This window comes from Oncorhynchus masou, unplaced genomic scaffold (assembly GCF_036934945.1).
Source record: "Oncorhynchus masou masou isolate Uvic2021 unplaced genomic scaffold, UVic_Omas_1.1 unplaced_scaffold_1002, whole genome shotgun sequence".
Taxonomy (NCBI): Eukaryota; Metazoa; Chordata; class Actinopteri; order Salmoniformes; family Salmonidae; genus Oncorhynchus; species Oncorhynchus masou.
In genome coordinates, this window is record NW_026999715.1 from 7,785 (window position 1) to 151,963 (window position 144,179).

A 144,179-nucleotide genomic window follows, 5' to 3' on the forward strand; every position below is an offset into this window, starting at 1 on the left:
TCATACAGCATTCATAACCCATATAGACTCCAGGTTGTATTTAGGGGAGCAGGCAATGTATTCCTATGGGGAGAGAAGTCAATGCACACTGTTTTTTTGTAAACACCTTCTTTTAACTGTGAAAGGTTAATGCCACACAGTCAAGGTTAGGCTTGCACAGATCGGGAGGACCTTAGGAACAGTCCTGTGTTTGAATTGTCCTTCTAAACCTAACGGTTCCGCCGCTGTCACCCAAAATCCAATGACATTGTGGTGCAGGCATCATTGTGGGCCTATTTTTCTCATGGTCGCTGCGCTCAGACCGAGCGAGCTACGGTCAAGCGGGGCACCTCGTTGGACTCGGCACGGCCTTGGGATTATGTTTATGCCATTGCCTGCTCTCTGTGTCTTTAAACACCACGCTTTGTCACTCCATCCTTGCTGTGTGTGTGTGTGAGAGCTTTTCTTTGACATCTGTTGGGAAAAATGACTGATTTACAGTTCATGGGGGTTGTCTAATCACACATATGAAGTTTTGGACAGATCTGATTTTTTTAACCCTTCCAAACAGCCCCTGAGACACCAATTATGGCACTTCCGGTTGGCACAGGAAGCTATAAATACACACATGTCTTGACTGACATAGAAACCTAGGGAATCCTGAGTTTTAAGTCTTTAAGTTGAGAATTGACTGATCTACACAGGGTTGAATAATGCAGAGGCCTTTTCACCTTTCGAGGTGATGTACATCCAAATACCTTTTGGGTCAATTTAACCACTTCCGGTTGCTCCAGGAAGCTTAGAATCGACACAGGTAGACCTCATAGTGGTCTGATGGAATGTCATAGAAGACAGGTTCATACAGCATTCATAACCCATATAGACTCCAGGTTGTATTTAGGGGAGCAGGCAATGTATTCCTATGGGGAGAGAAGTCAATGCACACTGTTTTTTTGTAAACACCTTCTTTTAACTGTGAAAGGTTAATGCCACACAGTCAAGGTTAGGCTTGCACAGATCGGGAGGACCTTAGGAACAGTCCTGTGTTTGAATTGTCCTTCTAAACCTAACGGTTCCGCCGCTGTCACCCAAAATCCAATGACATTGTGGTGCAGGCATCATTGTGGGCCTATTTTTCTCATGGTCGCTGCGCTCAGACCGAGCGAGCTACGGTCAAGCGGGGCACCTCGTTGGACTCGGCACGGCCTTGGGATTATGTTTATGCCATTGCCTGCTCTCTGTGTCTTTAAACACCACGCTTTGTCACTCCATCCTTGCTGTGTGTGTGTGAGAGCTTTTCTTTGACATCTGTTGGGAAAAATGACTGATTTACAGTTCATGGGGGTTGTCTAATCACACATATGAAGTTTTGGACAGATCTGATTTTTTTAACCCTTCCAAACAGCCCCTGAGACACCAATTATGGCACTTCCGGTTGGCACAGGAAGCTATAAATACACACATGTCTTGACTGACATAGAAACCTAGGGAATCCTGAGTTTTAAGTCTTTAAGTTGAGAATTGACTGATCTACACAGGGTTGAATAATGCAGAGGCCTTTTCACCTTTCGAGGTGATGTACATCCAAATACCTTTTGGGTCAATTTAACCACTTCCGGTTGCTCCAGGAAGCTTAGAATCGACACAGGTAGACCTCATAGTGGTCTGATGGAATGTCATAGAAGACAGGTTCATACAGCATTCATAACCCATATAGACTCCAGGTTGTATTTAGGGGAGCAGGCAATGTATTCCTATGGGGAGAGAAGTCAATGCACACTGTTTTTTGTAAACACCTTCTTTTAACTGTGAAAGGTTAATGCCACACAGTCAAGGTTAGGCTTGCACAGATCGGGAGGACCTTAGGAACAGTCCTGTGTTTGAATTGTCCTTCTAAACCTAACGGTTCCGCCGCTGTCACCCAAAATCCAATGACATTGTGGTGCAGGCATCATTGTGGGCCTATTTTTCTCATGGTCGCTGCGCTCAGACCGAGCGAGCTACGGTCAAGCGGGGCACCTCGTTGGACTCGGCACGGCCTTGGGATTATGTTTATGCCATTGCCTGCTCTCTGTGTCTTTAAACACCACGCTTTGTCACTCCATCCTTGCTGTGTGTGTGTGTGAGAGCTTTTCTTTGACATCTGTTGGGAAAAATGACTGATTTACAGTTCATGGGGGTTGTCTAATCACACATATGAAGTTTTGGACAGATCTGATTTTTTTAACCCTTCCAAACAGCCCCTGAGACACCAATTATGGCACTTCCGGTTGGCACAGGAAGCTATAAATACACACATGTCTTGACTGACATAGAAACCTAGGGAATCCTGAGTTTTAAGTCTTTAAGTTGAGAATTGACTGATCTACACAGGGTTGAATAATGCAGAGGCCTTTTCACCTTTCGAGGTGATGTACATCCAAATACCTTTTGGGTCAATTTAACCACTTCCGGTTGCTCCAGGAAGCTTAGAATCGACACAGGTAGACCTCATAGTGGTCTGATGGAATGTCATAGAAGACAGGTTCATACAGCATTCATAACCCATATAGACTCCAGGTTGTATTTAGGGGAGCAGGCAATGTATTCCTATGGGGAGAGAAGTCAATGCACACTGTTTTTTTGTAAACACCTTCTTTTAACTGTGAAAGGTTAATGCCACACAGTCAAGGTTAGGCTTGCACAGATCGGGAGGACCTTAGGAACAGTCCTGTGTTTGAATTGTCCTTCTAAACCTAACGGTTCCGCCGCTGTCACCCAAAATCCAATGACATTGTGGTGCAGGCATCATTGTGGGCCTATTTTTCTCATGGTCGCTGCGCTCAGACCGAGCGAGCTACGGTCAAGCGGGGCACCTCGTTGGACTCGGCACGGCCTTGGGATTATGTTTATGCCATTGCCTGCTCTCTGTGTCTTTAAACACCACGCTTTGTCACTCCATCCTTGCTGTGTGTGTGTGTGAGAGCTTTTCTTTGACATCTGTTGGGAAAAATGACTGATTTACAGTTCATGGGGGTTGTCTAATCACACATATGAAGTTTTGGACAGATCTGATTTTTTTAACCCTTCCAAACAGCCCCTGAGACACCAATTATGGCACTTCCGGTTGGCACAGGAAGCTATAAATACACACATGTCTTGACTGACATAGAAACCTAGGGAATCCTGAGTTTTAAGTCTTTAAGTTGAGAATTGACTGATCTACACAGGGTTGAATAATGCAGAGGCCTTTTCACCTTTCGAGGTGATGTACATCCAAATACCTTTTGGGTCAATTTAACCACTTCCGGTTGCTCCAGGAAGCTTAGAATCGACACAGGTAGACCTCATAGTGGTCTGATGGAATGTCATAGAAGACAGGTTCATACAGCATTCATAACCCATATAGACTCCAGGTTGTATTTAGGGGAGCAGGCAATGTATTCCTATGGGGAGAGAAGTCAATGCACACTGTTTTTTTGTAAACACCTTCTTTTAACTGTGAAAGGTTAATGCCACACAGTCAAGGTTAGGCTTGCACAGATCGGGAGGACCTTAGGAACAGTCCTGTGTTTGAATTGTCCTTCTAAACCTAACGGTTCCGCCGCTGTCACCCAAAATCCAATGACATTGTGGTGCAGGCATCATTGTGGGCCTATTTTTCTCATGGTCGCTGCGCTCAGACCGAGCGAGCTACGGTCAAGCGGGGCACCTCGTTGGACTCGGCACGGCCTTGGGATTATGTTTATGCCATTGCCTGCTCTCTGTGTCTTTAAACACCACGCTTTGTCACTCCATCCTTGCTGTGTGTGTGTGTGAGAGCTTTTCTTTGACATCTGTTGGGAAAAATGACTGATTTACAGTTCATGGGGGTTGTCTAATCACACATATGAAGTTTTGGACAGATCTGATTTTTTTAACCCTTCCAAACAGCCCCTGAGACACCAATTATGGCACTTCCGGTTGGCACAGGAAGCTATAAATACACACATGTCTTGACTGACATAGAAACCTAGGGAATCCTGAGTTTTAAGTCTTTAAGTTGAGAATTGACTGATCTACACAGGGTTGAATAATGCAGAGGCCTTTTCACCTTTCGAGGTGATGTACATCCAAATACCTTTTGGGTCAATTTAACCACTTCCGGTTGCTCCAGGAAGCTTAGAATCGACACAGGTAGACCTCATAGTGGTCTGATGGAATGTCATAGAAGACAGGTTCATACAGCATTCATAACCCATATAGACTCCAGGTTGTATTTAGGGGAGCAGGCAATGTATTCCTATGGGGAGAGAAGTCAATGCACACTGTTTTTTGTAAACACCTTCTTTTAACTGTGAAAGGTTAATGCCACACAGTCAAGGTTAGGCTTGCACAGATCGGGAGGACCTTAGGAACAGTCCTGTGTTTGAATTGTCCTTCTAAACCTAACGGTTCCGCCGCTGTCACCCAAAATCCAATGACATTGTGGTGCAGGCATCATTGTGGGCCTATTTTTCTCATGGTCGCTGCGCTCAGACCGAGCGAGCTACGGTCAAGCGGGGCACCTCGTTGGACTCGGCACGGCCTTGGGATTATGTTTATGCCATTGCCTGCTCTCTGTGTCTTTAAACACCACGCTTTGTCACTCCATCCTTGCTGTGTGTGTGTGTGAGAGCTTTTCTTTGACATCTGTTGGGAAAAATGACTGATTTACAGTTCATGGGGGTTGTCTAATCACACATATGAAGTTTTGGACAGATCTGATTTTTTTAACCCTTCCAAACAGCCCCTGAGACACCAATTATGGCACTTCCGGTTGGCACAGGAAGCTATAAATACACACATGTCTTGACTGACATAGAAACCTAGGGAATCCTGAGTTTTAAGTCTTTAAGTTGAGAATTGACTGATCTACACAGGGTTGAATAATGCAGAGGCCTTTCCACCTTTCGAGGTGATGTACATCCAAATACCTTTTGGGTCAATTTAACCACTTCCGGTTGCTCCAGGAAGCTTAGAATCGACACAGGTAGACCTCATAGTGGTCTGATGGAATGTCATAGAAGACAGGTTCATACAGCATTCATAACCCATATAGACTCCAGGTTGTATTTAGGGGAGCAGGCAATGTATTCCTATGGGGAGAGAAGTCAATGCACACTGTTTTTTTGTAAACACCTTCTTTTAACTGTGAAAGGTTAATGCCACACAGTCAAGGTTAGGCTTGCACAGATCGGGAGGACCTTAGGAACAGTCCTGTGTTTGAATTGTCCTTCTAAACCTAACGGTTCCGCCGCTGTCACCCAAAATCCAATGACATTGTGGTGCAGGCATCATTGTGGGCCTATTTTTCTCATGGTCGCTGCGCTCAGACCGAGCGAGCTACGGTCAAGCGGGGCACCTCGTTGGACTCGGCACGGCCTTGGGATTATGTTTATGCCATTGCCTGCTCTCTGTGTCTTTAAACACCACGCTTTGTCACTCCATCCTTGCTGTGTGTGTGTGAGAGCTTTTCTTTGACATCTGTTGGGAAAAATGACTGATTTACAGTTCATGGGGGTTGTCTAATCACACATATGAAGTTTTGGACAGATCTGATTTTTTTAACCCTTCCAAACAGCCCCTGAGACACCAATTATGGCACTTCCGGTTGGCACAGGAAGCTATAAATACACACATGTCTTGACTGACATAGAAACCTAGGGAATCCTGAGTTTTAAGTCTTTAAGTTGAGAATTGACTGATCTACACAGGGTTGAATAATGCAGAGGCCTTTTCACCTTTCGAGGTGATGTACATCCAAATACCTTTTGGGTCAATTTAACCACTTCCGGTTGCTCCAGGAAGCTTAGAATCGACACAGGTAGACCTCATAGTGGTCTGATGGAATGTCATAGAAGACAGGTTCATACAGCATTCATAACCCATATAGACTCCAGGTTGTATTTAGGGGAGCAGGCAATGTATTCCTATGGGGAGAGAAGTCAATGCACACTGTTTTTTTGTAAACACCTTCTTTTAACTGTGAAAGGTTAATGCCACACAGTCAAGGTTAGGCTTGCACAGATCGGGAGGACCTTAGGAACAGTCCTGTGTTTGAATTGTCCTTCTAAACCTAACGGTTCCGCCGCTGTCACCCAAAATCCAATGACATTGTGGTGCAGGCATCATTGTGGGCCTATTTTTCTCATGGTCGCTGCGCTCAGACCGAGCGAGCTACGGTCAAGCGGGGCACCTCGTTGGACTCGGCACGGCCTTGGGATTATGTTTATGCCATTGCCTGCTCTCTGTGTCTTTAAACACCACGCTTTGTCACTCCATCCTTGCTGTGTGTGTGTGTGAGAGCTTTTCTTTGACATCTGTTGGGAAAAATGACTGATTTACAGTTCATGGGGGTTGTCTAATCACACATATGAAGTTTTGGACAGATCTGATTTTTTTAACCCTTCCAAACAGCCCCTGAGACACCAATTATGGCACTTCCGGTTGGCACAGGAAGCTATAAATACACACATGTCTTGACTGACATAGAAACCTAGGGAATCCTGAGTTTTAAGTCTTTAAGTTGAGAATTGACTGATCTACACAGGGTTGAATAATGCAGAGGCCTTTTCACCTTTCGAGGTGATGTACATCCAAATACCTTTTGGGTCAATTTAACCACTTCCGGTTGCTCCAGGAAGCTTAGAATCGACACAGGTAGACCTCATAGTGGTCTGATGGAATGTCATAGAAGACAGGTTCATACAGCATTCATAACCCATATAGACTCCAGGTTGTATTTAGGGGAGCAGGCAATGTATTCCTATGGGGAGAGAAGTCAATGCACACTGTTTTTTTGTAAACACCTTCTTTTAACTGTGAAAGGTTAATGCCACACAGTCAAGGTTAGGCTTGCACAGATCGGGAGGACCTTAGGAACAGTCCTGTGTTTGAATTGTCCTTCTAAACCTAACGGTTCCGCCGCTGTCACCCAAAATCCAATGACATTGTGGTGCAGGCATCATTGTGGGCCTATTTTTCTCATGGTCGCTGCGCTCAGACCGAGCGAGCTACGGTCAAGCGGGGCACCTCGTTGGACTCGGCACGGCCTTGGGATTATGTTTATGCCATTGCCTGCTCTCTGTGTCTTTAAACACCACGCTTTGTCACTCCATCCTTGCTGTGTGTGTGTGTGAGAGCTTTTCTTTGACATCTGTTGGGAAAAATGACTGATTTACAGTTCATGGGGGTTGTCTAATCACACATATGAAGTTTTGGACAGATCTGATTTTTTTAACCCTTCCAAACAGCCCCTGAGACACCAATTATGGCACTTCCGGTTGGCACAGGAAGCTATAAATACACACATGTCTTGACTGACATAGAAACCTAGGGAATCCTGAGTTTTAAGTCTTTAAGTTGAGAATTGACTGATCTACACAGGGTTGAATAATGCAGAGGCCTTTTCACCTTTCGAGGTGATGTACATCCAAATACCTTTTGGGTCAATTTAACCACTTCCGGTTGCTCCAGGAAGCTTAGAATCGACACAGGTAGACCTCATAGTGGTCTGATGGAATGTCATAGAAGACAGGTTCATACAGCATTCATAACCCATATAGACTCCAGGTTGTATTTAGGGGAGCAGGCAATGTATTCCTATGGGGAGAGAAGTCAATGCACACTGTTTTTTGTAAACACCTTCTTTTAACTGTGAAAGGTTAATGCCACACAGTCAAGGTTAGGCTTGCACAGATCGGGAGGACCTTAGGAACAGTCCTGTGTTTGAATTGTCCTTCTAAACCTAACGGTTCCGCCGCTGTCACCCAAAATCCAATGACATTGTGGTGCAGGCATCATTGTGGGCCTATTTTTCTCATGGTCGCTGCGCTCAGACCGAGCGAGCTACGGTCAAGCGGGGCACCTCGTTGGACTCGGCACGGCCTTGGGATTATGTTTATGCCATTGCCTGCTCTCTGTGTCTTTAAACACCACGCTTTGTCACTCCATCCTTGCTGTGTGTGTGTGTGAGAGCTTTTCTTTGACATCTGTTGGGAAAAATGACTGATTTACAGTTCATGGGGGTTGTCTAATCACACATATGAAGTTTTGGACAGATCTGATTTTTTTAACCCTTCCAAACAGCCCCTGAGACACCAATTATGGCACTTCCGGTTGGCACAGGAAGCTATAAATACACACATGTCTTGACTGACATAGAAACCTAGGGAATCCTGAGTTTTAAGTCTTTAAGTTGAGAATTGACTGATCTACACAGGGTTGAATAATGCAGAGGCCTTTTCCACCTTTCGAGGTGATGTACATCCAAATACCTTTTGGGTCAATTTAACCACTTCCGGTTGCTCCAGGAAGCTTAGAATCGACACAGGTAGACCTCATAGTGGTCTGATGGAATGTCATAGAAGACAGGTTCATACAGCATTCATAACCCATATAGACTCCAGGTTGTATTTAGGGGAGCAGGCAATGTATTCCTATGGGGAGAGAAGTCAATGCACACTGTTTTTTTGTAAACACCTTCTTTTAACTGTGAAAGGTTAATGCCACACAGTCAAGGTTAGGCTTGCACAGATCGGGAGGACCTTAGGAACAGTCCTGTGTTTGAATTGTCCTTCTAAACCTAACGGTTCCGCCGCTGTCACCCAAAATCCAATGACATTGTGGTGCAGGCATCATTGTGGGCCTATTTTTCTCATGGTCGCTGCGCTCAGACCGAGCGAGCTACGGTCAAGCGGGGCACCTCGTTGGACTCGGCACGGCCTTGGGATTATGTTTATGCCATTGCCTGCTCTCTGTGTCTTTAAACACCACGCTTTGTCACTCCATCCTTGCTGTGTGTGTGTGTGAGAGCTTTTCTTTGACATCTGTTGGGAAAAATGACTGATTTACAGTTCATGGGGGTTGTCTAATCACACATATGAAGTTTTGGACAGATCTGATTTTTTTAACCCTTCCAAACAGCCCCTGAGACACCAATTATGGCACTTCCGGTTGGCACAGGAAGCTATAAATACACACATGTCTTGACTGACATAGAAACCTAGGGAATCCTGAGTTTTAAGTCTTTAAGTTGAGAATTGACTGATCTACACAGGGTTGAATAATGCAGAGGCCTTTTCACCTTTCGAGGTGATGTACATCCAAATACCTTTTGGGTCAATTTAACCACTTCCGGTTGCTCCAGGAAGCTTAGAATCGACACAGGTAGACCTCATAGTGGTCTGATGGAATGTCATAGAAGACAGGTTCATACAGCATTCATAACCCATATAGACTCCAGGTTGTATTTAGGGGAGCAGGCAATGTATTCCTATGGGGAGAGAAGTCAATGCACACTGTTTTTTGTAAACACCTTCTTTTAACTGTGAAAGGTTAATGCCACACAGTCAAGGTTAGGCTTGCACAGATCGGGAGGACCTTAGGAACAGTCCTGTGTTTGAATTGTCCTTCTAAACCTAACGGTTCCGCCGCTGTCACCCAAAATCCAATGACATTGTGGTGCAGGCATCATTGTGGGCCTATTTTTCTCATGGTCGCTGCGCTCAGACCGAGCGAGCTACGGTCAAGCGGGGCACCTCGTTGGACTCGGCACGGCCTTGGGATTATGTTTATGCCATTGCCTGCTCTCTGTGTCTTTAAACACCACGCTTTGTCACTCCATCCTTGCTGTGTGTGTGTGTGAGAGCTTTTCTTTGACATCTGTTGGGAAAAATGACTGATTTACAGTTCATGGGGGTTGTCTAATCACACATATGAAGTTTTGGACAGATCTGATTTTTTTAACCCTTCCAAACAGCCCCTGAGACACCAATTATGGCACTTCCGGTTGGCACAGGAAGCTATAAATACACACATGTCTTGACTGACATAGAAACCTAGGGAATCCTGAGTTTTAAGTCTTTAAGTTGAGAATTGACTGATCTACACAGGGTTGAATAATGCAGAGGCCTTTTCACCTTTCGAGGTGATGTACATCCAAATACCTTTTGGGTCAATTTAACCACTTCCGGTTGCTCCAGGAAGCTTAGAATCGACACAGGTAGACCTCATAGTGGTCTGATGGAATGTCATAGAAGACAGGTTCATACAGCATTCATAACCCATATAGACTCCAGGTTGTATTTAGGGGAGCAGGCAATGTATTCCTATGGGGAGAGAAGTCAATGCACACTGTTTTTTTGTAAACACCTTCTTTTAACTGTGAAAGGTTAATGCCACACAGTCAAGGTTAGGCTTGCACAGATCGGGAGGACCTTAGGAACAGTCCTGTGTTTGAATTGTCCTTCTAAACCTAACGGTTCCGCCGCTGTCACCCAAAATCCAATGACATTGTGGTGCAGGCATCATTGTGGGCCTATTTTTCTCATGGTCGCTGCGCTCAGACCGAGCGAGCTACGGTCAAGCGGGGCACCTCGTTGGACTCGGCACGGCCTTGGGATTATGTTTATGCCATTGCCTGCTCTCTGTGTCTTTAAACACCACGCTTTGTCACTCCATCCTTGCTGTGTGTGTGTGAGAGCTTTTCTTTGACATCTGTTGGGAAAAATGACTGATTTACAGTTCATGGGGGTTGTCTAATCACACATATGAAGTTTTGGACAGATCTGATTTTTTTAACCCTTCCAAACAGCCCCTGAGACACCAATTATGGCACTTCCGGTTGGCACAGGAAGCTATAAATACACACATGTCTTGACTGACATAGAAACCTAGGGAATCCTGAGTTTTAAGTCTTTAAGTTGAGAATTGACTGATCTACACAGGGTTGAATAATGCAGAGGCCTTTTCACCTTTCGAGGTGATGTACATCCAAATACCTTTTGGGTCAATTTAACCACTTCCGGTTGCTCCAGGAAGCTTAGAATCGACACAGGTAGACCTCATAGTGGTCTGATGGAATGTCATAGAAGACAGGTTCATACAGCATTCATAACCCATATAGACTCCAGGTTGTATTTAGGGGAGCAGGCAATGTATTCCTATGGGGAGAGAAGTCAATGCACACTGTTTTTTTGTAAACACCTTCTTTTAACTGTGAAAGGTTAATGCCACACAGTCAAGGTTAGGCTTGCACAGATCGGGAGGACCTTAGGAACAGTCCTGTGTTTGAATTGTCCTTCTAAACCTAACGGTTCCGCCGCTGTCACCCAAAATCCAATGACATTGTGGTGCAGGCATCATTGTGGGCCTATTTTTCTCATGGTCGCTGCGCTCAGACCGAGCGAGCTACGGTCAAGCGGGGCACCTCGTTGGACTCGGCACGGCCTTGGGATTATGTTTATGCCATTGCCTGCTCTCTGTGTCTTTAAACACCACGCTTTGTCACTCCATCCTTGCTGTGTGTGTGTGTGAGAGCTTTTCTTTGACATCTGTTGGGAAAAATGACTGATTTACAGTTCATGGGGGTTGTCTAATCACACATATGAAGTTTTGGACAGATCTGATTTTTTTAACCCTTCCAAACAGCCCCTGAGACACCAATTATGGCACTTCCGGTTGGCACAGGAAGCTATAAATACACACATGTCTTGACTGACATAGAAACCTAGGGAATCCTGAGTTTTAAGTCTTTAAGTTGAGAATTGACTGATCTACACAGGGTTGAATAATGCAGAGGCCTTTCCACCTTTCGAGGTGATGTACATCCAAATACCTTTTGGGTCAATTTAACCACTTCCGGTTGCTCCAGGAAGCTTAGAATCGACACAGGTAGACCTCATAGTGGTCTGATGGAATGTCATAGAAGACAGGTTCATACAGCATTCATAACCCATATAGACTCCAGGTTGTATTTAGGGGAGCAGGCAATGTATTCCTATGGGGAGAGAAGTCAATGCACACTGTTTTTTGTAAACACCTTCTTTTAACTGTGAAAGGTTAATGCCACACAGTCAAGGTTAGGCTTGCACAGATCGGGAGGACCTTAGGAACAGTCCTGTGTTTGAATTGTCCTTCTAAACCTAACGGTTCCGCCGCTGTCACCCAAAATCCAATGACATTGTGGTGCAGGCATCATTGTGGGCCTATTTTTCTCATGGTCGCTGCGCTCAGACCGAGCGAGCTACGGTCAAGCGGGGCACCTCGTTGGACTCGGCACGGCCTTGGGATTATGTTTATGCCATTGCCTGCTCTCTGTGTCTTTAAACACCACGCTTTGTCACTCCATCCTTGCTGTGTGTGTGTGAGAGCTTTTCTTTGACATCTGTTGGGAAAAATGACTGATTTACAGTTCATGGGGGTTGTCTAATCACACATATGAAGTTTTGGACAGATCTGATTTTTTTAACCCTTCCAAACAGCCCCTGAGACACCAATTATGGCACTTCCGGTTGGCACAGGAAGCTATAAATACACACATGTCTTGACTGACATAGAAACCTAGGGAATCCTGAGTTTTAAGTCTTTAAGTTGAGAATTGACTGATCTACACAGGGTTGAATAATGCAGAGGCCTTTTCACCTTTCGAGGTGATGTACATCCAAATACCTTTTGGGTCAATTTAACCACTTCCGGTTGCTCCAGGAAGCTTAGAATCGACACAGGTAGACCTCATAGTGGTCTGATGGAATGTCATAGAAGACAGGTTCATACAGCATTCATAACCCATATAGACTCCAGGTTGTATTTAGGGGAGCAGGCAATGTATTCCTATGGGGAGAGAAGTCAATGCACACTGTTTTTTGTAAACACCTTCTTTTAACTGTGAAAGGTTAATGCCACACAGTCAAGGTTAGGCTTGCACAGATCGGGAGGACCTTAGGAACAGTCCTGTGTTTGAATTGTCCTTCTAAACCTAACGGTTCCGCCGCTGTCACCCAAAATCCAATGACATTGTGGTGCAGGCATCATTGTGGGCCTATTTTTCTCATGGTCGCTGCGCTCAGACCGAGCGAGCTACGGTCAAGCGGGGCACCTCGTTGGACTCGGCACGGCCTTGGGATTATGTTTATGCCATTGCCTGCTCTCTGTGTCTTTAAACACCACGCTTTGTCACTCCATCCTTGCTGTGTGTGTGTGTGAGAGCTTTTCTTTGACATCTGTTGGGAAAAATGACTGATTTACAGTTCATGGGGGTTGTCTAATCACACATATGAAGTTTTGGACAGATCTGATTTTTTTAACCCTTCCAAACAGCCCCTGAGACACCAATTATGGCACTTCCGGTTGGCACAGGAAGCTATAAATACACACATGTCTTGACTGACATAGAAACCTAGGGAATCCTGAGTTTTAAGTCTTTAAGTTGAGAATTGACTGATCTACACAGGGTTGAATAATGCAGAGGCCTTTTCACCTTTCGAGGTGATGTACATCCAAATACCTTTTGGGTCAATTTAACCACTTCCGGTTGCTCCAGGAAGCTTAGAATCGACACAGGTAGACCTCATAGTGGTCTGATGGAATGTCATAGAAGACAGGTTCATACAGCATTCATAACCCATATAGACTCCAGGTTGTATTTAGGGGAGCAGGCAATGTATTCCTATGGGGAGAGAAGTCAATGCACACTGTTTTTTGTAAACACCTTCTTTTAACTGTGAAAGGTTAATGCCACACAGTCAAGGTTAGGCTTGCACAGATCGGGAGGACCTTAGGAACAGTCCTGTGTTTGAATTGTCCTTCTAAACCTAACGGTTCCGCCGCTGTCACCCAAAATCCAATGACATTGTGGTGCAGGCATCATTGTGGGCCTATTTTTCTCATGGTCGCTGCGCTCAGACCGAGCGAGCTACGGTCAAGCGGGGCACCTCGTTGGACTCGGCACGGCCTTGGGATTATGTTTATGCCATTGCCTGCTCTCTGTGTCTTTAAACACCACGCTTTGTCACTCCATCCTTGCTGTGTGTGTGTGTGAGAGCTTTTCTTTGACATCTGTTGGGAAAAATGACTGATTTACAGTTCATGGGGGTTGTCTAATCACACATATGAAGTTTTGGACAGATCTGATTTTTTTAACCCTTCCAAACAGCCCCTGAGACACCAATTATGGCACTTCCGGTTGGCACAGGAAGCTATAAATACACACATGTCTTGACTGACATAGAAACCTAGGGAATCCTGAGTTTTAAGTCTTTAAGTTGAGAATTGACTGATCTACACAGGGTTGAATAATGCAGAGGCCTTTCCACCTTTCGAGGTCAACCTTTCGAGGTGATGTACATCCAAATACCTTTTGGGTCAATTTAACCACTTCCGGTTGCTCCAGGAAGCTTAGAATCGACACAGGTAGACCTCATAGTGGTCTGATGGAATGTCATAGAAGACAGGTTCATACAGCATTCATAACCCATATAGACTCCAGGTTGTATTTAGGGGAGCAGGCAATGTATTCCTATGGGGAGAGAAGTCAATGCACACTGTTTTTTTGTAAACACCTTATTTTAACTGTGAAAGGTTAATGCCACACAGTCAAGGTTAGGCTTGCACAGATCGGGAGGACCTTAGGAACAGTCCTGTGTTTGAATTGTCCTTCTAAACCTAACGGTTCCGCCGCTGTCACCCAAAATCCAATGACATTGTGGTGCAGGCATCATTGTGGGCCTATTTTTCTCATGGTCGCTGCGCTCAGACCGAGCGAGCTACGGTCAAGCGGGGCACCTCGTTGGACTCGGCACGGCCTTGGGATTATGTTTATGCCATTGCCTGCTCTCTGTGTCTTTAAACACCACGCTTTGTCACTCCATCCTTGCTGTGTGTGTGTGTGAGAGCTTTTCTTTGACATCTGTTGGGAAAAATGACTGATTTACAGTTCATGGGGGTTGTCTAATCACACATATGAAGTTTTGGACAGATCTGATTTTTTTAACCCTTCCAAACAGCCCCTGAGACACCAATTATGGCACTTCCGGTTGGCACAGGAAGCTATAAATACACACATGTCTTGACTGACATAGAAACCTAGGGAATCCTGAGTTTTAAGTCTTTAAGTTGAGAATTGACTGATCTACACAGGGTTGAATAATGCAGAGGCCTTTTCACCTTTCGAGGTGATGTACATCCAAATACCTTTTGGGTCAATTTAACCACTTCCGGTTGCTCCAGGAAGCTTAGAATCGACACAGGTAGACCTCATAGTGGTCTGATGGAATGTCATAGAAGACAGGTTCATACAGCATTCATAACCCATATAGACTCCAGGTTGTATTTAGGGGAGCAGGCAATGTATTCCTATGGGGAGAGAAGTCAATGCACACTGTTTTTTTGTAAACACCTTCTTTTAACTGTGAAAGGTTAATGCCACACAGTCAAGGTTAGGCTTGCACAGATCGGGAGGACCTTAGGAACAGTCCTGTGTTTGAATTGTCCTTCTAAACCTAACGGTTCCGCCGCTGTCACCCAAAATCCAATGACATTGTGGTGCAGGCATCATTGTGGGCCTATTTTTCTCATGGTCGCTGCGCTCAGACCGAGCGAGCTACGGTCAAGCGGGGCACCTCGTTGGACTCGGCACGGCCTTGGGATTATGTTTATGCCATTGCCTGCTCTCTGTGTCTTTAAACACCACGCTTTGTCACTCCATCCTTGCTGTGTGTGTGTGTGAGAGCTTTTCTTTGACATCTGTTGGGAAAAATGACTGATTTACAGTTCATGGGGGTTGTCTAATCACACATATGAAGTTTTGGACAGATCTGATTTTTTAACCTTCCAAACAGCCCCTGAGACACCAATTATGGCACTTCCGGTTGGCACAGGAAGCTATAAATACACACATGTCTTGACTGACATAGAAACCTAGGGAATCCTGAGTTTTAAGTCTTTAAGTTGAGAATTGACTGATCTACACAGGGTTGAATAATGCAGAGGCCTTTTCACCTTTCGAGGTGATGTACATCCAAATACCTTTTGGGTCAATTTAACCACTTCCGGTTGCTCCAGGAAGCTTAGAATCGACACAGGTAGACCTCATAGTGGTCTGATGGAATGTCATAGAAGACAGGTTCATACAGCATTCATAACCCATATAGACTCCAGGTTGTATTTAGGGGAGCAGGCAATGTATTCCTATGGGGAGAGAAGTCAATGCACACTGTTTTTTTGTAAACACCTTCTTTTAACTGTGAAAGGTTAATGCCACACAGTCAAGGTTAGGCTTGCACAGATCGGGAGGACCTTAGGAACAGTCCTGTGTTTGAATTGTCCTTCTAAACCTAACGGTTCCGCCGCTGTCACCCAAAATCCAATGACATTGTGGTGCAGGCATCATTGTGGGCCTATTTTTCTCATGGTCGCTGCGCTCAGACCGAGCGAGCTACGGTCAAGCGGGGCACCTCGTTGGACTCGGCACGGCCTTGGGATTATGTTTATGCCATTGCCTGCTCTCTGTGTCTTTAAACACCACGCTTTGTCACTCCATCCTTGCTGTGTGTGTGTGTGAGAGCTTTTCTTTGACATCTGTTGGGAAAAATGACTGATTTACAGTTCATGGGGGTTGTCTAATCACACATATGAAGTTTTGGACAGATCTGATTTTTTTAACCCTTCCAAACAGCCCCTGAGACACCAATTATGGCACTTCCGGTTGGCACAGGAAGCTATAAATACACACATGTCTTGACTGACATAGAAACCTAGGGAATCCTGAGTTTTAAGTCTTTAAGTTGAGAATTGACTGATCTACACAGGGTTGAATAATGCAGAGGCCTTTTCACCTTTCGAGGTGATGTACATCCAAATACCTTTTGGGTCAATTTAACCACTTCCGGTTGCTCCAGGAAGCTTAGAATCGACACAGGTAGACCTCATAGTGGTCTGATGGAATGTCATAGAAGACAGGTTCATACAGCATTCATAACCCATATAGACTCCAGGTTGTATTTAGGGGAGCAGGCAATGTATTCCTATGGGGAGAGAAGTCAATGCACACTGTTTTTTTGTAAACACCTTCTTTTAACTGTGAAAGGTTAATGCCACACAGTCAAGGTTAGGCTTGCACAGATCGGGAGGACCTTAGGAACAGTCCTGTGTTTGAATTGTCCTTCTAAACCTAACGGTTCCGCCGCTGTCACCCAAAATCCAATGACATTGTGGTGCAGGCATCATTGTGGGCCTATTTTTCTCATGGTCGCTGCGCTCAGACCGAGCGAGCTACGGTCAAGCGGGGCACCTCGTTGGACTCGGCACGGCCTTGGGATTATGTTTATGCCATTGCCTGCTCTCTGTGTCTTTAAACACCACGCTTTGTCACTCCATCCTTGCTGTGTGTGTGTGTGAGAGCTTTTCTTTGACATCTGTTGGGAAAAATGACTGATTTACAGTTCATGGGGGTTGTCTAATCACACATATGAAGTTTTGGACAGATCTGATTTTTTTAACCCTTCCAAACAGCCCCTGAGACACCAATTATGGCACTTCCGGTTGGCACAGGAAGCTATAAATACACACATGTCTTGACTGACATAGAAACCTAGGGAATCCTGAGTTTTAAGTCTTTAAGTTGAGAATTGACTGATCTACACAGGGTTGAATAATGCAGAGGCCTTTCCACCTTTCGAGGTGATGTACATCCAAATACCTTTTGGGTCAATTTAACCACTTCCGGTTGCTCCAGGAAGCTTAGAATCGACACAGGTAGACCTCATAGTGGTCTGATGGAATGTCATAGAAGACAGGTTCATACAGCATTCATAACCCATATAGACTCCAGGTTGTATTTAGGGGAGCAGGCAATGTATTCCTATGGGGAGAGAAGTCAATGCACACTGTTTTTTTGTAAACACCTTATTTTAACTGTGAAAGGTTAATGCCACACAGTCAAGGTTAGGCTTGCACAGATCGGGAGGACCTTAGGAACAGTCCTGTGTTTGAATTGTCCTTCTAAACCTAACGGTTCCGCCGCTGTCACCCAAAATCCAATGACATTGTGGTGCAGGCATCATTGTGGGCCTATTTTTCTCATGGTCGCTGCGCTCAGACCGAGCGAGCTACGGTCAAGCGGGGCACCTCGTTGGACTCGGCACGCCTTGGGATTATGTTTATGCCATTGCCTGCTCTCTGTGTCTTTAAACACCACGCTTTGTCACTCCATCCTTGCTGTGTGTGTGTGTGAGAGCTTTTCTTTGACATCTGTTGGGAAAAATGACTGATTTACAGTTCATGGGGGTTGTCTAATCACACATATGAAGTTTTGGACAGATCTGATTTTTTAACCCTTCCAAACAGCCCCTGAGACACCAATTATGGCACTTCCGGTTGGCACAGGAAGCTATAAATACACACATGTCTTGACTGACATAGAAACCTAGGGAATCCTGAGTTTTAAGTCTTTAAGTTGAGAATTGACTGATCTACACAGGGTTGAATAATGCAGAGGCCTTTTCACCTTTCGAGGTGATGTACATCCAAATACCTTTTGGGTCAATTTAACCACTTCCGGTTGCTCCAGGAAGCTTAGAATCGACACAGGTAGACCTCATAGTGGTCTGATGGAATGTCATAGAAGACAGGTTCATACAGCATTCATAACCCATATAGACTCCAGGTTGTATTTAGGGGAGCAGGCAATGTATTCCTATGGGGAGAGAAGTCAATGCACACTGTTTTTTTGTAAACACCTTCTTTTAACTGTGAAAGGTTAATGCCACACAGTCAAGGTTAGGCTTGCACAGATCGGGAGGACCTTAGGAACAGTCCTGTGTTTGAATTGTCCTTCTAAACCTAACGGTTCCGCCGCTGTCACCCAAAATCCAATGACATTGTGGTGCAGGCATCATTGTGGGCCTATTTTTCTCATGGTCGCTGCGCTCAGACCGAGCGAGCTACGGTCAAGCGGGGCACCTCGTTGGACTCGGCACGGCCTTGGGATTATGTTTATGCCATTGCCTGCTCTCTGTGTCTTTAAACACCACGCTTTGTCACTCCATCCTTGCTGTGTGTGTGTGTGAGAGCTTTTCTTTGACATCTGTTGGGAAAAATGACTGATTTACAGTTCATGGGGGTTGTCTAATCACACATATGAAGTTTTGGACAGATCTGATTTTTTTAACCCTTCCAAACAGCCCCTGAGACACCAATTATGGCACTTCCGGTTGGCACAGGAAGCTATAAATACACACATGTCTTGACTGACATAGAAACCTAGGGAATCCTGAGTTTTAAGTCTTTAAGTTGAGAATTGACTGATCTACACAGGGTTGAATAATGCAGAGGCCTTTTCACCTTTCGAGGTGATGTACATCCAAATACCTTTTGGGTCAATTTAACCACTTCCGGTTGCTCCAGGAAGCTTAGAATCGACACAGGTAGACCTCATAGTGGTCTGATGGAATGTCATAGAAGACAGGTTCATACAGCATTCATAACCCATATAGACTCCAGGTTGTATTTAGGGGAGCAGGCAATGTATTCCTATGGGGAGAGAAGTCAATGCACACTGTTTTTTTGTAAACACCTTCTTTTAACTGTGAAAGGTTAATGCCACACAGTCAAGGTTAGGCTTGCACAGATCGGGAGGACCTTAGGAACAGTCCTGTGTTTGAATTGTCCTTCTAAACCTAACGGTTCCGCCGCTGTCACCCAAAATCCAATGACATTGTGGTGCAGGCATCATTGTGGGCCTATTTTTCTCATGGTCGCTGCGCTCAGACCGAGCGAGCTACGGTCAAGCGGGGCACCTCGTTGGACTCGGCACGGCCTTGGGATTATGTTTATGCCATTGCCTGCTCTCTGTGTCTTTAAACACCACGCTTTGTCACTCCATCCTTGCTGTGTGTGTGTGTGAGAGCTTTTCTTTGACATCTGTTGGGAAAAATGACTGATTTACAGTTCATGGGGGTTGTCTAATCACACATATGAAGTTTTGGACAGATCTGATTTTTTTAACCCTTCCAAACAGCCCCTGAGACACCAATTATGGCACTTCCGGTTGGCACAGGAAGCTATAAATACACACATGTCTTGACTGACATAGAAACCTAGGGAATCCTGAGTTTTAAGTCTTTAAGTTGAGAATTGACTGATCTACACAGGGTTGAATAATGCAGAGGCCTTTTCACCTTTCGAGGTGATGTACATCCAAATACCTTTTGGGTCAATTTAACCACTTCCGGTTGCTCCAGGAAGCTTAGAATCGACACAGGTAGACCTCATAGTGGTCTGATGGAATGTCATAGAAGACAGGTTCATACAGCATTCATAACCCATAAGACTCCAGGTTGTATTTAGGGGAGCAGGCAATGTATTCCTATGGGGAGAGAAGTCAATGCACACTGTTTTTTTGTAAACACCTTCTTTTAACTGTGAAAGGTTAATGCCACACAGTCAAGGTTAGGCTTGCACAGATCGGGAGGACCTTAGGAACAGTCCTGTGTTTGAATTGTCCTTCTAAACCTAACGGTTCCGCCGCTGTCACCCAAAATCCAATGACATTGTGGTGCAGGCATCATTGTGGGCCTATTTTTCTCATGGTCGCTGCGCTCAGACCGAGCGAGCTACGGTCAAGCGGGGCACCTCGTTGGACTCGGCACGGCCTTGGGATTATGTTTATGCCATTGCCTGCTCTCTGTGTCTTTAAACACCACGCTTTGTCACTCCATCCTTGCTGTGTGTGTGTGTGAGAGCTTTTCTTTGACATCTGTTGGGAAAAATGACTGATTTACAGTTCATGGGGGTTGTCTAATCACACATATGAAGTTTTGGACAGATCTGATTTTTTTAACCCTTCCAAACAGCCCCTGAGACACCAATTATGGCACTTCCGGTTGGCACAGGAAGCTATAAATACACACATGTCTTGACTGACATAGAAACCTAGGGAATCCTGAGTTTTAAGTCTTTAAGTTGAGAATTGACTGATCTACACAGGGTTGAATAATGCAGAGGCCTTTCCACCTTTCGAGGTGATGTACATCCAAATACCTTTTGGGTCAATTTAACCACTTCCGGTTGCTCCAGGAAGCTTAGAATCGACACAGGTAGACCTCATAGTGGTCTGATGGAATGTCATAGAAGACAGGTTCATACAGCATTCATAACCCATATAGACTCCAGGTTGTATTTAGGGGAGCAGGCAATGTATTCCTATGGGGAGAGAAGTCAATGCACACTGTTTTTTTGTAAACACCTTATTTTAACTGTGAAAGGTTAATGCCACACAGTCAAGGTTAGGCTTGCACAGATCGGGAGGACCTTAGGAACAGTCCTGTGTTTGAATTGTCCTTCTAAACCTAACGGTTCCGCCGCTGTCACCCAAAATCCAATGACATTGTGGTGCAGGCATCATTGTGGGCCTATTTTTCTCATGGTCACTGCGCTCAGACCGAGCGAGCTACGGTCAAGCGGGGCACCTCGTTGGACTCGGCACGCCTTGGGATTATGTTTATGCCATTGCCTGCTCTCTGTGTCTTTAAACACCACGCTTTGTCACTCCATCCTTGCTGTGTGTGTGTGTGAGAGCTTTTCTTTGACATCTGTTGGGAAAAATGACTGATTTACAGTTCATGGGGGTTGTCTAATCACACATATGAAGTTTTGGACAGATCTGATTTTTTTAACCCTTCCAAACAGCCCCTGAGACACCAATTATGGCACTTCCGGTTGGCACAGGAAGCTATAAATACACACATGTCTTGACTGACATAGAAACCTAGGGAATCCTGAGTTTTAAGTCTTTAAGTTGAGAATTGACTGATCTACACAGGGTTGAATAATGCAGAGGCCTTTTCACCTTTCGAGGTGATGTACATCCAAATACCTTTTGGGTCAATTTAACCACTTCCGGTTGCTCCAGGAAGCTTAGAATCGACACAGGTAGACCTCATAGTGGTCTGATGGAATGTCATAGAAGACAGGTTCATACAGCATTCATAACCCATATAGACTCCAGGTTGTATTTAGGGGAGCAGGCAATGTATTCCTATGGGGAGAGAAGTCAATGCACACTGTTTTTTTGTAAACACCTTCTTTTAACTGTGAAAGGTTAATGCCACACAGTCAAGGTTAGGCTTGCACAGATCGGGAGGACCTTAGGAACAGTCCTGTGTTTGAATTGTCCTTCTAAACCTAACGGTTCCGCCGCTGTCACCCAAAATCCAATGACATTGTGGTGCAGGCATCATTGTGGGCCTATTTTTCTCATGGTCGCTGCGCTCAGACCGAGCGAGCTACGGTCAAGCGGGGCACCTCGTTGGACTCGGCACGGCCTTGGGATTATGTTTATGCCATTGCCTGCTCTCTGTGTCTTTAAACACCACGCTTTGTCACTCCATCCTTGCTGTGTGTGTGTGTGAGAGCTTTTCTTTGACATCTGTTGGGAAAAATGACTGATTTACAGTTCATGGGGGTTGTCTAATCACACATATGAAGTTTTGGACAGATCTGATTTTTTAACCCTTCCAAACAGCCCCTGAGACACCAATTATGGCACTTCCGGTTGGCACAGGAAGCTATAAATACACACATGTCTTGACTGACATAGAAACCTAGGGAATCCTGAGTTTTAAGTCTTTAAGTTGAGAATTGACTGATCTACACAGGGTTGAATAATGCAGAGGCCTTTCCACCTTTCGAGGTGATGTACATCCAAATACCTTTTGGGTCAATTTAACCACTTCCGGTTGCTCCAGGAAGCTTAGAATCGACACAGGTAGACCTCATAGTGGTCTGATGGAATGTCATAGAAGACAGGTTCATACAGCATTCATAACCCATATAGACTCCAGGTTGTATTTAGGGGAGCAGGCAATGTATTCCTATGGGGAGAGAAGTCAATGCACACTGTTTTTTGTAAACACCTTCTTTTAACTGTGAAAGGTTAATGCCACACAGTCAAGGTTAGGCTTGCACAGATCGGGAGGACCTTAGGAACAGTCCTGTGTTTGAATTGTCCTTCTAAACCTAACGGTTCCGCCGCTGTCACCCAAAATCCAATGACATTGTGGTGCAGGCATCATTGTGGGCCTATTTTTCTCATGGTCGCTGCGCTCAGACCGAGCGAGCTACGGTCAAGCGGGGCACCTCGTTGGACTCGGCACGGCCTTGGGATTATGTTTATGCCATTGCCTGCTCTCTGTGTCTTTAAACACCACGCTTTGTCACTCCATCCTTGCTGTGTGTGTGTGTGAGAGCTTTTCTTTGACATCTGTTGGGAAAAATGACTGATTTACAGTTCATGGGGGTTGTCTAATCACACATATGAAGTTTTGGACAGATCTGATTTTTTTAACCCTTCCAAACAGCCCCTGAGACACCAATTATGGCACTTCCGGTTGGCACAGGAAGCTATAAATACACACATGTCTTGACTGACATAGAAACCTAGGGAATCCTGAGTTTTAAGTCTTTAAGTTGAGAATTGACTGATCTACACAGGGTTGAATAATGCAGAGGCCTTTCCACCTTTCGAGGTGATGTACATCCAAATACCTTTTGGGTCAATTTAACCACTTCCGGTTGCTCCAGGAAGCTTAGAATCGACACAGGTAGACCTCATAGTGGTCTGATGGAATGTCATAGAAGACAGGTTCATACAGCATTCATAACCCATATAGACTCCAGGTTGTATTTAGGGGAGCAGGCAATGTATTCCTATGGGGAGAGAAGTCAATGCACACTGTTTTTTTGTAAACACCTTATTTTAACTGTGAAAGGTTAATGCCACACAGTCAAGGTTAGGCTTGCACAGATCGGGAGGACCTTAGGAACAGTCCTGTGTTTGAATTGTCCTTCTAAACCTAACGGTTCCGCCGCTGTCACCCAAAATCCAATGACATTGTGGTGCAGGCATCATTGTGGGCCTATTTTTCTCATGGTCACTGCGCTCAGACCGAGCGAGCTACGGTCAAGCGGGGCACCTCGTTGGACTCGGCACGGCCTTGGGATTATGTTTATGCCATTGCCTGCTCTCTGTGTCTTTAAACACCACGCTTTGTCACTCCATCCTTGCTGTGTGTGTGTGTGAGAGCTTTTCTTTGACATCTGTTGGGAAAAATGACTGATTTACAGTTCATGGGGGTTGTCTAATCACACATATGAAGTTTTGGACAGATCTGATTTTTTTAACCCTTCCAAACAGCCCCTGAGACACCAATTATGGCACTTCCGGTTGGCACAGGAAGCTATAAATACACACATGTCTTGACTGACATAGAAACCTAGGGAATCCTGAGTTTTAAGTCTTTAAGTTGAGAATTGACTGATCTACACAGGGTTGAATAATGCAGAGGCCTTTTCACCTTTCGAGGTGATGTACATCCAAATACCTTTTGGGTCAATTTAACCACTTCCGGTTGCTCCAGGAAGCTTAGAATCGACACAGGTAGACCTCATAGTGGTCTGATGGAATGTCATAGAAGACAGGTTCATACAGCATTCATAACCCATATAGACTCCAGGTTGTATTTAGGGGAGCAGGCAATGTATTAATATGGGGAGAGAAGTCAATGCACACTGTTTTTTGTAAACACCTTCTTTTAACTGTGAAAGGTTAATGCCACACAGTCAAGGTTAGGCTTGCACAGATCGGGAGGACCTTAGGAACAGTCCTGTGTTTGAATTGTCCTTCTAAACCTAACGGTTCCGCCGCTGTCACCCAAAATCCAATGACATTGTGGTGCAGGCATCATTGTGGGCCTATTTTTCTCATGGTCGCTGCGCTCAGACCGAGCGAGCTACGGTCAAGCGGGGCACCTCGTTGGACTCGGCACGCCTTGGGATTATGTTTATGCCATTGCCTGCTCTCTGTGTCTTTAAACACCACGCTTTGTCACTCCATCCTTGCTGTGTGTGTGTGTGAGAGCTTTTCTTTGACATCTGTTGGGAAAAATGACTGATTTACAGTTCATGGGGGTTGTCTAATCACACATATGAAGTTTTGGACAGATCTGATTTTTTTAACCCTTCCAAACAGCCCCTGAGACACCAATTATGGCACTTCCGGTTGGCACAGGAAGCTATAAATACACACATGTCTTGACTGACATAGAAACCTAGGGAATCCTGAGTTTTAAGTCTTTAAGTTGAGAATTGACTGATCTACACAGGGTTGAATAATGCAGAGGCCTTTCCACCTTTCGAGGTGATGTACATCCAAATACCTTTTGGGTCAATTTAACCACTTCCGGTTGCTCCAGGAAGCTTAGAATCGACACAGGTAGACCTCATAGTGGTCTGATGGAATGTCATAGAAGACAGGTTCATACAGCATTCATAACCCATATAGACTCCAGGTTGTATTTAGGGGAGCAGGCAATGTATTCCTATGGGGAGAGAAGTCAATGCACACTGTTTTTTTGTAAACACCTTATTTTAACTGTGAAAGGTTAATGCCACACAGTCAAGGTTAGGCTTGCACAGATCGGGAGGACCTTAGGAACAGTCCTGTGTTTGAATTGTCCTTCTAAACCTAACGGTTCCGCCGCTGTCACCCAAAATCCAATGACATTGTGGTGCAGGCATCATTGTGGGCCTATTTTTCTCATGGTCACTGCGCTCAGACCGAGCGAGCTACGGTCAAGCGGGGCACCTCGTTGGACTCGGCACGGCCTTGGGATTATGTTTATGCCATTGCCTGCTCTCTGTGTCTTTAAACACCACGCTTTGTCACTCCATCCTTGCTGTGTGTGTGTGTGAGAGCTTTTCTTTGACATCTGTTGGGAAAAATGACTGATTTACAGTTCATGGGGGTTGTCTAATCACACATATGAAGTTTTGGACAGATCTGATTTTTTTAACCCTTCCAAACAGCCCCTGAGACACCAATTATGGCACTTCCGGTTGGCACAGGAAGCTATAAATACACACATGTCTTGACTGACATAGAAACCTAGGGAATCCTGAGTTTTAAGTCTTTAAGTTGAGAATTGACTGATCTACACAGGGTTGAATAATGCAGAGGCCTTTCCACCTTTCGAGGTGATGTACATCCAAATACCTTTTGGGTCAATTTAACCACTTCCGGTTGCTCCAGGAAGCTTAGAATCGACACAGGTAGACCTCATAGTGGTCTGATGGAATGTCATAGAAGACAGGTTCATACAGCATTCATAACCCATATAGACTCCAGGTTGTATTTAGGGGAGCAGGCAATGTATTCCTATGGGGAGAGAAGTCAATGCACACTGTTTTTTTGTAAACACCTTCTTTTAACTGTGAAAGGTTAATGCCACACAGTCAAGGTTAGGCTTGCACAGATCGGGAGGACCTTAGGAACAGTCCTGTGTTTGAATTGTCCTTCTAAACCTAACGGTTCCGCCGCTGTCACCCAAAATCCAATGACATTGTGGTGCAGGCATCATTGTGGGCCTATTTTTCTCATGGTCACTGCGCTCAGACCGAGCGAGCTACGGTCAAGCGGGGCACCTCGTTGGACTCGGCACGGCCTTGGGATTATGTTTATGCCATTGCCTGCTCTCTGTGTCTTTAAACACCACGCTTTGTCACTCCATCCTTGCTGTGTGTGTGTGAGAGCTTTTCTTTGACATCTGTTGGGAAAAATGACTGATTTACAGTTCATGGGGGTTGTCTAATCACACATATGAAGTTTTGGACAGATCTGATTTTTTTAACCCTTCCAAACAGCCCCTGAGACACCAATTATGGCACTTCCGGTTGGCACAGGAAGCTATAAATACACACATGTCTTGACTGACATAGAAACCTAGGGAATCCTGAGTTTTAAGTCTTTAAGTTGAGAATTGACTGATCTACACAGGGTTGAATAATGCAGAGGCCTTTTCACCTTTCGAGGTGATGTACATCCAAATACCTTTTGGGTCAATTTAACCACTTCCGGTTGCTCCAGGAAGCTTAGAATCGACACAGGTAGACCTCATAGTGGTCTGATGGAATGTCATAGAAGACAGGTTCATACAGCATTCATAACCCATATAGACTCCAGGTTGTATTTAGGGGAGCAGGCAATGTATTCCTATGGGGAGAGAAGTCAATGCACACTGTTTTTTTGTAAACACCTTCTTTTAACTGTGAAAGGTTAATGCCACACAGTCAAGGTTAGGCTTGCACAAATCGGGAGGACCTTAGGAACAGTCCTGTGTTTGAATTGTCCTTCTAAACCTAACGGTTCCGCCGCTGTCACCCAAAATCCAATGACATTGTGGTGCAGGCATCATTGTGGGCCTATTTTTCTCATGGTCGCTGCGCTCAGACTGAGCGAGCTACGGTCAAGCGGGGCACCTCGTTGGACTCGGCACGGCCTTGGGATTATGTTTATGCCATTGCCTGCTCTCTGTGTCTTTAAACACCACGCTTTGTCACTCCATCCTTGCTGTGTGTGTGTGTGAGAGCTTTTCTTTGACATCTGTTGGGAAAAATGACTGATTTACAGTTCATGGGGGTTGTCTAATCACACATATGAAGTTTTGGACAGATCTGATTTTTTTAACCCTTCCAAACAGCCCCTGAGACAACAATTATAGCACTTCCGGTTGGCACAGGAAGCTATAAATACACACATGTCTTGACTGACATAGAAACCTACGGAATCCTGAGTTTTAAGTCTTTAAGTTGAGAATTGACTGATCTACACAGGGTTGAATAATGCAGAAGCCTTTCCACCTTTCGAGGTGATGTACATCCAAATACCTTTTGGGTCAATTTAACCACTTCCGGTTGCTCCAGGAAGCTTAGAATCGACACAGGTAGACCTCATAGTGGTCTGATGGAATGTCATAGAAGACAGGTTCATACAGCATTCATAACCCATATAGACTCCAGGTTGTATTTAGGGGAGCAGGCAATGTATTCCTATGGGGAGAGAAGTCAATGCACACTGTTTTTATGTAAACACCTTATTTTAACTGTGAAAGGTTAATGCCACACAATCAAGGTTAGGCTTGCACAGATCGGGAGGACCTTAGGAACAGTCCTGTGTTTGAATTGTCCTTCTAAACCTAACGGTTCCGCCGCTGTCACCCAAAATCCAATGACATTGTGGTGCAGGCATCATTGTGGGCCTATTTTTCTCATGGTCGCTGCGCTCAGACCGAGCGAGCTACGGTCAAGCGGGGCACCTCGTTGGACTCGGCACGGCCTTGGGATTATGTTTATGCCATTGCCTGCTCTCTGTGTCTTTAAACACCACGCTTTGTCACTCCATCCTTGCTGTGTGTGTGTGTGAGAGCTTTTCTTTGACATCTGTTGGGAAAAATGACTGATTTACAGTTCATGGGGGTTGTCTAATCACACATATGAAGATTTGGACAGATCTGATTTTTTTAACCCTTCCAAACAGCCCCTGAGACACCAATTATGGCACTTCCGGTTGGCACAGGAAGCTATAAATAAACTCATATCCTCATTGGGGTATGCTTTTACAGAATCCTGAGTTTTAAGTCTTTACATTAAGAACTGAGTTATTTACGGAGGGTTTAGTGAGTGTGTGTTATTTCAGAAAATCATAGAAAATCACAGAAATGTCGCAGAGCTCCGCAGCACATTTTAAAAATATTCGTATGAACACCCTGCAACTGGATCTGTAACCGTTGACTTGCAGGTGACTCTTGTCCATTAGCAATATGTTTAAGCGGTGAGGTACCATCACCAAAAGCGACATTCTGAAATCAACCCAAACGAGCGATGGAGAGGTACCAGTATCACTGCCCAGCCATCCCTATGTCATCGGGCCAGTCAATTTGGCATTCCTGCATGATTTTTATGGCATGACAAATTGGTGATGGTGAATGCCCAGTTAACCATATGGCAAATGCACAGTGACTTTGAAAGAGTGAGAAAACATTACCAAATGGACATTCTGAAATCAACCCTAATGAGCGATGGAGAGGTACCAGAATCACTGCCGAGCCATCCCGAGTTCATCGGGCCAGTCAATTTGGCATTCCTGCACGAATTTTCAGTGACTTTGCAAAAGTAAGGAACATTTGCAATATGTTTTAAGAGTGAGGTACCATCACCAAAAGCGACATTCTGAAATCAACTCAAACGAGCGATGGAGAGGTACCAGAATCACTGCCGAGCCATCCCGAGTTCATCGGGCCAGTCAATTTGGCATTCCTGCACGATTTTTCAGTGACTTTGCAAAAGTAAGGAACATTTGCAATATGTTTTAACAGTGAGGTACCATCACCAAAAGCGACATTCTGAAATCAACCCAAACGAGCGATGGAGAGGTACCAGTATCACTGCCCAGACATCCCTATGTCATCGGGCTAGTCAATTTGGCATTCCTGCATGATTTTTATGGCATGACAAATTGGTGATGGTGAATGCCCAGTTAACCATATGGCAAATGCACAGTGACTTTGAAAGAGTGAGAAAAATCACCAAATGGACATTCTGGAATCAACCCTAACGAGCGATGGAGAGGTACCAGAATCACTGCCAAGCCATCCCGACTTCATCGGGCCAGTCAATTTGGCATTCCTGCACACATTTTCAGTGACTTTGCAAAAGTAAGGAACATTTGCAATATGTTTTAACAGTTAGGTACCATCACCAAAAGCGACATTCTGAAATCAACCCAAACGAGCGATGGAGAGGTACCAGTATCACTGCCCAGCCATCCCGAGGTCATCGGGCCAGTCAATTTGGCATTCCTGCATGATTTTTATAGCATGACAAATTGGTAATGGTGACTGCCCAGTTAACCATATGGCAAATGCACAGTGACTTTGAAAGAGTGAGAAAAATCACCAAATGGACATTCTGGAATCAACCCTAACGAGTGATGGAGAGGTACCAGAATCACTGCCAAGCCATCCCGACTTCATCGGGCCAGTCAATTTGGCATTCCTGCACAAATTTTCAGTGACTTTGCAAAAGTGAGAAACATTTGCAATATGTTTTAACAGTGAGGTACCATCACCAAAAGCGACATTCTGAAATCAACCCAAACGAGCGATGGAGAGGTACCAAAATCACTGCCCAGCCATCCCTATGTCATCGGGCCAGTCAATTTGGCATTCCTGCATGACCACTATGAGGTCTACCTGTGTCGATTCTAAGCTTCCTGGAGCAACCGGAAGTGGTTAAATTGACCCAAAAGTTATTTGGATGTACATCACCTCGAAAGGTGGAAAGGCCTCTGCATTATTCAACCCTGTGTAGATCAGTCAATTCTCAACTTAAAGACTTAAAACTCAGGATTCCCTAGGTTTCTATGTCAGTCAAGACATGTGTGTATTTATAGCTTCCTGTGCCAACCGGAAGTGCTATAATTGGTGTCTCAGGGGCTGTTTGGAAGGGTTAAAAAAATCCAAAACTTCATATGTGTGATTAGACAACCCCCATGAACTGTAAATCAGTCATTTTTAACATAAACCAGAATCACTGCCGAGCCATCCCGAGTTCATCGGGCCAGTCAATTTGGCATTCCTGCACGATTCCTGCACGAATTTTCAGTGACTTTGCAAAAGTAAGGAACATTTGCAATATGTTTAAGCGGTGAGGTACCATCACCAAAAGCGACATTCTGAAATCAACCCAAACGAGCGATGGAGAGGTACCAAAATCACTGCCCAGCCATCCCTATGTCATCGGGCCAGTCAATTTGGCATTCCTGCATGATTTTTATGGCATGACAAATTGGTGATGGTGACTGCCCAGTTAACCATATGGCAAATGCACAGTGACTTTGAAAGAGTGAGAAAAATCATCAAATGGACTTTCTGGAATCAACCCTAACGAGTGATGGAGAGGTACCAGAATCACTGCCAAGCCATCCCGAGTTCATCGGGCCAGTCAATTTGGCATTCATGCACACATTTTCAGTGACTTTGCAAAAGTGAGAAAACATTTGCAATATGTTTTAACAGTGAGGTACCATGACATTCTGAAATCAAGCCAAACGAGCGATGGAGAGGTTCCAGAATCACTGCCCAGCCATCCCGAGTTCATCGGGCCAGTCAATTTGGCATTCCTGCATGATTTTTATGGCATGACAAATTGGTGATGGTGACTGCCCAGTTAAACATATGGCAAATGCACAGTGACTTTGCAAAAGTGAGACAACATTTGCAATATGTTTTAACAGTGAGGTACCATCACCAAAAGCGACATTCTGAAATCAACTCAAACGAGCGATGGAGAGGTATCAGAATAACTGCCCAGCCATCCCGAGTTCATCGGTTCAGTCAATTTGGCATTCCTGCATGATTTTTATAGCATGACAAATTGGTAATGGTGACTGCCCAGTTAACCATATGGCAAATGCACAGTGACTTTGCAAAAGTGAGACAACATTTGCAATATGTTTTAACAGTGAGGTACCATCACCAAAAGCGACATTCTGAAATCAACCCAAACGAGCGATGGAGAGGTACCAGAATCACTGCCCAGCCATCCCGAGTTCATCGGTTCAGTCAATTTGGCATTCCTGCATGATTTTTATAGCATGACAAATTGGTGATGGTGACTGCCCAGTTAACCATATGGCAAATGCACAGTGACTTTGCAAAAGTGAGACAACATTTGCAATATGTTTTAACAGTGAGGTACCATCACCAAAAGCGACATTCTGAAATCAACCCAAACGAGCGATGGAGAGGTACCAGAATCACTGCCCAGCCATCCCGAGCTCATCGGGCCAGTCAATTTGGCATTCCTGCATGATTTTTATGGCATGACAAATTGGTGATGGTGAATGCCCAGTTAACCATATGGCAAATGCACAGTGACTTTGAAAGAGTGAGAAAAATCACCAAATGGACATTCTGGAATCGACCCAAACGAGCGATGGAGAGGTACCAGAATCACTGCCCAGCCATCCCGAGTTCATCGGGCCAGTCAATTTGGCATTCCTGCATGATTTTTATGGCATGACAAATTGGTGATGGTGAATGCCCAGTTAACCATATGGCAAATGCACAGTGACTTTGCAAAAGTGAGAAAACATAAAGAAATGGACATGATGAAATCAACACCACGAGTGATTGAAAGGAACAACAATCACTGCCCGGCCATCCCGAGTTCATCAGGCCAGTCAATTTTGCATTTCTGAAGGATTTTTGAGCATGTCAAATTTCTTATGACATTTGGCCCCCACAAAACATATGCCTTATGCACAAGCAAAAAAACCCAAAAACATTATGATAATAAAATATGACTAAAGTATGTTGATACAGTTCTTATACTTGTGTAACTGACACAAAATTCGAAAAATTTTCGAAAAACGGTCCAGAAAGCACTTTTTTAGGGGTGTGTGAAGTTTTTTATGAAATTTAATAATTTTTGACTTTTGACTTCTGACTTCCTATGAAATCATATTGCAGATGGAGAAAACACATGCAATAATGCGCAAGTAAAAAAAAAAAAATTATGATAATAAAATATGACTAAAGTATGTTGATACAGTTCTTATACGTGTGTAACTGACACAAAATTCGAAATTTTTTCGAAAAACGGTCCAGAAAGCACTTTTTTAGGGGTGTGTGAAGTTTTTTATGAAATTTAATAATTTTTGACTTTTGACTTCTGACTTCCTATGAAATCATATTGCAGATGGAGAAAACACATGCAATAATGCGCAAGTAAAAAAAAAAAATTATGATAATAAAATATGACTAAAGTATGTTGATACAGTTCTTATACGTGTGTAAATGACACAAAATTCGAAAAAATTTCGAAAAACGGTCCAGAAAGCACTTTTTTAGGGGTGTGTGAAGTTTTTTATGAAATTTAATAATTTTTGACTTTTGACTTCTGACTTCCTATGAAATCATATTGCAGATGGACAAAACATATGCAATAATGCGCAAGTAAAAAAATTAAAAAAATTATGATAATAAAATTGGACAAAAGTATTTTCATACAGTTCTTATACATGTGTAATTGTCAAAAAAAGCGAAAGAATTTCGAAAAACGGTCCAGAAAGCACTTTTTTAAGGGGTGATAAGTTTTTTTCAAAAAATTCATTTTTTCAAAATTTGGCTTTTGGATGTTGACTTGGAGTCCAATATCAATATGAAAAACCATGGTGGAGCGCAATCGCCACCTGTTGGATTTTTGAAGTGTTACAACTGGCAATAGCCATATGGCAATTGAAGTAAACTTTGCATGAATCAACGCCGCTTTGGGTGGTATTGGCCAATGTGTACATGGTTTGTCCTATGCCAATAATTTGCCATTCATTTTTGTCCACCACGGGGGTGAATTCCCTTACATTAAGAACTGAGTTATTTACGGAGGGTTTAGTGAGTGTGTGTTATTTCAGAAAATCATAGAAAATCACAGAAATGTCGCAGAGCTCCGCAGCACATTTTAAAAATATTCGTATGAACACCCTGCAACTGGATCTGTAACCGTTGAAAAAAAAAAACACCTATATCTGAACATCACGATCTGGTCATCGTACGATTTCTCTTAAATGACGATAGATAAATGGCCGATTTTTTTTTTATTGACACCGGAGGCTCCTTGACTTTGACGTGAAGTGAAAAAATCTTTTCTCTATTTTCATTTTGGACCTTTAATCCCAGAAATATGGCCATAACTCAAAAACCGTTGAGGCCTAGACGCCATCTTGTTCGGGGCCATCTTCCCATTATGCCAAACCTACGCTTACCAAGTTTCGGCTTCGAAATATTTTCAGTTTTCGAGATATGGCACGTCGTGATTCGGGATGTTTTGTCCAATAGCAATATGATTGCTTATGCCCTCTTGTGGGATCTTCCGGCATAGCGCAAAAATGGGCCAAAATTTGTTTATTTTATTAAACGAAAACCGAATGTCCGACAAAGTTCATTTGATGACTTCCCGGTAGGTCTGGCCCTGCCGCTCGGCCCGACGCCGTCCCCGAATTTTACAAATGTTTTCGGACGTCTAGTAAGGGACCGTACAGTTCCAATAGGGACTTTCTCACTAACCATACGGTGATTGTCAAAATGTTCCCTTAGGGTATGAAAAACCACGGTGGAGCGCGCTTGCCACCTGTTGGATTTTCAAAGTGTTACACCTGTCATTTGCCATTTTACATTTGCAATCAACTTTACACACAACGACATCGAATTGAGTGGTATTGGACACCGTGTATATGGTTTGTCCAGTGCCAATGACTTCCCTTTCATTTTTGTCCATTTCAGGGGGTGTTCCCTTACGGTGATCAGGGATACTTAACTAAATGTCATATATATTTACATTTATTTACACTGGTGAGAGAGGTGCATAACTTTAAACTATGTGAAAACTACGTAAAATGGGGGGACTATGTACAATAGTAGTAGTGAATGTATATGCGCATGTACATTAAAAAAATATTATTCACATTTATTTTTATGTTTATGCTAAGGAACCGGACGTAACATCTATTAATGATGACACTTTTGCTTTTGGATCATGGCATATGTTTATGAAACTAGATGGGCATATTTACAGACTGAGTTTACTTAAAAGTTGCATTCTATATTTGCATAACGTATCTTTTGTTTGTGACTCACTACTTACAGTTGAAGTCGGAAGTGTACATACACCTTAGCCAAATATATTTAAACTCAGTTTAACTTCCTGGCTGATGTCTTGAGATGTTCAATATATCCACATAATTTTCCTAATAATTTTCCTAATTTCCTCATGATGCCATCTATTTTGTGAAGTGCACCAGTACCTTCTGCAGCAAAGCAACCCCACAACATGATGCTGCCACCCCCATGCTTCATGGTTGGGATGGTGTTCTTCGGGCTTGCAAGCCTCCCCCTTTTCCCTCCAAACATAACAATGGTCATTATTGCCAAACAGTATTATTTTTGTTTATTCAGAAAAGAGGAAATTTCTCCAAAAAGTATAATATTTGTCCCCATGTGCAATTGGAAACCGTAGTCTGTCTTTTTTTATAGCAGTTTTGTAGCAGTGGCTTCTTCCTTGATGAGCGACCTTTCAGGTTATGTCGATATAGGACTCGTTTTACTGTGGATATAGATACTTTTGTACCTGTTTCTTCCAGCATCTTCACAAGGTCCTTTGCTGTTGCTCAGGGATTGCATTGCACCTTCTGCACCAAAGTATGTTCATCTCTAGGAGACAGAACGTGTCTCCTTCCAGAGCGGTATGACGGCTGCATGGTCCTATGCTGTATATACCATCGTACCATCGTTTGTACAGATGAATGTGGTACCTTCAGGTGTTTGGAAATTGCTCCCAAGGATGAACCAGACTTGTGGAAGTCTAAAAGTTTTTTAACAATTGTTGGAAAAATTACTTGTGTCATAGACAAAGTAGATATCGTAACCAACTTGCCAAAACTATTGTTTGTTGACAAGAAATTTGTGGAGTGGTTGAAAAACGAGTTTTAATGACTCTAACCTAAGTGTATGTAAACTTCTGACTTCAACTGTATATATTTTAAACATTTTGATAGAAATTTAGCTTTCTCCTACCATTCGAACTATTAGCTCCTCTCTCTATACCCCAACCAGTGGCTTCTCACGACCGTTGTACGTTAGCTATAATGTTAGCGGTCGAGACTTGGCAGTAAGAGGCAGTCTGTTATGACAGTTGATCCTTACACATGCTGACCAGACCGCTTGCACACATGTTGATTTTGTCCACCCAAACCAGACACCAAACAAGCGTTATCATGTTATCCAGAGCATTGGTGACTGTAACTGTGCTGCTGGCAACAATGTAATTACATTTTTTTGCCTACATTTACTGACACCGGCCATATTCAACCCGTGTCAACCCTTCGTAAATTCATCAGTAATTCTGCGCTCTGGCACACTCAGAAGAGAGTGCCCTGAAATCAGAGTAGATAGCCAGAGTGAATTTACGAACGCTCCCTAGAGTCTCAGCTCTAAACCCATGCAATGTTCAGGGCTGCGTTGATTCTGTTATTAACATGATTGTTTTATTTAAAAAATACAATACAAAGACAAAAGGAATTGCCACTCGCATTAGTGGGCACTCTGGTCAGTGTGTGCGCTCTCACCCAACCGCCTGGAGACGCTGGAAGGGCGAAGCTCATGCCCCAGGCCCAAAGGCTGTCTTCTTGCCATCTGGGTGAAATTCCAAGAGGCTTTGAGTTCCCCCTTTGGAGAGAACGTGAAGGTCTTGGAATCCACATTCACTGTCCAAGCAATCAGATTTGTAGATTGTAACTAGTCTGTTATCTAGAATGACATTACTCAATACAGTGTTCTTGTGGCAGCTTTGATGGACAGGGGGACAGCATCACTCTGATATCTGACCTTTAACCTTGCTGTGAGAGAGAACAGTTGACCTTTATACCTACTGTATTCTCTGTGGTATGCTCATGTTAGAGAATTGAGAAAGGTTCTGTGGTCTTGCTGTACACAGCTGTTTCTAAGTTGAGTCACTTAATTCCACCAAGTGCATTGAAAGAAACTAGAAAGTTTGCTACCGGTAGAGTGTTCATAGTAGTGTTTTGACTACTTTAATACACATATAAGTGAATTTGTCCAACACTTTGATCCCCTACAATGGGGGGGGGGGATGTACAAACAGTAGTGTAATTTCTAAATGGTTCACCCGAAATAGATGAAAATACCCTCAAATGAAGCTGATAGTCTGCACTTTAACCTCCATAGTCATTATCATTTCACCCAAAGGGCTGGAGTACAGAGCAAAAAAAACAAAACAAATTGCCACAGTCTCAATACTTTTGGAGCTCAATGTATTTGTACAACTCGAAGATCTTCAAGTACAACGTACAGGTTCTGTCAAAATAAAGGAAACACTTGAGTGAATGAGGGATACAAAGTATTGTTGCAAGCAGGTGCTTCCACAGAGGTGTGGTTCATGAGTTAATTAAACAAACAATTAACATCCCATTATGCTTAGGGCCATGTATAAAAATGTCTGTCTGTCTGTCTGTCTGTCTGTCTGTCTGTCTGTCTGTCTGTCTGTCTGTCTGTCTGTCTGTCTGTCTGTCTGTCTGTCTGTCTGTCCATTTAAACATTTATGGAATTTCTCATAGAAGAATGGTGTAGCATCCCTCCAATAGTTACAGACACTAATTAGAATATATTCCAAGGCACATTGAAGCTGTTCTGGAGGCTTGTGGTGGCCCAACACCCTATTAAGGCACTTTATGTTGGTGCTTCCTTTATTTTGGCAGCTACCTGCAGTTCTACCGCTTTTGCTTTTGGACTGAATATCTTTCATCACAAGGTGGTGCTGTAGACCAATATTTCACATTGATTAATGTTTTGTTTCTGACCTCTAGGTGGGAGGCTGCTGTGTGAGGATCTATAAGAAACACAATATTCTGTCATTCATTTTGTATGAGATGTTAATTGGAGTAAAAGTTCAAGGAAAGTGATGCCTGGAAGAAGCATTTTCCAGCACCTTGGAGAGCACTGCATCTGTGAGGAACAGTGTTACCCAGTTACAGAGCAAAGCTATCTGGAGTTAACTTGGTCTTAGACTGCTTACTAACTAGATCCCTTGAAGTGACATCATTATTTTAATAATACAAAATAAAACGGTGAAACAAATATTCATGCACAAACCTGAGTATCACTGAATCTAGTTTTGTTGCATTGTTATCAGGGCATCACTGAAACCAGTTGTATTTGTTGAAATACAACAACGTCTCATTTTGCAAGGCCTGTCACCTATGGAACTATTCCCTCTCTTACAGAAAAAACCCCCACATGATTTCACATGTGAAATGTCCATATGTGTTGTACACGTGAAATATCATCACATGTGAAGTGTTCCAAAACCATTTGAATTTTCATGTGATCACAACCTGTCACGTGAAATTTGGTTTTGGAACACTTCACGTAATCACATAACATTTCACATGTGGATACAAATTGTCACATGATGCCCTGCAATCAAGAAGTCGTTAGGATGTCCCCGTAATGTCACAAAATAGCCACAGTGTTGTCCACTTATATATTTTACATTGTGCACATTTATTTATACAGTATTTATTCAATATGTTCTCATATGGGATTTGAACTCATAACCTCTTGGTTCAAGGCATTCTAATCTTCCTGCTACACCACCATGGCTGTGTCGATTCCTGGTTTTACCTGTATTCCTACACTTTGGACTTCAAAGTAAATCTTATCTTTGTAAAATACGCTCAAGAAAAACTATTATATGTATCATAGTGATTCAGGAGTAACATTAAAACAGAATAATATGCCCCACCAACATTAGACAAGTATACAGAAAACCCTCAAATTGCTGAGATAACTACATCTAACCAATAATGAGAGAATAGTTCATTAAACTGATGATTAAAATAGCAGTGCACATGTCGATCTTAAAAAAAATCTTTATAGGTAATACATCTGTAGGGGACTTCTGGGAATGCTACAGACTTTGTGGTGCAACAGTAATATCACTGTAATCAAAAACCTAGAGGTTGTGAGTTCAAATTCCAGATGCAGCCATATTGTCAATACTAAGGGATCATATTGATTAAAGATTTCCACACTTTTTTTAAACACATTTTACCTGAACAGCGTACCACTTACATTACACGGCCATACCATTACATTACTTCCCCTACAAAAAAAAGACGTGAAATTTGCAGTTTCACAAATCAAATTGTATTTGTCACATGCGCCGAATACAACAGGTTGCAGTGAAATGCTTACCCACAAGCCCTTAACCAACAATGCAGTTTTAAGAAAAATACAACAAAATAAATTAATTAAAGTAACATGGTGGTCTACTTGAAACAATTTGGTATTACAGACTCAGACAGGAAGAGGTTGAAGATGTCAGTGAAGACACTTGACAGTTGGTCAGCTCATGCTCGGAGTACACGTTCTGGTAATCCGTCTAGCCTTGTGGCCTTGTGAATGTTGACAGGTTTAAAGGTCTTACTCACATTGGCTACGGAGAGCGTGATCACACAGTCGTCCGGAACAGCTGATGCTCTCGTGCATGTTTCAGTGTTACTTGTTTAACACGAGCTTAGAAGTCATTTGAGCCTAGAAGTAATTTAGCTCATCTGGTAGGCTCGTGTCACTGGGCAGCTCGCAGCTGTGCTTCCCTTTGTAGTCTGTAATAGTTTGCAAGCCCTGCCACAACTGACGAGTGTCGGAGCCGGTGTAGTACGATTTGATCTTAGTCCTTTATTGATGCTTTGCCTGTTTGATAGTTCGTCAGAGGGCATAAAAGCATTTCTTATCAGATTCCAGGTTAGAGTCCCGCTCTTTGAAAGTGGCAGCTATACCCTTTAACTCAGTGCAGATGTTGCCTGTAATCCATGTCTTCTGTTTGGGTTATGTACGTACAGTCACTGTGGGGACGAAGTCATCAATGCATTTATTGATGAAGCCAGTGACTGATGTGGTGTACTCCTCAATGCCATCGGAAGAATCCCGAAACATATTCCAGTCTGTGCTAGCAGTCCTGTAGCTTAGCATCTGCTTCATCTGACCACTTTTTTATCGATCGAGACACTGGTGCTTCTTGCTTTAGTTTTTGCTTGTCAGCAGGAATCGGGAGGATAGAATTATGGTATGATTTGCCAAATGGAGGGCGAGGGAGAGCATTTTTCCCCTAATGTCGCACATTTAACATGCTGGTGGAAATGAGGTAAAACGGATTTAAGTTTCCCTGCATTAAAGTCCCCGGTCACTAGGAGTGCTGCCTCTGGATGAGCTTATTCCTATTTGCATATGGCCGTATACAGCCCATTGTCACGTTCTGACCTTGATTCCTCTGTTTTGTCTTTTGTTTTAGTATGGTCAGGGCGTGAGTTGGGTGGGTTGTCTATGTTAGTTTTTCTATGATTTGCTATTTCTGTGTTTGGCCTGGTATGGTTCTCAATCAGAGGCAGCTGTCAATCGTTGTCCCAGATTGAGAATCATATTTAGGGAGCCTGTTGTCTATTGTGTTTTGTTGGGGGTTATTTTTCTGTTGTCTGTTGTGTGTCTGCACCAGACAGAACTGTTTCGGTAGTTTTCTTTGTTGTTTTGTTATTCAGTGTTCAGTTTTCATTAAAAAAGATGAACACGTAAAACGCTGCGCGTTGGTCCTCACCTTCTTCCCACGACAGCCGTAACACACATTGAGTGTGGTCTTAGTGTCATCATCGGCTTGTGGTGGTAAATAGACAGCCATGAAGAATACAGTTGAGTTTACATACACCTTAGCCAAATACATTTAAACTTAGTTTTCACAATTCCTGACATTTCATCCTAGTAAAAAATCCCTGTCTTACATCAGTTAGGATCACCACTTTATTTAAGAATGTGAAAAGTATAATAGTAGAATAATAATAATAGAATAATTGTAGAGAGAATGATTTCTTTCATCTTATATTTCCATCATCACATTCCCAGTGGGTCAGAAGTGTACATGCACTCAATTAGTAGTTGATAGCATTGCCTTTAAATTGTTTAACTTGGGTGAAATGTTTTCGGGTAGCCTTCCACAAGCTTCCCACAATATGTTGGGTTAAAATGTTGGCCCATTCCTCCTGGCACAGCTGGTGTAACTGAGTCAGGTTTGTAGGCCTCCTTGCTCACACACAATTTTTCAGTTATGCCCACAAATGTTCTATAGGATTGAGGTCAGGGCTTTGTGATGGCCAATTCAATACCCTGACTTTGTTGTCCTTAAGCCATTTTGCCATAACTTTGGAAGTATGCTTGGGGTCAATATCCGTTTGGAAGACCCATTTGCGACCATGCTTTAACTTCCTGACTTATGTCTTGAGATGTTGCTTCTATATATCCACATAATATTCCTGCCTTGTGATGCCGACTATTTTGTGAAGTGCACCAGTCCCTCCTGCAGCAAAGCAACCCCATAACATGATGCCGCCACCCCCGTGCTTCACGGTTGGGATGGTGTTCTTCGGCTTGCAAGCCTCTCCCTTTTTCCTCCAAACATTATGGCCAAATCGTTTCAGAGTATTTTTGTTTCATAACAACAGAGGACATTTCTCCAAAAGTATGATCTTTGTCCCCATGTGCAGTTGCAAGCTTTAGTCTGGCTTTGTATGGTAGTTTTGGAGCAGTTGCTTCCTCCTTGCTGAGTGGCCTTTCAGGTTATTACTGTGGATACTGTGGTTACTGTGGTTACAGGTTACTGTGGATATAGATACCTTTGTACCTGTTTCCTCCAGCATCTTCACAAGGTCTTTTGCTGTTGTTCTGGGATTGATTGACGGCAGCGTGGTCCCATGGTATTTATACTTGCATACTATTGTTTGTACAGATTAACGTGGTACCTTAGGGTGTTTTGAAATTGCTCCCAAGGATGAATCAGACTTGAGGATGTCTACAATTATTTTTCTTGGCTGACTTTTGTCTGTAAAATTTTTGGGAAAAATGACTTGTGTCATACACAAAGTAGATGTCCTAAACGACTTGCCAAAACTATAGTTTGTTAACAAGATATTTGTGGAGTGGTTGAAAAACAAGTTTTAATGACTCCAACCTAAGTGTATGTAAACTTCCGACTTTGACTGTAGATGAAAACTCTCTTGGTAGATTAGTGTGGTCTACAGCTTATCATGAGATACTCTACCTCAGGTGAGCAAAACCTTGAGACTTCCTTAGATATATTGTGCACCAGCTGTTGTTTACAAATATACATAGACCGCCACCTCTTGTCACCAAAGGCTTCTATTCTATCCTGCCGATACAGTGTGTAACCCGCCAGCTGTATTGTATTTGTGTCGTCGTTTAGCCACGACTCGGTGAAACATAAGACATTACAGTTTTAATGTCCCGTTGGTAAGAAATATATGTTCTTGTAGTTTGTCCACTTTATTAACCAGCGATTGTATGTTGGCCAATAGTATTGTTGGCGAAGGCAGATTAGCCACTCGTTGTCAAATCCTTGCAAGGCACCCTGATCTCCTTCCGCGATATCTCCGTATTTTCTCCTGCGAATGCCGTGGATGAGGGCCTCGTCGGGTGTCTGGAGTAAATCCCTCTCTTCTGACTCATTAAATAAAAATTCTTCCTCAAGGTGAGTAATCGCTGTTCTAATGTCCAGAAGCTGTTTTCAGTCATAAGAGACGGTAGCAGCAACATCTACAAAATAAGTTACAAACAATGCGAAAAAACAAACATAATAGCACGGCTGTGAGCCCATAAATCGTCAGCCATCCCCTCTGGCACCATTATATCTTTACACATGTTAAACTATGTTCACATGTATTCAATCTAGAGTTCACATGTTAACACCACCATTTTCATGTGAGAAGAATAACATGTTTTCCCCTTACATGAATTGCAGACTCACATGGAGTTTGCAGTCACGTGAACAATTGTCAAATTAATATTGAATTTAAATATTGAACTTTCACATGAAAACCTAACTCTCTTGTGGAATTGCATTTTCCTATGTGAAAAACATTCACATGAAAATCTAAATTGCACTTTCACATGTGCTTTTACATGTTGTCATGTGATCAAGGGAAATTCATGTGGTTTTTCCGTAAATTACTAAAAATAGTTCCCAAAATGCAATTGCGTTGAGTTTTGTCTCTAAAGTTACACAACGTTGTCCTCTAAATGACAGTGAAGGCAAAGCGTTTGCAACATTTGCCGTTTGCCCGGTACCGGTTCCCGAATCAATTAGTGCGGGTCATCTCAGGCCAGAGTAGCATTATGAAATCATCATAAAACACCCAAAAATGCGTTAAAACTTGTCAAAATTGGTGTAGTCTTGCAAGCACTAGACCATCGTTTCCAATAACAAAAAATGATTTCAGAGCAGTATTTCCTGAGATATAACATTTTTATCACATTACCTTAAGAGGTGAAACTCAGGGCTAGGTAATAAAAATAACACTGAAATATTAATACAATGGTGAAAAAGTATCAGAATTGAAATGTTCTTTCGGCCTTGCTCATTTGAGAGGATGGCCTAGTACAGTAAAAAAAAAAAAAAAGATCCAATAGGAAATAAATTATTGAGAAAAGGATTTTCGGTGAGAACTGGTGAGAACTGGTGGGAAACAAGGCGAAACTTTGTCATTGTAAGCGACGGGTATAAATTTGATATCGGCGCATTCGGAATCCAATTAGGCTCGAGAAAATATTAAAACTTTTCGCCTCCCACGAAAAATGAATTATAAAATTTTAGGAGTTCACGCCTCGAGAGGCGATACCTTGGTAAATGGGGACCCCAAAATGTTCCATACAAAACTTATGGGCTCATATGAAAGAGGAGGTAAAATAAATTACATCTAGGGTCAAAGGTCAAAATTTCAGGTAGTCAAGGTCAGGGTGTTGAATGTGGATTACTCAGACACCTTCAGTGGTGAAAATTGACGATTTTTCACCTCCCGAGATGATATTTCTAGCCCTCTCACCTCTGGCGGTGATGTGCCATCCCTCTCTCAAGGTGATGACCATGGGGGGCTGTTTAAAGATATTTTTTGTACATTTTGAGATGACAGATGTTTGTGATTGGTTTAGTAAAGTACCTGTGAGTTGAAATTTTTATCATTTTTGACAAAATGAGCCCTCCTGGAAAGTGCTAAAAAAGTGATCTAGGTAAGTGATCAGCCTAAGTGATCAACTATTTAAAAACACTTTTTGAACATTTCAAGATAGCAGTTAGTTCAGTTTGATCTTAATAAAGACAGCTGCAACTTTATTTTATTAATTTTCACATTTTCTTTTTGACCAAAAAATATATAAATCCAAACACACTTTTTTTGCACTATGTTTGAAGGCTGTCGACCTTAGCTCAGGAGATGATTCCCACTTTCAAGTGGTTGTTGTTGTTTAGCCCCGGTGAGGGCTAGCTCTCCAACCCAGTCCCCTTCAAGGTAAGGGTCGCTTGTGAAGGTGAAGACCAAAAAAATTGAAACATTTTATGGAAAAATATTTTTTTCAAATATGGAAATTGACCCCCCCCCATTTTTTTTTACATTTTTTTTTTCTCATACATTTTTTTATTTTTTTATTTTTTATATATATATTTTTTTAATATATATTTTTTTTAAATATATTTTGTTTTATTTGTGATTTTCCGGAAGTTGGCCGGAAAGGAACCAGATAGAGACATTCCGTTTCTGTCAGAACCAGATAGAGACATTCCATCTCTGTCGGTCCGACCTAGTTGCCTATATACATACATTCATTTCACATTGGCCGGAGTAGATAAGGAGGACCTCAAAAACATTCCTGTGGTTGAATTGTTTTTCTAGCCTCAACGGTTTGGCCACTGTAACCCAAAAAGCACCTTAAATTTAGGTCAGGATTAATTCTGGGCCTACTTTTTGGTCTTGGAAGAAAATGGCTGCCTGTTAACTTTATAAACATTTCAAGATAGCAGTTGCTTCAGTCTGATCATCTCATGTACTGCTGGAACTATATTTGGATAATTTTCACGTTTTCATAACGTATATATATATATATTTTACAAATTCCAGTGTCTCAGTCATTGCACTATGTTGAGCCATGTGTCTGGTATTTGAAAGAGTTACTTTGTGAGTTTTTCAATATGGTTCTTAATGGATTCAGTGCCATGCTGCGTTCAATTGCATGCTAAGAAGTAACCCCCCAGCCGGGTTCAGCCAACAGGGGGTGCACTCATCCCCTCTAATAAAACTGACTGTGTGTAGGCTGTTAATCTCAACTCAGGAGGTGATTCACTCATTCTTTCAACTATTGTTAAATAATAGAATGCTTATTTTACACAACATTTTAAGATAGTAGTTAGTTAAGTCTGATCCTTCCTTGTTTTGATGTACATTTATTTGATAATTATTTATTTTTTTGCTTCTGTCTACTTTGTTGAATGACAGAGAAGTGGTACTGACAAGCTGTCTCATTGATCTCGGGTTCAGCCACCAGGGGGCACCCACCCTCTATGACAACTTAATGTGGATAGGCTGGTTACCTCATCCCAGGAGATGACTCAACCGTTCAACTGTTTTGAAATGATGGGATGGCTATTGAATGCAACTTTAACACCTGGTTTTCTTGTATGTACCGAATTATGAGGGTTGCCTAATCACACATATGACATTTTGGAAAGATGTGACCTTTTTAACCCCTCAAAACAGCACCAATGACCCCAATGTAAAGCACTTCCGGTTGTCACAGGAAGCTGTAATTAATCACATTTCCTCACTGGGACACCATTTTACATAATCCTGAGTTTCAAGCCTTTATATTAAAAACTGATTGATTTACAGAGAGGGTTGAATACAGTGTTTTGCTATAACTGTAGGCACTGAGTTTTCCTAATTTTTGGGGGGGACAAATTCCAGTGTCTCTGTCATTGCACTATGTTGAGCCATGTGCCTGGTAATTGAAAGAGTTAATTTGTGAGTTTTTCAATATTCAAAATATTCAATTTAAATGTAGTCAGGCTTCATTCTGGGCCTACTTTTTGGTCTTGGAAGAAAATGGCCCAGGCTGCCAGCTACCTTTATAAACATTTCAAGATAGCAGTTGGTTCAGTCTGATCATCTCATGTAGTGCTGGAACTTTATTTGGATCATTTTCACGTTTTCATAACATGTATATATATTTTTGAAATTCCAGTGTCTCTGACATTGCATGCAAATAGCTTATAAAACTCCAACTCAGTGGTGTGAAATTCAACAGGTTTTTCCGTAAGGGATACTACACTCAATATGGAATTTGTTCCATTCGTGGCTCTTAAATATCTCACATGATTATTACAAACTATGACAACCATCCTGCTAATATTCTTAAATGGTTTCCTCTCATTGCATGATGTTTGGGACAGAGCCAATCTCTGCTCTCTTTATAGGTTGTGTGCGTGTCTGCTTGACACGCTGGGATGGAAGGTGTGAGACATCCATCCATCTGTTTATCCGGCTTGCAGGGTTGGGGTGCACCAGTTGCCGCTCTCTGTGAGTCCCAAATGGCACCCTATTCCCTATATAGTGCACTACTTTTAGTTCACTATGTAGGGAATAGTGTGCCTATTTGAGACTCAGCCTCTGTTTGGCTCCTGGGGTCCTGGCATGTGGGCTCTGCGTCAGATCTGGCCCTACATCCCAGTATTACACATTATATATATCCCAGAAGACTGAAATATAACACAACAGTTTGACATAGTTGATTTATTATGAAAAATATGAATAACATTCCACCCATGAGGCCACTAGTGGGAGATCGACTGCAGGAAAGAGATGTATACAATTACTTTTATATGACTTAAATTACTTTCTAAACAAGAAAGAAAAACATGCTATGAACAGGAGGTAGGAAATCAGGTTTAAATGTAAAGGTTTAAATCTATTACCTGTAAAAGTGAGTCAGAAATAATCAACAATATCTGTATGATGAAACCATTGGATCTGATGCAACTGAAAGTTCGAGACTTGAAATGTATAGGGAGAAAAAGCTTCACTCATCTTTGATTAGAATATTTTCTGAAGGCACTTTACAATGTCACCAGTGAGTTGTACTATTTTGAGTATGCTCTGTCTATGCTCTAAGCTGCTCTAACAAGTTTCCTTACTACAGTGATGCAACTTTGTGCTCATTATGTTACGATATGGCAACATTATCAGATGTACAGAGATGGTGGGCAGGATTATGTTGCTGCTCAGCTGCTTTATCTGTGGCAGGAGCCGGGGGAAGATTCTGGCACTCTCAAATATTCTGATGGAGACAGAGAGAGAGAGAGAGAGAGAGAGAGAGAGAGAGAGAGATACAGAACAGGAGGATTTGTGTTAAACAGAAAGCTAGAAAGTGATTTAACTGATTGATCCCCAGGAGGAATATTGTGTGTGTGTGTGGAGGCCTGTATATGTGTGTGTAATTATTTGTTTAGCAATGTCAAGTACATAATTAAAAACGTTGTTGTTACTGGAACAAAGTGTAATTTTCTGCAGGTAGCCTATATGCATGCATGTGTAGGTTAAAACATTGCATTAACTCAAGTTCCGGGCACTCAAATTTCCCTTAAATTGTATAACACCATTTAAACATTTAAAAAATAGAGCTTTAGACAGACTACAACTTAAAAACTGGCATAGACAATCTATCTAGGCCACTCTAGAGGAAAAGCAGAACAGGCCAGTCAGAGTGGTAGGCAGCAGCATATTCCTCACCTGTATAGTTTAAAAAAAAGTATATTTAAATGACGACCTCAGAAATGGATAGTCTTGATTGTTCTCTTGCATCCCAAAACATTTTGGAACAAACGTTTTGGAACAGCGCGCTAAAATACTTCTCAAATCATGACTGCATTACTATGTTACTATTCCTGTAGTTAATGTTGCTGTCATATCCTCAATTGTATATATATAATTTTTTTAAACATAGTGCATTAGCCTATCTTTACTAAAGCACGAGAAACGAGTCGTGGTTAAAAAGTGTGAAAAGTTTGGACTAAGTGATGACCCTACCTGAGCGAACTCTCGGGTTTCATTGAAGACACACCATGCGTCAGCAACAGCTGTCCTGCAGCATGAATAGTCTCTGAGAAGGGGGAAAGGTTATCAGTGAAGGCTTGAAAGAAGACTTACCACCGGGTTACTTGGCTCTTGTGGGAATACATTTTTTGTTGTTGTTGTTGTTGACAGGACAAGGTAAACCAGGTTGGGTAAACAAAAACAGAGAGGTGTCAGTCATCTTTTAGAGCCGCGGTGATATTTTGCTGAGGGGGGGGGCACTTGAGCTGTTTGTTTGCATTGGACATTTTGAAGTCAGTCTGTCAGTTGGGGCTTTGAACTTCACATAATCTTCTTGCTATGTTTACAGTGTGGTGCAATCATGACAACATGGCCGGTGGCTGTACAAGATTGAATTCATTCCTGCCAAGTAAATAATTGAATCACTGACATCTTGAAGTTATTATTATAGCCTATCTATAGAAACAAGTGTAGTGCCTTGGCTATTGCCGGTTTCCTACATAGCCAAGCCTACACCTGTCTCACCCAAGTAGGCTACAGTCGATTAGTTTACTAGTCTTGTGATCCAGTTCTATGAAATCATGATTGAAATTACTGACACATTGGTAATTTATATTGGAAATGTATATTATTAAGCTTCCTAAAGACGTTAAGAGTCATCCACGGGTCATTACTTTCCCAGTGCTTCATAGCCTAACCATGTTGCTTCAGTTGCTGGTTAATTATGGGATATTGTGAACACAAGTTTATAAGCATGGGGTGAAACCATATTGGACTTTACGGAGTATAAGTTTGCTCTGTGATGTATTTTATAGTCTTGTGATGTATTTCATAGTATTTCACCTGTCAACAGTAGGTCCTATCAACACTGTTTTGTACACTGAATATATGGACATGTTTGGTCTGATCCCACTTGCATGGATATCAACAAAGATTAAGAGTGTGATATATCCTTGATCATGTTTTTTTTTTAACTTGGATCAAAGTATCGATACCATAACACAAGTACTGTACTGGCTGCTGTGAGATGTGATTTGGAGAAATGACATGCTCAGCAGGTTAACATGCCATGGACATAGCAGAACGTTTACGCAATAGCCACTGCTGTGACACAGGAGACAACTGTGTATGTCCCTTACAGAAAATTAATTAGGCATTTACTACTGGCATGTGTGTGAAAAGCATCAAGATTGGTGTCAGTGAATAACCAGAATGTTCTCTTTAACGTGATGCAGAGCAGGCAATGATGGAAACGTTGTCTGGCCAGCCATGCACAATTTAGAGTGCATTTTCTGCAATTTCTGTGCCTGGTAACTCTAATTAACTTATCCTCTGTAGCAGAGGTTACTCTGGGTCTTCCTTTCCTGCTTCGGCCCTCATGAGAGCCAGTTTCATCATGATGGTTTTTGCGACTGCACTTGAAGAAACTTTCAAAGTTCTTGAAATGTGCCGTATTGACTGACCTTCATGTCTTAAAGTAATGATGAACTGTCGTTTCTCTTTGCTTATTTGAGCTTTTCTTGCCATAATATGGACTTGATATTTTACCAAATAGGACTATCTTCTGTATCCCCCCCACCTTGTCACAACGCAACTGATTGGCTGAAACGCATTAATAAGGAAAGAGAATCCACCAATGTACTTTTAAGAAGGCACACCTGTTAATTGAAATGCATTCCAAGTGAAGCTGGTTGAGAGTAAGCAAAGTTGTCATCAAGGCAAAGGCTAGCTATTTGAAGATCCTCAAATGTAAAATATATTTTGATTTGTTTAGCACTTTTTTGGTTACTACATGATTCCATGTGTGTTATTTCATAGTTTTGAGGTCGTCACTATTATTCTTCAATGTAGAAGAAAAACTTTGAATGAGTAGGTGTTCTAAAACTTTTGACTGGTAGTGTATTTATATACCACGAAATATAGCTAACTCTCTATCTCTCTCTCTCTTGCTTCACCTTAATTTTGGAATAAATGAATTTGTTCAAAACTATTGTCTTTCTCTCTGTTTGAGTCAACTACTCACCACATTTTATGCATTGCAGTGCTAGCTAGATTTATCTTATGCTTTCAGTACTAGACATTCTCTGATCCTTTGATTGGGTGGATACCATGTCAGTTCATCCTGTAAAAGCTCTGATAGGTTGCTGGATTTCCTCTGGGAAGGTTTTAAAAGTTACTGTATAAGTCGATGGAAGGGGGAGAACCATGTTGCAGAGGGACAGATTCTTATTATTATAAGAATCTTATTATAGGTTTTCTGCAAAGTCTTGGGACTTTGGACTTAACCTCACACAATTGTTATCTTCTTAACATGCTTACTGGTAAATAGATTTGGGGAGATAATCAAATGATCAGTCTGTAGTCTAAAGATTATACATGAAACAACTATTGAAATAATGATGTAGAACAAGCTCATCATCCGTCATTATAGCTATAGCTGCATAAAATAATTAGCTGACTGATTTAACTTATCGAGGCAATCCCTCAAGTCCAATAGTGTTGCAATTCTGATCTCATCCTCCTGTGATCCAAAACTGAGCATGCCACAGGGCAGGCTTTTACACTGAGCACAGCCCTTGTGTGGATAGAATCACGTACTTGTGAAGCCAATAGGAAGTAGTCACCTCGAAGAGCTGCGGTCGTGAACATGTAGTTTCCCTTGAACTAGATAATATTGAGATTTTATACACATTTTGTTGCCATGTCCAATAAGTTGTGCAGCTGCAATTAATATAAATAGTAATTGTAGTAATAAACATTAAAGACAACATAACTAGCCCTAATATTGGACGCTTTCTGCAACAATTCACCATTTACATTTTAGACCGTGTCTGTTCAGTGACTTGAATGTAACCCAGTGATCCACTGGCCTTCATTTCTCTAAGAACTATCCATCATGAAGTGGTTCCTTTCAGTAGAACAATGTCCCTGTGCCCCCTGCTACGACACATGGGTAGAACAGTTAGACTATGGGGACGGGTGTGCAACTAGAATGTGAACTTTTTCCAACCTGCATGGGGCTGGAGGTGGAACTTTTGTTTTAATCCAGCAAAATGTCCATCAGTCTAAATAGGACTGTCAGCAAAGGGGTTCCTTCAGAACTGGTCTATGTGTAAAGAAATCCAAAACCGTAGTGTGAAAGTATAGCGGAGGGCTCTGCAGTCATGCTGACCCAAAAGGTAACAATCCTGGAAGCCTGGAAGAGGCACAGGACCTTTCTGAGGAAGAAAGCTAAAGACCTGGAAAGATGCCCTCGTGGATATTCACAGGTGGTGATTGGGGTTCACAGTCTCAATGTTAGGTTGTGAGTTAGAAGTTCTCTGTTTGTCCTTAAAGATGTGATGGTAGTCCGTGCTCAATTATCAACATGGTTGGTACACTCAGAAAATAACTTGAATAAAATAAAACAATTTAATCGCTAATAATATCCTAAATTGAATGGACCACAACCACATTGGTGGTTGTATGCAAGAGGGAATGGGTTTGATTGTCTAAGCCAAAGTCGACAGGTTTTGTTGTGCTAAGTAAAATTTTACATATGCTGGATTTTGTCAATATTTTGAGAGGAGTACAGCAAAGCAGATATTCAACATATTATTTTACACAATCTTTAACACATTATTTTAGAATCTTTAACACATTACTTTAAAATGTTTGCAACTGGAAGTTTTTAGAAATGATATGATACATATTTGTATTTCCTTGATTTGTCAACTGGAGCATAACTTACATTTTTTTATTAGTTGTTCAGTAACCCAGCTTGACGTCTGTGTGTGTGCGTGCATCAGTGGTGATTTTAGCATGTACAGTTGAAGTCAGAAGTATACATACACTTAGGTTGGAGTCAATAAAACTAGTTTTTAAACCACTCCACAAATGTATTGTTACAAACTATAGTTTTGACAAGTCGGTTAGGACATATACTTTGTGAATGACACAAGTAATTTTCCCAACAACTGTTTAAAGACAGATTATTTCACTTAGAATGCAATGTATCACAATTCCAGTGGGTCTGAAGTTCACATACACTAAGGTGACACTAAGTTGACTGTGCCTTTAAACAGCTTGGAAAATGGCTTTAGAAGCTTCTGATAGGCTAATTGACATCATTTGAGTCAATTGGAGCTGTAGCTGTGGATGTATTTCAAGGCCTACCTTCAAACTCAGTGCCTCTCTGATTGACATCATGGGAAAATCAAAAGAAATCAGCCAAGACCTCAGATAATAATTGTATACCGCCACGAATCTGGTTCATCCTTGGGAGCAATTTCCAAACGCAAGTATAACCACCATGATGCAGAAAGTGCAAGTCAATCCCGGAACAACAGCAAAGGACCTTGTGAAGATGCTGGAGGAAACAGGTACAAACGTATCTATATTCACAGTAAAACAAGTCCTATATTGACTGAAAGGCCGCTCAGCAAGGAAGAAGCCACTGCTCCAAAAAAAAGCCAGACTGAGGTTTGCAACCGCACGTGGGGACAAACTTCATACTTTTGTGAGAAATGTCCTCTGGTCTGATGAAACAAAAATAGAACTGTTTGGCCATAATGACCATCTTTGTGTTTGGAGGAAAAAGGGGGAGGCTTGCAAGTCGAAGAACACCATCTCAACCGTGAAGCACGGGGGTGGCAGCATCATGTTGTGCGGTTGCTTTGCTGCAGGAGGGACTTCACAAAATAAAAGGAAAATTATGTGGATATATTGAAGCAACATCTCAAGACATCAGTCAAGAAGTTAAAGCTTGTTCACAAATGGGTCTTCCAAATGGACAATGACTCCAAGCATACTTCCAAAGTTGTGGCAAAATGGCTTAAGGACAACAAAGTCAAGGTATTGGAGTGGCCATCACAAAGCCCTGACCTCAATCCCATTGAAAATTTGTGGGCATAACTGAAAAAGTGTGTGCGAGCAAGGAGGCCTGCAAACCTGACTCAGTTACACCAGCTCTGTCAGGAGGAACTGGCCAAAATGTACCTAACTTAATGTGGGAAGCGTTTGACCCATGTCAAACCATTTAAAGGCAATGCTATCAAATAGTAATTGAGTGTATGTAAACTTCTGACCCACTGGAAATGTGATGAAAGAAATAAAAGCTGAAATAAATAATTCTCTACCATTATTCTGATATTTCAAATTCTTAAAATAAAGTGGTGATCCTAACTGAACAAAGACAGTGAATCTTTACTAGGATTAAATGCCGGGAATTGTGAAGAACAGAGTTTAAATGTATTTGGTGTATATAAACTTCCGACTTCAACTGTAAATCTTGGTGGGGCATATAGTTAAAAAAAAAGTGGGATGCATGCCAGCAAAGCCACAACACAAGACCAATCAATACATGAATTGCACTATAAAAGTGACAAACAATACCCACAAACTGCTAGGGCCACCATGACTTGTTTAACCGAATGTGGTTTCTAATGACAATTGAGATGTACAAACTATGGCATACAATGTCGAGTTGGATGACCATTCAAAATGTATTTACCCAGTCAGAGCTGGTTTTTTCCCTACTTGTCATTTGTCTTGAACTCACTGAATGCCAAAACCAAAATAACATGCAAAACAGGCAAGCCCCCCGCAAAAAAAAATGTATATATTTTTGGGGGGATAAAAAATGTGTCAAAAAATGTGAGACTCAAAGCCCGTCACTGCCCTGAATGACTGGTCGCCGCTGGCATGCATGCACATCTGTGGAGCCACCAGCCACAATGCCTTGGTATGGTCAAAATAATATTATTTAGAAGTCGTCTTGTCATTGTAAAGGAGTTTCTGTTGACGAAAGGGAAGAGGATTCTGTAAAGTGGATTCAAGGCTACGGATTGTTGTAAAAAGTGCAGATGAGGGCTTGGCTACTCTAAAACACAGAAAAGGACCCACATGTCTGAGTTCACATTTCAGCTGAAGCTGCTGCAAAGAGTCCTCACACAGTCTTTTCTCTTTGTACCTGTCCCTCTCCATGAAATACCCTAATGAAACAATATTCCAAAACATGTTGTTTTAAATAATGCATTTTAAATATGTAATTTTTGAACTTCCATTTTCATGCCTAATATCTTTTCATCTTCCTGATCCATCCCTCCAACTCACAGCACACTAGATAAATAAAGGTTACATTTAAAAAAAAACTTGCAGAGAGACCCCAGTGTGGTTGCATTTCTCGCCCAGCAGAATGCCAAGATGGTTGTAAGTCGCTCTGGATAAGAGCGTCTGCTAAATGACTTAAATGTAAAAATGTAAATGTTGCCCTGCTCCCACCCACAGGCACCGAAATGTTTCGCCGCCTCACCCTTGAGTTGTTTCCAGAGATAGAGAGCCTGAGATGAGGAAGCAGAGGAAGAGAGGCCGAGAATAATATAATAATAATAATAATATATCCCATTTAGCAGACGCTTTTGTCCAAAGCGACTTACAAGTCGGCTGGGGCCACTACTTTTACATATGGGTGGCCCCAGCAGGAATCGAACCCACGACGCTTGGCGTTGCAAGCGCCATGCTCTACCGACTGAGCCACAGTCGGAGGAAGCAGAGGAGCAGGAGAGAAAAAAGGCCCTGAACATTGAGGTACATTAAACATTTTTTTATCATTTTGCAGACACTTATTCAGATTCCAGAGTGACTTTATTTTACAATCAGTGGATTTAAATAAGGTAATTAAAATGTCCATATATCACAGTCAAGCCATTGCAAGTAAAACTTGCTTTCAAAATAGCTGCTATCTGCAAAATCAGTGCTCGTAAGAAATGTTAAAGTGTTTGTAATTATGTTTTTTTTTACCTTTCCGGAGGTGGCAGAGGAGGACTTGCCAAAGCCAGCCGTCGACCTGGATACCGGCAAGGCCCTGACATTCATCTACGGAGACCAGCCACCTGAGCTGTTCAACACACCTCTGGAGGAACTGGATCCTTTCTACAAATCACACTGCAGTCCCTTAGTGGCCTGAGGGCTGAGGGTTCACATAACCAGACATCATCACAAAGTTATTTCCTTTACAATAAGCTCAAATCAAAGGTATATTTACACATTCCAAGTAATCTTATTACATTGTTATTATTCAGAGGGTAAATGCCCTCTGATTACAACAATTACTACAAACTCAATTTTGCTAATATCTTTGAGACAAACATCAATACATTCAATTAAAGTAAAGAAAATATTATACTTCAAATATTTCTTCACTAATCTTTACTTCTTGTTTTTCAGACCTTTTATTGTCATCACCAAAGGGAATACAATCTTTAGGTTCAATGCTGAGCCTGCCTGCTATATTCTAACACCCTTCAGTATTCTTAAGAGAAGATCCATCAAAATTCTCATACATTCATATCCGTTCAATACAAATATCTCACTGATCTACATTATACATAAATATTACTTAGGATCCTGCTGAATGTTCAGAGTCCAATAAATGTGCTACGGTGTATTTGTGTGTGTGTGTGTGTGTGTGTGTGTGTGTGTGTGTGTGTGTGTGTGTGTGTGTGTGTGTGTGTGTGTGTGTGTGTGTGTGTGTGTGTGTGTGTGTGTGTGTGTGTGTGTGTGTGTGTGTGTGTGTGTGTGTGTGTGCGTGCGTGCGTGTGTGTGTGGAGAATCAGAGCAGGTGGTTAGTCCGGTTCAGCAGTGATCAGCAGTCTTATGTCCTGTAGATAGAAACGGTCTCTGAGCCTGTTGTTATCAGACCTCATGATCCGATACCATGTGCCCGACAGTAAGGGATTGAAATTCAACAGGTTTTTCCGTAAGGGATACTACACTCAATATGGAATTTGTTCCATTCGTGGCTCTTAAATATCTATCTAAAAACTATGACAACCATCCTGCCAATATTCTTAAATGGTTTCCTCTCATTGCATGATGTTTGGGACAGAGCCAATCTCTGCTCTCTTTATAGGTCGTGTGCGTGTCTGCTTGACGCGCTGGGATGGAGGTGTGAGACATCCATCCATCTGTTTATCCGGCTTGCAGGGTTGGGGTGCACCAGTTGCCGCTCTCTGTGAGTCCCAAATGGCACCCTATTCCCTATATAGTGCACTACTTTTAGTTCACTATGTAGGGAATAGTGTGCCTATTTGAGACTCAGCCTCTGTTTGGCTCCTGGGGTCCTGGCATGTGGGCTCTGCGTCAGATCTGGCCCTACATCCCAGTATTACACATTATATATATCCCAGAAGACTGAAATATAACACAACATTTTGACATAGTTTATTTATTATGAAAAATATGAATAACATTCCACCCATGAGGCCACTAGTGGGAGATCGACTGCAGGAAAGAGATGTATACAATTACTTTTATATGACTTAAATTACTTTCTAAACAAGAAAGAAAAACATGCTATGAACAGGAGGTAGGAAATCAGGTTTAAATGTAAAGGTTTAAATCTATTACCTGTAAGAGTGAGTCAGAAATAATCAACAATATCTGTATGATGAAACCATTGGATCTGATGCAACTGAAAGTTCGAGACTTGAAATGTATAGGGAGAAAAAGCTTCACTCAGCTTTGATTAGAATATTTTCTGAAGGCACTTTACAATGTCACCAGTGAGTTGTACTATTTTGTGTATGCTCTGTCTATGCTCTAAGCTGCTCTAACAAGTTTCCTTACTACAGTGATGCAACTTTGTGCTCATTATGTTACGATATGGCAACATTATCAGATGTACAGAGATGGTGGGCAGGATTATGTTGCTGCTCAGCTGCTTTATCTGTGGCAGGAGCCGGGGGAAGATTCTGGCACTCTCAAATATTCTGATGGAGACAGAGAGAGAGAGAGAGAGAGAGAGAGAGAGAGAGAGAGAGATACAGAACAGGAGGATTTGTGTTAAACAGAAAGCTAGAAAGTGATTTAACTGATTGATCCCCAGGAGGAATATTGTGTGTGTGTGTGGAGGCCTGTATATGTGTGTGTAATTATTTGTTTAGCAATGTCAAGTACATAATTAAAAACGTTGTTGTTACTGGAACAAAGTGTAATTTTCTAAAGGATGCACCCTCTTTTGAAGAGTTTTAGGCCTTACACCGTTTTCAGAGTTATATAATGCCTTCTTAAAATTAATACAATTTTACAGAATATCTATAATATTTGTGTAATGTAGGATGCAGTGATTGACTGCATGTGCTATTTTATATAGGTTAGAGTGCAGGTAGCCTATATGCATGCATGTGTAGGTTAAAACATTGCATTAACTCAAGTTCCGGGCACTCAAATTTCCCTTAAATTGTATAACACCATTTAAACATTTAAAAAATAGAGCTTTAGACAGACTACAACTTAAAAACTGGCATAGACAATCTATCTAGGCCACTCTAGAGGAAAAGCAGAACAGGCCAGTCAGAGTGGTAGGCAGCAGCATATTCCTCACCTGTATAGTTTAAAAAAAAGTATATTTAAATGACGACCTCAGAAATGGATAGTCTTGATTGTTCTCTTGCATCCCAAAACATTTTGGAACAAACGTTTTGGAACAGCGCTAAAAATACTTCTCAAATCATGACTGCATTACTATGTTACTATTCCTGTAGTTAATGTTGCTGTCATATCCTCAATTGTATATATATAATTTTTTTAAACATAGTGCATTAGCCTATCTTTACTAAAGCACGAGAAACGAGTTGTGGTTAAAAAGTGTGAAAAGTTTGGACTAAGTGATGACCCTACCTGAGCGAACTCTCGGGTTTCATTGAAGACACACCATGCGTCAGCAACAGCTGTCCTGCAGCGTGAATAGTCTCTGAGAAGGGGGAAAGGTTATCAGTGAAGGCTTGAAAGAAGACTTACCACCGGGTTACTTGGCTCTTGTGGGAATACATTTTTTGTTGTTGTTGACAGGACAAGGTAAACCAGGTTAGGTAAACAAAAACAGAGAGGTGTCAGTCATCTTTTAGAGCCGCGGTGATATTTTGCTGAGGGGGGGGGGGCACTTGAGCTGTTTGTTTGCATTGGACATTTTGAAGTCAGTCTGTCAGTTGGGGCTTTGAACTTCACATAATCTTCTTGCTATGTTTACAGTGTGGTGCAATCATGACAACATGGCCGGTGGCTGTACAAGATTGAATTCATTCCTGCCAAGTAAATAATTGAATCACTGACATCTTGAAGTTATTATTATAGCCTATCTATAGAAACAAGTGTAGTGCCTTGGCTATTGCCGGTTTCCTACATAGCCAAGCCTACACCTGTCTCACCCAAGTAGGCTACAGTCGATTAGTTTACTAGTCTTGTGATCCAGTTCTATGAAATCATGATTGAAATTACTGACACATTGGTAATTTATATTGGAAATGTATATTATTAAGCTTCCTAAAGACGTTAAGAGTCATCCACGGGTCATTACTTTCCCAGTGCTTCATAGCCTAACCATATTGCTTCAGTTGCTGGTTAATTATGGGATATTGTGAACACAAGTTTATAAGCATGGGGTGAAACCATATTGGACTTTACGGAGTATAAGTTTGCTCTGTGATGTATTTTATAGTCTTGTGATGTATTTCATAGTATTTCACCTGTCAACAGTAGGTCCTATCAACACTGTTTTGTACACTGAATATATGGACATGTTTGGTCTGATCCCACTTGCATGGATATCAACAAAGATTAAGAGTGTGATATATCCTTGATCATGTTTTTTTAAAACTTGGATCAAAGTATCGATACCATAACACAAGTACTGTACTGGCTGCTGTGAGATGTGATTTGGAGAAATGACATGCTCAGCAGGTTAACATGCCATGGACATAGCAGAACGTTTACGCAATAGCCACTGCTGTGACACAGGAGACAACTGTGTATGTCCCTTACAGAAAATTAATTAGGCATTTACTACTGGCATGTGTGTGAAAAGCATCAAGATTGGTGTCAGTGAATAACCAGAATGTTCTCTTTAACGTGATGCAGAGCAGGCAATGATGGAAACGTTGTCTGGCCAGCCATGCACAATTTAGAGTGCATTTTCTGCAATTTCTGTGCCTGGTAACTCTAATTAACTTATCCTCTGTAGCAGAGGTTACTCTGGGTCTTCCTTTCCTGCTTCGGCCCTCATGAGAGCCAGTTTCATCATGATGGTTTTTGCGACTGCACTTGAAGAAACTTTCAAAGTTCTTGAAATGTGCCGTATTGACTGACCTTCATGTCTTAAAGTAATGATGAACTGTCGTTTCTCTTTGCTTATTTGAGCTTTTCTTGCCATAATATGGACTTGATATTTTACCAAATAGGACTATCTTCTGTATCCCCCACCTTGTCACAACGCAACTGATTGGCTGAAACGCATTAATAAGGAAAGAGAATCCACCAATGTACTTTTAAGAAGGCACACCTGTTAATTGAAATGCATTCCAAGTGAAGCTGGTTGAGAGTAAGCAAAGTTGTCATCAAGGCAAAGGCTAGCTATTTGAAGATCCTCAAATGTAAAATATATTTTGATTTGTTTAGCACTTTTTTGGTTACTACATGATTCCATGTGTGTTATTTCATAGTTTTGAGGTCGTCACTATTATTCTTCAATGTAGAAGAAAAAACTTTGAATGAGTAGGTGTTCTAAAACGTTTGACTGGTAGTGTATTTATATACTACGAAATATAGCTAACTCTCTATCTCTCTCTCTCTTGCTTCACCTTAATTTTGGAATAAATGAATTTGTTCAAAACTATTGTCTTTCTCTCTGTTTGAGTCAACTACTCACCACATTTTATGCATTGCAGTGCTAGCTAGATTTATCTTATGCTTTCAGTACTAGACATTCTCTGATCCTTTGATTGGGTGGATACCATGTCAGTTCATCCTGTAAAAGCTCTGATAGGTTGCTGGATTTCCTCTGGGAAGGTTTTAAAAGTTACTGTATAAGTCGATGGAAGGGGGGAGAACCATGTTGCAGAGGGACAGATTCTTATTATTATAAGAATCTTATTATAGGTTTTCTGCAAAGTCTTGGGACTTTGGACTTAACCTCACACAATTGTTATCTTCTTAACATGCTTACTGGTAAATAGATTTGGGGAGATAATCAAATGATCAGTCTGTAGTCTAAAGATTATACATGAAACAACTATTGAAATAATGATGTAGAACAAGCTCATCATCCGTCATTATAGCTATAGCTGCATAAAATAATAAGCTGACTGATTTAACTTCGAGGCAATCCCTCATGTCCAATAGTGTTGCAATTCTGATCTCATCCTCCTGTGATCCAAAACTGAGCATGCCACAGGGCAGGCTTTTACACTGAGCACAGCCCTTGTGTGGATAGAATCACGTACTTGTGAAGCCAATAGGAAGTAGTCACCTCGAAGAGCTGCGGTCGTGAACATGTAGTTTCCCTTGAACTAGATAATATTGAGATTTTATACACATTTTGTTGCCATGTCCAATAAGTTGTGCAGCTGCAATTAATATAAATAGTAATTGTAGTAATAAACATTAAAGACAACATAACTAGCCATAATATTGGACGCTTTCTGCAACAATTCACCATTTACATTTTAGACCGTGTCTGTTCAGTGACTTGAATGTAACCCAGTGATCCACTGGCCTTCATTTCTCTAAGAACTATCCATCATGAAGTGGTTCCTTTCAGTAGAACAATGTCCCTGTGCCCCCTGCTACGACACATGGGTAGAACAGTTAGACTATGGGGACGGGTGTGCAACTAGAATGTGAACTTTTTCCAACCTGCATGGGGCTGGAGGTGGAACTTTTGTTTTAATCCAGCAAAATGTCCATCAGTCTAAATAGGACTGTCAGCAAAGGGGTTCCTTCAGAACTGGTCTATGTGTAAAGAAATCCAAAACCGTAGTGTGAAAGTATAGCGGAGGGCTCTGCAGTCATGCTGACCCAAAAGGTAACAATCCTGGAAGCCTGGAAGAGGCACAGGACCTTTCTGAGGAAGAAAGCTAAAGACCTGGAAAGATGCCCTCGTGGATATTCACAGGTGGTGATTGGGGTTCACAGTCTCAATGTTAGGTTGTGAGTTAGAAGTTCTCTGTTTGTCCTTAAAGATGTGATGGTAGTCCGTGCTCAATTATCAACATGGTTGGTACACTCAGAAAATAACTTGAATAAAATAAAACAATTTAATCGCTAATAATATCCTAAATTGAATGGACCACAACCACATTGGTGGTTGTATGCAAGAGGGAATGGGTTTGATTGTCTAAGCCAAAGTCGACAGGTTTTGTTGTGCTAAGTAAAATTTTACATATGCTGGATTTTGTCAATATTTTGAGAGGAGTACAGCAAAGCAGATATTCAACATATTATTTTACACAATCTTTAACACATTATTTTAGAATCTTTAACACATTACTTTAAAATGATTGCAACTGGAAGTTTTTAGAAATGATATGATACATATTTGTATTTCCTTGATTTGTCAACTGGAGCATAACTTACATTTTTTTTATTAGTTGTTCAGTAACCCAGCTTGACGTCTGTGTGTGTGCGTGCATCAGTGGTGATTTTAGCATGTACAGTTGAAGTCAGAAGTATACATACACTTAGGTTGGAGTCAATAAAACTAGTTTTTAAACCACTCCACAAATGTATTGTTACAAACTATAGTTTTGACAAGTCGGTTAGGACATATACTTTGTGAATGACACAAGTAATTTTCCCAACAATTGTTTAAAGACAGATTATTTCACTTATAATGCAATGTATCACAATTCCAGTGGGTCTGAAGTTCACATACACTAAGGTGACACTAAGTTGACTGTGCCTTTAAACAGCTTGGAAAATGGCTTTAGAAGCTTCTGATAGGCTAATTGACATCATTTGAGTCAATTGGAGCTGTAGCTGTGGATGTATTTCAAGGCCTACCTTCAAACTCAGTGCCTCTCTGATTGACATCATGGGAAAATCAAAAGAAATCAGCCAAGACCACAGATAACAATTGTATACCGCCACGAATCTGGTTCATCCTTGGGAGCAATTCCCAAACGCAAGTATAACCACCATGATGCAGAAAGTGCAAGTCAATCCCGGAACAACAGCAAAGGACCTTGTGAAGATGCTGGAGGAAACAGGTACAAACGTATCTATATTCACAGTAAAACAAGTCCTATATTGACTGAAAGGCCGCTCAGCAAGGAAGAAGCCACTGCTCCAAAAAAAGCCAGACTGAGGTTTGCAACCGCACGTGGGGACAAACTTCATACTTTTGTGAGAAATGTCCTCTGGTCTGATGAAACAAAAATAGAACTGTTTGGCCATAATGACCATCTTTGTGTTTGGAGGAAAAAGGGGGAGGCTTGCAAGTCGAAGAACACCATCTCAACCGTGAAGCACGGGGGTGGCAGCATCATGTTGTGCGGTTGCTTTGCTGCAGGAGGGACTTCACAAAATAAAAAGGAAAATTATGTGGATATATTGAAGCAACATCTCAAGACATCAGTCAAGAAGTTAAAGCTTGTTCACAAATGGGTTTTCCAAATGGACAATGACTCCAAGCATACTTCCAAAGTTGTGGCAAAATGGCTTAAGGACAACAAAGTCAAGGTATTGGAGTGGCCATCACAAAGCCCTGACCTCAATCCCATTGAAAATTTGTGGGCATAACTGAAAAAGTGTGTGCGAGCAAGGAGGCCTGCAAACCTGACTCAGTTACACCAGCTCTGTCAGGAGGAACTGGCCAAAATGTACCTAACTTAATGTGGGAAGCGTTTGACCCATGTCAAACCATTTAAAGGCAATGCTATCAAATAGTAATTGAGTGTATGTAAACTTCTGACCCACTGGAAATGTGATGAAAGAAATAAAAGCTGAAATAAATAATTCTCTACCATTATTCTGATATTTCAAATTCTTAAAATAAAGTGGTGATCCTAACTGAACAAAGACAGTGAATCTTTACTAGGATTAAATGCCGGGAATTGTGAAGAACAGAGTTTAAATGTATTTGGTGTATGTAAACTTCCGACTTCAACTGTAAATCTTGGTGGGGCATATAGTTAAAAAAAAAGTGGGATGCATGCCAGCAAAGCCACAACACAAGACCAATCAATACATGAATTGCACTATAAAAGTGACAAACAATACCCACAAACTGCTAGGGCCACCATGACTTGTTTAACCGAATGTGGTTTCTAATGACAATTGAGATGTAGAAGTCGTCTTGTCATTGTAAAGGAGTTTCTGTTGACGAAAGGGAAGAGGATCCTGTAAAGTGGATTCAAGGCTACGGATTGTTGTAAAAAGTGCAGATGAGGGCTTGGCTACTCTAAAACACAGAAAAGGACCCACATGTCTGAGTTCACATTTCAGCTGAAGCTGCTGCAAAGTGTCCTCACCCAGTCTTTTCTCTTTGTACCTGTCCCTCTCCATGAAATACCCTAATGAAACAATATTCCAAAACATGTTGTTTTAAATAATGCATTTTAAATATGTAATTTTTGAACTTCCATTTTCATGCCTAATATCTTTTCATCTTCCTGATCCATCCCTCCAACTCACAGCACACTAGATAAATAAAGGTTACATTTAAAAAAAAACTTGCAGAGAGACCCCGGTGTGGTTGCATTTCTCGCCCAGCAGAATGCCAAGATGGTCGCCCTGCTCCCTCCCACAGGCACCGAAGTGTTTCGCCGCCTCACCCTTGAGTTGTTTCCAGAGATAGAGAGCCTGAGATGAGGAAGCAGAGGAAGAGAGGCCGAGAAAGCAGAGGAGCAGGAGAGAAAAAAGGCCCTGAACATTGAGGTACATTAAACATTTTTTTATCATTTTGCAGACACTTATTCAGATTCCAGAGTGACTTTATTTTACAATCAGTGGATTTAAATAAGGTAATTAAAATGTCCATATATCACAGTCAAGCCATTGCAAGTAAAACTTGCTTTCAAAATAGCTGCTATCTGCAAAATCAGTGCTCGTAAGAAATGTTAAAGTGTTTGTAATTATGTTTTTTTTTTACCTTTCCGGAGGTGGCAGAGGAGGACTTGCCAAAGCCAGCTGTCGACCTGGATACCGGCAAGGCACTGACATTCATCTACGGAGACCCGCCACCTGAGCTGTTCAACACACCTCTGGAGGAACTGGATCCTTTCTACAAATCACACTGCAGTCCCTTAGTGGCCTGAGGGCTGAGGGTTCACATAACCAGACATCATCACAAAGTTATTTCCTTTACAATAAGCTCAAATCAAAGGTATATTTACACATTCCAAGTAATCTTATTACATTGTTATTATTCAGAGGGTAAATGCCCTCTGATTACAACAATTACTACAAACTCAATTTTGCTAATATCTTTGAGACAAACATCAATACATTCAATTAAAGTAAAGAAAATATTATACTTCAAATATTTCTTCACTAATCTTTACTTCTTGTTTTTCAGACCTTTTATTGTCATCACCAAAGGGAATACAATCTTTAGGTTCAATGCTGAGCCTGCCTGCTATATTCTAACACCCTTCAGTATTCTTAAGAGAAGATCCATCAAAATTCTCATACATTCATATCCGTTCAATACAAATATCTCACTGATCTACATTATACATAAATATTACTTAGGATCCTGCTGAATGTTCAGAGTCCAATAAATGTGCTACAGTGTATTTGTGTGTGTGTGTGTGTGTGTGTGTGTGTGTGTGTGTGTGTGTGTGTGTGTGTGTGTGTGTGTGTGTGTGTGTGTGTGTGTGTGTGTGTGTGTGTGTGTGTGTGTGTGTGTGTGTGTGTGTGTGTGTGTGTGTGTGTGTGTGTGTGTGTGTGTGTGTGTGTGTGTGTGTGTGTGTGTGTGTGTGTGTGTGTGTGTGGAGAATCAGAGCAGGTGGTTAGTCCGGTTCAGCAGTGATCAGCAGTCTTATGTCCTGTAGATAGAAACGGTCTCTGAGCCTGTTGTTATCAGACCTCATGATCCGATACCATGTGCCCGACAGTAAGGGAGTGAACAGCTCAAGGCTGGGGTGTGTGGTGTCCTTGATGATGCTGCTGGCCTTCCTCTTCACCATTTCGAGTAGATGTCCTGGATGGGTGGGGGCACTGAGCCATCTTCACTACTCACTGAAGGGCCTTGCAGTCATGGATGGAGCAATTCCTGTATCAAGCCGTGATGCAACCAGTCAGAATGCTCTCGATGGTGTAGCAGTAGTATATAAAGAGGACCCGGGTGGCATTGCGAATTTCTTCAGCCATCTTAGGAAGTAGAGACACTGTTGCACCCTCTTGACAAGAGTGGTGGGGTTGTTGGTCCATGTCATGTCTTTGGTGATGTGAACACTGAGGAGCTGAAAACTGCTGAAAACTACAGCAGTCCAGATGATGTGGATCGGACATGTTCCCTCCTCTGCTTCCTGAAGTCAATAATCAACTCTTTTGTTTTGCTGACTTTGAGAGAGAGGTTGTTGTCCTGGCACCACAATGCCAGTTCACTTACCTCTTCCCTACATGCTGAGTCGTCGTTGTTGGTTCAGGCTTACAACCTTGATGATGGAGTTGGTGTCGTGCAAAGCCACACAGCCGTGTGTGAACAGGAAGTACAGCAGAGGGCTGAGGACACACCCCTGGAGGGCCTCTTTGTTAAGAGTCAGTGTGGAGGAGGTGTTGTGCCAATCCTCACAGTCTGTGGTCTGCTCGTCAGGAAGTCCAGCATCCAGTACAGAGAGTGGTATCCAGACGCAGAGTTCTGAGCTTGGTGTCAAGCTTGGAGGGAACAATAGTGTTGAAGGCTGAACTGTAGTCAATGAACAGCATCCTCAAATAGGTGTTCCTTTAGTTCAGATGTGTTACGGCCGTGTGAATAGCAATGGGTCCACTGTGCCTACATGCTGGCCTTGATGTGGGCCATGACCAGCCTCTCGAAGCACTTCTTGACAACTGGGGTGAGTGTGATGGAGCGATAGCCATTTGGGCATGTCATCTTCTTTTTCTTGGGCACTGGGATGATGGTAGTCTCTTTGAAGCAGGTGGGGACTACAGCCTGGGACAGGGACAGATTAAAGATGTCAGAGAAGACACCCGTCAGCTGGTCAGCACACACTCTGAGGATGCGGTCAGGAATGCCATCTGAGTCAGAGTAATCACTCTTTTGAGAGTTTTCCTCACGTCAGGCTCAGAGAGCAAAGGCACCTGGTCTTCCGGAGCAGCTAGACTCTTCCTGGATGGATCAGTATTGGCTGTCTCAGAGCGAGCATAGAAGGTGTTAATCTCGTCTGGGTGGAAGGGTACGGTGGGCACCACACTGCTGGATTTGCCTTTGTAGTCCATGATAGTCTAGTCCTTGTCACATGCGTCACGAGTCTGAGTTGTCAAGCATCAATTCCATTTTGAGTCTGTATTGTCTATTTGCTTCCCTTAATGGATTTGCGGAGCTCGTATCTTCTTGCCTTGTACTTGTCGCAAGCCACCGAGTCATCTGGGTTTGTTCTGTTGACATTGAATGCTGCAGTACAGGCACTCAGCATGGTACGGATATCTCTGTTCATCCAGGATTTTTGGTTTTAGTAAGTCTCTATTGTTATTGTGGGTCCAAATATCATCAACACATTTCCAAATGAAGCCTGTGACTGATGATATACACTACCGATCAAAAGTTTGAACACTTACTCATTCAAGGGTTTTTCTTTATTTTTACTATTTTCTACATTGTAGAAAAATACTGAAGACATCAAAACTATTTGAGATTCTTCAAATAGCCACCCTTTTCAAATAGCCGCCCTTTGCACACTCTTGGCATTCTTTCAACCAACTTCACCTGGAATGATTTTCCAACAGTCTTGAAGGAGTTCCCACATATACTGAGCACTTGTTGGCTGCTTTTCCAGTTTGGTTGAGGTCGGGGAATTGTGTAGGCCAGGCCATCTGATGCAGCACTCCGTCACTCTCCTTCTTGGTCAAATAGCCCTTACACAGCCTGGAGGTGTGTTGGTTGATTGTCCTGTTGGAAAACAAATGACAGTCCCACAAAGCACAAGCCAGATGGGATGCCGTATCGCTACAGAATTCTGTGTTTCCCATGCTGGTTAAGTGTGCCTTGAATTCTAAATACACCACAGACAGTGGCACCCCCACACTATCACACCTCATCCTCCATGCTTTACGGTGGGAAATACATATGCGGAGATCATTCATTCACCCATACCGCATCTCACAACAAAAAATTGCAAATTTTGAATCCAGATCAAAGGACAGATTTCCACTGGTCTAATGTCCATTGCGTGTGTTTCTAGGCCCAAGCAAGTCTCTTCTTATTATTGGTGTCCTTTAGTAGTGGTTTCTTTACAGCAATTTGACCATGAAGGCCTGATTCACACAGTCTCCTCTGAACAGTTGATGTTGAGATGTGTCTCTCACTTGAAGTCTGTGAAGAATTTATTTGGGCTGAAATTTCTGTGAATGGTAACTCTAATGAACTTATCCTATGCATCAGAGGTAACTCTGGGTCTTCCATTCCTGTGTCGGTCCTCATGAGAGCCAGTTTCATCATAGCGCTTGATGGTTTTTGTGACTGCACTTGAAGAAACTTTCAAAGTTCTTTACATTTTTCCGGATTGAGTGACATTCATATCTTTAGTAATGATTGACTGTCATTTTGCTTTGCTTATTTGAGCTTTTCTTGCCATAAGATGTACTTTTACCAGATAGGGATATCTTCTGTATACCTCCCTACTTGGTCACAACACAACTGATTGCTCAAACACAATAAGAAGGAAAGAAGATCCTCAAATGAACTTTTAAGAAGGCACACCTGTCAATTGAAATTCATTCCAGGTGACTATCTCATGAAGCTGGTTGAGAGAATGTCAAGTGTGTGCAAAGTTGTCATCAAGGCGAAGCGTGGCTATTTGAAGAATCTCAAGTATAAAATATATTTGTTTAACACTTTTTTGGTTACTACTTGATTCCATATGTGTTATAGTTTTGATCTCTTCACTCCCTTATTGGGACAGTGGTTAGGGTGTTCGTCATTGGTGCTGGTGGCTTGGGTTTGAGACCTGCTAGAGTAGTCACCCTACTCACACGTCCATAGCAATATATGTTAATATCATTATTTGGCAACAGTTACAACACACCTAATTGATATAATTAAAATGAGTTTTAGCATCAGAAACTACTGTCAGGTAAACAGGAGCTCAAAATGTTTTCAATTTCCTTACACCATGAATTGTTCATGAGGAAACATACTGTACCTCTACCACAACTCATATCAGAAGCTGTCGTTCGATGGGAAATGGTAGTGATTCTATAATGTGATTTTAGTATTATTAAAGATTTTTACTATCCAGTATGTCACCCATTAGCGACTACCGATTACTATATTCATATGAATTAAAGATATAAATAAAATAAAAAGTGTTATTAAAAAATGTACTCATTAAATTGGTCCATAGAATTAGATTTGAATACCATTGTAATGCCATGTTATTTCCTTAATATGGGTACATTATTTAGCATGTCCATCATGTAAACAATCATGTCCAACTGTGTGTTCATGACGATGAGTGACCCTCCGGCATGGAGTAAAACTGTTGAGTAAGTTTCAAACCTACGTAGGAGATTATTAATGTTTTGTGAAAACTATATTGACTGCTTCAGGTTCCCATGTATTTTCAAGTCAGTACCTACATTTTGGGGTGGGGGCACTTAAAAAAAAAATGTAAATGTTCATATAAATCTCAGCGATTTTTTGTAATTATTTAAAAGGTTGGTCATAACATTATTGAGAGTAATTATGACAACTACAAAGTTTCACCAAAAGCTATTTTATAAAGCTTCTCTCTCTTCCCTGTATTTTAGCATTACATATATGTTTTCACTGGTATCTATACCTTCGAGGCAACAATTAAAGTGTTGTCCAGAGGCTTCTGTGTTGGAGATTTCACGTTCCTTTGAGATCCATGGAACTGGCTGGATTTTATGGTGATCAGCATGGCGTGAGTATTTGGAGAGTGATTGCCGTCAGTCGTCAGCGCAGAACCATTAGACACGGCAGGTGTTAGAATGTGTGTATTTGTGTTTCTTTGTGTGTATGTGTGCATGAGTGAAGGAGTAAGGTCAAAGGTCAGAAAGGTCAAAGGACATCTCCAATGACTTAATGAGTTTGACCCTGGCCCCTGGCCTTGTCTGATTCCTTATCTCTCCTCCCCCCCAGGCCCCAGCACCCCATGTACTCTCTCTCTCTCTAGTCCCCCCTGCCTCCGATCCTCACACCTGTGCACTCACCTTAGGTCGAGTCCTATTTCAACTCAGTCAAATCAGGAAGTGAGGTTAAATTCATTATTCACCAAAGTTTAAATATTGGGAAACGTTTAATTCATGACAGGAATGTCAATCCATTTCCTGAATTGACTGGACTGAAATTGAACTCTCTGCCACCATGACACTTCCCTGTCATTATTGTGGATATGTTCCCTGCCCCATGTCTAGTCCATGGTCAGAAGTTTGCTAAAAGTGTGAACTCTGTGACTCAGATCGACCAGTCTATTGTAAACAGTACAAAGCAAAATTTTTATTTTGTTTGGCTAAGGAGTTCTAATTGTAAATCGCTCTGGATGAGACCGTATGCAAAATTACTCAAATATAAATACAAAATATATCTCTCCATCCCTTTCTCTCTCACTCTTTCTCTCTCCATAATGCCCTTCTAAACCACTTGCCTCACTTTATCATGGAGCCCCAATGAATGAAAATATTTGTCCACTTGCAAAGGATGGTCACACAACACAATCTAGGTCTATTTATAGGTGCTCACCTCCTTCCTGGGATTTGTTTGTCCCAGTACCAATTGGCGGAAGTTCTGTGGCAGTCCAAAGTGCTGCACGATGACTGTACTGTATATGGCCTTGGAGCCCCGATGAAAAGTAACACCATACAGTTCATCCAGCTAGTTTCAATCAGGTAAATATAAGATTACAAATATTTGAGTTACCGTACATATAAGTGGGTTAAGGATCCTGCTATCAAAATATGAAACAGAGCTTGTTTCTATGGAGCCCAATGCGATCTAGTTTCTTTCAAATGTATTTTTGTAAGTGTCACCCTTCTTCAAACATTGAAACGTACACCACATCATGACGTACACCACCACCTCATAACTAAATCTCCATATGGTGTCTTACTGGTCAAGTCACACTCCTGCCTTCTGCAATCAGTTTACAGATAACACTGCCATTTGGCTCTAGAAGTGGACAGTTACCCCAAGCTAAACCATATGTTTTACAATAGCAATAGCAACCCTCTGATCCTCTATGTTAGAATCGCAACTTAGCCAATGGTATTGAATTAAATGTACATTTAAAGTCCATGAAACTGAACAGATTTTTGTTCAACTGACACATCAACTGTCAACTTCACTATTCTAATATGCTGGTTGTGTTGTCATGTTTTGTGCTCGGCAGGTGTTCGTTGACCTGGGCAACGTGTCTGCCCTCAGGACGTTCTGTGTTCTCCGAGCCCTTAAACCAATCACTGTAATTCCCGGTACGTGTCACATAAGAAGGTCGTGCACCACCTGCTTTTGAACATCTGCTTCGGGTCCTGTGTAGCTCAGTTGGTAAGTGTGTGGTGCTAGGGTTGTTTTGGGTTGTATTCCCACACTGTTTTGTAAGACACCTTGAAAAAAGGTATCTGCTAAATTGCATCTGTTATTATATTATAAGCACAATGCTCTGCAAGCTACACAATAAAAAAAGAGTTATTAACGACACCATACAGACAACAAGGATATCAAGCACAATAAAATTTTCTCGACGTTATGGTCATTCTTCGACAAATCATTTTCATGTCACCGATTATTTTAAATGTTTTTTTTCTGGTTATTTTAAGGTCTGAAAACCATTGTGGGCGCTTTGATCCAGTCAGTGAAGAAGCTGGCTGATGTGATGATCCTAACAGTGTTCTGCCTGGCTGTGTTCACTCTGGTCGGCATTCAACTGTTCATGGGAAACCTGCAGCAGAAGTGTGTTTACTGGCCTTCTGTGTAATGGCGTTTAAACTCGACCAACATGGACAACATCACCTTGGCCATCAACAACACCAGTGGTTTTATTGACGATATGGGCTAAAATAGCTCAAACAGAGGCAACAGCACGTGGGACTTCAAGGCATACATCGACGATAAAGGTATTGACGGGTTTTTGATGGCACATTGATGTGTGGAAGGGCAGTTGATAATGGCCTCATGAACCATTATATTAATTGGGAATTTATCATGGAACTTACTGTATGAAAGTTTTAAATAAGCATATAAATCTGTATAGGTATTATACACATTTGAATAAGAAATACAAAAAAATGTATGCTTCAGTAAAACTATGGGCTTTAATGACACAGTGTGGCAACAGCACGTGGGAAAATGCATATATCAATAATTAAGGTAGTGACAGGCTTTTGATGGCACATTGATTCAGGGAATTGATAATGACTTACTGAACCGTTAACTATATATTAGTTGGGATTTTGTCACAGTACTATTAAGTACAGTGCCTTTGGAAAGTATTCAGTCCCTGTGACTTTTCCCACATTTCGTAATGTTATGTTACAGCCTTATTCAGCAATATACACACAATGCCCCATAATGACAAAGCAAAATTAGGTTTTTAGAATAAAATAATAAAACTTAAACACCTTATTTACATAAGTATTCAGACCCTTTGCTATGGGACTCGAAATTGAGCTCATCCTGTTTCCATTAATCATTCTTGAGATGTTTATACAACTTGATTCGAGTCCACCTGTGGTAAATTCAATTGATTTGACATTTTATACAATTTTTATTTCACCTTTATTTAACCGGGTAGGCTAGTTGAGAACAAGTTCTCATTTACAACTGCGGCCTGGCCAAGATAAAGCAAACCAGTTCGACACATACAACAACACAGAGTTACAGATGTAATAAACAAACATACAGTCAATAATACAGTAGAAAAAGTTTATATACAGTGTGTGCAAATGAGGTAAGATAAGGGAGGTAAGGCAGTAAATAGGCCATGGCAAAGTAAATACAATATAGCAATTAAACACTGGAATGGTAGATGTGCAGAAGATGAATGTGCAAGTAGATATACTGGGGTGCAAAGAAGCAAGATAAATAAGTAAATACAGTTTGGGATGAGGTAATTGTATGGGCTATTTACAGATGGGCTATGTACAGGTGCAGTGATCTGTGAGCTGCTTTGATGATTTGATTCCATGATTCCATGATTTGGAAAGTCACACACCTGTCTATATAAGGTCCCACAGTTGACAGTGCATGTCAAAGCAAAAACCAAGCCATGAGGTCAAAGGAATTGTGTGTAGAGCTCCGAGACAGGATTGTGTCGATGCACAGATCTGGGGTAGGGTACCAAAACCTTTATGCTGTATTCAAGGTCCCAAAGAACACAGTGGCCTCCATCATTCTTAAATGGAAGAAGTTTGGAATCACCAAGACTCTTGCTAGAGCTGGCCGCCCGGCCAAACTGAGCAATTGGGGGAGAAGAGCTTTGGTCAGGGAGGTGATCAAGAACCCGATGATCACTCTAACAGAGCTCCAGAGTTCCTATGTGGAGATGGGAGAGAATTTAAGAAGGACAACCATCTCTGCAGCACTTCACAAATCAGGCCTTTGTGCCAGAGTAGCCAGACAGAAGCCACTCCTCAGTAGAAGACACATGACAGCCCTCTTGGAATTTGCCAAAGGGCACCTAAAGACTGTCAGACCATGATAAACAAGATTCTCTGATCTGATGAAACCAAGATTAAACTCTTTGTCCTGAATGCCAAGCATCATGTCTGGAGTAAACTTGGCACCATCCATATGGTGAAGCATGGTGGTGGCTGCATCATACTTTGGGGGTGTTTTTTAGTGGTAGGGACTGGGAGAATAGTCAGAATCGAGGCAAAGATGAACTGAGCAAAGTACAGAGAGATCCTTGATGAAAACCTGCTCCAGAGTGCTCCGAACCTTAGACTGGGGCGAAGGTTCACCTTCCAAAAAGGACAACGACCCTAAGCACACAGCCAAGACAACACAGGAGTGGCTTCGGGACTAGTCTCTGAATGTCATTGAGTGGCCCAGCCAGAGCCCGGACTTGAACCCGATCGAACATCTCTGGAGAGACCTGAAAATAGCTGTGCATTAATGCTGCCCATCCAACCTGACAGAGCTTGAGATGATCTGCAGAGAAGAATGGGAGAAACTCCCCAAATACAAGTGTGCCAAGCTTGTAGTGTCATACCCATAATCATACATCAGGGCTGTGATTGCTGCTAAAGGGCTTTCAACAAAGTTTAGGGTCTGAATACTTATGTAAATGCGATATATTTTTTATTTGTATAAATTAGCAAACACCATTTGACATAATCCTGAGTTTCAAGCCTTTATGTTAAAAACTGATTGATTTACAGAGAGGGTTGAATACAGTGTTTTGCTATAACTGTAGGCACTGAGTTTTCATAACTTTTGGGGGGGACAAATTCCAGTGTCTCTGTCATTGCACTATGTTGAGCCATGTGCCTGGTAATTGAAAGAGTTAATTTGAGAGTTTTTCAATATTCAAAATATTCAATTTAAATGTAGGTCAGGCTTCATTCTGGGCCTACTTTTTGGTCTTGGAAGAAAATGGCCCAGGCTGCCAGCTACCTTTATAAACATTTCAAGATAGCAGTTGGTTCAGTCTGATCATCTCATGTAGTGCTGGAACTTTATTTGGATCATTTTCACGTTTTCATAACATATATATATTTTTTTGAAATTCCAGTGTCTCTGACATTGCATGCAAATAGCTTATAAAACTCCAACTCAGTGGTGTGAAATTCAACAGGTTTTTCCGTAAGGGATACTACACTCAATATGGAATTTGTTCCATTCGTGGCTCTTAAATATCTATCTAAAAACTATGACAACCATCCTGCCAATATTCTTAAATGGTTTCCTCTCATTGCATGATGTTTGGGACAGAGCCAATCTCTGCTCTCTTTATAGGTCGTGTGCGTGTCTGCTTGACGCGCTGGGATGGAAGGTGTGAGACATCCATCCATCTGTTTATCCGGCTTGCAGGGTTGGGGTGCACCAGTTGCCGCTCTCTGTGAGTCCCAAATGGCACCCTATTCCCTATATAGTGCACTACTTTTAGTTCACAATGTAGGGAATAGTGTGCCTATTTGAGACTCAGCCTCTGTTTGGCTCCTGGGGTCCTGGCATGTGGGCTCTGCATCAGATCTGGCCCTACATCCCAGTATTACACATTATATATATCCCAGAAGACTGAAATATAACACAACAGTTTGACATAGTTTATTTATTATGAAAAATATGAATAACATTCCACCCATGAGGCCACTAGTGGGAGATCGACTGCAGGAAAGAGATGTATACAATTACTTTTATAGGACTTAAAATACTTTCTAAACAAGAAAGAAAAACCTGCTATGAACAGGAGGTAGGAAATCAGGTTTAAATGTAAAGGTTTAAATCTATTACCTGTAAGAGTGAGTCAGAAATAATCAACAATATCTGTATGATGAAACCATTGGATCTGATGCAACTGAAAGTTCGAGACTTGAAATGTATAGGGAGAAAAAGCTTCACTCACCTTTGATTAGAATATTTTCTGAAGGCACTTTACAATGTCACCAGTGAGTTGTACTATTTTGAGTATGCTCTGTCTATGCTCTAAGCTGCTCTAACAAGTTTCCTTACTACAGTGATGCAACTTTGTACTCATTATGTTACGATATGGCAACATTATCAGATGTACAGAGATGGTGGGCAGGATTATGTTGCTGCTCAGCTGCTTTATCTTTGGCAGGAGCCGGGGGAAGATTCTGGCACTCTCAAATATTCTGATGGAGACAGAGAGAGAGAGAGAGCGAGAGAGAGATACAGAACAGGAGGATTTGTGTTAAACAGAAAGCTAGAAAGTGATTTAACTGATTGATCCCCAGGAGGAATATTGTGTGTGTGTGTGTAGGCCTGTATATGTGTGTGTAATTATTTGTTTAGCAATGTCAAGTACATAATTAAAAACGTTGTTGTTACTGGAACAAAGTGTAATTTTCTAAAGGATGCACCCTCTTTTGAAGAGTTTTAGGCCTTACACCGTTTTCAGAGTTATATAATGCCTTCTTAAAATTAATACAATTTTACGAAATATCTATAATATTTGTGTAATGTAGGATGCAGTGATTGACTGCATGTGCTATTTTATATAGGTTAGAGTGCAGGTAGCCTATATGCATGCATGTGTAGGTTATAACATTGCATTAACTCAAGTTCCGGGCACTCAAATTTCCCTTAAATTTTATAACACCATTTAAACATTAAAAAAAAAGAGCTTTAGACAGACTACAACTTAAAAACTGGCATAGACAATCTATCTAGGCCACTCTAGAGGAAAAGCAGAACAGGCCAGTCAGAGTGGTAGGCAGCAGCATATTCCTCACCTGTATAGTTAAAAAAAAAAGTATATTTAAATGACGACCTCAGAAATGGATAGTCTTGATTGTTCTCTTGCATCCCAAAACGTTTTGGAACAAACGTTTTGGAACAGCGCGCTAAAATACTTCTCAAATCATGACTGCATTACTATGTTACTATTCCTGTAGTTAATGTTGCTGTCATATCCTCAATTGTATATATATAATTTTTTTAAACGTAGTGCATTAGCCTATCTTTACTAAAGCACGAGAAACGAGTCATGGTTAAAAAGTGTGAAAGTTTGGACTAAGTGATGACCCTACCTGAGCGAACTCTCGGGTTTCATTGAAGACACACCATGCGTCAGCAACAGCTGTCCTGCAGCGTGAATGGTCTCTGAGTAGGGGGAAAGGTTATCAGTGAAGGCTTGAAAGAAGACTTACCACCGGGTTACTTGGCTCTTGTGGGAATACATTTTTTGTTGTTGTTGTTGTTGACAGGACAAGGTAAACCAGGTTGGGTAAACAAAAACAGAGAGGTGTCAGTCATCTTTTAGAGCCGCGGTGATATTTTGCTGGGGGGGGGGGGGGCACTTGAGCTGTTTGTTTGCATTGGACATTTTGAAGTCAGTCTGTCAGTTGGGGCTTTGAACTTCACATAATCTTCTTGCTATGTTTACAGTGTGGTGCAATCATGACAACATGGCCGGTGGCTGTACAAGATTGAATTCATTCCTGCCAAGTAAATAATTGAATCACTGACATCTTGAAGTTATTATTATAGCCTATCTATAGAAACAAGTGTAGTGCCTTGGCTATTGCCGGTTTCCTACATAGCCAAGCCTACACCTGTCTCACCCAAGTAGGCTACAGTCGATTAGTTTACTAGTCTTGTGATCCAGTTCTATGAAATCATGATTGAAATTACTGACACATTGGTAATTTATATTGGAAATGTATATTATTAAGCTTCCTAAAGACGTTAAGAGTCATCCACGGGTCATTACTTTCCCAGTGCTTCATAGCCTAACCATGTTGCTTCAGTTGCTGGTTAATTATGGGATATTGTGAACACAAGTTTATAAGCATGGGGTGAAACCATATTGGACTTTACGGAGTATAAGTTTGCTCTGTGATGTATTTTATAGTCTTGTGATGTATTTCATAGTATTTCACCTGTCAACAGTAGGTCCTATCAACACTGTTTTGTACACTGAATATATGGACATGTTTGGTTTGATCCCACTTGCATGGATATCAACAAAGATTAAGAGTGTGATATATCCTTGATCATGTTTTTTCTTTCAACATGCGTTATAGTTGACAGTGTTATCAATAATACAAAATAAGGTCCTCTATGAGTCAAATGCCACAAAGTTCAGAGGTTTGGATTTAGCCAAGAATTTCCAGCAATAGACTATAATTGCTGGTAATTGCATGAACACAAACCGTCTTTCTCTGTCAGTTCTGTAAGTAATCTGTTATTTGAAGTTCTGTTGACGTTTCTCTCATTACCAGTAAGACAAATCTCCTTTTGGATGTTAACATACAACAACACACACACTCATGGGGACGTCTTAACTTGGATCAAAGTATCGATACCATAACACAGGTACTGTACTGGCTGCTGTGAGATGTGATTTGGAGAAATGACATGCTCAGCAGTTTAACATGCCATGGACATAGCAGAACGTTTACGCAATAGCCACTGCTGTGACACAGGAGACAACTGTGTATGTCCCTTACAGAAAATTAATTAGGCATTTACTACTGGCATGTGTGTGAAAAGCATCAAGATTGGTGTCAGTGAATAACCAGAATGTTCTCTTTAACGTGATGCAGAGCAGGCAATGATGGAAACGATGTCTGGCCAGCCATGCACAATTTAGAGTGCATTTTCTGCAATTTCTGTGGCTGGTAACTCTAATTAACTTATCCTCTGTAGCAGAGGTTACTCTGGGTCTTCCTTTCCTGCTTCGGCCCTCATGAGAGCCAGTTTCATCATGATGGTTTTTGCGACTGCACTTGAAGAAACTTTCAAAGTTCTTGAAATGTGCCGTATTGACTGACCTTCATGTCTTAAAGTAATGATGAACTGTCGTTTCTCTTTGCTTATTTGAGCTTTTCTTGCCATAATATGGACTTGATATTTTACCAAATAGGACTATCTTCTGTATCCCCCCCACCTTGTCACAACGCAACTGATTGGCTGAAACGCATTAATAAGGAAAGAGAATCCACCAATGTACTTTTAAGATGGCACACCTGTTAATTGAAATGCATTCCAAGTGAAGCTGGTTGAGAGTAAGCAAAGTTGTCATCAAGGCAAAGGCTAGCTATTTGAAGATCCTCAAATGTAAAATATATTTTGATTTGTTTAGCACTTTTTTGGTTACTACATGATTCCATGTGTGTTATTTCATAGTTTTGAGGTTGTCACTATTATTCTTCAATGTAGAAGAAAAAACCTTGAATGAGTAGGTGTTCTAAAACTTTTGACTGGTAGTGTATTTGGATTTTGTCAATATTTTGAGAGGAGTACAGCAAAGCAGATATTCAACATATTATTTTACAATCTTTAACACATTATTTTAGAATCTTTAACACATTACTTTAAAATGATTGCAACTAGAAGTTTTTAGAAATGATATGATACATATTTGTATTTCCTTGATTTGTCAACTGGAGCATAACTTACATTTTTTTTATTAGTTGTTCAGTAACCCAGCTTGACGTCTGTGTGTGTGCGTGCATCAGTGGCGATTTTAGCATGTACAGTTGAAGTCAGAAGTATACATACACTTAGGTTGGAGTCAATAAAACTAGTTTTTAAACCACTCCACAAATGTATTGTTACAAACTATAGTTTTGACAAGTCGGTTAGGACATATACTTTGTGAATGACACAAGTAATTTTCCCAACAATTGTTTAAAGACAGATTATTTCACTTATAATTCAATGTATCACAATTCCAGTGGGTCTGAAGTTCACATACACTAAGGTGACACTAAGTTGACTGTGCCTTTAAACAGCTTGGAAAATGGCTTTAGAAGCTTCTGATAGGCTAATTGACATCATTTGAGTCAATTGGAGCTGTAGCTGTGGATGTATTTCAAGGCCTACCTTCAAACTCAGTGCCTCTCTGATTGACATCATGGGAAAATCAAAAGAAATCAGCCAAGACCTCAGATAATAATTGTATACCGCCACGAATCTGGTTCATCCTTGGGAGCAATTTCCAAACGCAAGTATAACCACCATGATGCAGAAAGTGCAAGTCAATCCCGGAACAACAGCAAAGGACCTTGTGAAGATGCTGGAGGAAACAGGAACAAACGTATCTATATTCACAGTAAAACAAGTCCTATATTGACAAATCCTGAAAGGCCGCTCAGCAAGGAAGAAGCCACTGCTCCAAAAAAAAGCCAGACTGAGGTTTGCAACCGCACGTGGGGACAAAGTTCATACTTTTGTGAGAAATGTCCTCTGGTCTGATGAAACAAAAATAGAACTGTTTGGCCATAATGACCATCTTTGTGTTTGGAGGAAAAAGGGGGAGGCTTGCAAGTCGAAGAACACCATCTCAACCGTGAAGCACGGGGGTGGCAGCATCATGTTGTGCGGTTGCTTTGCTGCAGGAGGGACTTCACAAAATAAAAAGGAAAATTATGTGGATATATTGAAGCAACATCTCAAGACATCAGTCAAGGAGTTAAAGCTTGTTCACAAATGGGTCTTCCAAATGGACAATGACTCCAAGCATACTTCCAAAGTTGTGGCAAAATGGCTTAAGGACAACAAAGTCAAGGTATTGGAGTGGCCATCACAAAGCCCTGACCTCAATCCCATTGAAAATTTGTGGGCATAACTGAAAAAGTGTGTGCGAGCAAGGAGGCCTGCAAACCTGACTCAGTTACACCAGCTCTGTCAGGAGGAACTGGCCAAAATGTACCTAACTTAATGTGGGAAGCGTTTGACCCATGTCAAACCATTTAAAGGCAATGCTATCAAATAGTAATTGAGTGTATGTAAACTTCTGACCCACTGGAAATGTGATGAAAGAAATAAAAGCTGAAATAAATAATTCTCTACCATTATTCTGATATTTCAAATTCTTAAAATAAATTGGTGATCCTAACTGAACAAAGACAGTGAATCTTTACTAGGATAAAATGCCGGGAATTGTGAAGAACAGAGTTTAAATGTATTTGGTGTATGTAAACTTCCGACTTCAACTGTAAATCTTGGTGGGGCATATAGTTAAAAAAAAAGTGGGATGCATGCCAGCAAAGCCACAACACAAGACCAATCAATACATGAATTGCACTATAAAAGTGACAAACAATACCCACAAACTGCTAGGGCCTCCATGACTTGTTTAACCGAATGTGGTTTCTAATGACAATTGAGATGTACAAACTATGGCATACAATGTCGAGTTGGATGACCATTCAAATGTATTTACCCAGTCAGAGCTGGTTTTTTCCCTACTTGTCATTTGTCTTGAACTCACTGAATGCCAAAACCAAAATAACATGCAAAACAGGCAAGCCCCCCCGCAAAAAAAAGTATATATTTTTGGGGGATAAAAATGTGTCAAAAAATGTGAGACTCAAAGCCCGTCACTGCCCTGAATGACTGGTCGCCGCTGGCATGCATGCACATCTGTGGAGCCACCAGCCACAATGCCTTGGTATGGTCAAAATAATATTATTTAGAAGTCGTCTTGTCATTGTAAAGGAGTTTCTGTTGACGAAAGGGAAGAGGATTCTGTAAAGTGGATTCAAGGCTACGGATTGTTGTAAAAAGTGCAGATGAGGGCTTGGCTACTCTAAAACACAGAAAAGGACCCACATGTCTGAGTTCACATTTCAGCTGAAGCTGCTGCAAAGTGTCCTCACCCAGTCCTTTCTCTTTGTACCTGTCCCTCTCCATGAAATACCCTAATGAAACAATATTCCAAAACATGTTGTTTTAAATAATGCATTTTAAATATGTAATTTTTGAACTTCCATTTTCATGCCTAATATCTTTTCATCTTCCTGATCCATCCCTCCAACTCACAGCACACTAGATAAATAAAGGTTACATTTAAAAAAAAAAACTTGCAGAGAGACCCCGGTGTGGTTGCATTTCTCGCCCAGCAGAATGCCAAGATGGTCGCCCTGCTCCCTCCCACAGGCACCGAAGTGTTTCGCCGCCTCACCCTTGAGTCGTTTCCGGAGATAGAGAGCCTGAGATGAGGAAGCAGAGGAAGAGAGGCCGAGAAAGCAGAGGAGCAGGAGAGAAAAAAGGCCCTGAACATTGAGGTACATTAAACATTTTTTTATAATTTTGCAGACACTTATTCAGATTCCAGAGTGACTTTATTTTACAATCAGTGGATTTAAATAAGGTAATTAAAATGTCCATATATCACAGTCAAGCCATTGCAAGTAAAACTAGCTTTCAAAATAGCTGCTATCTGCAAAATCAGTGCTCGTAAGAAATATTAAAGTGTTTGTAATTATGTTTTTTTTTACCTTTCCGGAGGTGGCAGAGGAGGACTTGCCAAAGCCAGCCGTCGACCTGGATACCGGCAAGGCCCTGACATTCATCTACGGAGACCCGCCACCTGAGCTGTTCAACACACCTCTGGAGGAACTGGATCCTTTCTACAAATCACACTGCAGTCCCTTAGTGGCCTGAGGGCTGAGGGTTCACATAACCAGACATCATCACAAAGTTATTTCCTTTACAATAAGCTCAAATCAGAGGTATATTTACACATTCCAAGTAATCTTATTACATTGTTATTATTCAGAGGGTAAATGCCCTCTGATTACAACAATTACTACAAACTAAATGTTGCTAATATCTTTGAGACAAACATCAATACATTCAATTAAAGTAAAGAAAATATTATACTTCAAATATTTCTTCACTAATCTTTACTTCTTGTTTTTCAGACCTTTTATTGTCATCACCAAAGGGAATACAATCTTTAGGTTCAATGCTGAGCCTGCCTGCTATATTCTAACACCCTTCAGTATTCTTAAGAGAAGATCCATCAAAATTCTCATACATTCATATCTGTTCAATACAAATATCTCACTGATCTACATTATACATAAATATTACTTAGGATCCTGCTGAATGTTCAGAGTCCAATAAATGTGCTACGGTGTATTTGTGTGTGTGTGTGTGTGTGTGTGTGTGTGTGTGTGTGTGTGTGTGTGTGTGTGTGTGTGTGTGTGTGTGTGTGTGTGTGTGTGTGTGTGTGTGTGTGTGTGTGTGTGTGTGTGTGTGTGTGTGTGTGTGTGTGTGTGTGTGTGTGTGTGTGTGTGTGTGTGTGTGTGTGTGTTTGTGTGTGTGTGTGTGTGTGCGTGTGTGTGTGTGTGTGTGGAGAATCAGAGCAGGTGGTTAGTCCGGTTCAGCAGTGATCAGCAGTCTTATGTCCTGTAGATAGAAACGGTTTCTGAGCCTGTTGTTATCAGACCTCATGATCCGATACCATGTGCCCGACAGTAAGGGAGTGAACAGCTCAAGGCTGGGGTGTGTGGTGTCCTTGATGATGCTGCTGGCCTTCCTCTTCACCATTTCGAGTAGATGTCCTGGATGGAAAGGGGCACTGAGCCATCTTCACTACTCACTGAAGGGCCTTGCAGTCATGGATGGAGCAATTCCTGTATCAAGCCGTGATGCAACCAGTCAGAATGCTCTCGATGGTGTAGCAGTAGTATATAAAGAGGACCCGGGTGGCATTGCGAATTTCTTCAGCCATCTTAGGAAGTAGAGACACTGTTGCACTCTCTTGACAAGAGTGGTGGGGTTGTTGGTCCATGTCATGTCTTTGGTGATGTGAACACTGAGTAGCTGAAAACTGCTGAAAACTACAGCAGTCCAGTTGATGTGGATCGGACATGTTCCCTCCTCTGCTTCCTGAAGTCAATAATCAACTCTTTTGTTTTGATGACTTTGAGAGAGAGGTTGTTGTCCTGGCACCACAATGCCAGTTCACTTACCTCTTCCCTATATGCTGAGTCGTCGTTGTTGGTTCAGGCTTGCAACCTTGATGATGGAGTTGGTGTCGTGCAAAGCCACACAGCCGTGTGTGAACAGGAAGTACAGCAGAGGGCTGAGGACACACCCCTGGAGGGCCTCTTTGTTAAGAGTCAGTGTGGAGGAGGTGTTGTGCCAATCCTCACAGTCTGTGGTCTGCTCGTCAGGAAGTCCAGCATCCAGTACAGAGAGTGGTATCCAGACGCAGAGTTCTGAGCTTGGTGTCAAGCTTGGAGGGAACAATAGTGTTGAAGGCTGAACTGTAGTCAATGAACAGCATCCTCAAATAGGTGTTCCTTTTGTTCAGATGTGTTACGGCCGTATGAATAGCAATGGGTCCACTGTGCCTACATGCTGGCCTTGATGTGGGCCATGACCAGCCTCTCGAAGCACTTCTTGACAACTGGGGTGAGTGTGATGGAGCGATAGCCATTTGGGCATGTCATCTTCTTTTTCTTGGGCACTGGGATGATGGTAGTCTCTTTGAAGCAGGTGGGGACTACAGCCTGGGACAGGGACAGATTAAAGATGTCAGAGAAGACACCCGTCAGCTGGTCAGCACACACTCTGAGGATGCGGTCAGGAATGCCATCTGAGTCAGAGTAATCACTCTTTTGAGAGTTTTCCTCACGTCAGGCTCAGAGAGCAAAGGCACCTGGTCTTCCGGAGCAGCTAGACTCTTCCTGGATGGATCAGTATTGTCTGTCTCGAAGCGAGCATAGAAGGTGTTAATCTCTTCTGGGTGGAAGGGTACGGTGGGCACCACACTGCTGGATTTGCCTTTGTAGTCCATGATAGTCTAGTCCTTGTCACATGCGTCACGAGTCTGAGTTGTCAAGCATCAATTCCATTTTGAGTCTGTATTGTCTATTTGCTTCCCTTAATGGATTTGCGGAGCTCGTATCTTCTTGCCTTGTACTTGTCGCAAGCCACCGAGTCATCTGGGTTTGTTCTGTTGACATTGAATGCTGCAGTACAGGCACTCAGCATGGTACGGATATCTCTGTTCATCCAGGGTTTTTGGTTTTGGTAAGTCTCTATTGTTATTGTGGGTCCAAATATCATCAACACATTTCCAAATGAAGCCTGTGACTGATGATATACACTACCGATCAAAAGTTTGAACACTTACTCATTCAAGGGTTTTTCTTTATTTTTACTATTTTCTACATTGTAGAAAAATACTGAAGACATCAAAACTATTTGAGATTCTTCAAATAGCCACCATTTTCAAATAGCCGCCCTTTGCACACTCTTGGCATTCTTTCAACCAGCTTCACCTGGAATGATTTTCCAACAGTCTTGAAGGAGTTCCCACATATGCTGAGCACTTGTTGGCTGCTTTTCCAGTTTGGTTGAGGTCGGGGGATTGTGTAGGCCAGGCCATCTGATGCAGCACTCCGTCACTCTCCTTCTTGGTCAAATAGCCCTTACACAGCCTGGAGGTGTGTTGGTTGATTGTCCTGTTGGAAAACAAATGACAGTCCCACAAAGCACAAGCCAGATGGGATGCCGTATCGCTACAGAATTCTGTGTTTCCCATGCTGGTTAAGTGTGCCTTGAATTCTAAATACACCACAGACAGTGGCACCCCCACACTATCACACCTCACCCTACATGCTTTACGGTGGGAAATACATATGCGGAGATCATTCATTCACCCATACCGCATCTCACAACAAAAAATCGCAAATTTTGACTCCAGATCAAAGGACAGATTTCCACTGGTCTAATGTCCATTGCGCGTGTTTCTAGGCCCAAGCAAGTCTCTTCTTATTATTGGTGTCCTTTAGTAGTGGTTTCTTTACAGCAATTTGACTATGAAGGCCTGATTCACACAGTCTCCTCTGAACAGTTGATGTTGAGATGTGTCTCTCACTTGAAGTCTGTGAAGAATTTATTTGGGCTGAAATTTCTGTGAATGGTAACTCTAATGAACTTATCCTATGCATCAGAGGTAACTCTGGGTCTTCCATTCCTGTGTCGGTCCTCATGAGAGCCAGTTTCATCATAGCGCTTGATGGTTTTTGTGACTGCACTTGAAGAAACTTTCAAAGTTCTTTACATTTTTCCGGATTGAGTGACATTCATATCTTTAGTAATGATGGACTGTCATTTTGCTTTGCTTATTTGAGCTTTTCTTGCCATAAAATGCACTTTTACCAGATAGGGATATCTTCTGTATACCTCCCTACTTGGTCACAACACAACTGATTGCTCAAACACAATAAGAAGGAAAGAAGATCCTCAAATGAACTTTTAAGAAGGCACACCTGTTAATTGAAATTCATTCCAGGTGACTATCTCATGAAGCTGGTTGAGAGAATGTCAAGTGTGTGCAAAGTTGTCATCAAGGCGAAGCGTGGCTATTTGAAGAATCTCAAGTATAAAATATATTTGTTTAACACTTTTTTGGTTACTACTTGATTCCATATGTGTTATAGTTTTGATCTCTTCACTCCCTTATTGGGACAGTGGTTAGGGTGTTCGTCATTGGCGCTGGTGGCTTGGGTTTGAGACCTGCTAGAGTAGTCACCCTACTCACACGTCCATAGCAATATATGTTAATATCATTATTTGGCAACAGTTACAACACACCTAATTGATATAATTAAAATGAGTTTTAGCATCAGAAACTACTGTCAGGTAAACAGGAGCTCAAAATGTTTTCAATTTCCTTACACCATGAATTGTTGATGAGGAAACATACTGTACCTCTACCACAACTCATATCAGAAGCTGTCGTTCGATGGGAAATGGTAGTGATTCTATAATGTGATTTTAGTATTATTAAAGATTTTTACTATCCAGTATGTCACCCATTAGCGACTACCGATTACTATATTCATATGAATTAAAGATATAAATAAAATAAAAAGTGTTATTAAAAAATGTACTCATTAAATTGGTCCATAGAATTAGATTTGAATACCATTGTAATGCCATGTTATTTCCTTAATATGGGTACATTATTTAGCATGTCCATCATGTAAACAATCATGTCCAACTGTGTGTTCATTACGATGAGTGACCCTCCGGCATGGAGTAAAACTGTTGAGTAAGTTTCAAACCTACGTAGGAGATTATTAATGTTTTGTGAAAACTATATTGACTGCTTCAGGTTCCCATGTATTTTCAAGTCAGTACCTACATTTTGGGGTGGGGGCACTTAAAAAAAAAATGTAAATGTTCATATAAATCTCAGCGATTTTTTGTAATTATTTAAAAGGTTGGTCATAACATTATTGAGAGTAATTATGACAACTACAAAGTTTCACCAAAAGCTATTTTATAAAGCTTCTCTCTCTTCCCTGTATTTTAGCATTACATATATGTTTTCACTGGTATCTATACCTTCGAGGCAACAATTAAAGTGTTGTCCAGAGGCTTCTGTGTTGGAGATTTCACGTTCCTTTGAGATCCATGGAACTGGCTGGATTTTATGGTGATCAGCATGGCGTGAGTATTTGGAGAGTGATTGCCGTCAGTCGTCAGCGCAGAACCATTAGACACGGCAGGTGTTAGAATGTGTGTGTATTTGTGTTTCTTTGTGTGTATGTGTGCATGAGTGAAGGAGTAAGGTCAAAGGTCAGAAAGGTCAAAGGACATCTCCAATGACTTAATGAGTTTGACCCTGGCCCCTGGCCTTGTCTGATTCCTTATCTCTCCTCCCCCCCAGGCCCCAGCACCCCATGTACTCTCTCTCTCTCTCTCTCTCTCTCTCTCTCTCTCTCTCTCTCCCTCCATTCACTCTCTCTCTAAACCCTCTGTCTACTACATCAAATACGACGATGACTTCCACGTCCACGACCTGGTCAAAACCACCTAGAATACAACTTTATTTGCTCAAAACCACAGAGAAAGGACTAGTCCCCCCTGCCTCCGATCCTCACACCTGTGCACTCACCTTAGGTCGAGTCCTATTTCAACTCAGTCAAATCAGGAAGTGAGGTGAAATTCATTATTCACCAAAGTTTAAATATTGGGAAACGTTTAATTCATTACAGGAATGTCAATCCATTTCCTGAATTGACTGGACTGAAATTGAACTCTCTGCCACCATGACACTTCCCTGTCATTATTGTGGATATGTTCCCTGCCCCGTGTCTAGTCCATGGTCAGAAGTTTGCTAAAAGTGTGAACTCTGTGACTCAGATCGACTAGTCTATTGTAAACGGTACAAAGCAAAATTTTAATTTTGTTTGGCTAAGGAGTTCTAATTGTAAATCGCTCTGGATGAGACCGTATGCAAAATTACTCAAATATAAATACAAAATATATCTCTCCATCCCTTTCTCTCTCACTCTTTCTCTCTCCATAATGCCCTTCTAAACCACTTGCCTCACTTTATCATGGAGCCCCAATGAATGAAATTATTTGTCCACTTGCAAAGGATAGTCACACAACACAATCTAGGTCTATTTATAGGTGCTCACCTCCTTCCTGGGATTTGTTTGTCCCAGTACCAATTGGCGGAAGGTCTGTGGCAGTCCAAAGTGCTGCACTATGACTGTACTGTATATGGCCTTGGAGCCCCGATGAAAAGTAACACCATACAGTTCATCCAGCTAGTTTCAATCAGGTAAATATAAGATTACAAATATTTGAGTTACCGTACATATAAGTGGGTTAAGGATCCTGCTATCAAAATATGAAACAGAGCTTGTTTCTATGGAGCCCAATGCGATCTAGTTTCTTTCAAATGTATTTTTGTAAGTGTCACCCTTCTTCAAACATTGAAACGTACACCACATCATGACGTACACCACCACCTCATAACTAAATCTCCATATGGTGTCTTACTGGTCAAGTCACACTCCTGCCTTCTGCAATCAGTTTACAGATAACACTGCCATTTGGCTCTAGAAGTGGACAGTTACCCCAAGCTAAACATATCCTCCGCTAAACCATATGTTTTACAATAGCAACCCTCTGATCCTCTATGTTAGAATAGCAACTTAGCCAATGGTATTGAATTAAATGTACATTTAAAGTCCATGAAACTGAACAGATTTTTGTTCAACTGACACATCAACTGTCAACTTCACTATTCTAATATGCTGGTTGTGTTGTCATGTTTTGTGCTCGGCAGGTGTTCGTTGACCTGGGCAACGTGTCTGCCCTCAGGACGTTCCGTGTTCTCCGAGCCCTTAAAACAAACACTGTAATTCCCGGTACGTGTCACATAAGAAGGTCCAAAATCCAAAATGTTTGTTTACTGCACCACCTGCTTTTGAACATCTGCTTTGGGTCCTGTATAGCTCAGTTGGTAAGTGTGTGGTGCTAGGGTTGTTTTGGGTTGTATTCCCACACTGTTTTGTAAGACACCTTGAAAAAGGCATCTGCTAAATTGCATCTGTTATTATATTATAAGCACAATGCTCTGCAAGCTACACAATAAAAAAAGAGTTATTAACGACACCATACAGACAACAAGGATATCAAGCACAATAAAATTTTCTCGACGTTATGGTCATTCTTCGACAAATCGTTTTCATGTCACCGATTATTTGAAAAAAAAATTTTCTGGTTATTTTAAGGTCTGAAAACCATTGTGGGCGCTTTGATCCAGTCAGTGAAGAAGCTGGCTGATGTGATGATCCTAACAGTGTTCTGCCTGGCTGTGTTCACTCTGGTCGGCATTCAACTGTTCATGGGAAACCTGCAGCAGAAGTGTGTTTACTGGCCTCCTGTGTAATGGCGTTTAAACTCGACCAACATGGACAACATCACCTTGGCCATCAACAACACCAGTGGTATTATTGACGATATGGGCTAAAATAGCTCAAACAGAGGCAACAGTACGTGGGACTTCAAGGCATACATCGACGATAAAGGTATTGACGGGTTTTTGATGGCACATTGATGTGTGGAAGGGCAGTTGATAATGGCCTCATGAACCATTATATTAATTGGGAATTTATCATGGAACTTACTGTATGAAAGTTTTAAATAAGCATATAAATCTGTATAGGTATTATACACATTTGAATAAGAAATACAAAAAAATGTATGCTTCAGTAAAACTATGGGCTTTAATGACACAGAGTGTGGCAACAGCACGTGGGAAAATACATATATCAATAATTAAGGTAGTGACAGGCTTTTGATGGCACATTGATTCAGGGAATTGATAATGACTTACTGAACCGTTAATTATATATTAGTTGGGATTTTGTCACAGTACTATTAAGTACAGTGCCTTTGGAAAGTATTCAGTCCCTGTGACTTTTCCCACATTTCGTAATGTTACGTTACAGCCTTATTCAGCACTATACACAAAATGCCCCATAATGACAAAGCAAAATTAGGTTTTTAGAATAAAATAATAAAACTTAAACACCTTATTTACATAAGTATTCAGACCCTTTGCTATGGGACTCGAAATTGAGCTCATCCTGTTTCCATTAATCATTCTTGAGATGTTTATACAACTTGATTCGAGTCCACCTGTGGTAAATTCAATTGATTTGACATTTTATACAATTTTTATTTCACCTTTATTTAACCGGGTAGGCTAGTTGAGAACAAGTTCTCATTTACAACTGCGGCCTGGCCAAGATAAAGCAAACCAGTTCGACACATACAACAACACAGAGTTACAGATGTAATAAACAAACATACAGTCAATAATACAGTAGAAAAAGTTTATATACAGTGTGTGCAAATGAGGTAAGATAAGGGAGGTAAGGCAGTAAATAGGCCATGGCAAAGTAAATACAATATAGCAATTAAACACTGGAATGGTAGATGTGCAGAAGATGAATGTGCAAGTAGATATACTGGGGTGCAAAGAAGCAAGATAAATAAATAAATACAGTTTGGGATGAGGTAATTGTATGGGCTATTTACAGATGGGCTATGTACAGGTGCAGTGATCTGTGAGCTGCTTTGATGATTTGATTCCATGATTCCATGATTTGGAAAGTCACACACCTGTCTATATAAGGTCCCACAGTTGACAGTGCATGTCAAAGCAAAAACCAAGCCATGAGGTCAAAGGAATTGTGTGTAGAGCTCCGAGACAGGATTGTGTCGATGCACAGATCTGGGGTAGGGTACCAAAACCTTTATGCTGTATTCAAGGTCCCAAAGAACACAATGGCCTCCATCATTCTTAAATGGAAGAAGTTTGGAATCACCAAGACTCTTGCTAGAGCTGGCCGCCCGGCCAAACTGAGCAATTGGGGCAGAAGAGATTTGGTCAGTGAGGTGATCAAGAACCCGATGATCACTCTAACAGAGCTCCAGAGTTCCTATGTGGAGATGGGAGAGACTTTAAGAAGGACAACCATCTCTGCAGCACTCCACAAATCAGGCCTTTGTGCCAGAGTAGCCAGACAGAAGCCACTCCTCAGTAGAAGACACATGACAGCCCTCTTGGAATTTGCCAAAGGGCACCTAAAGACTGTCAGACCATGATAAACAAGATTCTCTGATCTGATGAAACCAAGATTAAACTCTTTGTCCTGAATGCCAAGCATCATGTCTGGAGTAAACTTGGCACCATCCATATGGTGAAGCATGGTGGTGGCTGCATCATACTTTGGGGGTGTTTTTTAGTGGTAGGGACTGGGAGAATAGTCAGAATCGAGGCAAAGATGAACTGAGCAAAGTACAGAGAGATCCTTGATGAAAACCTGCTCCAGAGTGCTCCGAACCTTAGACTGGGGCAAAGGTTCACCTTCCAAAAAGGACAACGACCCTAAGCACACAGCCAAGACAACACAGGAGTGGCTTCGGGACTAGTCTCTGAATGTCATTGAGTGGCCCAGCCAGAGCCCGGACTTGAACCCGATCGAACATCTCTGGAGAGACCTGAAAATAGCTGTGCATTAATGCTGCCCATCCAACCTGACAGAGCTTGAGATGATCTGCAGAGAAGAATGGGAGAAACTCCCCAAATACAGGTGTGCCAAGCTTGTAGTGTCATACCCATAATCATACACCAGGGCTGTGATTGCTGCTAAAGGGCTTTCAACAAAGTTTAGGGTCTGAATACTTATGTAAATGCGATATATTTTTTATTTGTATAAATTAGCAAACAAATCTAAAAACCTGTTTTTGCTTTGTCACTATGAGATATTGTGTGTAGATTGAATTTAATCAATTTTAGAATAAGGCTGTAAGTTAATTAACAAAATGTGGAAAAAGTCAAAGAGGCTGAATACTTTCCGAATGCTCTGTATTTCAACTTGGTGTACTTTCTAATGGAAGTCCCTTCTCTGTTTTCCTCCAATGAACCATTACTTCCTTCCTGGAATGTTAGACCCTCTTCTTCGTGGAAACGCTTCTGATGCTGGGTAGGTTTTTTGGGATATTAGAGTTGAGCATATGGGTAGCTTTATAGTCTTGCCTTGTCTCTGTTCATAATGCAATATATGGTGCAAATTATTTCAACATAGTTCAAATATAACATATCTTTGAATGCTGAAGATCATGAGTCCCATTCGATTTGTTGTGCCACTCCATTGGCATTTTGACAGAAATTGCCCTGAAGTGTATGAAGGCCGGAGGGAATTCCAACTATGGATACACAAGCTATGACAGTTTTGGATGGGCGTACCTTGCTCTATTTCGGCTCATGACACAGGACTTCTGGGAAAATCTATTCCAGGTGGTGCGTCATGTGCTTCGATGACAATGACATAGAGCTGCATTTGCTCCTTTTCCTGAAATTTACATCTGTAACATCAGCCGGTAGATCAGGATTGAATTTGAGAGATTGCAATCTTATGTGTCATCAGGGATATTGATACAGAAAGAGTACTCACTCGGTTTCATGGTGAGTTAACTGGCCATTTCCCCACCTTACCAATAGACTCTTTGCTCAGCAGGGAAAACCTATATGATTTTCTTTGTGGTGGTGATCTTCCTGGGCTCGTTCTACTTGCAAAACCTGATCCTGGCTGTGGTTGCCATGGCGTATGCCGAGCAGAACGAGGCCACCATGGTCGAGGCCAAGGAGAAGGATGAGGAGTATGCCATGATCATGGTGCAGCTGAAGGAAAGGAGAGAAGCGGAGGTCAAAGAGGTGTGATCAACTTACTATTTATGTAAAGTGCTTTGAGCATCTGGGAAGAAAATGCCCTATATATAAATCCAATCAACAAACAATAAATTGCACTCTGATCAGATGATGGTTGATAGAGAAAGTTTTCGTTAGTCAATTCAACTCTAGATTCTAATGTCTGATGAACTTGATGAATAGAAAAAATACCTAGTAATCATACTAATTGTTAATTTGCAGATTATTGCTCATGTTGGTCGTTCTCGTCCTTGGTTTTTTAAAATTCTGGTTATTTGACTGACAGAGACATGACAGGCATCATGAACACCATGAACACGCTGAAATTGCTGGCAGCCAGACGTCATTGTCCAGTAGAACATCTAAGATAGAGAAAGGTGAAAAGGCAGATGAAGAGGTTGCGTGTACGTCCTCCAGCCTTTATAGCGAGGCTATAAAGGACTCCAATGGAAGCCTCATGATCAGTGCCAATGCCAACAAGGTCCTGACAGACCAGGAGGTGAGCTGCATGGCTCAGATGGGTTGCTGCGCTCTTGATGTTATGACCTTTTTCACACTAATGTGCCGACCTGAACCAAACTGCGCTGGCTCGGATATTGTTTATTCACATTTTCCTTTTCAGGGCGGTTTCAGGAACAATGATGAATGCATAATCAATGAATGCATAACCAACTCAGTATAGTTTGGTTTGGTGAGGCTCGGTTTTGCTCTGAAAAAGTGGGTTGCTGGCCTCCCGAGTGGCGCAGCAGTGTCTAAGGCACTGTATCATGTTCGATCCCGGGCTCAACCGGCTGTGATCGGGAGTCCCATAGGGTGGCGCACAATTGGCCCAGCGTCATCCGGGTTAGGGGAGGGTTTGGCCGGGGCGGGTTTTTTGGCTCATTGCGCTCTAACGACTCCTTGGGGCGGGCCGGGTGCCTGCAAGCTGACCTCGGTCGTCAGGGAAGCGGTGTTTCCTCCGACACATTTGTGCGGCTGGCTTCCGGGGTAAGCGGGCGAGTGTTAAGAAGCGTGGTTTGATGCAACCTTCGCCTCCCAAGCCCATTGAGGAGTTGCAGCGATGAGACAAGGTCGAAATTGGGGAGAGAAAGGGGGGTAAAATATATATATATATATATTCTGCTAAATGACTTAAATGTAAATGTAAATGTGTTGCTATGCGCCTGATGGTTAAGTGTGTCTTGTTTCTCTTTGTTCTACAGTCTGCTGTTGTGTTGAAGAAGGCCAGTGGTCCCAAAGGGAGTAAGTAGGCCTGCAGAAGAAGACACCCAGTTCATCCAGTGTCTACAGCCAAGATGCCATGGACGGTAACTTTCACAAATCACAATGGGTCTGTAAACGAGAAATTAAATATCCTAAGGAATCCTTGTGTGGGATTTGAATGTAATGTATAGGACTGTGATATCCAACAATACCTGTGTTCCAATTGGCTAATGTATTAGAGCAAGTGCTTATTTTACATTATTTTATGAGTTATGCAGAGTTTCAGCATCAAAGTTTCCATTCTAATGCACTGATGGCGCATTGTATCAGCTTCTTCAGTTATAAGACCTACAACCCAAGGCCTTACACATTTTAACTTTAGGTGCTCAAGATAAGTAATACTTTTCAAGACCCACATAGACTTTAATAATATTTTTAAACTTTAGGTGCTGCAAACAATAAATAAAGGTTGAAAACAAATCATGAACTCATAAAAAAATCCTTATCGTGAAGGGTTGTGTACAAAATAACTAACACTCTTCTCCTTTTACCCTCATTCCAACAGATTTGGAGGAGGAACTGAGAGCTGGTCCGCCTTGCTAGTACAAGTGTTCAGACATCTTCCTGAAATGGAACTGCTGTGTGCCCTGGGTGACTTTCAAGAAGTGGATGTACTTCATAGTGATGGACCCATTCGTGGACTTGGGTATCACCATCAGCATTGTACTCAACACCATGTTCATGGCCGGGGAGCACTAGCCCATGACACCAGTGTTTGAAAAAGTGCTGAATGTGGGGAACTTGGTGAGTTACCTTCCTTAATGATGCTCTTCCACTTCACCACTTCTGAAGCCATGATAAGGATACCTTAGAAATCTCTCGCTCAAAAAGATCTTGATAAAAATGCAAGTTTAACAGTGCACATTCTGCATATCTACACATGGCACAGTTTTCAATATAAGTTACTGGGCTCCCCTCTCTCATCTCTTGTACAGGTCTTCACAGGAATCTTCACAGCAGAGATGGTGCTGAAGCTCATCGCCATGGATTTGTTTTACTACTTCCAGGTCGGGTGGAACATCTTTGACAGCATCATTGTGACAATGAGCCTGGTGGAGCTGGGGCTGGCCAACGTTGAAGGTCTATCCGTGCTCCGTTCCTTTCGTCTAGTGAGAGTAACTCCACCCAAAGTTTAGATCATACTCTCTCAGTGTAACTGCAGTGAGAATGGATCCCAATAGATCAAAGCATTTTCATAAAATAGTTGCAAGAGTAGGGTTGCAAACTGCTGGGTAATTTACCAAAGTTAATGGAATCTCTGTAATTTTGGTAATTAGCAGGTCATCTATGGCAATCTGTGGTAACCTTGGTCATTTATACTCGAATAGCATGTGTATTATGTATTTATATGACTAATTTTGTATATCTGTGTCCATACTGTTCACAAATGTCTAGTGGATAGACTATATGGTTGAATAGAAAAGAGCCTAATTAATGAAAGAAGCGTCTAATAAACATTGGCATTATTTTTGATCAACTCTGCAACTCTTCCAACTATTGACTTTTTTTCACAACTGCCATCAGTTTGACGCTACAACATTTACAATAAAGACGTAGTAAAACACTATGTATTGACATAGTCAAATAAATAGGTGGGAAAATCTTTTAGAAACATATTGACACCCTCATATCAAACACCAATTGCATTCACTAAGTTGATGGTTAATATTTAGGATCATGTTTTGCAGCTTTGTCATTACATGTTTTATTAAAAAAAGCATCTTATTTATTATTTTATATATACAAAAAAATATATAAATGGGCTGGTGACCTGGCAGTTGGGAGCTTGGGCTGGTTGCTGATGGATCGCTGGTTCGGGGGTCGTTGTTGACATTTTAGGAGTTCTGTCGATGTGCCCTTGAGCAGGGAGTTAACCCTGGTTGCTTCTGTGTGTCGCTCTGGATGTAAGTACTAATGTGATGGAGTTGTTGAGAGGCTTCATTGCAGGTATATTGCACATTTTAAATATTCAGTAAAAATAAATATAAAAATAAATACATAAATAAATATAAATAAATATATATTTATATATATATTTATATGAGTTTTTACTTACAAAAGGGCTTTATTACAGACAGAAATACTCCTCAGTTTCATCAGCTCTCCAGGTATCTGGTCTCAGACCATCTCACAGAGGAAGAATGAGGGCTGTTGAGGTCCTGGACTGGCATGGTTACACGTGGTCTGCAGTTGTGAGGCTGGTTGGACGTACTGACAAATTCTCTAAAACGACATCGGAGGTGGTTTATGGTAGAGAAATTCTCTGGCAACAGCTTTGGTGGACTTTCCTGCAGTCAGCATGCCAATTGCATGCTCCGTCAAAACTAGAGACATCTGTGACGTTGTGTTGTGTGACAAAACTGCACATTTTAGAGTGGTTTTTTATTGTCCTCAGCACAAGGTGCACCTGTGTAATGATCATGCTGTCTAATCAGCTTCTTGATATGCCACACCTGCCAGGTGGATGGATTATCTTGGCAAAGGAGTAAAACTCTCTAAAAGGAATGTAAACAAGTTTTAGCACAAAATCTGAGAGAAATAAGATGTTTGTGTGTATGGAACATTTTCTGGGATCTTTTATATCATCTTATGAAACATGGGACCAGCACTACATGTTGGTCCCAGACTTGTTTACGAGTTGCTGTGCGTTTTGTTGCCAGCCTATTTTGCTACCTGACAACTTCATGGTTTTTACTTTTAAATTACCGTTTATATTTTTGGTTTTTTCCCTCAACTTTTTCACTCCGGACGCTTTATCAGGACACGGTTCGTCAGGACCTCCAACAGCCGAAGCTAAGTAGTAACATTAACATGATGCCTTCTAGTGGCAGTCGCTGTACTCATAATATACAGGAGAACGATCGCCTTACAGCGAGGATAGCTGTGCTACAAGCCCAGCTTCAAACGCAATCGTTAGGCAAGGGTAATTTCAGTGTAGGAAAGGATGAAACGGCGTCTGTGCCACCAGTAAGTACAGACAGTAGTATAAATCCCCTGGCACAGTCCCCGCAGCCGGACAACTTTCTCACGGTTTCTGGAAGGAAATGCTGTAGGAATGCTCAACCGGTGTCGCTCATTCAGCCGACAGAAACTTTCAACCGGTTTTCCCCATTAAAACTTGTTGAAGATGAACGGGTCTGTAGAGGAACGCCCCCCCCCCCAAGCTCAACTCAAAAGATGATGCACACAATTCAAAAATATTCTTACAAATATTTAACCTCCACACATTAACAAGTCCAATAGCTTAAATGAAAGATAAACACCTTGTTCATCTACCCAGCGAGTCAGATTTCTAAAATGTTTTATGGCGAAAACATAGCACCTATGTATATCAAACCGCCACTAGGAAAACATACAATATGTAGCCATATTGTGCTATTTGCATAGCAATCACAAACGCAGGATTATAAGAAAAATAATTCACTAACCTTTTGAAAATCTTCATCAGATAACAGTAATAGCACATGTTACACAGTACATTTATGTTTTTTTTCAATAATATGCAATTTATATCCATAAATCTCTGTTTACATTGAGCCATGTTCAAAAAATGCAACAGAAATGTCCGGAGAAATGATAAATAGCTCCGGCAGCTAACGCCAGATAACAGCAATAAACATCATAAACTTTGACTAAATATACATGTTCTACATATATTTAGAAAGATACACTTCTTCTTAATGCAAACGCTGTGTTACATTTATTTTTAACGTTACAGAACTCGTTCACTATTCAATAATCTGAGACAGCGCTCAGACATTAGCATTATTTCTCTGCTATACATTTACATTTAAGTCATTTAGCAGACGCTCTTATCCAGAGCGACTTACAAATTGGTGAATTCACCTTCTGACATCCAGTGGAACAGCCACTTTACAATAGTGCATCTAAATCATTTAAGGGGGGGGTGAGAAGGATTACTTTATCCTATCCTAGGTATTCCTTGAAGAGGTGGGGTTTCAGGTGTCTCCGGAAGGTGGTGATTGACTCCGCTGTCCTGGCGTCGTGAGGGAGTTTGTTCCACCGTTGGGGGCCAGAGCAGTGAACAGTTTTGACTGGGCTGAGCGGGAACTGTACTTCCTCAGTGGTAGGGAGGCGAGCAGGCCAGAGGTGGATGAACGCAGTGCCCTTGTTTGGGTGTAGGGCCTGATCAGAGCCTGGAGGTACTGCGGTGCCGTTCCCCTCACAGCTCCGTAGGCAAGCACCATGGTCTTGTAGCGGATGCGAGCTTCAACTGGAAGCCAGTGGAGAGAGCGGAGGAGCGGGGTGACGTGAGAGAACTTGGGAAGGTTGAACACCAGACGGGCTGCGGCATTCTGGATGAGTTGTAGGGGTTTAATGGCACAGGCAGGGAGCCCAGCCAACAGCGAGTTGCAGTAATCCAGACGGGAGATGACAAGTGCCTGGATTAGGACCTGCGCCGCTTCCTGTGTGAGGCAGGGTCGTACTCTGCGGATGTTGTAGAGCATGAACCTACAGGAACGGGCCACCGCCTTGATGTTAGTTGAGAACGACAGGGTGTTGTCCAGGATCACGCCAAGGTTCTTAGCGCTCTGGGAGGAGGACACAATGGAGTTGTCAACCTTGATGGCGAGATCATGGAACGGGCAGTCCTTCCCCGGGAGGAAGAGCAGCTCCGTCTTGCCGAGGTTCAGCTTGAGGTGGTGATCCGTCATCCACACTGATATGTCTGCCAGACATGCAGAGATGCGATTCGCCACCTGGTCATCAGAAGGGGAAAGGAGAAGATTAATTGTGTGTCGTCTGCATAGCAATGATAGGAGAGACCATGTGAGGTTATGACAGAGCCAAGTGACTTGGTGTATAGCGAGAATAGGAGAGGGCCTAGAACAGAGCCCTGGGGGACACCAGTGGTGAGAGCGCGTGGTGAGGAGACAGATTCTCGCCAAGCCACCTGGTAGGAGCGACCTGTCAGGTAGGACGCAATCCAAGCGTGGGCCGCGCCGGAGATGCCCAACTCGGAGAGGGTGGAGAGGAGGATCTGATGGTTCACAGTATCGAAGGCAGCCGATAGGTCTAGAAGGATGAGAGCAGAGGAGAGAGAGTTAGCTTTAGCAGTGCGGAGCGCCTCCGTGATACAGAGAAGAGCAGTCTCAGTTGAATGACTAGTCTTGAAACCTGACTGATTTGGATCAAGAAGGTCATTCTGAGAGAGATAGCGGGAGAGCTGGCCAAGGACGGCACGTTCAAGAGTTTTGGAGAGAAAAGAAAGAAGACTACTGGTCTGTAGTTGTTGACATCGGAGGGATCAAGTGTAGGTTTTTTCTTGCTCTCTTGAAGACGGAAGGGACGTAGCCAGCGGTCAGGGATGAGTTGATGAGCGAGGTGAGGTAAGGGAGAAGGTCTCCGGAAATGGTCTGGAGAAGAGAGGAGGGGATAGGGTCAAGCGGGCAGGTTGTTGGGCGGCCGGCCGTCACAAGAAGCGAGATTTCATCTGGAGAGAGAGGGGAGAAAGAGGTCAGAGCACAGGGTAGGGCAGTGTGAGCAGAACCAGCGGTGTCGTTTGACTTAGCAAACGAGGATCGCATGTCGTCGACCTTCTTTTCAAAATGGTTGACGAAGTCATCTGCAGAGAGGGAGGAGGGGGGGGAGGGGGAGGAGGATTCAGGAGGGAGGAGAAGGTGGCAAAGAGCTTCCTAGGGTTAGAGGCAGATGCTTGGAATTTAGAGTGGAAGAAAGTGGCTTTAGCAGCAGAGACAGAGGAGGAAAATGTAGAGAGGAGGGAGTGAAAGGATGCCAGGTCCGCAGGGAGGCGAGTTTTCCTCCATTTCCGCTCGGCTGCCCGGAGCACTGTTCTGTGAACTCGAAATGAGTCGTCGAGCCACGGAGCGGGAGGGGAGGACCGAGCCGGCCTGGAGGATAGGGGACATAGAGAGTCAAAGGATGCAGAAAGGGAAGAGAGGAGGGTTGAGGAGGCAGAATCAGGAGATAGGTTGGAGAAGGTATGAGCAGAGGGAAGAGATGATAGGATGGAAGAGGAGAGAGTAGCGGGGGAGAGAGAGCGAAGGTTGGGACGGCGCGATACCATCCGAGTAGGGGCAGTGTGGGAAGTGTTGGATGAGAGCGAGAGGGAAAAGGATACAAGGTAGTGGTCGGAGACTTGGAGGGGAGTTGCAATGAGGTTAGTGGAAGAACAGCATCTAGTAAAGATGAGGTCGAGCGTATTGCCTGCCTTGTGAGTAGGGGGGGAAGGTGAGAGGGTGAGGTCAAAAGAGGAGAGGAGTGGAAAGAAGGAGGCAGAGAGGAATGAGTCGAAGGTAGACGTGGGGAGGTTAAAGTCGCCCAGGACTGTGAGAGGTGAGCCGTCCTCAGGAAAGGAGCTTATCAAGGCATCAAGCTCTATGTTGGAGTCGACAAAAATACAATTTTATAACATAAATATTCCCTTACCTTTGATGGTCTTCGACAAGAATGTCATGGAAGGAGTTATACTTACCTAATATAACGTTTGGTTGCTGTTGGTGTGTCCTTGTATTAGCAAATGCTAACATCTTCAGGTGAATTACCCCAAAAAGGACTTTTGATCACGAACAATTGCGCATCAAAACTTCAAAATTACATATTATATGTCGACTAAACTGTTCAAACTAAGTGCAGAATCAAGCTTTAGGATGTTATTAACGTACAAAACAATTGGCGATTAAATCAAACGAAAGGAATTCTCCTCAATCAAGCTGGAACAAAAATACCTTTTTGCCAGAGCGCCTAAAAACTCGTGACACCTCAGTATTTTGCCCGCCAAGCAGTCAAAGCTCGTGCTATTTTCTCTGTTCCACGTCTCATTGAAAGACGAGAGCGCGCTGAAGAAATAGAAACTGTTCCGACATCCATAGCTGGTTGGGAAGGGTGGGGGCGATGACGTCAAAGTTGGAGCAACTTTCTTAGGTGAGAGAGAGAGTTTGGGAGAATGGCTGCCCTGTGAGTTCTGCTTTACATACAGACATAATTTGAACAGTTTTAGAAGCTTTAGAGTGTTTTCTATTCAATAATAATTATTATATGCACATATTACCAATTTTTGACAGTTTTTCCTTCAGTTTACTATGGGCACGCAATTCCTCCAAAGGGGGCAGTATTGGGGCTAGCCTTAATTAAGCAGCGAGTCGGAGTCAGAGGCCGAGCCTTCTCTGGTCTCTACTCCTCCCGTTACATTTACATTTACATTTAAGTCATTTAGCAGACGCTCTTATCCAGAGCGACTTACAAATTGGTGAATTCACCTTCTGACATCCAGTGGAACAGCCACTTTACAATAGTGCATCTAAATCATTAAGGGGGGGTGGTGAGAAGGATTACTTATCCTATCCTAGGTATTCCTTGAAGAGGTGGGGTTTCAGGTGTCTCCGGAAGGTGGTGATTGACTCCGCTGTCCTGGCGTCGTGAGGGAGTTTGTTCCACCATTGGGGGCCAGAGCAGCGAACAGTTTTGACTGGGCTGAGCGGAACTGTACTTCCTCAATGGTAGGGAGGCGAGCAGGCCAGAGGTGGATGAACGCAGTGCCCTTGCTTGGGTGTAGGGCCTGATCAGAGCCTGGAGGTACTGCGGTGCCGTTCCCCTCACAGCTCCGTAGGCAAGCACCATGGTCTTGTAGCGGATGCGAGCTTCAACTGGAAGCCAGTGGAGAGAGCGGAGGAGCGGGGTGACGTGAGAGAACTTGGGAAGGTTGAACACCAGACGGGCTGCGGCGTTCTGGATGAGTTGTAGGGGTTTAATGGCACAGGCAGGGAGCCCAGCCAACAGCGAGTTGCAGTAATCCAGACGGGAGATGACAAGTGCCTGGATTAGGACCTGCGCCGCTTCCTGTGTGAGGCAGGGTCGTACTCTGCGGATGTTGTAGAGCATGAACCTACAGGAACGGGCCACCGCCATGATGTTGGTTGAGAACGACAGGGTGTTGTCCAGGATCACGCCAAGGTTCTTAGCGCTCTGGGAGGAGGACACAATGGAGTTGTCAACCATGATGGCGAGATCATGGAACGGGCAGTCCTTCCCCGGGAGGAAGAGCAGCTCCGTCTTGCCGAGGTTCAGCTTGAGGTGGTGATCCGTCATCCACACTGATATGTCTGCCAGACATGCAGAGATGCGATTCGCCACCTGGTCATCAGAAGGGGGAAAGGAGAAGATTAATTGTGTGTCGTCTGCATAGCAATGATAGGAGAGACCATGTGAGGTTATGACAGAGCCAAGTGACTTGGTGTATAGCGAGAATAGGAGAGGGCCTAGAACAGAGCCCTGGGGGACACCAGTGGTGAGAGCGCGTGGCGAGGAGACAGATTCTCGCCACGCCACCTGGTAGGAGCGACCTGTCAGGTAGGACGCAATCCAAGCGTGGGCCGCGCCGGAGATGCCCAACTCGGAGAGGGTGGAGAGGAGGATCTGATGGTTCACAGTATCGAAGGCAGCCGATAGGTCTAGAAGGATGAGAGCAGAGGAGAGAGAGTTAGCTTTAGCAGTGCGGAGCGCTCCGTGATGCAGAGAAGAGCAGTCTCAGTTGAATGACTAGTCTTGTAACCTGACTGATTTGGATCAAGAAGGTCATTCTGAGAGAGATAGCGGGAGAGCTGGCCAAGGACGGCACGTTCAAGAGTTTTGGAGAGAAAAGAAAGAAGGGATACTGGTCTGTAGTTGTTGACATCGGAGGGATCGAGTGTAGGTTTTTTCAGAAGGGGTGCAACTCTCGCTCTCTTGAAGACGGAAGGGACGTAGCCAGCGGTCAGGGATGAGTTGATGAGCGAGGTGAGGTAAGGGAGAAGGTCCCCAGAAATGGTCTGGAGAAGAGAGGAGGGGATAGGGTCAAGCGGGCAGGTTGTTGGGCGGCCGGCCGTCACAAGAAGCGAGATTTCATCTGGAGAGAGAGGGGAGAAAGAGGTCAGAGCACAGGGTAGGGCAGTGTGAGCAGAACCAGCGGTGTCGTTTGACTTAGCAAACGAGGATCGGATGTCGTCGACCTTCTTTTCAAAATGGTTGACGAAGTCATCTGCAGAGAGGGAGGGGGGGGGAGGGGGAGGAGGATTCAGGAGGGAGGAGAAGGTGGCAAAGAGCTTCCTAGGGTTAGAGGCAGATGCTTGGAATTTAGAGTGGTAGAAAGTGGCTTTAGCAGCAGAGACAGAGGAGGAAAATGTAGAGAGGAGGGAGTGAAAGGATGCCAGGTCCGCAGGGAGGCGAGTTTTCCTCCATTTCCGCCGGCTGCCCGGAGCTCTGTTCTGTGAGCTCGCAATGAGTCATCGAGCCACGGAGCGGGAGGGGAGGACCGAGCCGGCCTGGAGGATAGGGGACATAGAGAGTCAAAGGATGCAGAAAGGGAAGAGAGGAGGGTTGAGGAGGCAGAATCAGGAGAAAGGTTGGAGAAGGTATGAGCAGAGGGAAGAGATGATAGGATGGAAGAGGAGAGAGTAGCGGGGGAGAGAGAGCGAAGGTTTGGACGGCGCGATACCATCCGAGTAGGGGCAGTGTGGGAAGTGTTGGATGAGAGCGAGAGGGAAAAGGATACAAGGTAGTGGTCGGAGACTTGGAGGGGAGTTGCAATGAGGTTAGTGGAAGAACAGCATCTAGTAAAGATGAGGTCGAGCGTATTGCCTGCCTTGTGAGTAGGGGGGAAGGTGAGAGGGTGAGGTCAAAAGAGGAGAGGAGTGGAAAGAAGGAGGCAGAGAGGAATGAGTCAAAGGTAGACGTGGGGAGGTTAAAGTCGCCCAGGACTGTGAGAGGTGAGCCGTCCTCAGGAAAGGAGCTTATCAAGGCATCAAGCTCATTGATGAACTCTCCGAGGGAACCTGGAGGGCGATAAATGATAAGGATGTTAAGCTTGAAAGGGCTGGTAACTGTGACAGCATGGAATTCAAAGGAGGCGATAGATAGATGGGTAAGGGGAGAGAGAGAGAATGACCACTTGGGAGAGATGAGGATCCCGGTGCCACCACCCCGCTGACCAGAAGCTCTCGGGGTGTGCGAGAACACGTGGGCGGACGAAGAGAGAGCAGTAGGAGTAGCAGTGTTATCTGTGGTGATCCATGTTTCCGTCAGTGCCAGGAAGTCGAGGGTGGGACTGGAGGGAGGCATAGGCTGAGATGAACTCTGCCTTGTTGGCCGCAGATCGGCAGTTCCAGAGGCTACCGGAGACCAGGAACTCCACGTGGGTCGTGCGCGCTGGGACCACCAGATTAGGGTGGCCGCGGCCACGCGGTGTGGAGCGTTTGTATGGTCTGTGCAGAGAGGAGAGAACAGGGATAGATAGACACATAGTTGACAGGGTACAGAAGAGGCTACGCTAATGCAAAGGAGATTGGAATGACAAGTGGACTACACGTCTCGAATGTTCAGAAAGTTAAGCTTACGTAGCAAGAATCTTATTGACTAAAATGATTGAAATGATACAGTACTGCTGGAGTAGGCTAGCTGGTAGATGTTGACACTACACTAATCAAGTCTCGAGTGTAATAGTTTCTACAGTGCTGCTATTGGGGCTAGCTGGCTAGCTAGCAGGTTGATTGCGTTACGTTACCTTAAAAGAACGACAATAGCTGGCTAGCTAACCTAGAAAATCGCTCTAGGCTACACAATTGTCTTAGATACAAAGACGGCTATGTAGCTAGCTAGCTACGATCAAACAAAACAAAACCGTTGTACTGTAATAGTTACTACAGTGCTCTATTCCGGGGCTAGCTGGCTAGCTACGTTAAAAGAACGACAATAGCTGGCCAGCTAACCTAGAAAATCGCTCTAGGCTACACAATTGTTACGGGGTCTGAGACGCCGAAGCTTCCCACCATTTGCTCTAACAAATTGAAAACTCTAGTCATTGGCGACTCCATTTCCCGCAGTATTAGACTTAAAACGAATCATCCAGCGATCATACACTGTTTACCAGAGGGCAGGGCTACCGACGTTAAGGCTAATCTGAAGATTGTGCTGGCTAAAGCTAAAACTGGCGAGTGTAGAGAGAATAGAGATATTGTTATCCACGTCGGCACCAACGATGTTAGGATGAAACAGTCAGAGATCACCAAGCGCAACATAGCTTCTGCGTGTAAATCAGCTAGAAAGATGTGTCGGCATCGAGTAATTGTCTCTGGCCCCCTCCCAGTTAGGGGGAGTGATGAGCTCTACAGCAGAGTCTCACAACTAAATCGCTGGTTGAAAACTGTTTTCTGCTCCTCCCAAAAGATAGAATGTGTAGATAATTGGCCCTATTTCTGGGACTCACCCACAAACAGGACCAAGCCTGACCTGCTGAGGAGTGACGGACTCCATCCAAGCTGGAGGGGTGCTCTCATCTTATCTACCAACATAGACAGGGCTCTAACTCATCTAGCTCCACAATGAAATAGGGTGCAGGCCAGGCAGCAGGCTGTTAGCCAGCCTGCAAGCGTAGTGGAGTCTGCCACTAGCACAGTCAATGTAGTAAGCTCATTGAGTTCCCTGAATTACTATCGGACCTTGTAGTCATAGCAGATAATATTCTAATCTTTGGTGACTTTAATATACACATGGAAAAGTCCACAGACCCACCCCGAAAGTCTTTCGGAGCCATCATCGACTCAGTGGGGTTTGTCCAACATATCTCTGGACCCACTCACTGTCACAGTCATACTCTGGACCTAGTTTTGTCCCATGAAATAAATGTTGTGGATCTTAATGTTTTTCCTCATAATCCTGGACTATCGGACCACCATTTTATTACGTTTGCAATTGCAATAAATAATCTGCTCAGACCCCAACCAAGGAACATCAAAAGTCGTGCTATAAATTCACAGACAACACAAAGATTCCTTGATGTCCTTCCAGATTCCCTCTGTCTACCCAAGGACGCCGAGGACAAAAATCAGTTAACCACCTAACTGAGGAACTCAATTTAACCTTGCGCAATACCCTAGACGCAGTTGCACCCCTAAAAACTAAAAACATTTCTCATAAGAAACTAGCTCCCTGGTACACAGAAAATACCCGAGCTCTGAAGCAAAATTCCAGAAAATTGGAACGGAAATGGCGCCACACCAAAATGGAAGTCTTCTGACTAGCTTGGAAAGACAGTACCGTGCAGTACCGAAGAGCCCTTACTGCTGCTCGATCATCCTATTTTTCTAACTTAATTGAGGAAAATAAGAACAATCCGAAATTCCTTTTTGATACTGTCGCAAAGCTAACTAAAAAGCAGCATTCCCCAAGAGAGGATGGCTTTCACTTTAGCAGTGATAAATTCATGAACTTCTTTGAGGAAAAGATTATGATTATTAGAAAGCAAATTACGGACTCCTCTTTAAATCTGCGTATTCCTTCAAAGCTCAGTTGTCCTGAGTCTGCACAACTCTGCCAGGACCTAGGATCAAGAGAGACGCTCAAGTGTTTTAGTATTATATATCTTGACACAATGATGAAAATAATCATGGCCGCTAAACCTTCAAGCTGCATACTCGACCCTATTCCAATTAAACTACTGAAAGAGCTGCTTCCTTTGCTTGGCCCTCCTATGTTGAACATAATAAACGGCTCTCTATCCACCGGATGTGTACCAAACTCACTAAAAGTGGCAGTAATAAAGCCTCTCTTGAAAAAGCCAAACCTTGACCCAGAAAATATAAAAAACTATCGGCCTACATCGAATCTTCCATTCCTCTCAAAAATCTTAGAAAAGACTGTTGCTTAGCAACTCACTGCCTTCCTGAAGACAAACAATGTATACGAAATGCTTCAGTCTGGTTTTAGACCCCATCATAGCACTGAGACTGCACTTGTGAAGGCCAAGGCTCTGCATCTGTCCTCATGCTCCTAGACCTTAGTGCTGCTTTTGATACCATCGATCACCACATTATTTTGGCGAGATTGGAAACCCAAATTGGTCTACACGGACAAGTTCTGGCCTGGTTTAGATCTTATCTGTCAGAAAGATATCAGTTTGTCTCTGTGAATGGTTTGTCCTCTGACAAATCAACTGTAAATTTCGGTGTTCCTCAAGGTTCCGTTTTATGACCACTATGGTTTTCATTATATATTTTACCTCTTGGGGATGTCATTAGAAAACATAATGTTAACTTTCACTGCTATGCGGATGACACACAGCTGTACATTTCAAGGAAACATGGTAAAGCCCCAAAAGTGCCCTTGCTAAAAGCATGTGTTTCAGACATAAGGAAGTGGATGGCTCCAAACTTTGTACTTTCTGCTTGTTCTAGGTCCCAAGAAACAAAGAGATATTCTGTTGAATCTGACAATTAATCTTAATGGTTGTACAGTAGTCTCAAATAAAACTGTGAAGAACCTCGGCATTACTCTGGACCCTGATCTCTCTTTTGAAGAACAAATCAAGACCATTTCAAAGACAGCTTTTTTCCATCTATGTAACATTGCAAAAATCAGAAACTTTCTGTCCAATAATGATACAGAAAAATTAATCCATGCTTTTGTCACTTCTAGGTTAGACTACTGCAATGCTCTGTTTTCTGGCTACCCGGATAAAGCACTAAATAAACTTCAGTTAGCGCTAAATACGGCTGCTAGAATCCTGTCTAGCACCCCAAAATTTGATCATATTACTCCAGTGCTAGCCTCCCAATACTGACTTCCTGTCAAAGCAAGTGCTGATTTCAAGGTTTTACTGCTAACCTACAAAGCATTACATGGGCTTGCTCCTACCTATCTCTCTGATTTTGTCCTGCCTGACAACAAACAATGTGCCAAAGACAAACAGGGCTTTCTGTCTGAACTCTCGGGAGAATCCCATAGTCTAACAGGGGCATCGAATAGGATACACACCATTCACTCAATGAAGGGGCTATTAATAGCTCTATGATATTCACCAGCAGTTCTGATCTTGGGGTGTTTGGGGATCCACTGTGACAGGTGGCATAGAGAAAATAGCAAAGGGCTTACAGGAATCATGGAGGGGGCAGCGTTAAGTCTACTGGTAATGTATCAGGCGTTTGAGGTCAGTCCAATACCACTGTTAGATACTATTAAGAGGTATAATTACATGGTCACTGTCTAACTGACCTATGGAAAAGGTTTTGGAAAACTTTTGACAATATTAACCAGAAAATAATTTGGTCAATAATAATTTCACTACCCTTGGTTCAAGAGCACGGGGGACAATAATAACAAATACTGTGTGCTAAAACATCTAGTTGTTCAAACTATCCATCCAGGTGTTGAACCTCTTCTTGGCCTTATTGCTGAGCTCATTCAGCGGTGACAACCTGGCGGCTCCAGAGGAGGACGGGGAGATGAACAACCTGCAGATCGCCACCAGCAGGATCACCAGAGGAATCGACTGGGCCAAGGCCTACGTCATCCAGCAGTTCTTCATTATCATAGGGAAGCAGCCTAAGGAGGATGGAGACGGAGCTGGCGGTAATGGGGGTAGTAATGGGGATGTGGATGGCCTCCCAAAGACCAGCTTGGCTTTGATAAATATAAACTCCAGTGACAACCCAAAGGCTGATTTGGAGCTCACAATGCTTGACGTTTGGATAGACGATGTTAGCCCAAGTGGATTTCTTAGAAATGACCATTTGACCCTGGATGTACCTGTTGCCAAAATGGAGTCGGATGATGATGAGGATGACAGCTCTGAAGAGGAAGAAGGAGAAGGTGCAAATGGAGATGCGAAAGAGGATACTGAGGTAAGACCTTTGCATTATTGATGAGTACAACATGACACAGACATCTGTTCCCACTGGGCACACACTGGTTGAATCAACTGATTACAATAACTGATATTTAACATTTTTGCGGCCTTTTAAGACCCAAACGTCATTCCATAGTATGTATGCCGTGAATGTGCCCACGACAGAGAACGGTTGACTGTCAAGGGCAATGAATTCCATTATATTAGCTTTAATGGATTTCGCCTTTTGAGTTGTCTTGCTTGATAACTGCTCGATCTGCACATCAGACATTGTGTGGGCTAGGTTAGGAATGCTGTGTTGCACACGTAGCGCCAAATATTATGTGGCGTTATTATTAAATTGGGGCTGAGATTGCAAGTCCTACAGCTTCCACACGATGTCGCCAGTCTTGTCAATTGCCTTGGCTTTGTTTCTTGGCCAAACGAGTAAGAGAGAGCCCATTCCTTCTGGTCTCCGACAGGATGTTTTAGAGGAGTAATTTTCGACCATGAGTTCAAGACGTGGAGCTATTGAATACACATCGCCCCGTGATCAATTTGATAGATTATTAACGTTTACTAATACCTAAATTTGGATTACAAAAGTATTTCGAAGTGTTTTGTGAAAGTTTATCCTCGACTTTTTTAATTTTAAAAAATGACGTTGCATTTTAAAACGCTGTTTTTACCTGGATCACACACTTTTCATAGATCGATATTTAGGGTATATATGGACCGATTTAATCGAAAAAAAGACCCAATAGTGATGTTTATGGGACATATAGGAGTGCCAACAAAGAATCTCGTCAAAGGTAATGAATGTTTTATATTTTATTTCTGCGTTTTGTTTAGCGCCGGCTACGCTAATTCCTTTGTTTTACGTCCCCTTCTGGTATTTCGGCGTGTTGCCTGCTATCAAATAGTAGCTACTCATGCTTTCGCCGAAAAGCATTTTACAAATCTGACTCGTTGGCTAGATTCACAACGAGTGTAGCTTGAATTGAGTACCCTGTATGTGAATTTTAATGAACGTTTGAGTTTTAACGAGTGCTATTAGCATTTGGCGTAGCGCATTTGCATTTATTGTTGGAAGGGGGTGCGGTTGCGTCCCGGGTGTGCCAGAGAGGTTAAAAGTTCATTTGTGGAATTTCCTAACTTCTTAATGCGTTTAAACCAATCAGTTGTGTTGTGACAAGATAGCGGTGGTATACAGAAGATAGCCCTATTTGGTAAAATACCAAGTCCATATTATGGCAAGAGCAGCTCAAATCAAATGTTATTGTTCACATACACATGGTTAGCAAATGTTATTGTGATTATAACTTAATGCTTGTCCTTCTGGTTCCAACAGTGCATATATACCTCATATATTTATTTTAGTGTCTTGTAAATACAGAGCATGCCTTTGTCAGTTCCTCAGCAGGCCAAATCATATAACATTTGTTTCATTCAAGAGCTAAAGCCTGAACGATTGCGTAATGCATACCTTTGGCGTGCCTCTATCAAATGACATGTTTCACATGACAGCTCCGCTTATTGCTAAACCCATGGCATTTCAACTCTGACCTCTGCTTTAGCTACCCCAGCTGAGACCCATTTCTCCGATATGGTGTAAATAAATTATAAAAGGGTAAAAAAAATAGTTTGGTCACATAAACAAAACATTAAATAAGACACCACATCTTGTCAAATTATCAGACAGTGTATATTGATGCACAGTATAAATAAACAAAGCCAGTCTTTTTTCATATTAACTTGCAGTTAGCATATAACCGTTTTGAATTACATTTTATGTTCTTAAGTGCAGGGGTTGGGTAATTCTTTAGAGCTGACATGTTTACAAACTTTAAAGAGACTGTAGGCCCCACAGTTGCTATGTCCTACTTCTTTTCCACAGTGTGTTTACTCATTAGTCTAATGTGACAAGCGGCACTGTATGTGAAAGAGAGATACCACATGAATCTGTGACTGGGCAAAGAGTTATAGACACATAGGTAACTTAAGTCATTCCTTCCTACTAAACCAAATCATTTTGTGCTGTGTCTCAGCAAACGCATCTAGATCTTTATACAATCTGCTCAAAACAGTGAGTAAATAAATGTCATAGTAAATTGATGATATAGAATTACATTTCATGTCTCTCAATCCAACCCAGTGGACATGATTAACCTCTGATTTCAAGATACAATTTATTTAAAGGGATTGTTCACATTTTATGGTTTTTATTTATTTTTTGCTATAAGATAAGCTACAAATGGGATATCCCATATTTTCTAATACAGATGTCTCTCCCACTACAGTTAAAGAAACCTAATGCACCGGACAATGCCTCTTCAATATGCAGCACAGTCGACAATCCTCCTGAAGTTGGAGAGGAAGAAGAGGCATACCCCACCAACCCTGAAAACTGCTGGACCGAGAGTAAGAGGATCTCCCTCTTACAGGCTTGATGCTGCTATGGGAGTCAACATCCACTGAACAAAAATATAAATGCAACATGTAAAGTGTTGTTCCATGTTCCATGATCTGAAATAAAAGATCCCAGAAATGTTCCATATGCACAACAAACACATTTCTCTAAAATGTTGTGCACAAATTTGTTTATGTCCCTTTTAGTGAGCATTTCTCATTTTCCAAGATAATCCATCCACCTGACAGGTGTGGCATATGAAGAAGCTGATTAAACAGCATGATCATTATACAGATGCACCTTATGCTGTGGACAATACATGGACAATAAAAGGCCACTCTAAAGTGTGCAGTTTTGTCACACAACACAATGCCACAGATGTCTCAAGTTTTGAGGGAGCGTGCAATTGGCATACTGGCTGCAGGACTGTCTACCAGAGCTGTTACCAGAGAACTGAATGTTAATTTCTCTACCATAAACTGCCTCCAATGTCATTTTTAGAGAAATTGTCCAACTGGCCTCACAACCACATACCACATGTATGGCATCATACATGATACATGGCATCATACATCATACATACATTTCTGATGTCAACGTTGTGAACAGAATGCCCCATGGTGGTGGTGGGGTTATCGTATGGGCAGGCATAAACTATGGACAACGAACATAATTGCATTTTATCGATGGCAATTTAATGCACAGAGACACCGTGACGAGATCCTGAGGCCCATTGCCGTGCTGTCAATCTTATATGAACTGTATCTCAGTAAAATCTTAGAAATGGTTTCATGTTACGTTTCTATTTTTGTTCAGTAGTTCAGCTACATCAGCCTCCAATTATTTACTTAGTTGTTCAGGAGGAGGGAGGGAGAGAGAGAGAGCAGGGCACACTTACTTAGTATAGATTTGCTTGAGTTATGTTGCATTTCCATGGTTGACATAACAATGGCCATACTGCCTATTTAAATGGAGGTTCCCTGTATGGTTCAAATGGTATAATGCACTTTAAGTGAATATGAATTCATTAGCACCCCACTCATCTCCTTTAATTAACTTGTGTTTTTTCACCTGCACTGATTGTAATTCTGAAATCCCTGACTTGACAAATGTGGATAGTACTGGTAGATGGGGTGGGAGGTTTGTTTAGCCAATTCTTACTAATATGTTCTCCTTCCTCAAATCTCTGGTAGAATGCATTGGACGATGCCCTTGCCTTGATTTTGACATCACCATGGGCAAAGGAAAGACTTGGTGGAAGACATGCTTCCTCATTGTGGAGCACAACTACTTTGAGACCTTTATCATCTCCATGATCCTGATGAGCAGCGGTGCTTTGGTGAGATTGAGTGATGTCTTCTTTCAATGCAACTCAAATAACCGACATACGGTATTTTGAAACAGCTGTCCATAATCTTTTGCTCAATTTTTCACAGGCTTTTGAAGACATATACATTGAGCAGCGCAGGACCATAAAAATCATCCTGGAATATGCTGATCAAGTCTTCACCTACGTGTTCATTATTGAGATGCTCCTGAAGTGGGTGGCTTACGGATTCCAGGCCTACTTCACAAACGCATGGTGCTGGCTGGACTTCCTCATTGTGAATGTAAGTCAAAGTATTAACCCCAGCCCATAAGTGTACTGCATCCTCGTCATAAAAAGCTATATTTTATTTTATCAACATTTATATGCCATGAGGCGGCAGGGTAGCCTAGTGGTTAGAGCGTTGGACTAGTAACCGAATGGTTGCAAGTTCAAATCCCCGAGCTGACAAGGTACAAATCTGTCGTTCTGCCCCTGAACAGGCAGTTAACCCACTGTTCCTAGGCCGTCATTGAAAATAAGAATTTGTTCTTCACTAACTTGCCTAGTTAGATAAAGGTAAAATAAAATAAATATTTAATCAATATAAATTAGCAATATTTCAGTTCATTTGAGAAAGCTAATCTTCACATGCTGTTTTCACGTCCCAAATCTCCTAGGTGTCTTTGATTAGCTTAATGGCTAACATCCTGGGCTGTGCTGAACTTGGACCAATCAAATCTCTTCGAACTTTAACCTCTTACATCTATGGGGGCGCTATTTCATTTTTGGATGAATAACGTTCCCGTTTTAAACAAGATATTTTGTCACAAAAAGATGCTCGACTATGCATATAATTGATAGCATTCGAAAGAAAACACTCTGACGTGTCCAGAAATACCAAGATATTCTCTGTGCGTGCCCTAGAACGTGAGCTTCAGGCAAAACCAAGACAAGGATTTTTGAGGCTCTGTTTTCCATTGTCTCCTTATATGGCTGTGAATGCGAGAGGAATGAGCCTGCCCTTTCTGTCGTTTCCCCAAGGTGTCTGCAGCATTGTGACGTATTTGTAGGCAGATCATTGGAAGATTGACCATAAGAGACCACATTTACCAGGTGTCCGCCCGGTGTCCTGTGCCGAAATTGGTGCGCAAAAGTCACCTGCCAGTATTTTTACATGGGATACAGAGAGGAAAGCAAGCTTCCACGAACTGCATATCAATGAAGAGATATGTGAAAAAACACCTTGAGGTGTTTCTTGTTTTTGTGAAAATGTTGCCTGCTGAATGCTAGGCTTAATGCTATGCTAGCTATCAATACCTCTAACACAAATGCTTGTGTAGCGATGGTTGAAAAGCATATTTTGAAAATCTGAGATGACAGTGTTGTTAACAAAAGGCTAAGCTTGTGAGTGAATATATTTCTTTCGTTTCATTTGTGATTTTCATGAATAGTTAACGTTGCGTTATGCTAATGAGCTTGAGGCTATGAATACGCTACCGGATACGGGATTGCTCAACACTAGAGGTTAAGTATATTTAGAACCAAATACTTTTAGTCTTTTACTCAAGTAGCATTTTACTGGGTGACAGAAGCTTTTACTTGAGTAACGTTCTATTTTACTAAAGTATGAGAATTGGGTACCTTTCCACCACTACGAAACAATAGGTTATGTACAGTGAGGGAAAAAAGCATTTGATCCCCTGCTGATTTTCTACGTTTGCCCACTGACGAAGAAATGATCTGTCTATAATTTTAATGGTAGGTTTATTTGAACAGTGAGAGACAGAATAACTACAAAAAAAATCCAGAAAAAAACATGTCAAAATGTTATAAATTTATACAGGTAACAAACTGAGATTAGGGGCACTCCCTTTAAGAGTGTGCTCCTAATCTCAGCCCGCTACCTGTATGAAAGACACCTGGGAGCCAGAAATCTTTCTGATTGAGAGGGGGTCAAATACTTATTTCCCTCATTAAAATGTAAATCGATTTATAAAAATGTTGACATGCGATTTCTGGATTTTTTTGTTGTTAATCTGTCTCTCACTGTTCAAATAAACCTACCATTAAAATTATAGACTGATAATTTTATTGTCAGTGGGCAAATATACAAAATCAGCAGAGGATCAAATACTATTTTCCCTCACTGTACATGTAACACAGGCCAACACCCGTATTACCACTTTAAACAACTTCTACTATAGAACTGTAGCAACCTGTTTTGAAACTCACTATTTGCAGGAAGGAGAGGTAGTCCATGGCCACGTTGTCATAGTTGACCTTTGCATTCATCCAGCGCACGTCATCATTACCCTCCATGGGTGGAGAGCATTCGGTCTTGTTAGTCAAATCACTAGTAAAAGAAGAGCTTGTATAGTATGTAAAAAGGGATTCATGTTGAACTGCTGAGACCCATTGGAGTGAAATACTCTTTGGATTGTTGATCCATTCTCGAAAATGTATCAGCAATTTCATTTTGTTTCTAGGGCCACAGATTTACATGTTTGGGACACAAATACACCAGCTCTCTTGTATCGGTTTTCTCGACTTAAGAAAGACTACTCACTCACCCTCATTCCCTCAAATCTGGACAGGGCGCGGACGGGCCGCAAAGCTCTTAACTTCTTGAAACTCCCCATCCCGGATCCGGGTTTGTGACTAAAGCCTCAGGCTCATTAGCATAACGCAACGTTAACGATTCCTGAAAATCGCAAATAAAATTAAAATAATGCGTCTGCTCTCAAGCTTAGCCTTTTCTTAACAACACTGTCATCTCAGATTTTCAAAATCTGCTTTTGAACCATAGAAATTGACTAATTTGTGTAAGAGTATGCAAAGCTAGCATAGCATTTTGACTAGCATTTAGCACGCAACATTTTCACAAAAACCAGATAACCAAATAAATAAAATCATTTACCTTTGAAGAGCTTCTGATGTTTTCAATGAGGAGACTCTCAGTTACATACCAAATGCGCAGTTTTTCCTGAAAGCGTCTGTGTGTAGGAGAAATCGTTCCGTTTTCTACATTGCGTCTGGCTACCGAAATGAACCGAAAATTAAGTCACCTACAACGTAAAACTTTTTCCGGATTAACTACATAATATCGACCGAAACATGGCAAATGTTGTTTAGAATCAATCCTCAACGTGTTTTTCACATATCTATTCGATGATAAATCATTTGTGGCAGTTTCCTTTCTCCTCTGAACCAAATGGAAAAGTGCACACAGCTGGAGATTGCACAATAATTTCGACAGAGGACACCAAGCGGAGACCTGGTAAATGTAGTCTCTTATGGTCAATCTTCCAATGATATGCCTACAAATACGTCACAATGCTGCAGACACTTTGGGGAAATGACAGAAAGTGTAGGCTCATTCCTGGAGCATTCACAGCCATATAAGGAGACATTGGAACACAGCGCCTTCAGAATCTGGGCCATTTCCTGTTTGAAATTTCATCTGGGTTTCGCCTGTAGCATAAGTTCTATGGCACTCACAGATAATATCTTTGCCGTTTTGGAGTGTTTTCTTTCCAAAGCTGTCAATTATATGCATAGTCGAGCATCTTTTCTTGACAAAATATCTTGTTTAAAACGGGAACGTTTTTTTTATCCAAAACGTTCCCGTTTAACATCAATCTCACCTAAATGTGTGTACAGTATCTTACACAATCTCTGTTTGGAGAGGCACATTTGACTATTGATACTGATACACTCCGATTAGCACAATCAAGCACACTGCTATTTCTTTGGAGACTTGTATGAGAAACACATGGATTAATTACACATGCATGGAACCAGCTTGAGTTAGTACTACAATTCCTAGCTGCACCATCAAATGTGTGTCCTTTTGCGTTTTGAAAACAGTGTGTGGACGACAATTTAGATCACATATATACATTTTCTATTTATTTCAGCGATCCAATAATTCTAACCAATTGGTACTTCATTACAAGAAGGGGTCTTGAGTTTGAATTAAGGACACGTACTAAGTTAGCAACTGCTTACTTTTGTACAAGCTCTTCCATGTTTGTTAAGCCAAGTGTGCCTTTATGTCAGTGATGCCTACAAAAGCAGTTCATCCAAAGGGAGAGGGGTTTGCCTCTAAATCAGGTTCTATGCACAGTGTGAACACTCAAGCAGAATTGTGAAATGTAAATTATATAGATATCCTGCACCATTGTTTACATCACTAATACTGTGTGAAATAAATAGAGAAGGATGTTATATTATATTTTTTTTCTCAGGCTGAATGCGTGCTGTCAGCGTGGCCTGTAAATATTGTATATTCAATGCTCAATTGTGGAGTTTTTTGTAGATTGTTTTATCGACATAAAGAGCATTTAATTAATGTAATGATTAACTATAAATGCAAATACACAGCGGTACATATTGTGCTTTAAAGCTTTACTTTCTAACAATTCTAATACATTTCAAATAAAAAAAGAAAGATGGGTTTAGGTGCTCTGCCAGTTGTATTGTATTTCTAAAATATTTTTGAAGGGATGTCTTTGTTCACAAGCATACTGTATATGCCATCTGTTGGAGAACTATGCATGTCACAACTTGACTGCCTGACATGAGGAGCTTTCAGTTACCTCACTTTTACGAGTCACAACATATTTGTTCCCAGTTATGATCAGTAGCAAATTCCAGATGTGACGTTTTTCCTCTGGAGTACTAGATGCTATGTAATCCCTTAAGCATTTGTGAATTCTGAGATGTAGATTTTGTTCATTTCTCTATTTCCTGTGGGCGGTGCTTAACCAGCAGTCAGTGTTAGGACTTAGTTCACAGTACATAAATAACCTCTCACCTTATTGTCGTGCCTCAAAGACATTGCTTAGATAGTTCTCACAGCCATACCATAGCTTTATCTGTCATGTACAACACTTGCACTGAGACCAATGCACTAAATGTTGTAAAAAAAAACGTATGCATATGATGAATGTACAACTCAACTCAAGAGAAACATCATTTATAATTAAACAGTGGTAGAACATTTAGTTGGTTTCCTGCCAACACTATCAATGCAGCGTTACGCTTCAGAAACAAAACAGAACACTGTGTTCCAAGTGCTGATCTTCTTGGTTGTATTCATTTCACATGAAAAACATTAAGCTGTGCCTTCAGGACATCTCACCCAGCAGGCATATGACTGCAGCAGCAGCAGTACTGTAATCAGAACCCGTTGGGTTTGTAGCAGTTGCCCTCCAATAACCAAGCATAACCCCTCCCCTCTTCCCCAGACGAGCGCACACACAAACACACACACTCTCTATTTTGGTCTCTCTCTCTTTAACCAGGCCCTTCCTTTATGAGACTGGCGGAGGCAATGGGGCCGCTGGCTGGAAGTGTCTGCCGGACTATTCCTCTCCGAGTTCCAAGCATACAGCACAAGTCAGGGGTCATTCCTCTCCGAGTTCCAAGCATACAGCACAAGTCAGGGGTCATTGGTGCGTAACGACCTCAAGACAGCGAGGGTCTGTGTGTTCTACATGTCTCTCTTCAGTTTGCAAGACCAGGAGTGGGACCACAACTATAATGTTACACCCATTCACTCCTCACACTGACTGACCAATCCCTGGTACACATGCCGAGCTTGGCCCTATGACAGACCAGGAGGTCAAGGAGATTAGCTACAGATGTTATCTACATGCTTGTGAAGACTGGATGGAAGGGGCTTGGGTGTGGTGACCATAATGAGTAAAATAGAGGCTCACTCAAATTCTATCACATTATAACTGCCAGCTAATATAACATACTAGTCTAACTATCTGATAGTGTCATAAATGTGTTTCAAAATAAAAAAAATGGTGCCATTATCATGTTATCATTTAATTTAAAGAATCTATTGCAAGATATGTAATGTATAAGTGCTCAATAAAAGCCATTTCAGTGTAACTTTTGTTTGTGTAGTCAATATGTTTTCACAGTCACTGAACTGTTCCTCTTCCTTACACTCTCTTAGGACAAGGTTTAGTTTCAAGTTTCATTAGTGGTTTGTGCAGAATAAACATGGTATACACCATCCAACTAAATGCTTATGGTCAGGTTCCTTCTCGACAATGTAACAAGAATAAGAAATAACAAAAGACAAGAATACGAACATAAAGTAAATGGCTCAGTAGAATATCATAAATATTTTAGCATAAGTATATTACAGTAAATGCACAATTTACAGTACAATATTTACACATATATGAGAGAAAGAAGGGAATTCCTATGGCACTGTTTTAGTAGATCTCCTGGATGGGTGGGAGCACGGCCCCACTGATGTACTTTGCGTTTTTATAGCGTTACGCCGCTGTGTAAGTGTATGCGTGTGTGTGTAAGTGTGCATACATGCTTGCGTGTATGTGATTGGGGGGAATAGCATAACCAGAGAGTGCCGTGGATTTCACCCAATGTAGTGAGACTAGTGAAGCACTGGCAGGGCTGTCCTGTTAACACGTGGAATCTTCTCCAAACCAGAGTCCCAGCAGCTTCCTGGGAGTCGCAACATGAGAGGAGACAGGTGTTTTGATGTAAGACTGAGGGGGAGGGAACGAGGGAGGGGGTGAGGAAGGGGGGCAGACCAGTGGGAGGAAGGTTAGGGTGTGGAGAGGGAAAGAGAAAGGGATCAAGCGTTCTAACGTGAATTATAGTCGGGAGGGAGAGAGGGGGGGTGTTAGTGAGGAGGGGAGAGAGGATCAGAGGAGAGGGTACGAGCTGGTGCCCAGTCCTAGATCTCCGTTGGCAATTAGGGTCAGAAGTCAACCAGCTAGTGCATGGTACACACTGTAGGTACCATTCCGCCGCTCTGATGGGATGTAAAAATGGCAGCCATAAAACATGGCACCATTTAGAACCCAACCACGTGTCTACTACGAATTGGGGCAAATATTTAAAAAAATATAAAGAAAATATAAAATACTTACAGTACAGTAACAATTGACTTTGTGGAGTGAAGCTATGATATACCTTACACTCACTCTTAGAAGTAAAGTGCCTGGAAGAAACTTTTGGGTTTAGTGATGGGAGGGGTAAAAAATGTTTTCCTTAATTTATTGTAGAGGTGGCATCTTATCAGATTGGAGCTCGGCTTTCCGATAATTATTTATCATCATCATTAATAATATTAACATACAGTAATGAAGTGGTAACTATTCCAACTTTTAGATTTGCATAGGCTCTTGAAGAACTCATTGAAGCTACAAAACTGTCAGTGTTCAACCTTAACATGTGATGACAATACAACTGAACAGATGAACAGGAATGACATTTACTCTAACGGGTGCCCCCCCCAAAAAATCCACACGCTTACTAAGCCACTCCCCCACTCCCCCACTCCCCCACTCCAGGAAGCATACAGAAACCCATTGCTACATTGAACCATTAAAGATTCCTCCCAAGAACCCCTCAACTAAACAAAGGAGCAAATATGAACCATTTCCTTTACAAACTCCAGAGGTTCCTTGAGGATCTCCAGGGTTTCTCGAGTCACAACTTGTTCTAGTATAGGGGACAGATGTTACAAATGTAGCAAAAATGTAAGCTACTTCAGAAGGGTCACACAAAATGTTTTAGCTTAAAACCTCAACGGGTCGGTGTCCCTCTACCGGGCCGGTTGAGCTAATGTGCGCTAATGTGATTAGCCACACCCGTTGCATGTGTATAAGATCGAGCACACCGCCATGCAATCTTCATAGACAAACATTGGCATTAGAATGGCCTGTACAGAAGAGCTCAGTGACTTTCAACGTGGCACTGTCATAGGATGGCACCTTTCAAACAAGTCAGTTCGTCAAATTTTTTGCCCTGCTAGAGCTGCCCCAGTCAACTGTAAATGCTGTTATTGTGAAGTGGAAACCTCTAGGAGCAACAACGGATCAGCCGCGAAGTGGCAGGCTTCCATGGCCGAGCAGCCACACGCAAGCCTAAAATCACCATGCATAATGCTAAGTATTAGCTGAAGTAGTGTAAAGCAAGCCGCCTTTGGATAAATGGAAACACGTTCTGTGGAGTGATGAATCACGCTTCCCTAATCTGGCAGTCCGACGGACAAATCTGGGTATGGAGAACGGTACACGCCCCAAAGCAAAGTTCCATGTGTAAAGTTTGGTGGTTCCAGCTAGGCCCCTTAGTTCCAATGAAGGGAAATCTTAACGCTACAGTATACAACAAAATTCTAGACGATTCTGTGCTTCCAACTTTGTTGCAACAGTTTGTGGAAGGCCCTTTCTGTTTCAGCATGGCAATGCCCCTGTGCACAAAGCGAGGTCCATACAGACATTTTTTGTCGAGATCGGTCAAGAAGAACTTGACTGGCCTACACAGAGACCTGACCTCAACCTCAATTAACACATTTGGGAATAATTGGAATGCCGACTGCGAGCCAGGCCTAATCGCCCAACATCAGTGATGGACTAATGCTCTTGTGGCTGAATGCAAGCGAGACCCTGCAGCAATGTTCCAGAATCTAATGGAAAGCCTTCCCAGAAGAGTGGAGGCTGTTATAGCAGCAAAGAGGAGACCAACTCCATATGATTCCGGATTGAGATGCTCGACAGGCAGGTGGTCACATACTTTAGGCCATGTAGTGTATACAAATACTGAACAACTCAACGTGTCAAGAACAGAAACTACAAATCAATATCAGGAGCTGACATTTGATTTACATAGGAGTACTCACAAGGCAAAACCCTGCCTGCTGACCATGCACTTATCCTCTCTCTCTCTCCTTCATGTAGCTACTGCTACAGTCTCTGGCACAGGGGACTGAATAGCATAGAAGGCATGAAAACATCTTGGCCTGGGACTAAACACTGAGAGACACTAGGAGCCAGGGAGGAACGCTCTTTGCCAGGGGATGGTAGGGTGGGGGAGTTTTGGGTTTGCTTCGGGGGCAATGGGCTTTTCCGCTCAAGTCATTGTCAGGGTTTGAGATTCAAGTTTCGGATGTGCATATCACCTATGATTGTTTCAGGGTCTCAGGCTTGTTTGACACAGAGTGGCGGTGGGTCGTGTAACTTGCTCATTGTTGTTGAGCAGCTGAGGCTGAGTGATATAATCACCCACTGGCACCTGGCTGCAGTTTCATTCCTTAGAACAGTGTAGAGGTTGTTCACCTCTATCCCCTTGATGTAAATACAAGCGCTATATCTTGGTAAGTGTAACAAGACAACCCAGTGGGCACAGACATCAGTTCAACTTCTAGTTCAGGTTGGATCAGCGTAATTTCATTTCACAGAGAGGTATTATAGTGTGCCATTACACTTCCTACTTATAAGGTCAGTGTGATGTGGCACAGAGGCCCCGGCAGAGTTGGAGTGAGTTACAACCACATCATACCTGTGATTTGTGACAACCCCATAAGCACATGCTGCTGTACATAGACATACTGCACTTCGTGTAGCTATTCTTAGAAATAAGAGGGGAATCCAGTGTGAGGAATATGTGAATCCTGGGCTTGTTTATTTACATTCTGTCCTATACTTTTACATTTTATATTTCTTACTCTGGTTATCTCTCCCTTAGCCTAGAAATATTGTGCACTCTTAAAGGAGCACACACTCATTTAACATAAACCTCATACACTCAGTCATGACACATGTGTTTAAAGAATTTGGTAGGTTTAAGCCAAAGGAACCTTGATGGGTAGAACACTTCATGTTGTGTTATAGACTTAAATCAATAATAAACAGTTGAGGTCGGAAGTTTACATAAACCTTAGCCAAATACATTTAAACTCAATTTTTCACAATTCCTAACATTTAATCATAGTAAAAATTCACTGTCTCCGGTCAGTTAGGATCACCACTTTATTTTAAGAATGTGAAATGTCAGAATAATAGTAGAGCAAATGATTTATTCAGCTTTAATTTCTTTCATCACATTCCCAGTGGGTCAGAAGTTTACATGCACTCAATTAGTATTTGGTAGCATTGCCTTAAAATTGTTTAAATTGTGTCAAACTTGTCAGGTAGCCTTCCACAAGCTTCCCACAATAAGTTGGGTGAATTTTGGCCCATTCCTCCTGACAGAGCTGCTGTAACTGAGTCAGGTTTGTAGGCCTCCTTGCTCACACACACTTTTTCAGTTCTGCCCGCATATGTTCTACAGGATTGAGGTCAGGGCTTTGTGATGGCCACTCCAATACCTTGACTTTGTTCTCCTTAATCCATTTTGCCACAACTTTGGAAGTATGCTTGGGGTCATTGTCCATTTGGTTGACCCATTTGCGACCAAGATACATTGCTTCAATATATCCACGTAATTTTCCTACCCCATGATGACATCTATTTTGTGAAGTGCACCAGACCCTCCTGCAGCAAAGCACCCCCACAACATGATGCTGCCACTCCCATGCATCACGGTTGGGATGGTGTTCAGCGTCTTGCAAGCCTCCCCCTTTTTCCTCCAAACAAAATAATGGTCATTAAGGCCAAACAGTTTTGGAGCAGTGGCTTCATCCTTGCTGAACGGTCTTCAGGTTATGTCAATGTAGGACTAATTTTACTGTGGATATAGATACGTTTGTACCTGTTTCCTCCAGCATCTTCACAATGTCTTTTGCTGTTGTTCTGGGATTGATTTGTTATTTTTGTTCCCAAGTACGTTCATCTCTAGGAGACAGAATGCGTCTCCTTCCTGAGCGGTATGACGGCTACCTGGTCCCATGGTGTGTATACTTGCATACTATTGTATGTACAGATGAACATGGTACCTTTAGGCGTTTGGAAATTGCTCTTAAGGATGAACCAGACTTGTGGAGGTCTACAATTTTGTTTGATTTTCCCATGATGTCAAGCAAAGATGCACTGAGTTTGAAGGTAGGCCTTGAAATACATTCACAGATACACCTCAATTGATTCAAATGATGTCAATTAGGCTATCAGAAGCTTCTAACGCCATGACGTAATTTTCTGGAATTTTTCAAGCTGTTTAAAGGCACAGTCAACTTAGTCTATGTAAACTTCTGACCTACTGGAATTATAAGTAAAATAATCTGTCTGTTAACAATTGTTGGAAAAATGACTTGTGTCATGCACAAAGTAGATGTCCTAACTGACTTGCAAAAACTATAGTTTGTTAACAAGAAATTTGTGGAGTGGTTGAAAAAATGAGTTTTAATGACTTCAACCTAAGTGTATGTTAACTTCCGACTTCAACTTTATGTATTGCTCAAAACGTTATCACACATTACTCATACAGGACATTTTCTGGAATTTAGAGAATATTTCTTCTATAGCGTGATAATAATGTTCAAGAATAATTTCCATTTCATTTGTAAATTGGCTAATCCAGATCATTTGAAACATGTTAAAACATTAATGGTAATTAGGCACACAGCCGACAGTAAAATAACAGAACGGAGAGAGTTGGTGAGGCTCCTCATACAGAAAGAACACTTGATTTCACACGTGGGAAAAAAAACGTGTTTTTTCCTTTTCCCACTGGGAAACACATGATGACACTTTGACCTCTCCCCTCTCTGTGGCCCATGCAACTTAGTTTTGACATAGAACAGATAACTGCAACCTCGCCACAATATTATCAAAAATACCATTCTGATGAGAATTAACTTACACACATTTGATGAATATTAAACATCTTACATATGTTACCAACAAATTCTGAATCTTCCACGACATATCACATTAACTTCCCATAAGATCACGTGGTCACATGAAAACATGTGTTTTTGGAATACTTCGCAAGTGATTACTTGTGGATGTTGCATAAGGGTCAATAAGGGTATAAAGGAAAGAGAAGTTTGGGAACCACTGTGATGCAGAATGACTAAGCCTAAACAACAGCTGAACTTTTTGAGTGATTTCTGACATTTTGCTACAGGCAATACATATCCCACAATGGTGCCAGATGATGAGATGTTGGTTGATGGAATAAAATCTTTATTGATACATGCTGTACATTAAGTATTTTTGATTTGCTGGACTATCAAAACAAGTAATCACTACATCCAGTCAAATAGCCTGGCCAAAACTACCCATTGTATAATGCTCTTTTGAATGCCAGCTATCACATATTCAACAAGGTAATGAGGTCAGTAAATGCACTCGCTGCCACCCTTCCAAAGTGACGCAGGTTAACAGATGGATATCTGTTTTCGCCAGGAAAGTATTAGGACAGTGCTGGGCCTAGCCTGACATTTAGCACGTATCCATATCCTGAACGCTGAATATGGACTTCGTTCGCAACTACTGTTGAATATGTGCTGTATGCCACAACGACAGACATCAAACATGAACTCATTACTGTCATGACTATTGACCAGGTAACCTTTATACGTGTCAAAACACAGTACACCTACACCTGCCATTGTAGCATATATTCAACCCAGTAAGGTTGTGCGTCACAAACAGAGTGAAGGCTTTGGGATAGTAGCATTGTGTAGTCAAGCACACATGCTGTTTGGCTGAAAGCATTCAGAAGTTAAGCTTGATACTGCACTTAGTCTGACCAGTATAGTCGACATATAATATGTAATTTTGAAGTTTTGATGCACAACTGTTCGTGAACCAGAAGTCCTTTTTGGGTCATTTCACCTGAAGCTGTTAGCATATGCTAATACAAAGACACAGGAACTGAAGCCAAACGTTATATTAGGTAAGTATGACTCCTTCCACTACATTCTGGAGAAGCTCAGTGACCACAAACTGGGCAACAACATGCTCATCAAGGTAAAGAAAGGAGGGAGAACAATGACCATTCGTGGTGCCGCACTTTGTGCATTTATAACTCGAATACTTCTGGTAAGTTGAACTCAGTCAATGAAAAGTCATTATTAAAATGTCTATGTGCTACTGGCTCACATCTAAATGAGTCACATCAATGCAATTTTTTAAAGTTATATCAACTTAACTTTTTACCCAGCATGCTCTACTATAGGTAGATTTTTTTTGAATTGTTTTTAATATCTGTGTTTTTACATGTACAGTACATTGAGTGATTGATTGATTAATCTTATGCTACGGAATCTAAAACAAAAATCCAAAAAATCACATTGTATGATTTTTAAGTAATTAATTTGCTTTTCATTGCATGACATAAGAATTTGATCACCTACCAAACAGTAAGAATTATGGCTCTTGCAGACCTGTTAGTTTTTCTTTAAACTTTTAAAAGCTAACGGGAAGAAGTTTAACTTTTGGATAAATAGTGTGCCCAATTTCAACTTCCTGCTACTCATGCCAAGTATATAAGATATGCACTCTGAAGTTTCTAAAACTGTTTGAATCATGTCTGTGAGTATAACAGAACTGATGTAGCAGGCAAAACACAGAGGACTAACTGTTCAGAATGTTTTTTCTTCCCCCTCTCTGTTCCCTATATTGTCTTTGCAATGGGATATTTCATAGGAACCTATTTCTTTTCACTACCGCTTCCACTGGATGTTGCCAGTCTTTGGAATTTGGTTGAGGTTATTTCTTTGTGCCATTGAGAGGTAGAGCAACTCGGAACTGGGGACACTTTTGTGAGTTGAGCAAGATGTGAAATCCAGTGCTGGTTTCTTTTCTTTCCTGTATTAAATACAGATTGCCCCATCTACAATTTGATCGAGTAATTAACATTTAAAAATACCCAACGTTGTATTACAAAAGTAGTTTGAAATATTTTGGCAAATTTTATTAGGCAACTTTTGAAAGATTTTGTAGTGACGGTGCGTTTTTGTAAGCTGTCTTTTTCTGGATCAAACGCTCTTTAAGAAGGGACATTTTCAATATATATAGACGGAATTCATTTTTAAATTGTGATCTTAAAATTGGCAGTAAAATGTTGCTATACCTCAGTGCCTTCAATTAAGGTAGTTAAAACAACCACATACCATAGTCCTTGTAAGTAAAACTCATCACTCTCTAATCGGAGGTTTCTCTACATCTACATTCTCCAGCCATGTTTCATGTAAATGATATGTCATCTCAAGCTGTACAATACAATTCAACTTCATTTTCTAATAATCTGTGGTTTATCTACATCTACACACACACAGGTCCTGAAGCTGCTCCATATCGCTTTCCACCTGATTGATTCCTTGGAGTACCCTAGCCAGACCCTGACCATCTCAAACAGCTTAATGTTCAGAAACTCCAACCAGATCCTGGAGAAGCTCAGCGACCACAAACTGGGCAACAACATGCTCCTCCTGGTAAAGAAAGGAGGGAGAACAATGACCATTCGTGGTGCCGCACCTCGTGCATTTATAACTCGAATACTTCTGGTAAGTTGAACTCAGTCAATGAAAAGTCATTATTAAAATGTCTATGTGCTACTGGCTCACATCTAAATGAGTCACATCAATGCAATTTTTTAAAGTTATATCAACTTAACTTTTTACCCAGCATGCTCTACTATAGGTAGATTTTTTTTAAATTGTTTTTAATATCTGTGTTTTTACATGTACAGTACATTGAGTGATTGATTGATTGATTGATTGATTAATTTTATGCTACGGAATCTAAAACAAAAATCCAAAATATCACATTGTATGATTTTTAAGTAATTAAGTTGCTTTTCATTGCATGACATAAGAATTTGATCACCTACCAACCAGTAAGAATTATGGCTCTTGCAGACCTGTTAGTTTTTCTTTAAACTTTTAAAAGCTAACGGGAAGAAGTTTAACTTTTGGATAAATAGTGTGCCCAATTTCAACTTCCTGCTACTCATGCCAAGTATATACGATATGCACTCTGAAGTTTCTAAAACTGTTTGAATCATGTCTGTGAGTATAACAGAACTGATGTAGCAGGCAAAACACAGAGGACTAACTGTTCAGAATGTTTTTTCTTCCCCCTCTCTGTTCCATACATTGTCTTTGCAATGGGATATTTCATAGGAACCTATTTCTTTTCACTACCGCTTCCACTGGATGTTGCCAGTCTTTGGAATTTGGTTGAGGTTATTTCTTTGTGCCATGAAGAGGTAGGGCAACTCGGAACTGGGGACACTTTTGTGAGTTGAGCAAGATGTGAAATCCAGTGCTGGTTTCTTTTCTTTCCTGTATTAAATACAGATTGCCCCGTCTACAATTTGATCGATTATTAACCTCTTGAAACTCCCCATCCCGGATCCGGGATCGTGACTAAAGCCTCAGGCTCATTAGCATAACGCAACGTTAACGATTTCTGAAAATCGCAAATAAAATTAAAATAATGCGTTTGCTCTCAAGCTTAGCCTTTTCTTAACAACACTGTCATCTCAGATTTTCAAAATATGCTTTTGAACCATAGAAATTGACTAATTTGTGTAAGAGTATGCAAAGCTAGCATAGCATTTTGTGTAGCATGTAGCACGCAACATTTTCACAAAAACCAGATAACCAAATAAATAAAATCATTTACCTTAGAAGAGCTTCTGATGTTTTCAATGAGGAGACTCTCAGTCACATACCAAATGCGCAGTGTTTCCTGAAAGCGTCTGTGTGTAGGAGAAATCGTTCCGGATTAACTACATAATATCGACCGAAACATGGCAAACGTTGTTTGGAATCAGTCCTCAAGGTGTTTTTTCACATATCTCTTCATTGACATGCAGTTCGTGGAAGCTTGCTTTACTCTCTGTATCGCATGGAAAAATACTGGCAGGTGACTTTTGCGCACCAATTTCGGCGCAGGACACCGGGCGGACACGTGGTAAATGTGGTCTCTTATGGTCAATCTTCCAATGATCTGCCTACAAATACGTCACAATGCTGCAGACACCTTGGGGAAACGACAGAAAGGGTTGACTCATTCCTCTTATGTTCACAGCCATATAAGGAGATCATGAAAAACAGAGCCTCAAAAATCCTTGTCATTTCCTGGATGCCATCTCATCTTGGTTTTGCCTGAAGCTCACGTTATAGGGCACGCACAGAGAAGATCTTTGTATTTCTGGACACGTCAGAGTGTTTTCTATCGAACGGTAGCAATTATATGCATAGTCGAGCATCTTTTTGTGACAAAATATCTTGTTTAAAACGGGAACGTTTTTCATCCAAAAATGAAATAGCGCCCCCATAGATGTAAGAGGTTAACATTTAAGAATACCCAACGTTGTATTACAAAAGTAGTTTGAAATATTTTGGCAAATTTTATCAGGCAACTTTGAAAGATTTTGTAGTGACAGTGCGTTTTTGTAAGCTGTCTTTTTCTGGATCAAACGCTCTTTAAGAAGGGACATTTTCAATATATATGGACGGAATTCATTTTTAAATTGTACTCTTAAAATTGGCAGTAAAATGTTGCTATACCTCAGTGCCTTGTGTATGTTAAAACATATTGCAAATGTTTTCTCACTTTTGCAAAGTCAATGAAAATTCGTGCAGGAATGCAAAATTGACTGGCCCGATGAAATCGGGATGGCTGGGCAGTGATTCTGGTACCTCTCCATCGCTCGTTTGGGTTGATTTCAGAATGTCACTTTTGGTGATGGTACCTCACCGCTTAAACATATTGAAAATGGACAAGAGTCACCTGCAAGTCACCGTCCATCAGTCAATTTGATATCATTCAAAGCTAACTATTGGAGGCACTGTCAGTCTCTACGCACCCCAATAATACGTCCCTCCATCCAAGTTGTGTATCTGTGTGATTTAGTTTTCCTTTGAATTTTTATGGGAAAAATGACTGATTTACAGTTCATGGGGGTTGCCTAATCACACATATGAAGTTTTGGACAGATCTGATTTTTTTAACCCTTCCAAACAGCCCTTGAGACACCAATTATGGCACTTCCGGTTGGCACAGGAAGCTATAAATACACACATGTCTTGATTGACATAGAAACTTACAGAATCCTGAGTTTTAGTGTCTTTACATTGAGAATTGACTGATCTACACAGGGTTGAATGCAGAGTCATTTTCACCTTTGGTGGTGATGTACATCCAAATACCTTTTGGGTGAATTTAACCACTTCCGGTTGCTCCAGGAAGTTTAGAATCGACACAGGTAGACCTCATAGTGGTCTGATGGAATGTCATAGAAGACAGGTTCATAAGGCATTCATAACCCACATAGGCTTCAGGTTGAATTTCGAGGTGAAGCCAATGTATTCCTATGGGGAGAGAAGTCAATGCAAACTTTGTTTATGTAAACACCTTCTTTTAACTGTGAAGGGTTAATGTCACACGGTCAAGGTTAGGCTTGCACAGATCGGGAGGACCTTAGGAACAGTCCTGTGTTTGAATTGTCCTTCTAAACCTAACGGTTCCGCCGCTGTCACCCAAAATCAAATGACATTGTGGTGCAGGCTTCATTGTGGGCCTATTTTTCTCATGGTCGCTGCGCTCAGACCGAGCGAGCTACGGTCAAGCGGGGCGCCTTGTTGGACTCGGCACAGTCTGGACACTATGGTGATGCCATGTTTTGTGTTGATTTCAGAATGTCCATTTGGTAATGTTTTCTCACTCTTTCAAAGTCACTGTACATTTGCAATATGGTTAACTGGGCATTCACCATCACCAATTTGTCATGCTATAAAAATCGTGCAGGAATGCCAAATTGACTGGCCCGATGACCTCGGGATGGCTGGGCAGTGATTCTGGTACCTCTCCATCGCTCGTTTGGGTTGATTTCAGAATGTCACTTTTGGTGATGGTACCTCACTGTTAAAACATATTGCAAATGTTTTCTCACTTTTGCAAAGTCACTGAAAATATCGTGCAGGAATGCAAAAATGGACGGGAAGTGAGTCCACGCTCGTTTGGGTTGATTTCAAGTCATTTTTGGTGATGGTCCATAAACATATTCAATTTGCAAGTCATCCATCAGTCAATCATTCAAAGCTAACTATTGGAGGCACTGTCAGTCTCTACGCACCCCAATAATACGTCCCTCCATCCAAGTTGTGTATCTGTGTGATTTAGTTTTCCTTTGAATTTTTATGGGAAAAATGACTGATTTACAGTTCATGGGGGTTGCCTAATCACACATATGAAGTTTTGGACAGATCTGATTTTTTTAACCCTTCCAAACAGCCCCTGAGACACCAATTATGGCACTTCCGGTTGGCACAGGAAGCTATAAATACACACATGTCTTGATTGACATAGAAACTTACAGAATCCTGAGTTTTAGTGTCTTTACATTGAGAATTGACTGATCTACACAGGGTTGAATGCAGAGTCATTTTCACCTTTGGTGGTGATGTACATCCAAATACCTTTTGGGTGAATTTAACCACTTCCGGTTGCTCCAGGAAGTTTAGAATCGACACAGGTAGACCTCATAGTGGTCTGATGGAATGTCATAGAAGACAGGTTCATAAGGCATTCATAACCCACATAGGCTTCAGGTTGAATTTCGAGGTGAAGCCAATGTATTCCTATGGGGAGAGAAGTCAATGCAAACTGTGTTTATGTAAACACCTTCTTTTAACTGTGAAGGGTTAATGTCACACGGTCAAGGTTAGGCTTGCACAGATCGGGAGGACCTTAGGAACAGTCCTGTGTTTGAATTGTCCTTCTAAACCTAACGGTTCCGCCGCTGTCACCCAAAATCAAATGACATTGTGGTGCAGGCTTCATTGTGGGCCTATTTTTCTCATGGTCGCTGCGGTCAAGCGGGGCGCCTCGTTGGACTCGGCACAGTCTGGACACTATGGTGATGCCATTTTTTGTGTTGATTTCAGAATGACCATTTGGTAATGTTTTCTCACCCTTTCAAAGTCACTGTGCATTTGCAATATGGTTAACTGGGCATTCACCATCACCAATTTGTCATGCTATAAAAATCGTGCAGGGATGCCAAATTGACTGGCCCGATGACCTCGGGATGGCTGGGCAGTGATTCTGGTACCTCTCCATCGCTCGTTTGGGTTGATTTCAGAATGTCACTTTTGGTGATGGTACCTCACTGTTAAAACATATTGCAAATGTTTTCTCACTTTTGCAAAGTCACTGAAAATTCGTGCAGGAATGCAAAATTGACTGGCCCGATGAAATCGGGATGGCTGGGCAGTGATTCTGGTACCTCTCCATCGCTCGTTTGGGTTGATTTCAGAATGTCACTTTTGGTGATGGTACCTCACCGCTTAAACATATTGCAAATGGACAAGAGTCACCTGCAAGTCACCGTCCATCAGTCAATTTGATATCATTCAAAGCTAACTATTGGAGGCACTGTCAGTCTCTACGCACCCCAATAATACGTCCCTCCATCCAAGTTGTGTATCTGTGTGATTTAGTTTTCCTTTGAATTTTTATGGGAAAAATGACTGATTTACAGTTCATGGGGGTTGCCTAATCACACATATGAAGTTTTGAACAGATCTGATTTTTTTAACCCTTCCAAACAGCCCCTGAGACACCAATTATGGCACTTCCGGTTGGCACAGGAAGCTATAAATACACACATGTCTTGATTGACATAGAAACTTACAGAATCCTGAGTTTTAGTGTCTTTACATTGAGAATTGACTGATCTACACAGGGTTGAATGCAGAGTCATTTTCACCTTTGGTGGTGATGTACATCCAAATACCTTTTGGGTGAATTTAACCACTTCCGGTTGCTCCAGGAAGTTTAGAATCGACACAGGTAGACCTCATAGTGGTCTGATGGAATGTCATAGAAGACAGGTTCATAAGGCATTCATAACCCACATAGGCTTCAGGTTGAATTTCGAGGTGAAGCCAATGTATTCCTATGGGGAGAGAAGTCAATGCAAACTGTGTTTATGTAAACACCTTCTTTTAACTGTGAAGGGTTAATGTCACACGGTCAAGGTTAGGCTTGCACAGATCGGGAGGACCTTAGGAACAGTCCTGTGTTTGAATTGTCCTTCTAAACCTAACGGTCCTGCCGCTGTCACCCAAAATCAAATGACATTGTGGTGCAGGCTTCATTGTGGGCCTATTTTTCTCATGGTCGCTGCGCTCAGACCGAATGAGCTACGGTCAAGCGGGGCGCCTCGTTGGACTCGGCACAGTCTGGACACTATGGTGATGCCATTTTTTGTGTCTTTAAACACCATTTGTAATGTTTTCCATCCTTTCAAAGTCACTGTGCATTTGCAATTTGACATCTGTTGGGAAAAATCACCAATTTGTCAGTTAAAAATGTGCAGGAATGTCTAATCACACATATGAAGATTTTGGACAGTGATTCTTTTTAACCCTTCCAAACAGCCGTTTGAGGTTGATTTCAGAATGTCACTTTTTGGTGATGGGCACAGCTTAAACATATAAATAAACTCAATCCTCATCAATTTGGTATGCCTTTACAGAATCCTGAGTTTTAAGTCTTTACATTAAGAACTGAGTTATTTACGGAGGGTTTAGTGAGTGTGTGTTATTTCAGAAAATCATAGAAAATCACAGAAATGTCGCAGAGCTGACTGATTTACAGTTTTAAAAATCACACATATGAAGTTTTGGACAACTGGATCTTTTTAACCGTTGAAGAAAAAAAACACCTGAGATATCTGAACATCACACTGGTCTATAAATACACACATGTCTTAAATGACATAGATAAATCCTGAGTTTTAAGTCTTTATTGACACTGATCCTTGACTTTGGTTGAATGAAAAAGTCATTTTCTCTATTTCCATTTTGACCATTTAATCTTTGAAATATTTAATAACTCGGTTGCTCCACCGTTGAGACACAGGTAGACCGCCATCTGGTCTGATGGAATGTCATAGAAGACAGGTTCATAAGGCCAAACCTACATAGGCTTCACCAATTTTTGAAGCCAATGTATTTTCAGTTTTCGAGATATGGCACGTCATGATTCGGGATGTTTTAACAATGAATGATTGTTAATGCCCTCTTGTGGGATATTCCGGCATGCACAAAAAGGTGCCAAAATTTTGTTTATTGTCCTTCTAAACCTAACGGTTCCGCCGCTGTCACCCAAAATCAAATGACATTTGGTGCAGGCTTCATTGTGGGCCTAGGTCTGGCCCTGCGCTCAGACCGAGCGAGCGTACGGAATTTTTAAAATGTTTTCGGACGTCTAGTAAGGGACCGGCACAGTTCTGGACACTATGGTGATGCCATTTTTTGGTTGATTTCAGAATGTTCCATTTGGTAATGGTACCCTTTAAAACATATTTGCAAATGTTTTCATTCACTTTCACAAATTTGTCATGCTAAAAATCGTGCAGGAATGCAAAATTGACTGGCCCGATGAAATCGGGATGGCTGGGCAGTGATTCTGGTACCTCTCCATCGCTCGTTTGGGTTGATTTCAGAATGTCACTTTTGGTGATGGTACCTCACCGCTTAAACATATTGCAAATGGACAAGAGTCACCTGCAAGTCACCGTCCATCAGTCAATTTGATATCATTCAAAGCTAACTATTGGAGGCACTGTCAGTCTCTACGCACCCCAATAATACGTCCCTCCATCCAAGTTGTGTATCTGTGTGATTTAGTTTTCCTTTGAATTTTTATGGGAAAAATGACTGATTTACAGTTCATGGGGGTTGCCTAATCACACATATGAAGTTTTGGACAGATCTGATTTTTTTAACCCTTCCAAACAGCCCCTGAGAAACCAATTATGGCACTTCCGGTTGGCACAGGAAGCTATAAATACACACATGTCTTGATTGACATAGAAACTTACAGAATCCTGAGTTTTAAGTCTTTACATTGAGAATTGACTGATCTACACAGGGTTGAATGCAGAGTCATTTTCACCTTTGGTAATGATGTACATCCAAATACCTTTTGGGTGAATTTAACCACTTCCGGTTGCTCCAGGAAGCTTAGAATCGACACAGGTAGACCTCATAGTGGTCTGATGGAATGTCATAGAAGACAGGTTCATAAGGCATTCATAACCCACATAGGCTTCAGGTTGAATTTCGAGGTGAAGCCAATGTATTCCTATGGGGAGAGAGTCAATGCAAACTGTGTTTATGTAAACACCTTCTTTTAACTGTGAAGGGTTAATGTCACACGGTCAAGGTTAGGCTTGCACAGATCGGGAGGACCTTAGGAACAGTCCTGTGTTTGAATTGTCCTTCTAAACCTAACGGTTCCGCCGCTGTCACCCAAAATCAAATGACATTGTGGTGCAGGCTTCATTGTGGGCCTATTTTTCTCATGGTCGCTGCGCTCAGACCGAGCGAGCTACGGTCAAGCGGGGCGCCTCGTTGGACTCGGCACAGTCTGGACACTATGGTGATGCCATTTTTTGTGTTGATTTCAGAATGCCCATTTGGTAATGTTTTCTCACCCTTTCAAAGTCACTGTGCATTTGCAATATGGTTAACTGGGCATTCACCATCACCAATTTGTCATGCTATAAAAATCGTGCAGGAATGCCAAATTGACTGGCCCGATGACCTCTGGATGGCTGGGCAGTGATTCTGGTACATCTCCATCGCTCGTTTGGGTTGATTTCAGAATGTCACTTTTGGTGATGGTACCTCACTGTTAAAACATATTGCAAATGTTTTCTCACTTTTGCAAAGTCACTGAAAATTCGTGCAGGAATGCAAAATTGACTGGCCCGATGAAATCGGGATGGCTGGGCAGTGATTCTGGTACCTCTCCATCGCTCGTTTGGGTTGATTTCAGAATGTCACTTTTGGTGATGGTACCTCACCGCTTAAACATATTGCAAATGTACAAGTGTCACCTGCAAGTCACCGTCCATCAGTCAATTTGATATCATTCAAAGCTAACTATTGGAGGCACTGTCAGTCTCTACGCACCCCAATAATAAATCCCTCCAAGTTGTGTATCTGTGTGATTTATTTTTCCTTTGAATTTTTATGGGAAATATGACTGATTTACAGTTCATGGGGGTTGCCTAATCACACATATGAAGTTTTGGACAGATCTGATTTTTTTAACCCTTCCAAACAGCCCCTGAGACACCAATTATGGCACTTCCGGTTGGCACAGGAAGCTATAAATACACACATGTCTTGATTGACATAGAAACTTACAGAATCCTGAGTTTTAAGTCTTTACATTGAGAATTGACTGATCTACACAGGGTTGAATGCAGAGTCATTTTCACCTTTGGTGGTGATGTACATCCAAATACCTTTTGGGTGAATTTAACCACTTCCGGTTGCTCCAGGAAGCTTAGAATCGACACAGGTAGACCTCATAGTGGTCTGATGGAATGTCATAGAAGACAGGTTCATAAGGCATTCATAACCCACATAGGCTTCAGGTTGAATTTCGAGGTGAAGCCAATGTATTCCTATGGGGAGAGAAGTCAATGCAAACTGTGTTTATGTAAACACCTTCTTTTAACTGTGAAGGGTTAATGTCACACGGTCAAGGTTAGGCTTGCACAGATCGGGAGGACCTTAGGAACAGTCCTGTGTTTGAATTGTCCTTCTAAACCTAACGGTTCCGCCGCTGTCACCAAAAATCAAATGACATTGTGGTGCAGACTTTATTGTGGGCCTATTTTTCTCCTGGTCGCTGTGCTCAGACCGAGCGAGCTACGGTCAAGCGGGGCGCCTCGTTGGACTCGGCACAGTCTGGACACTATGGTGATGCCATTTTTTGTGTTGATTTCAGAATGTCCATTTGGTAATGTTTTCTCACCCTTTCAAAGTCACTGTGCATTTGCAATATGGTTAACTGGGCATTCACCATCACCAATTTGTCATGCTATAAAAATCGTGCAGGAATGCCAAATTGACTGGCCCGATGAACTCGGGATGGCTGGGCAGTGATTCTGGTACCTCTCCATCACTCGTTTGGGTTGATTTCAGAATGAATGGTACCTCACTGTTAAAACATATTGCAAATGTTTTCTCACTTTTGCAAAGTCACCGTGCAGGAATGCAAAATTGACTGGCCCGATGAAATCGGGATGGCTGGGCAGTGATTCTGGTATTCATCGCTCGTTTGGGTTGATTTCAGAATGTCACTTTTGGTGATGGTACCTCACCGCTTAAACATATTGCAAATGGACAAGAGTCACCTGCAAGTCACCGTCCATCAGTCAATTTGATATCATTCAAAGCTAACTATTGGAGGCACTGTCAGTCTCTATGCACCCCAATAATACGTCCCTCCATCCAAGTTGTGTATCTGTGTGATTTAGTTTTCCTTTGAATTTTTATGGGAAAAATGACTGATTTACAGTTCATGGGGGTTGCCTAATCACACATATGAAGTTTTGGACAGATCTGATTTTTTTAACCCTTCCAAACAGCCCCTGAGACACCAATTATGGCACTTCCGGTTGGCACAGGAAGCTATAAATACACACATGTCTTGATTGACATAGAAACTTACAGAATCCTGAGTTTTAAGTCTTTACGTTGAGAATTGACTGATCTACACAGGGTTGAATGCAGAGTCATTTTCACCTTTGGTGGTGATGTACATCCAAATACCTTTTGGGTGAATTTAACCACTTCCGGTTGCTCCAGGAAGCTTAGAATCGACACAGGTAGACCTCATAGTGGTCTGATGGAATGTCATAGAAGACAGGTTCATAAGGCATTCATAACCCACATAGGCTTCAGGTTGAATTTCGAGGTGAAGCCAATGTATTCCTATGGGGAGAGAAGTCAATGCAAACTGTGTTTATGTAAACACCTTCTTTTAACTGTGAAGGGTTAATGTCACACGGTCAAGGTTAGGCTTGCACAGATCGGGAGGACCTTAGGAACAGTCCTGTGTTTGAATTGTCCTTCTAAACCTAACGGTTCCGCCGCTGTCACCCAAAATCAAATGACATTGTGGTGCAGGCTTCATTGTGGGCCTATTTTTCTCATGGTCGCTGCGCTCAGACCGAGCGAGCTACGGTCAAGCGGGGCGCCTCGTTGGACTCGGCACAGTCTGGACACTATGGTGATGCCATTTTTTGTGTTGATTTCAGAATGTCCATTTGGTAATGTTTTCTCACCCTTTCAAAGTCACTGTGCATTTGCAATATGGTTAACTGGGCATTCACCATCACCAATTTGTCATGCTATAAAAATCGTGCAGGAATGCCAAATTGACTGGCCCGATGAACTCGGGATGGCTGGGCAGTGATTCTGGTACCGATGAAATCTCATCCATCGCTCGTTTGGGTTGATTTCAGAATGTCACTTTTGGTGATGGTACCTCACCGCTTAAACATATTGCAAATGGACAAGAGTCACCTGCAAGTCACCGTCCATCAGTCAATTTGATATCATTCAAAGCTAACTATTGGAGGCACTGTCAGTCTCTACGCACCCAATAATACGTCCCTCCATCCAAGTTGTGTATCTGTGTGATTTAGTTTTCCTTTGAATTTTTATGGGAAAAATGACTGATTTACAGTTCATGGGGGTTGCCTAATCACACATATGAAGTTTTGGACAGATCTGATTTTTTTAACCCTTCCAAACAGCCCCTGAGACACCAATTATGGCACTTCCGGTTGGCACAGGAAGCTATAAATACACACATGTCTTGATTGACATAGAAACTTACAGAATCCTGAGTTTTAAGTCTTTACGTTGAGAATTGACTGATCTACACAGGGTTGAATGCAGAGTCATTTTCACCTTTGGTGGTGATGTACATCCAAATACCTTTTGGGTGAATTTAACCACTTCCGGTTGCTCCAGGAAGCTTAGAATCGACACAGGTAGACCTCATAGTGGTCTGATGGAATGTCATAGAAGACAGGTTCATAAGGCATTCATAACCCACATAGGCTTCAGGTTGAATTTCGAGGTGAAGCCAATGTATTCCTATGGGGAGAGAAGTCAATGCAAACTGTGTTTATGTAAACACCTTCTTTTAACTGTGAAGGGTTAATGTCACACGGTCAAGGTTAGGCTTGCACAGATCGGGAGGACCTTAGGAACAGTCCTGTGTTTGAATTGTCCTTCTAAACCTAACGGTTCCGCCGCTGTCACCCAAAATCAAATGACATTGTGGTGCAGGCTTCATTGTGGGCCTATTTTTCTCATGGTCGCTGCGCTCAGACCGAGCGAGCTACGGTCAAGCGGGGCGCCTCGTTGGACTCGGCACAGTCTGGACACTATGGTGATGCCATTTTTTGTGTTGATTTCAGAATGTCCATTTGGTAATGTTTTCTCACCCTTTCAAAGTCACTGTGCATTTGCAATATGGTTAACTGGGCATTCACCATCACCAATTTGTCATGCTATAAAAATCGTGCAGGAATGCCAAATTGACTGGCCCGATGAACTCGGGATGGCTGGGCAGTGATTCTGGTACCTCTGGGCAGTGATTCTGGTACCTCTCCATCGCTCGTTTGGGTTGATTTCAGAATGTCACTTTTGGTGATGGTACCTCACCGTTAAACATATTGCAAATGGACAAGAGTCACCTGCAAGTCACCGTCCATCAGTCAATTTGATATCATTCAAAGCTAACTATTGGAGGCACTGTCAGTCTCTATGCACCCCAATAATAAATCCCTCCATCCAAGTTGTGTATCTGTGTGATTTAGTTTTCCTTTGAATTTTTATGGGAAAAATGACTGATTTACAGTTCATGGGGGTTGCCTAATCACACATATGAAGTTTTGAACAGATCTGATTTTTTTAACCCTTCCAAACAGCCCCTGAGACACCAATTATGGCACTTCCGGTTGGCACAGGAAGCTATAAATACACACATGTCTTGATTGACATAGAAACTTACAGAATCCTGAGTTTTAAGTCTTTACGTTGAGAATTGACTGATCTACACAGGGTTGAATGCAGAGTCATTTTCACCTTTGGTGGTGATGTACATCCAAATACCTTTTGGGTGAATTTAACCACTTCCGGTTGCTCCAGGAAGCTTAGAATCGACACAGGTAGACCTCATAGTGGTCTGATGGAATGTCATAGAAGACAGGTTCATAAGGCATTCATAACCCACATAGGCTTCAGGTTGAATTTCGAGGTGAAGCCAATGTATTCCTATGGGGAGAGAAGTCAATGCAAACTGTGTTTATGTAAACACCTTCTTTTAACTGTGAAGGGTTAATGTCACACGGTCAAGGTTAGGCTTGCACAGATCGGCAGGAGCTTAGGAACAGTCCTTTGTTTGAATTGTCCTTCTAAACCTAACGGTTCCGCCGCTGTCACCCAAAATCAAATGACATTGTGGTGCAGGCTTCATTGTGGGCCTATTTTTCTCATGGTCGCTGCGCTCAGACCGAGCGAGCTACGGTCAAGCGGGGCGCCTCGTTGGACTCGGCACAGTCTGGACACTATGGTGATGCCATTTTTTGTGTTGATTTCAGAATGTCCATTTGGTAATGTTTTCTCACCCTTTCAAAGTCACTGTGCATTTGCAATATGGTTAACTGGGCATTCACCATCACCAATTTGTCATGCTATAAAAATCGTGCAGGAATGCCAAATTGACTGGCCCGATGAACTCGGGATGGCTGGGCAGTGATTCTGGTACCTCTCCATCACTCGTTTGGGTTGATTTCAGAATGTCACTTTTTGGTGATGGTACCTCACCGCTTAAACATATTGCAAATGGACAAGAGTCACCTGCAAGTCACCGTCCATCAGTCAATTTGATATCATTCAAAGCTAACTATTGGAGGCACTGTCAGTCTCTATGCACCCCAATAATACGTCCCTCCATCCAAGTTGTGTATCTGTGTGATTTATTTTTCCTTTGAATTTTTATGGGAAAAATGACTGATTTACAGTTCATGGGGGTTGCCTAATCACACATATGAAGTTTTGGACAGATCTGATTTTTTTAACCCTTCCAAACAGCCCCTGAGACACCAATTATGGCACTTCCGGTTGGCACAGGAAGCTATAAATACACACATGTCTTGATTGACATAGAAACTTACAGAATCCTGAGTTTTAAGTCTTTACGTTGAGAATTGACTGATCTACACAGGGTTGAATGCAGAGTCATTTTCACCTTTGGTGGTGATGTACATCCAAATACCTTTTGGGTGAATTTAACCACTTCCGGTTGCTCCAGGAAGCTTAGAATCGACACAGGTAGACCTCATAGTGGTCTGATGGAATGTCATAGAAGACAGGTTCATAAGGCATTCATAACCCACATAGGCTTCAGGTTGAATTTCGAGGTGAAGCCAATGTATTCCTATGGGGAGAGAAGTCAATGCAAACTGTGTTTATGTAAACACCTTCTTTTAACTGTGAAGGGTTAATGTCACACGGTCAAGGTTAGGCTTGCACAGATTGGCAGGACCTTAGGAACAGTCCTGTGTTTGAATTGTCCTTCTAAACCTAACGGTTCCGCCGCTGTCACCCAAAATCAAATGACATTGTGGTGCAGGCTTCATTGTGGGCCTATTTTTCTCATGGTCGCTGCGCTCAGACCGAGCGAGCTACGGTCAAGCGGGGCGCCTCGTTGGACTCGGCACAGTCTGGACACTATGGTGATGCCATTTTTTGTGTTGATTTCAGAATGTCCATTTGGTAATGTTTTCTCACCCTTTCAAAGTCACTGTGCATTTGCAATATGGTTAACTGGGCATTCACCATCACCAATTTGTCATGCTATAAAAATCGTGCAGGAATGCCAAATTGACTGGCCCGATGAACTCGGGATGGCTGGGCAGTGATTCTGGTACCTCTCCATCACTCGTTTGGGTTGATTTCAGAATGTCACTTTTGGTGATGGTACCTCACCGCTTAAACATATTGCAAATGGACAAGAGTCACCTGCAAGTCACCGTCCATCAGTCAATTTGATATCATTCAAAGCTAACTATTGGAGGCACTGTCAGTCTCTATGCACCCCAATAATACGTCCCTCCATCCAAGTTGTGTATCTGTGTGATTTATTTTTCCTTTGAATTTTTATGGGAAAAATGACTGATTTACAGTTCATGGGGGTTGCCTAATCACACATATGAAGTTTTGGACAGATCTGATTTTTTTAACCCTTCCAAACAGCCCCTGAGACACCAATTATGGCACTTCCGGTTGGCACAGGAAGCTATAAATACACACATGTCTTGATTGACATAGAAACTTACAGAATCCTGAGTTTTAAGTCTTTACATTGAGAATTGACTGATCTACACAGGGTTGAATGCAGAGTCATTTTCACCTTTGGTGGTGATGTACATCCAAATACCTTTTGGGTGAATTTAACCACTTCCGGTTGCTCCAGGAAGCTTAGAATCGACACAGGTAGACCTCATAGTGGTCTGATGGAATGTCATAGAAGACAGGTTCATAAGGCATTCATAACCCACATAGGCTTCAGGTTGAATTTCGAGGTGAAGCCAATGTATTCCTATGGGGAGAGAAGTCAATGCAAACTGTGTTTATGTAAACACCTTCTTTTAACTGTGAAGGGTTAATGTCACACGGTCAAGGTTAGGCTTGCACAGATCGGGAGGACCTTAGGAACAGTCCTGTGTTTGAATTGTCCTTCTAAACCTAACGGTTCCGCCGCTGTCACCCAAAATCAAATGACATTGTGGTGCAGGCTTCATTGTGGGCCTATTTTTCTCATGGTCGCTGCGCTCAGACCGAGCGAGCTACGGTCAAGCGGGGCGCCTCGTTGGACTCGGCACAGTCTGGACACTATGGTGATGCCATTTTTTGTGTTGATTTCAGAATGTCCATTTGGTAATGTTTTCTCACCCTTTCAAAGTCACTGTGCATTTGCAATATGGTTAACTGGGCATTCACCATCACCAATTTGTCATGCTATAAAAATCGTGCAGGAATGCCAAATTGACTGGCCCGATGAACTCGGGATGGCTGGGCAGTGATTCTGGTACCTCTCCATCACTCGTTTGGGTTGATTTCAGAATGTCACTTTTGGTGATGGTACCTCACTGTTAAAACATATTGCAAATGGACAAGAGTCACCTGCAAGTCACCGTCCATCAGTCAATTTGATATCATTCAAAGCTAACTATTGGAGGCACTGTCAGTCTCTACGCACCCCAATAATAAATCCCTCCAAGTTGTGTATCTGTGTGATTTAGTTTTCCTTTGAATTTTTATGAGAAAAATGACTGATTTACAGTTCATGGGGGTTGCCTAATCACACATATGAAGTTTTGAACAGATCTGATTTTTTTAACCCTTCCAAACAGCCCCTGAGACACCAATTATGGCACTTCCGGTTGGCACAGGAAGCTATAAATACACACATGTCTTGATTGACATAGAAACTTACAGAATCCTGAGTTTTAAGTCTTTACGTTGAGAATTGACTGATCTACACAGGGTTGAATGCAGAGTCATTTTCACCTTTGGTGGTGATGTACATCCAAATACCTTTTGGGTGAATTTAACCACTTCCGGTTGCTCCAGGAAGCTTAGAATCGACACAGGTAGACCTCATAGTGGTCTGATGGAATGTCATAGAAGACAGGTTCATAAGGCATTCATAACCCACATAGGCTTCAGGTTGAATTTCGAGGTGAAGCCAATGTATTCCTATGGGGAGAGAAGTCAATGCAAACTGTGTTTATGTAAACACCTTCTTTTAACTGTGAAGGGTTAATGTCACACGGTCAAGGTTAGGCTTGCACAGATCGGGAGGACCTTAGGAACAGTCCTGTGTTTGAATTGTCCTTCTAAACCTAACGGTTCCGCCGCTGTCACCCAAAATCAAATGACATTGTGGTGCAGGCTTCATTGTGGGCCTATTTTTCTCATGGTCGCTGCGCTCAGACCGAGCGAGCTACGGTCAAGCGGGGCGCCTCGTTGGACTCGGCACAGTCTGGACACTATGGTGATGCCATTTTTTGTGTTGATTTCAGAATGTCCATTTGGTAATGTTTCTCACCCTTTCAAAGTCACTGTGCATTTGCAATATGGTTAACTGGGCATTCACCATCACCAATTTGTCATGCTATAAAAATCGTGCAGGAATGCTGTTAAAAAATTGACTGGCCCAAATTGACTGGCCCGATGAACTCGGGATGGCTGGGCAGTGATTCTGGTACCTCTCCATCACTCGTTTGGGTTGATTTCAGAATGTCACTTTTTGGTGATGGTACCTCACCGCTTAAACATATTGCAAATGGACAAGAGTCACCTGCAAGTCACCGTCCATCAGTCAATTTGATATCATTCAAAGCTAACTATTGGAGGCACTGTCAGTCTCTACGCACCCCAATAATAAATCCCTCCAAGTTGTGTATCTGTGTGATTTATTTTTCCTTTGAATTTTTATGGGAAAAATGACTGATTTACAGTTCATGGGGGTTGCCTAATCACACATATGAAGTTTTGGACAGATCTGATTTTTTTAACCCTTCCAAACAGCCCCTGAGACACCAATTATGGCACTTCCGGTTGGCACAGGAAGCTATAAATACACACATGTCTTGATTGACATAGAAACTTACAGAATCCTGAGTTTTAAGTCTTTACGTTGAGAATTGACTGATCTACACAGGGTTGAATGCAGAGTCATTTTCACCTTTGGTGGTGATGTACATCCAAATACCTTTTGGGTGAATTTAACCACTTCCGGTTGCTCCAGGAAGCTTAGAATCGACACAGGTAGACCTCATAGTGGTCTGATGGAATGTCATAGAAGACAGGTTCATAAGGCATTCATAACCCACATAGGCTTCAGGTTGAATTTCGAGGTGAAGCCAATGTATTCCTATGGGGAGAGAAGTCAATGCAAACTGTGTTTATGTAAACACCTTCTTTTAACTGTGAAGGGTTAATGTCACACGGTCAAGGTTAGGCTTGCACAGATCGGGAGGACCTTAGGAACAGTCCTGTGTTTGAATTGTCCTTCTAAACCTAACGGTTCCGCCGCTGTCACCCAAAATCAAATGACATTGTGGTGCAGGCTTCATTGTGGGCCTATTTTTCTCATGGTCGCTGCGCTCAGACCGAGCGAGCTACGGTCAAGCGGGGCGCCTCGTTGGACTCGGCACAGTCTGGACACTATGGTGATGCCATTTTTTGTGTTGATTTCAGAATGTCCATTTGGTAATGTTTTCTCACCCTTTCAAAGTCACTGTGCATTTGCAATATGGTTAACTGGGCATTCACCATCACCAATTTGTCATGCTATAAAAATCGTGCAGGAATGCCAAATTGACTGGCCCGATGAACTCGGGATGGCTGGGCAGTGATTCTGGTACCTCTCCATCACTCGTTTGGGTTGATTTCAGAATGTCACTTTTTGGTGATGGTACCTCACCGCTTAAACATATTGCAAATGGACAAGAGTCACCTGCAAGTCACCGTCCATCAGTCAATTTGATATCATTCAAAGCTAACTATTGGAGGCACTGTCAGTCTCTATGCACCCCAATAATACGTCCCTCCATCCAAGTTGTGTATCTGTGTGATTTAGTTTTCCTTTGAATTTTTATGAGAAAAATGACTGATTTACAGTTCATGGGGGTTGCCTAATCACACATATGAAGTTTTGAACAGATCTGATTTTTTTAACCCTTCCAAACAGCCCCTGAGACACCAATTATGGCACTTCCGGTTGGCACAGGAAGCTATAAATACACACATGTCTTGATTGACATAGAAACTTACAGAATCCTGAGTTTTAAGTCTTTACATTGAGAATTGACTGATCTACACAGGGTTGAATGCAGAGTCATTTTCACCTTTGGTGGTGATGTACATCCAAATACCTTTTGGGTGAATTTAACCACTTCCGGTTGCTCCAGGAAGCTTAGAATCGACACAGGTAGACCTCATAGTGGTCTGATGGAATGTCATAGAAGACAGGTTCATAAGGCATTCATAACCCACATAGGCTTCAGGTTGAATTTCGAGGTGAAGCCAATGTATTCCTATGGGGAGAGAAGTCAATGCAAACTGTGTTTATGTAAACACCTTCTTTTAACTGTGAAGGGTTAATGTCACACGGTCAAGGTTAGGCTTGCACAGATCGGGAGGACCTTAGGAACAGTCCTGTGTTTGAATTGTCCTTCTAAACCTAACGGTTCCGCCGCTGTCACCCAAAATCAAATGACATTGTGGTGCAGGCTTCATTGTGGGCCTATTTTTCTCATGGTCGCTGCGCTCAGACCGAGCGAGCTACGGTCAAGCGGGGCGCCTCGTTGGACTCGGCACAGTCTGGACACTATGGTGATGCCATTTTTTGTGTTGATTTCAGAATGTCCATTTGGTAATGTTTTCTCACCCTTTCAAAGTCACTGTGCATTTGCAATATGGTTAACTGGGCATTCACCATCACCAATTTGTCATGCTATAAAAATCGTGCAGGAATGCCAAATTGACTGGCCCGATGAACTCGGGATGGCTGGGCAGTGATTCTGGTACCTCTCCATCGCTCGTTTGGGTTGATTTCAGAATGTCACTTTTGGTGATGGTACCTCACCGTTAAACATATTGCAAATGGACAAGAGTCACCTGCAAGTCACCGTCCATCAGTCAATTTGATATCATTCAAAGCTAACTATTGGAGGCACTGTCAGTCTCTATGCACCCCAATAATAAATCCCTCCATCCAAGTTGTGTATCTGTGTGATTTAGTTTTCCTTTGAATTTTTATGGGAAAAATGACTGATTTACAGTTCATGGGGGTTGCCTAATCACACATATGAAGTTTTGGACAGATCTGATTTTTTTAACCCTTCCAAACAGCCCCTGAGACACCAATTATGGCACTTCCGGTTGGCACAGGAAGCTATAAATACACACATGTCTTGATTGACATAGAAACTTACAGAATCCTGAGTTTTAAGTCTTTACGTTGAGAATTGACTGATCTACACAGGGTTGAATGCAGAGTCATTTTCACCTTTGGTGGTGATGTACATCCAAATACCTTTTGGGTGAATTTAACCACTTCCGGTTGCTCCAGGAAGCTTAGAATCGACACAGGTAGACCTCATAGTGGTCTGATGGAATGTCATAGAAGACAGGTTCATAAGGCATTCATAACCCACATAGGCTTCAGGTTGAATTTCGAGGTGAAGCCAATGTATTCCTATGGGGAGAGAAGTCAATGCAAACTGTGTTTATGTAAACACCTTCTTTTAACTGTGAAGGGTTAATGTCACACGGTCAAGGTTAGGCTTGCACAGATCGGGAGGACCTTAGGAACAGTCCTGTGTTTGAATTGTCCTTCTAAACCTAACGGTTCTGCCGCTGTCACCCAAAATCAAATGACATTGTGGTGCAGGCTTCATTGTGGGCCTATTTT

General features: G+C 42.0%; 1 long non-coding RNA gene and 2 pseudogenes across 1 annotated transcript; 2 read left to right on the forward strand and 1 right to left on the reverse strand.

Moving 5' to 3' along the window:
- Positions 1-55,330: 55,330 nt before the first annotated feature.
- Positions 55,331-56,911, reverse strand: LOC135528642 (uncharacterized). The gene is made up of 2 exons (XR_010453568.1): positions 56,801-56,911; positions 55,331-55,890 (listed from the first exon to the last, which is right to left on the reverse strand). It is a non-coding gene; the product is annotated as an uncharacterized LOC135528642 (long non-coding RNA).
- Positions 56,912-61,091: 4,180 nt separating this feature from the next.
- LOC135528639 (sodium channel protein type 4 subunit alpha B-like) lies at positions 61,092-80,628 on the forward strand (annotated as a pseudogene).
- A 129-nt stretch (positions 80,629-80,757) lies between these two features.
- LOC135528640 (sodium channel protein type 4 subunit alpha A-like) lies at positions 80,758-116,018 on the forward strand (annotated as a pseudogene).
- Positions 116,019-144,179: the final 28,161 nt, after the last annotated feature.